Source organism: Dipodomys merriami, unplaced genomic scaffold (genome assembly GCF_024711535.1).
Source record: "Dipodomys merriami isolate MVZ:Mamm:240054 unplaced genomic scaffold, mDipMer1.0.p SCAF_16, whole genome shotgun sequence".
Classification (NCBI taxonomy): Eukaryota; Metazoa; Chordata; class Mammalia; order Rodentia; family Heteromyidae; genus Dipodomys; species Dipodomys merriami.
Window position 1 is genome coordinate 10,510,027 of NW_027202937.1, and position 134,376 is coordinate 10,644,402.

At 50.0% G+C, this 134,376-nt stretch overlaps 9 protein-coding genes across 16 annotated transcripts; 4 read left to right on the forward strand and 5 right to left on the reverse strand.

Annotated features, from left to right (window-relative positions):
- Window positions 1–3,434: 3,434 nt before the first annotated feature.
- Window positions 3,435–8,067, reverse strand: Ring1 (ring finger protein 1). Its single transcript, XM_070023999.1, has 7 exons — window positions 7,918–8,067; window positions 7,681–7,810; window positions 6,187–6,347; window positions 5,845–6,060; window positions 4,591–4,980; window positions 4,193–4,463; window positions 3,435–3,852 (listed from the first exon to the last, which is right to left on the reverse strand). Exons 2-7 carry the CDS (start codon window positions 7,756–7,758, stop codon window positions 3,751–3,753), a joined length of 1,218 nt encoding a protein of 405 aa, XP_069880100.1. The 5' UTR covers window positions 7,759–7,810; window positions 7,918–8,067; the 3' UTR covers window positions 3,435–3,750.
- A 1,641-nt stretch (window positions 8,068–9,708) lies between these two features.
- Window positions 9,709–11,834, reverse strand: Hsd17b8 (hydroxysteroid 17-beta dehydrogenase 8). 2 transcript variants are annotated; one of them, XM_070024005.1, is made up of 9 exons: window positions 11,769–11,834; window positions 11,371–11,588; window positions 11,148–11,264; window positions 10,949–11,041; window positions 10,765–10,850; window positions 10,580–10,664; window positions 10,341–10,383; window positions 10,095–10,169; window positions 9,709–9,902 (listed from the first exon to the last, which is right to left on the reverse strand). In XM_070024005.1, exons 1-9 carry the CDS (start codon window positions 11,812–11,814, stop codon window positions 9,886–9,888), a joined length of 780 nt encoding a protein of 259 aa, XP_069880106.1. In that variant the 5' UTR covers window positions 11,815–11,834; the 3' UTR covers window positions 9,709–9,885. The 2 variants fall into 2 exon arrangements, with proteins under 2 accessions (XP_069880106.1, XP_069880104.1); XM_070024003.1 differs by lacking the exon at window positions 10,341–10,383.
- Window positions 11,835–12,032: 198 nt separating this feature from the next.
- On the reverse strand, window positions 12,033–15,751 carry Slc39a7 (solute carrier family 39 member 7). Its single transcript, XM_070024002.1, has 8 exons — window positions 15,650–15,751; window positions 14,929–15,337; window positions 14,673–14,841; window positions 14,457–14,516; window positions 14,191–14,331; window positions 13,920–14,066; window positions 13,516–13,712; window positions 12,033–12,856 (listed from the first exon to the last, which is right to left on the reverse strand). The coding sequence occupies exons 2-8, from the start codon at window positions 15,331–15,333 to the stop codon at window positions 12,584–12,586; spliced, it is 1,392 nt and encodes a 463-aa protein (XP_069880103.1). The 5' UTR covers window positions 15,334–15,337; window positions 15,650–15,751; the 3' UTR covers window positions 12,033–12,583.
- Window positions 15,752–15,896: 145 nt separating this feature from the next.
- On the forward strand, window positions 15,897–23,132 carry Rxrb (retinoid X receptor beta). 2 transcript variants are annotated; one of them, XM_070024001.1, is made up of 10 exons: window positions 15,897–16,382; window positions 17,078–17,295; window positions 17,781–17,937; window positions 18,296–18,475; window positions 20,171–20,343; window positions 20,730–20,859; window positions 21,061–21,193; window positions 21,297–21,400; window positions 21,715–21,820; window positions 21,932–23,132. In XM_070024001.1, exons 1-10 carry the CDS (start codon window positions 16,151–16,153, stop codon window positions 22,077–22,079), a joined length of 1,581 nt encoding a protein of 526 aa, XP_069880102.1. In that variant the 5' UTR covers window positions 15,897–16,150; the 3' UTR covers window positions 22,080–23,132. The 2 variants fall into 2 exon arrangements, with proteins under 2 accessions (XP_069880102.1, XP_069880101.1); XM_070024000.1 differs by having other exon boundaries at window positions 15,994–16,382; window positions 21,309–21,400.
- Window positions 23,133–24,364: 1,232 nt separating this feature from the next.
- On the forward strand, window positions 24,365–55,877 carry Col11a2 (collagen type XI alpha 2 chain). Of its 2 annotated transcripts, XM_070024006.1 has the most exons (66): window positions 24,365–24,539; window positions 27,245–27,394; window positions 27,533–27,743; window positions 28,515–28,677; window positions 31,428–31,619; window positions 32,484–32,561; window positions 33,189–33,251; window positions 33,895–34,074; window positions 36,626–36,685; window positions 36,791–36,832; window positions 37,054–37,116; window positions 37,915–37,989; window positions 38,695–38,781; window positions 39,028–39,084; window positions 39,261–39,314; window positions 39,398–39,451; window positions 39,550–39,603; window positions 39,776–39,829; window positions 40,012–40,065; window positions 40,147–40,191; window positions 40,315–40,368; window positions 40,781–40,825; window positions 41,003–41,056; window positions 41,196–41,240; window positions 41,388–41,441; window positions 41,649–41,693; window positions 42,177–42,230; window positions 42,406–42,450; window positions 42,580–42,633; window positions 42,956–43,063; window positions 43,941–43,994; window positions 44,282–44,335; window positions 44,435–44,479; window positions 44,561–44,614; window positions 44,731–44,775; window positions 44,870–44,923; window positions 45,007–45,060; window positions 45,232–45,285; window positions 45,604–45,711; window positions 45,861–45,950; window positions 46,137–46,190; window positions 46,403–46,510; window positions 46,656–46,763; window positions 46,903–46,956; window positions 47,052–47,105; window positions 47,240–47,347; window positions 47,533–47,586; window positions 47,847–47,900; window positions 48,103–48,156; window positions 48,779–48,832; window positions 49,162–49,269; window positions 49,566–49,619; window positions 49,813–49,866; window positions 49,986–50,039; window positions 50,558–50,611; window positions 51,171–51,278; window positions 51,394–51,447; window positions 51,593–51,646; window positions 51,890–51,997; window positions 52,200–52,253; window positions 52,456–52,491; window positions 52,641–52,694; window positions 52,801–53,068; window positions 53,619–53,731; window positions 54,090–54,296; window positions 54,741–55,877. In XM_070024006.1, exons 1-66 carry the CDS (start codon window positions 24,458–24,460, stop codon window positions 54,879–54,881), a joined length of 5,211 nt encoding a protein of 1,736 aa, XP_069880107.1. In that variant the 5' UTR covers window positions 24,365–24,457; the 3' UTR covers window positions 54,882–55,877. The 2 variants fall into 2 exon arrangements, with proteins under 2 accessions (XP_069880107.1, XP_069880108.1); XM_070024007.1 differs by lacking the exons at window positions 24,365–24,539; window positions 27,245–27,394; window positions 27,533–27,743; ... (3 more) ...; window positions 33,189–33,251; window positions 33,895–34,074 and adding an exon at window positions 35,249–35,328.
- Window positions 55,878–63,659: 7,782 nt separating this feature from the next.
- LOC138828179 (HLA class II histocompatibility antigen, DP beta 1 chain) lies at window positions 63,660–75,341 on the reverse strand. The gene is made up of 6 exons (XM_070024008.1): window positions 75,166–75,341; window positions 68,145–68,408; window positions 66,346–66,627; window positions 64,937–65,047; window positions 64,592–64,615; window positions 63,660–63,898 (listed from the first exon to the last, which is right to left on the reverse strand). The coding sequence occupies exons 1-5, from the start codon at window positions 75,260–75,262 to the stop codon at window positions 64,596–64,598; spliced, it is 774 nt and encodes a 257-aa protein (XP_069880109.1). The 5' UTR covers window positions 75,263–75,341; the 3' UTR covers window positions 63,660–63,898; window positions 64,592–64,595.
- A 1,116-nt stretch (window positions 75,342–76,457) lies between these two features.
- Window positions 76,458–82,110, forward strand: LOC138828180 (HLA class II histocompatibility antigen, DP alpha 1 chain). 2 transcript variants are annotated; one of them, XM_070024009.1, is made up of 5 exons: window positions 76,458–76,647; window positions 79,981–80,226; window positions 80,620–80,901; window positions 81,074–81,227; window positions 81,933–82,110. In XM_070024009.1, the coding sequence occupies exons 1-5, from the start codon at window positions 76,566–76,568 to the stop codon at window positions 81,934–81,936; spliced, it is 768 nt and encodes a 255-aa protein (XP_069880110.1). In that variant the 5' UTR covers window positions 76,458–76,565; the 3' UTR covers window positions 81,937–82,110. The 2 variants fall into 2 exon arrangements, with proteins under 2 accessions (XP_069880110.1, XP_069880111.1); XM_070024010.1 differs by lacking the exon at window positions 81,933–82,110 and having other exon boundaries at window positions 76,539–76,647; window positions 81,074–81,231.
- A 12,900-nt stretch (window positions 82,111–95,010) lies between these two features.
- On the forward strand, window positions 95,011–98,643 carry LOC138828181 (HLA class II histocompatibility antigen, DO alpha chain). The gene is made up of 5 exons (XM_070024011.1): window positions 95,011–95,147; window positions 96,589–96,837; window positions 97,206–97,487; window positions 97,804–97,940; window positions 98,208–98,643. The coding sequence occupies exons 1-4, from the start codon at window positions 95,066–95,068 to the stop codon at window positions 97,929–97,931; spliced, it is 741 nt and encodes a 246-aa protein (XP_069880112.1). The 5' UTR covers window positions 95,011–95,065; the 3' UTR covers window positions 97,932–97,940; window positions 98,208–98,643.
- A 10,541-nt stretch (window positions 98,644–109,184) lies between these two features.
- On the reverse strand, window positions 109,185–121,395 carry Brd2 (bromodomain containing 2). Of its 4 annotated transcripts, XM_070024015.1 has the most exons (14): window positions 121,250–121,392; window positions 117,466–118,780; window positions 115,829–116,132; window positions 115,479–115,570; window positions 115,090–115,227; window positions 114,487–114,625; window positions 114,191–114,405; window positions 113,726–114,100; window positions 113,135–113,263; window positions 112,707–112,955; window positions 112,095–112,360; window positions 110,809–111,113; window positions 110,100–110,222; window positions 109,185–109,908 (listed from the first exon to the last, which is right to left on the reverse strand). In XM_070024015.1, the coding sequence occupies exons 5-14, from the start codon at window positions 115,198–115,200 to the stop codon at window positions 109,772–109,774; spliced, it is 2,049 nt and encodes a 682-aa protein (XP_069880116.1). In that variant the 5' UTR covers window positions 115,201–115,227; window positions 115,479–115,570; window positions 115,829–116,132; window positions 117,466–118,780; window positions 121,250–121,392; the 3' UTR covers window positions 109,185–109,771. The 4 variants fall into 4 exon arrangements, with proteins under 4 accessions (XP_069880116.1, XP_069880113.1, XP_069880114.1 ...); XM_070024012.1 differs by lacking the exon at window positions 115,479–115,570 and having other exon boundaries at window positions 121,250–121,395; XM_070024013.1 differs by lacking the exons at window positions 115,479–115,570; window positions 121,250–121,392 and adding an exon at window positions 119,175–119,264.
- Window positions 121,396–134,376: the final 12,981 nt, after the last annotated feature.

Sequence of the window (134,376 nt, forward strand, 5' to 3'; positions counted from 1 at the left end):
TGGCTCACACCTCTAATCCTAGCTACTCCTGAGATCTGAGGATTGTGACTCAAAGCCAGCCCAGGCAGGAAAGTCTGCGAGGCTCTTATCTCCAATAAACCACCAGAAAACCGGAAGTGGTACTGTGGTTCAAGTGGTAGAGCGCTAGCCTTGAGCTGAAGAACCTCAAGGGACAGCAACCAGGCCCAGAGTTCAAGCCCCATGACCTACCAAACAGAACAAATCAGTAATTCCAGTATTTTGGAGGCAAAGGCAGGAGGATCTTGAGTGCAAGGCCAGCTTGGGCCACACAGCAAGACCCTGATCCTATCTCAAAACAAAAGGAAATAAAACAAGATCTCTTTCTTAGTTGTGCAGCAAATATTAGAGGAAACCACTCACAGTCTCTTCAGCTGTTGTGGGGATCCAGAGGATAGACAATGAGTCTAGAGGGTAACTAGGTCAGGGAAGTAGGAAGACAGAGTGGATAGATGAGTTATAGTATAGCAGCTAAAACTGATAGATTCAATATGGAGATGCTGGACTGGGGGTGTTGCTCAAGTGTTAGAGTCCCTGCCTAGCCCTGGGAGAGGAGGGATGGAAGAAAATACTCACTCTAAATGGCCCTAGATCAAAGACCTTGAAGGCAGGGGTCTTGTTGTATGGCTACTTGCAATACCCAAGCCCAGAACAGTCCCTGATAACACGGTAGACTCAGTACAGATTAGCAGTCTCTCAAGGGTGATAATCACATCTAAAGGGAGGTAAATTCCTCTTTGAATGTGTCCATTATCCACCTCTCTGATACATCACAAAGAGAAATGTTGCCAAGCTCCAAAGTGCATACTGTGGTGTAACTTAATACCACAAGGAAGCCTGTAACATTTATCCTATAACGTAAACAGTAACAATAACTTCCCTGCAGAATCCTTCTATAAACTGGAATGACAGCAGCTCCCTCCAATGCCAGCCTGGACTGAAGGGGCCCATTGGAGGGGGCACTCCTCTGGGGCTACTTGACTGTGCCTTTGTTCAAAACCAGTTTTCTAGTATGTGAAGAGGTGATTGAACAAGCAGGCCTGTGGGGTCCACTCACCTGAGCAGGGGGAAGCAACAGAAATGAGCCCTTTTTCCCTCCCCTCCCTCCCCTACCATGTTGTTTTGCTGAGCTTTGTCTGAGGGTCTTATATCACAGCCCTGTTTCCTTTCCTCCACGTTCTCCTCCAACCTTTCCTGGCTTCGTCTTATCCACTTCCCAGTCTTTTCCTTGGCCATGTGCTCTAGCTACCTCCACCTTTCTCTGAGAGGCCATCTGTGCAGTTGGAAGAGCTTTTCTTTTCCCCTCAGCCCAGTCCTGTGTCCTGACTATCTACTGCCCACAACCATTCTCTACCCTAGAGGTTAGAGATCCTTTCTCACCCTGCTAAGAAAGGAGCTGGGTTGGGGGAGGCAGTCAGGTGACTCAGTGAGTGGGGGAGTAGGGTAGAGGGCTTGCGTGGCCCAGCAAGGCCTGTGTCCCTCCCCAGCAGGAGTGTCTGTGGGAGGTCACTTCCATGATGTACAGTGGTCCTCAACCTTGTGCGCACACCAGAATCACATGGAGGGCTTGAGAAAGCACCAGTGCTGACCTCACTTCCCAAGATGCACTCCGTCTGGAATGAGGTCCAAGAATGTGCGTTTTGACAAGTTCCCAGGTGACTCCAGGATGCTGGCCTGGGATCCACACCAGAAGGATTGTTCTGGCAGACATGCTACTTTGCTTATATTATCTCACTAAATCCTGATTCTCCCTGATTTTGTAGGTGAGGACAGCAGGGCAAAAATCCCATGGCTTGTGCCCAGATGGGTCTGACCCTGGCATTGATCTTCCAGTCTACCCTGCTTCTGCACATTGTTGGCTGTCTCCCCCCCCCCGGCCCCCCGCCCCGCAGACCCCCTCTCCCAACCCCAACAAAACAGTGAAGTTCCCTTTGGTATATTTTATATCCCTTACCTTCACTTGACGGCCTAATTGAAAGGGACTGAAGAAAATAGAAAGTAAATAGCCCTGTGGAGGATGGGGTATAGAATTTGAGGGCCCCCTACCTCCAATCTCAAAGGCCTCTTCCAGAGCTAGGGAAGAAGGTCTGGTCAGGCAGGCGTATTTTTTCGTGATAAGGGCTCTTTCTCAGGAAGAAATTCCTGAGGTCTCCCACATCATATCACCTACATAAAATGCCATATCTAGACAGTGCACAGTCACCCAGGGGCAGAAGAGGGCAAGAGGGCACTTGTAGTGCAGACCCAGGAGGGGAAGAATGTGAGTGAAGGGAACAAATGTAAAAGGCGCAAGTATAGCAACTGAGGAGCTGAGTTTGAGAATCTCAGCTGTTTCATAATGGGCAGCCTCTGCCCAGTGGATTAGACAATTTCAGAGGGGAGATGTTTCAGGCAGCCCCTGGAACCAGAAGAGGCCAGATCAATTCCACATTCTTGTCTTCCACCATGTTCCACACCAGGATCTTGCTGGCGGCTCTACCTTGCTACGCTGGGAGCAAGGTCCATTTGCCTCTGCCCTCCTGTGCCAGGAGCACCATGAACCCTGGCTACTTGGGATCCCAAAGAAGGGGAATCTGGATGGCAGGTGGCAGGTGTAGAAGGCGGGTTTCTTTGAGGAGGAGGTAGGAAGAGGTGTTGTTCACTTCTGCAGGCACCAATCACCAGGTCTGCAGTGTGTGTGTGTGCGTGTGCAGGATACTGCCCTCATCGTTCAGCTGTGTGAAGTCAGTGGAACAAAAAGGATGCCCTCAGGTTGGAAGTTGCCGAGTCTGCAGAATTGAGAAGCCAGGCTGACTTCACCTGCACCTCTTGCTGCTCTGGGCAGGGGTGCCAAGGGCAGCAAAAACAGAAGTGAAGCTTGGAGAGATTCATGGAAGTGCAGTTTGTCCTCTCCAGTTGCTGAGCACTGACCTGGATGGGGTCAGTGTGCTCCATTTCCCCAGCCCTGTGTGTGATATTCAACTCTGGCCCTTTTGCCATAGCCTGGGCAGGCAGAGACTGTGGGCTCCTGGGAATTGTAGTCCCCAGTGCTGTCAGTCTCTACCCTAGACAGGTGGAGTGGCCAGGATGCAGAGGAGAAGCTTCAGGAAGCCCTCTCTACCTCCCCTCCTCTCCTCTTTCCAGCTCTAGAACCTGACTTCTTCACATGACAAGTTATTTCCTTTGGGAGCATTACTTTCCCTTCAGCCTTTACAAGTCTGCTCTGGGCGTGGAAGCTGGATTTCAGTCCACCTTCCCTACTTTCCTCCATATCTTCCAACTTGGAGGTTGGGAGAGATGGAGATGACACCCTGTGAATGACTTTCGACGTTGCTTCCCCATTTCTAAGGCCGGTTCTGTGTTTTCTACGTCTCCCTCCCCAGTCATTTTTTTTTTCCTTGTCCATCCCCTGATAAACACACACAGAGAACTGCAGGTTTCAAAGAGGAAAAAAGCAAATTTGTTGTCGGTAGAGGGTGTGAAGGGCAGGTTTTCCCTCCTTCCCATCAGCCACACGGTGTGGCTGAGGGGTGGGGGCCATAGAAAAGGCAGTAGATGCGGTGCGTGTGTCACTCTGTACAATATAGAAGAATCTGATATAGATATTTTGTATAAAAGCCACTTGTCCTCATTCTGTCCTCTTGCTGGCTGGCAGGGCAGGGGGGCATTGGGAAACAAAGAAGCTGGAGGGGTAGGCCAGGGCCCAGGGATACCCCGCAGTCCCTCTCCTCTGGCTGTCCCCTTGCGGGGGGGTCACTTTGGATCCTTAGTGGGAGCATAGCAGAGCTCCAGTGGCCGGGACACCTTCCAGAACTTCTCATTCACCAGCTCCAGGGTCAGTGAGCCGTTCAGCGTCTAGAGAGGTGGTTGAAGGGGGAAGCAGGGGGAGGAGAGAGGAAAGGTGAAGATGGAAAAGGGATGGGAAAGCAGGGAGAAGGAAAGAAAAAGGGATAAAAAGGGGTGGGGCAAAGTGGGGGTACAGATAGTAATGAGAGAAAAACAGAGCAGGGAGGGGGAGGAGCGGAGAGCAAAAGGAGGGTTTGCTGAGTTAGGTCAGGCTTGGGGTTGTGTGGTCCCAAGTCACCTTTCCCTGCCACCCCCTTACTGTTCTCCTTCTCCTCCCGTCCCTTCTTACTGCTCCCCGCCCCCCCCACCTTACCCCCATCCCCTCTTTCTGGCCCTCAGCGGCTCTCACCGTGAAGGCGCCCCCTCCAGGTGCGATGTAGATGGTGTACTGCTTTTCGCTGACACCCTCCAGGCTAGGCAAAGCAGGCTCCTCCGGACCGTCACCTCCAGCACCCCCACCTTCCCCCCCACCCGCATCAGGTCCACCAGTGTCAGGAGCGCCCCCTCCAGGCCCCCCGGGCTCGCCCGCTTCCTGTTGCTGCCTCCGCTCAAGGGCAATGCGGAGGGCCAGGTACTTGGAGAGATGGTCCACCGTGGCGTTCCCGGTGGTCTTCACATACCTAGGGGTGGGGACAGGGCAGGTTTAGGGCACAAAAAGGCCTCAAATGGAAAAGAGAGGATCTTCCCAGAGGGGCCCCTGGGTTAGGGTTTCTTCTGATGGAAATCTTGAAAGACAGGGCTTCTCACCTAGTCTGGCAGTATTCTCCCTTCTCCACAAGCAGAGGGTGGGGCCGGAACACGAGCTCAATTTCTCCACCTGGCTCAGGAGGACTAGGGGCCCCAGGAGGGCTTGGAGGGCCCAGGGTTCCCCCTCCCAAAGTGCCTCCCCGGTCACCAGAGTCTTCAGAACCAGCACCCCCGCCCACTCCGCCAGTACCACCTCCCCCTGTCCCTACACTGCTGCCTCCTGCGCCCCCTCCGCGGGGTCTCTTGGGAGCAGGGCCTGGGGCAGAGTCGGGGGCAGAGTCTGAGCTCACATCTTCTCCATCCCCTTCTCCCTCCCCGGGCTCTCCTTCCCCCCCACTCATTGTTGTGGTCTGATCTGACCCAGGCATCGGCCGCCTCACTCGCTGGGCCCTGTAGAAACAAGTAAAAAGTGCGAAGGATCACAGGTTTGGACTCTGAACTTGAGAAATCAGGGGAATTCTAAGGATGACACTAATACTTACTAAACACTAACAATCTACCAAGTACCCCATGTTTATCTCTATTTTACAGCTGAGGAAACATACTTTGAGAGGTTCAGTAACTTGAGACCAAGGGGCTTGCTCTCAAAGTATGGTCCAAGAACCACATGCATAGGTATTACCCGAGAGCCTGCAGAATGCAGATTCCCAGGCCCCACTCTGGAGCTCCTGAATCACAGTTTGTGGGGTTTTTTGGTCGGTAGTAGGGCTTGAACTCAGGGCCTGGGCACTTTCCCTGAGCTCTTTTATTCAAGGCTAGCGCTCTACACTTTGAGCCATAGCACCATTTCCAGTTTTCTGGTGGTTTACTGGAAATGTCTCAGAGACTTTCTTGCCTGGGCTGGCTTCAAACCAGTCCTCAGATCTCAGCCTCCTGAGTAGCTAGGATTACAGGCATAAGCCACCAGTGCCTGGCCATAGTTTGCATTTTTAACCAGACAGAGAGTGTCTGACCCAGGTGAATTAATCTCCTGTAGGATGAATCCAGAGTTTATACTCTAAATCACTCCACTAGTCTAGTCTAACCTCTAGAAAGTTAGAAGGTGCGCTATTTTCTTCTTAAGAATAGTAGTGCCAGTTATTTACTAAGAAGCTTCAATTTACATTCATGACTTCCACCTAACAATCAGGCTGTGGTCAGCTCTTCGGATGCTAAATCTTAGAAGCTAGCAGGCAGCAAAGGCAGTACCAGGAACTGGACCTGCAGACCCGCCCACCAGCCCTGTGTGTATGGCCTCTTTCCTGACCCGCACACCTGTGCATGGCCTGCATGCGCAGACCCTCCTCAATGCTGGAGCTCAGCGCCTGCTGGTTATGCAGGCGGCTGAGACGGATGAGCACTCTGTCTTGATGGGCCTCATATTCCTCTCGGCTAGGATAAATCTTAGAGATCAGGGCATCAAAGTTGGGGTCTGGCCGTAAGGACCGCTTGGATACCAGTTTTTTTCGACAGGTAGGGCACTCCTTGTTCCTAAGATGAAAGAAAGGAAGCCCTGTGGTCAATCCCAGAGCACGGAGGTCCAGACCAAACCAAGACCAGCAGCAGGACCTCAACTTGGAAGCCCCTTTACCCCATCAAGGATGCCCCTGTCATTACCCGCTCCGCAGGGCTGTGACAATGCAGTCAGAGCAGAACCGGTGGAGGCACTCCTTGGTGGTCATGGTATTCTTTAGCATGTCCAGACAGATAGGGCACATGAGCTCCGAATGCAGCGATCGGGGGGAAACCGCAATCTCTGTGCCATCCATGATGGCTTCCTGGATGCATCAGCAAGTGGAAGGTGGTGAGTTGAGAGGAAAGGGATTTTTTGTTTGTTTGTTTTTGGGTCCGGTTGTGGGGCCTGAACTCTGGGCCTGGGCGCTGTCCCTCAGCTCTTCAGCTCAAGGCTAGTGCTCTACCACTTGAGCCACAGCACCACTTCCAGCTTTTTTCTTTTTGCTTATGTGGTGCTGAGGAATCGAACCCAGGGCCTCAGGCATGCAAGGCAAGCGCTCTACCACTGAGCCATCTTCCCAGCCCCAGGAAAGGGATTTTGGAAGCAAGCAATTCATGAGAAAGGAATTTTGAGAAATTCGGAGAGACAGCAGACTCTGTGTACCCATGTTGACCAATTGATAAAGACAGGAATTCTAAGACTGAAAGGGCCATTGAGAGAATGGAGAGCAGAAGGGATTAGGACTCATTAAGAGTAGGAGCTCTGAGGGCCCCTGGGGTGGGGCCTGTAATCCTAGCTACTCAGGAGACTGAGATCTGAGGATTGCAGTTCGAAGCCAAACAGTGTAGAAAAGTCCCCAGGAGACTCTTATCTCCAATAAACTACTCAGAAAAAGCTGGAAGTGGTGCTGTGGCTCAAGTGGCAGAGCACTGGGACAGTGCCCAGTTCAAGCTCTAGGACCAGCGGGGGGGGGGAGAGGAAGAGAGAGGAAGAGAGAGGGAGAGAGAGAGGGAGAGGAAGAGGGGGAGAGAGAGGGGGGGGGAAATAGAAAAAAAGAAAAAGAGCAGGAGCTCTGGAATAGGAGGATCTGAGGTTCTGAGGTTTGGTTTGGTGGGAAGCCTCTTAAGGGGGCGGGGGTGGGGGAGTGGGGGGGTGAGTTGGTATGGCAGATCTGTGGTTTGGAGAACTTATTAGAATTTTCTAAAAGTGTGATCTTCCTGCTACCTACATCAGAACTCTAGGGTGCCTGTTACAAACGCAGCTTCTGAGGTCTCGCTACACACTACTGAATCAGGGTATTCGGATGAGAGGTCTGAAATTTCCCTTTAAATAAACAATCCAAGGGGAGTTTTGTAAACACCGACCCATAACATTGAACGGAGGGGCAATGCTGGTCATTTTCGCTGTCTGTTTGCCATCTTTCCATTAAAGAGTAATATTTGATCCTCCTCTCTTGGAATGGCTGTTTTGAGGATCAAAGGAGATTAGACGAGATAAATGTGAAAGTGCTTTAAAAAGATGAAGGTGATTCAAAGGTAGGTGTGGGGGGGGTCTGCAGAATCGAGCAAAGAATGGAAAGGGAGCTGTGTGGCGGGGTGTGTGGCTCGGGGTTTGGCGGGAGGGGGGGTGAGCCGGGACGGGAGAGCCCCTGTCACCTGCGGGGTCCGATGCAGCTCATACAGGCTCAGTTCCCACGTTTTGCTCGCATTCTGGGCATTCGCCGGCGTCGTCATGGCGACCAGGCACAGACCCCCCACCGGGGCTCCGCCGCGGAGGAGACTAAGGCTGGGGAGGGGGAACGGGAGGCGGTGTTGGGGGGCCGCCTCTCGAGCAGACCCCGCCCCTCGCGGCTCCCCTCTGCGCCCCCGCCCCGCGCCGGTGCGGCCCCTCACCCAGCTCCGGCCGTCCGCGCCCGCGCCGCAGCCGCCGCCGCGCCTCTTCTAGGCCCAGGCTCCGGGGCCGACTCGGCTCGGCCCGCCGATTCTGCTCAGACAGTAGCTCCCGCCGCCGCCGCCGCCGCCGCCGCCATGGCCGGGCCCGAGCCGACGTCACTTCCGCCCGCCCCTCCCCCCGCCGGGACGTCACCCGCCACTCACGGCGCGGGTGGCTGCGACGTGGACGCCGGGGCTCCCCCGCCCCGGAGACGCACGGGCCCCGCCGAGGAGCCGGCGCCCCGCGATCCCGGCCCGCGTGGGGGCCGCGGTCTTGGCGCCCGGCGAGCACTGCCCCGCGGCCAGCCCCCCTCCACCCCCCCATGCCCCGGGCTCACCCCCGGCCTCCGCTCCGGAGGGCGGGGCCCGGCATCGGGGGACCCGGGGGGGGGGACGGGGTGCCCCGGGAACGGGCCACCTCCCCGTCGGCGTCCCTTACGGCCTTGGGGTCTCGCCCTCACCCGGCTCCCTCAGCCCCAGCCTGGGATCCCGGGTGGGGAGGGGGAAAGGAAGCGGCGAAAGGTCGCCGGCCACTTGAACCCTTGGGTCCCCCGAATGCCACCGGGTGCCGAAGTGCCCCGGGGCTCCCCGCACTGCCGCGGGACCCCGTGCCGTCCTCCGCTTCGCCTCTCCCTGGGCCCTCCGACCCCCTCTCCCCTCGAGGTTTGGGGGCGGCGGCTCGGGACGTCCAGACCCAACTCTCGGCCGGAGCCATAGACTCGAGAATTGCGTTTGGACAATCAAGAGCCGCGGCCCGGGCGGGGGAGGGAGGCGCGCGGGAGGACGGGGAATGGAGACACCACGCGGAAGCGGGGAAGCGGGGACACACGCACAAGATGGGGCCCCCAATGGGGACGGGGGCCGTGCGCGTGAGTGGGGGACACACGGGGCGGGATGTCTGGCGTGGAAAGTGGACAGAAGCCTTTTCAGGACTCTGGAGTAGCGGAAGAGAGCAGAGAGGAGAGAGGAGAGGAAGGAGCCCGGCGATCCCCATTGAGGGCAAGGAATTACAAGGCATCCAGGGAAAGAAGAGATCGTGCCCGGCCTTCTTTCCCCACCAGCCTGAACGGGGGCTTCCGGACTTGGGCTATGGCTGCCAGGGGGTGGCCTCTCTCCGGGACAAGTCAGCAGTGGGTCCCTTCTCCTCCCACCCCAGTTCCCCCCTACTTCCCTGTCTTCTTCAGTCCGTGGCCAGTCCTTATGTGGGCGCCAGTGTCGATTAGCGCGGACCCCCTCCCCTTCCTCCTCCTCCCAGCCCCCTCCCTTCTGCTCTCCTCCAGCCCCTTTCATCGGCTGGTCCATTCCCCTAATCCTGGCCCCCTCCCCTAATCCCCCCCATCCGACCCCAGGCCGGCTGCAGCTATTGTAAGGTGGAGAGAAAGGGGAGGGGGAACTGAAAGGAGAGGGTGGGGGAGGGCCACCTGTTCCAAGACCCCCTTCTAAGACCAGACTGGACACCAGGATGGGGCTAAGAACAAACCACCCTTGGGGGCCATAAGGACCCAAGCAGTTGGGGGAAGGGGACCGGCACTGCAGAACCAGTGGAGGGGGGTGGGGTGGGGCAGAAACCCCTTCCTCCAAAAAGACCCAGAGTGTCAGGCATACACAGTGACATACACTCTTTCCTCTCACACCCGGCGGCGGGGGTTGCCCTGGGAGACCAGGCAGTGAAAGGGAACAATCCTTCGGGAAAGGGAGAGAGGGGGGAGGTGGGGAAGGGTCTGAGGGTTTGGACACAAGAAGAACCGGAGGTGGCAGGGAAGAGGATTTGGAATTTATTAGGGTCACAAGCACCCCTGCCTCCCATATTCAGCATTCCCCAGCCATACACTGCCACCCCTTTTGTAGCCTGGGAACTTAGCGTCCTCATCAGCAGGAGGCCAGGCACAGTGGTGGGGGAGTGAGCAGAGTCCAGGGTCCTTGAAGCAGTTACATGAAAAGCCCTCCTGGGAAGGGAAGAAACATTTGGATAGCGGCATGGGTAGAGAAGTACATGGCTGAGGGGGAGTACCCAGATCTGTCCCTGGCCGAGGACACCTCTGCCCTTCTCGGTTGCTCCAGACTCCCCTTATTTGCTTTTAAAAATACGGTCTGGGTTCCACTTCTCTGCCCTCTTGCTCCCTACAATGGCCTCATACCAGAGACTTCCACGGAGGCCCCTGTGATGTATCCGCTGTCTTCAGATGCCAAGAATGCAACCACATTTGCCACATCTAAGGGAATGGTGTGAATGATAAGGAGTAGGCACCCACTTCCCACAGACCCAAGGTAGCCATATTCCCCCCAGCCCCAAATACAACTGCCAGCCCCAAATCCTGGTGAGAGACTCTCAGTCCACAAATTTGGGGACTTCTTCATTTGGCCCCTCACCACTTGGTGCTCACCCTCAGGATTCCCGAAGTGTCCCATTGGGATTATTCCATTCACCTGTCAGGAAACACTGAGTGCAAGTTTCTTCCATGGAAATTTTTTTTTTGAAGACTGAGTCAGTTACTTTTTCTTTTGTCTTTATCCTTCATATATTTATTGAACACTTACCGAATGCTAGCAAGTATTCTCTCTCTCTCAGGCTCAGAGAGGTTGGGTCTCTGACCCATTCTGCCTTCCACTTACAGTATCCTACCTTGTCCTTTACTTTCTGTGGTATTTTCTGTGTCATAGGTGTTGTAATGAACCCTGGGAGGACAGAGTTACAGCGGATCCCATATCTGTGGAAGGGAGAGTGGTTACTCACTCTGGAGAGGACACCGACCCCTCCCTCAGACCACTGCACGAAAGATACTCCGGTAAGCTCAGGTGGGTACCCACCGTCCGAGTTCCCGGGCTGCGGACTGGGTCAGCCCTACCACTCCTGCCTTGGACGCAGCATAGTTTGTCTGCCCTATGTTCCCCACCTACAGGTGAGTTAGAGATGTGGAGTCAGGAGTCTCAAGGATTGACTTTTCTCCCTGTGCCCACTTGCCTGGCTGACCAGGTCCCAGCTCCACCTAACCTTTGCAACGATGCTACTAATGTTGATGATGGAGCCATGGCAACCACTGGACACCAAGGCTTGGGCTGCAGCCTGAGTGACTAAAAAGATGCCCTGGCAAAAGAGGGCAAGAAGGTAAAAACAGATCAGCTGGGATGACAGCCCTCCAAGTCCCTCCCCAGGCTGGTGGGAAGCAGAAGTCAGGTTCAGAAGTCACCACCTTGAGGTTGACAGCTATGACTTTGTCCCAGTCATCTTCAGACATGCGGAGCAGAAACTCATCCCGGGTGATGCCTGCACAGGACACAACGACAGATGGCGGGCGAGAAAAGCAGGCCTATAGGAGGGAGGGGGAGGTTACACACCACGACGCCACAAAGAGCCAGGGGGAGTGAGGCCTGGTAGAGCTCCCAGCGAGCAAGGAGCCAGGCTGCCGGGTTCACCTGCACTTGCTCTAGCAGGCGCCTGGCAGTCGTGGTCTCAGACACGTCAGCCTGGAAGGCAGTGTGGTTCCCGCCGGGCGCCCCCTTTTCACTTCCCGGTCCTCCTAGCAGTCCCACGGTCTCCCGGGCCGCTGCCTGGTCCAGATCGCAGGCGGCCACGGCGGCCCCCTCCCGGGCCAGGCGCACGCTGACCGCGCGGCCAATGCCGCTACCCGCACCTAAGACGGAGAACACGCGGGGTCGGGGGAGAGCAGCGGACCGGGTCAGAGGTCACGCAGCGCAAAGTTACTAAAATTTTGACAAGGGGTCAGAGATCACAGGCCTTTCGAGGTCTGTGAGCATATCCGTTGACATCACTTCAAAGCACCCCACCCCACCTTGGGAGAGGACCCCTCAACCTGTGACCAAAGCCAGCGCAGAGCCAAGCCGGAGCTGAGACGCCATGGCGAGGTGGGAGAGGGCGGACCCCGAGGCCGCAGCCAATAGGAGCTCAGGGGAGGCGTGGCCAGAGCCAATCAAAGCGGGACCAGCCATAGGCCGACTGCGGCCACCAGCGCTGGCGGACCTCCCACCGCGGGGGCGTGGTTGCACGCAGGAGCTTTGGGACTTAGGGTGTGGGAGAAAAGGGGCCCTATTTCCCCAAAAAAGACAAAGACTGCATATAGGGCGGAAGATCCAAGGACTTTATTTCCGGGCACCCCCTCCCTCCCCTTCAATTCAAACAGTGATATAAAATGAATAGAAACAAACAAAAAAAAATCAGGCCATGAGATTACTAACCCCTTCCCATGCCCACCCCCAATCACTCCCAAATCGGGACACACGATTGATGTTTTGATGTTTACCCCTGGCTCCTCTTTCCCAGAAGCCTTCACTAACCGGTGGGAGTGGGAATGGATCTTGGAGAGCCTTGTGTGTGGCAGCTTGGTCCTCTGAGAATAAGTGGGGTAGAGGGCACCAGGTAGGCTACTTTTATTTCAGCCTTCATTGTCCCATCTACCCTTTCCAAACCAACAATATGGCTGTGCAATGCCCAACACTTTGGTCCCTCTGGCCTCTCCTCACCTCTACAGCTTCTTTTAAGACTGCCAAACGTTGAAGGCCTCAATGCCAAAGACAGGGCCCCCAACTGCCATAGACCCCTGACTTAAGAGATAGGGGTAATAGCTTAGGGCAGGGGTAAGGGGGCTTATTCCCCCTCTCACTCGATTGCTCACTCAAAGTGGGCAATCACAACCATCATAACAACTCCTCCCAGAAGCCCCAGCACCTCCAGAAGTGACTGTAATGGTGATGCTTCCCTTAACAGCTCAGGCAACACAGATACAGTTGCTACATAGATAAAGCCACCTGCAGTGAATGGCAGAACCCAGCCAGGACCTGCACCACTTGCAACTTCACTGCCCACTGCTCCTCCTTCAGTGAGCAGAGCACAAGCCGTGCCTGCCAGCGCTCCTATTGCTGTCAGCAATTGTAGACGCATTGCCTAGTGGGCAGAAAGAGAGAGAGGGCACTCACCAACAGCTAAAGATTATCAGTGGCTTATGTGATGGGTGGGGTATAGTTGTATAGGTGTAACGTCCATGATTTTGGAGACTAAAAAGCTAGGGAAAGACAGCAGGGCTCTAGAATAGACATTTCCTGAAAAATAAATTCTTTTTGGCAGTTGTGGGACTTGAACTTAGGGCCTGGGCACTGTCCCTGAGCTCTCTTGCACAGGGCTAGCACTCTACCACTTTTAGCCACAGCTCCACTTCTGGTTTTTGAGTGGTTAATTGGAGATAAGAGTCTCATGGGAACTGTTCTGCCCAGGCTCTAGCTTTGAACCTCAGCTCTCAGCCTCCTGAGTAGCTAGGCTTATAGGCCCAAGTCACCAGTGCCTAGCTCCTGACAATTCTAAGGGATCAAAAGAAGTTCTATGGATCTTGATATAGCAGCGTATGTGTGTGCAGATGTGCTCATGTGTACCAAAGTTCAAGAAATACTGAACTACAGGACAAAAAAGATACTATTTGTCCTCACTTCTAGAGGACTTGTTGCTGGAAGAAGTACTAAGCGTTTGAAACTATTGAGAGACATTTTGGGTTTTGGATAAGTGAGCAGGCACAGAAGGTTGGAAGCAACTACATTTATATTAATGCCAACCTGTTTTTTGCTGCAGCCAGACTGCACCAAGATGGCAAAGTCTCCAATCTCATGGGGCACTTCATGTAACAAGACAGTCATTGTAGTCAGGATCCCAAGTCCTCTGCCCGCTCGAAAGGAAGCACCAATGGCCAGACCATCCGTGAAGTTGTGTGCCAAGTCAGCAGCCAGATTCAAGTACCCGGACACACGCAGGTCTTATACAGGAAAAAGAGGACAAAATGATAATAGGCATCTATCACCTCCACCCCATTCTGATCAGCCATTCTCCTATTTCCCCTCAGGGACCACTTTACATAGAGACTTTTAGTGTTTCCCAGACATCTGTCATTACCCACAGTACATATTATATGCAATTCAGTGATAGCCCTTGCCCAAACTTATCCCTAACCCTGTTCTCCTACCTGAGCCTGTTTTTTCTTCAGGGTTCTGAGATTTTACTTGCCCATCTTTGGGCTCTATGCTCCCTCTTTTCCTCTTTCGCAAGCCCCCTCTTTCCTTGTTTTCCTTTTCTTCTTCCTCTGAGCTGGTCTTCTCCTTTGAAGAACACTCTAAGGGAAAGAAGGGGTTGGTCAGAGGTGGGGTCAGGGATCTCTTGCCATATTCTCAAGGGATGCTATGAGTGCTTTCTGGGGCAGGCAAAGTGGCTTTCAGCAAAAGTGTTCCTAGGCTTACCATGACTTCCATGCCCATGACTGCCATGTCCATGACTGTGTCCGTGTCCTCCTTTCACATGTCTCACAAACTTCTCTACCACAAGGAAGGCTACAATTCCACTGAGTACCCATAGCCCCACAGAGAGAATAGGGCCCTGGCCTGGGAACAGAAGCATTGAGACATTAAGGGAATTGTGGATTCCAGATTTCTTCTCAAGGAGGCAAAGAATAAGAGATAGACTTTTCCCAGAACTCCAACTTCTCTACCCATCTCCTCTTCCTCACCACTGTGAGAGTGTCCATGTCCAGGCCCAGGCTGCTCCAGAGTGTGGTGAGAATGTGGTTCTGTAGGAAGGAGGGGAAAAAAAGGCTGCTACACATCCCTGACTGAAGGGATATGTTTTTAGAGAAAGTCAGGAATGACAAATGAAAAATATCTTTTTTTTAAAATCAGAGAATAAAATAGTTTAAACTTTAAGGTAGAGTCCACAGGTTACTTACCCAGAGCATGAGGAATAAGGTGTAGGAAGGCATCACCTAGGAGTCCCCCCGAAGCAAAACTGAGCAAGATCTGGAGCAGAGATCGATGCCTGGGGGAGTTTGATTCCACTGGGATGAGGAAGAGTACAAAAAATGGAGCGGCAGAAATCAGCACTGTGGCCCCCAGTGCCTGATAAAGGAGAATCAGGAATTAAATGTTGCACAGTTTTCCACCAACCCGAAACCAGTCCCTCTCTCCCATCCCCTGGGGACTCACATAGGCCCAGAGGGTAACAGTATCCAGGTTGTGCTTGGTGTCTGGAACCCCAGACTCTCTATAGCCTCCGTGGCTATGTCCATGGTCATGTCCATGTCCGCTGTGGTGGAGGCTCCCGTGGGAGTGGCCATGGCTATGGCCATGGTGCAAATCCTCATGTGAATGTCCATGGTCGTGACCGTGGGTATGCCCATGCCAGATGCTCTCGTGTGTGTGGCCGTGGCCGTGGGCATGGCTGTGTCCATGGTGGAAATCCTCATGTGAGTGTCTGTGGCCATGGAAGTCCTCTTCCACCTCCTTGTGCAGGTCACCATGACCCCCGTGTCCGGCTACCAGCAGCCCCAGGGTGGCCCAGGTCAGCAGTCCCACGGCCACCCAGTGGGAGGTCCGCAGGCCCCTGGCCATCTCGCTGACCAGAGGGACAGAGATAATGACTTCACTTGACCCTCAACGCTACCTACACGGGGTCTGCTTTACTCTGCTCGTGCCCTCCAGGTACCTCAAAGGACCGCACCCCCATTCTGCTCCGTTCCCACCCACATTGTTCTCTTTATCCCGAACCCCTTTCCCGTCTGCAGGCCCTCGAGGCCCCCAGACCACCGCTTCAGCCTTTGATCTGCCACTTTATGGACTCTCTGGGCGTTCGTCTCTATGACCTGTCAGATGGGGAAAAGGCAGGCCTGGAAAAGGGCAGGTCGGGGAAAAAGCAAGGAATTCTCACCGGCTCCGGGACAGTCTCTCTTTCCCGGCTTGCTCGGACGTGGCAGTCACGCCGCTAGTTCGCGCGAGAGCAGGAAGTTCCGTTCTGGCTCCGTCCCCATACCTTTACCAAGATGGCAGCACTGGCCTCGGGGGTAGCGAAGCCGTCCAGCCCTGGCGCGCATGCGCAGGCGGGGAGGTTATTTAAGGGGAGGGTGGGCGAGGCCAGCTAGCGGGCGGGGAGGGGGGGTGGGGAGGGCAGGGCACCGCCTCCTCCGCCTGCGACGAGGCGAGGGGGCGGGAGCTAGCGACGAGACTTCCCGTCTGTACAAAGATGGCTGCCACCTCGGCGCTGTCATTTTGGTTCCGAGCCGAGCGACGCGCTTAATTCCATCCGGCCCGCGCCACAGCCTCTTCTCCTCCGGGGCTTCCTCGCGCTCCGTTAGTCTCCCCGCCCCCCCTCCGGTCATTCCTTGGCAAGCCCTGGCACCTCTTCCGGTCTTCCTCCACTCGGCCAGAACTCATGTCTTGGGCCGCCCGCCCTCCCTTCCTCCCCGAGCGGCATGCCGCAGGGCAGTGTGGGCCGGTGGGGGTGAGAAAAGAAATGCATTGTGGGGTCGCGTCCCGGTGGCGGCGGCGGCGGCCCTGGCTGGATCCCGCGGCGGCAGCGGCGGCGGCAGCAGCCGGAGAACAACAAACCCCGGAGCCGGAGCCGGGGGAGGCTGGACGGGACGGGATGGGCGACAGCGGGCGGGGTGAGTGTCCTAGCGGGCCCGCGGGCGGACTGGAGACCGCCTTACCTGCACCCCTCCCCCCCCACACCTTCCGCGGGCGCGTGCCCCGGCGCTCCCGCCCCCTTGTTTGTAAACACGCTTCCCCTCCCTCCCGAAGGCCTCAGCGCCCTCCCCCCGGGGCGGAGCGGGGAGGGGGAGCTTCCGCCCTCTCCGTGGTGCGGGGGCCTTAGCCCCCGGCCGGGGCGTGGGGAAGGACAAGATTCCCTTTCAGGCTTGTGGTGTCGGGACCTTGGGAGGCAGAGCCAGCCTCCTGGGAGTGTGTGTCTGTTTCAACTTGTCAGTTTGTCCTGCACGCATGCCCGGGCCACTTGGCTCTAAGCTGGGAATGGAGAGATTGACTTGTCCACCCCACGTGCTGCCCCACCCACGAGACCAGGTCTACTTGGAGTGACCTGGTATTCATTCAGCTTCTTTGCGTGGAAATACTCCTCAACCGAACTCTCCTCCTCCCTTGTCGTTAGTCACTACCCCCTCTTTAATAGGAGTTAAACTTGTTTGACAGCAGGGTATTTCTGGAGCTGGAGATGGGTGAGGGTGATTTGGTCTTAGTGGGGTGAGGGATTAGAGAATTAAAAGTCTCCAGTTGGATGATCGGACACTCATTCTCTCTTTTTTGTCTCTCCTCTCTCTGTGTGTCTCTGTACCTTCTCCTTTAGATTCCAGAAGCCCAGACAGCTCCTCCCCAAACCCCCTTCCCCAGGGAATCCCACCCCCTTCTCCTCCTGGACCACCTTTGCCCCCTTCAGCACCCCCACCCCCAATGCCACCACCTCCACTGGGCTCCCCTTTCCCAGTCATCAGTTCTTCCATGGGGTCCCCTGGTCTGCCCCCTCCAGCTCCCCCAGGATTTTCCGGGCCTGTCAGCAGCCCCCAGGTGAGAGGTTGTGACCCACTTACTGCCTCTTCACTCACTTGCATTCCTTTGGTTTTCCTGTGTGAACTTCCTCATGACCCACTGACCTTTCAGCCCTCTAATCCTAGCAGGCCTGTGGTCCCTTACCCTTTCTGCGGTGACTGACCTTCTTTAGTGCATGCTTCTTTTCTAACCCTATTTTAAAATATCTCCGATATTCTTGATGGTCTTTTCATCTGTTAGTGATTTTCTACCCCTTTGGTCCCTTATGTCCTTCCAGGACACACGCCTTTCAGGGCCACTGAGTTATATAACTTTGGGTGGGGGGGCTCTTTATTCTCTGTGGGTTGTACTCTGGGGATGGTCCTCTACATAGACTGCAGTATAACTAACACCCTCTGGAGTGTCTAGTAGAGGGTCTGTCTAGTGGTAGAGAATGATTTCATTACTTCTGAGAGATCTTCCCAATGAGTCTTCCTGTCCCTTCCCTATTTCCCCCATCCCAGATTAACTCAACAGTGTCGCTCCCTGGGGGTGGGTCTGGCCCCCCTGAAGATGTGAAGCCACCAGTCTTAGGGGTCCGGGGCCTGCACTGTCCACCCCCTCCAGGTGGCCCTGGGGCTGGCAAACGGCTATGTGCAATCTGCGGGGACCGAAGCTCAGGTATGGGGCCCAGAGCACAGGCACAGAGGAAGAAGGACAGACTGGGCCATTTACCACCACCTAGGCTTCCTAGGGGTTCCTGAGCCTGGGGCAGAGCAAGTGAGCTGGGGGAGGCCTAGGGAAACTAAGAAACCTGAAACTCAAATGTGGGATGAAGTGGGAGGTGGTTAGAGGGAAAAGGGAGCTTGTCTAGGGCTTCTGAACAGTAAGGAGAGGAGGATTGGGTTATCCTCCATTGGGTTATCCATTCCTCATCTCTGTATTTGGCAAACACTGGAATGACTTTGCTGGAGAGAGACCATGGTGATGAGGACTCCCTATAACCTATTTATTTTTGCTATTCCTCTCCCCATTGTAGGCAAACACTATGGGGTTTACAGCTGTGAGGGGTGCAAGGGCTTCTTTAAGCGCACCATCCGTAAGGACCTCACCTACTCGTGCCGGGACAACAAAGACTGTACAGTGGACAAGCGCCAGCGAAACCGTTGTCAGTACTGCCGCTATCAGAAGTGTTTGGCCACTGGCATGAAGAGGGAGGGTAAGAACCTACCCGAGTCTACAGGCCTTTCCTCTTCTACCCCACTAGTAGAATAGCAAGGAGGTAGGAGAGGAGACACAAGGAACCCATAGCCTGTCTGTGTGTTTGTCAGGAATGCAGGACTGATTTTTCTCTTTCCTCCAGGGGGCAATGTTTGATTTTTCTCCCCTTGCCTATCAGCATTCTTCCTTGGTACCTTGCTCTGATGTTTTGAGTTTCCATCTTAATGATTTATTCTGCTTCTGTGGTCTTTTCTATGATTCTTTCCCAGCCTTGTCTGGTCTCAGGGTAGAATAGCTTTTTTCTTAGCTATAAACTCCTCTTCTCCAACCTGAGCAGTCCCTTCCCTCATCCCATGCTTGTTTGATTTCCATGATCTTTCCTCCAATTTTGAGACACTGTACTCTTAAGGTACAGACTTACTGGAGACTTCAGGACTCCCCTCTTCTATGTCTCCATCTTCTTCTTTTTTTTTTTTTAATGGAGTCTGGTCGTGGGGCCTGATCTCTGGGCCTGGGCGCTGTCCCTCAGCTCTTCAGCTCAAGGCTAGCACTCTACCACTTGAGCCACAGCGCCACTTCTGGCTTTTTCTGATTATGTGGTGCTGAGGAATGGAACCCAGGGCCTCATGCATGCAAGGCAAGCACTCTACCACTGTGCCACCTTCCCAGCCCCCCCCCCTTTTTTTTTTTTTGCTGGTCCGGGAGCTTGAACTCAGGGTCTGGGCTCTGGTCCTGAGTCTTTCCTTGCTCAAGACTTGTGCTCTACCACTTGAGCCACAGTACAACTTCTGGCTTTTTCTATTTGTGTGGTACTGAGGAATTGAACCCAGGGCTCTCATACATGCTAGGCAAGCACTGTGCCACTAAGCCACATTTCCAGCACGAATTCTTTTCTTTCTTTCTTTTTTTTTTTTTTTGCCAGTCCTGGGGCTTGAACCCAGGGCATGAGCATTGTCTCCAAGCTTCTTTTTGCTCAAGGTTAGCACTCTCCCACTTGAGTGACAGCATTTCTTCTGGCCTTTTCTGTTTATGTGGTACTGAGGAATCGAACCCAGGGCGGGCTTCACGTATGCTAGGCAAGCACTTCACTAAGCCACATTCCAAGCCCTGATTCCTGGAATTCTGAATGGCTCATCTTTCCTTTTAGGAAAGATGAGCCTGAGGCCTAGCTTTCCCAAAAAAGTTGCAGGGCCAGGATTAGAATGCACACCTCTGAAGACTCAGGCTAGTGCTCATTGTACTATTTTGGGGGGCCTGAAGAGCAAAAGATTTGTCTTGAGGCATGCTTGGATTCAAGTGTATGACCTGCCATACCTTATATGCACTTAGGTAAGCTATTTTACCTCTTTGAGCCCCAAGTTCATCATTTTCAAAAATGGGAACAGAAGGTCACAGAGTCATTAACTTACTGGAGTTAAGACATACTTGGCATTATTTCTTAGTACATATTAGGCCCTCTGTGTAAATGAGGATCCCTCCCCAATTCCTTTATTCTCTTATTCCCGTCTTAATCTGTTTACCTGCTTTTATATGACCCTTCTTGCAGGCTATACCTTGTCTCCTGTTTGTAGTGGTTTCCCAGGTTGTCTAAATATTTCCCAAGGACATCAGACCCGATAAGGCCCCAAGGGAATTTCAGAACCCCCTGTGCTGGCTGCTGACTTTCCATTTTCTTCCCCACCCCTCCCCACAGCGGTACAGGAGGAGCGTCAGCGGGGAAAGGACAAGGACGGGGATGGGGAAGGGGCTGGGGGAGCCCCTGAGGAGATGCCTGTGGACAGGATCCTGGAGGCAGAGCTTGCTGTGGAGCAGAAGAGTGACCAGGGCGTTGAGGGTCCTGGGGGCACCGGGGGTAGCGGCAGCAGCGTGAGTGATGGGGTCAATCTGTTCTCCTTGATGATGAGGGCTGGCGGGAGGGAGTCTAGGTCTGTTCTGTCTCCCCTCTTCCCTTCCTCTCACGACCCTCACACTGCTTGAGACTGGATGTGCTGCCAAACAAGGCCTCAAGCATCTGAGGTGGGTGTGAAAACTCCTCCGTCCCCACTCCCATTGGCAGAACCACGGGCAAGTCCCAAATACATAAATCAATGGTGTACGCGAATGCCAGAAAAGCCTGATTTATAGGGATTGGTTTTAGCTGGGACTTAAAGGAAGATTATGTATAAGGAGGGAGTGTCGAAAGGCCTCTTACAAAGGGGGCTCCCAGCATACCTCCACACCTTCCATAAATCTTATTCTCTTATTCCTTGCAGCCAAATGACCCTGTGACTAACATCTGTCAGGCAGCTGATAAACAGCTATTCACGCTTGTTGAGTGGGCGAAGAGGATCCCACACTTTTCCTCTCTGCCTCTGGATGACCAGGTCATATTGCTACGGGCAGGTCAGTGACCTTGAATCTCTTTGCCTTCTTGACTTTTGATCCCTCTTGACTTCCTGACCTTCATTGATCCTAGCGGCCCTACCTTTTGTATCCAGAGAAGCAAGCTTGCTTACCTTGCCACCTGTTTTCTTCTCTTTCCTTAATGTGCTTTGAACCCTATGGTCTGATCTCTGGCTCCTGACCCTTGCTGCCCCCACCCAGGCTGGAATGAGCTCCTCATTGCTTCCTTCTCCCACCGGTCCATTGATGTCCGAGATGGCATCCTCCTCGCCACAGGTCTTCATGTGCACCGCAACTCAGCCCATTCCGCAGGCGTGGGAGCCATCTTTGATCGGTCAGTGGCCCATGACTGGGCTGACCTGTAGGTAGAGGGGGTGGGGCTATAGGCTGGTCCGTGTCCAAGGCTGGCTGAGCTGTGACCTTTGAGTGACCTGCAGGTCCCTCTCCAGGGTGCTGACAGAGCTAGTGTCCAAAATGCGTGACATGAGGATGGACAAGACAGAGCTTGGCTGCCTGCGGGCAATCATTCTGTTTAATCCAGGTAAGAGGAGAATTACCCTGATCTCTCAAGACCAAGGCAACCTGGGAGCCTCCTCTTCTCTGGAGACTCCTATGTTACCCAGCAGTTCCCCTCAGTAAGATCTTTAGTCCAGAAACTTTCCAACTGACCGAAGAAAAAGCCATTTCCATTGATCCATTCCCCTTCCCTGAACACATCCCATAAACCCAGTGAGCTTTACCTCCCTTGCTAGGCATCTGGCAAATGGCAAGTAGGAGGAGCCCTAAAGAGGCCACCTCTACATATCCAGTTTTGATTTACCTTCCTTACTCTTCCTCTGTTTCGTGACATCCCAGATGCCAAGGGCCTCTCCAATCCCAGTGAGGTAGAAGTCCTTCGAGAGAAAGTGTATGCATCACTGGAGACCTACTGCAAACAGAAGTACCCTGAACAGCAGGGACGGTGAGATGGGGCTTTGGGGATGGAGGCCTTCGGCAGGGTGGGGAGTGAAGTGGTGTGTTCTGGGCTTGAATGCTTCTGGCTCTCATTTCCCTTTTCCTGCCTCTACCTTAGGTTTGCCAAGCTGCTGCTACGTCTTCCCGCCCTCCGGTCCATCGGCCTTAAATGTCTAGAGCATCTGTTTTTCTTCAAGCTCATTGGTGACACCCCCATTGACACTTTCCTCATGGAAATGCTGGAGGCTCCTCACCAGCTGGCCTGAGCCCACACCCACCTGTGTACTCCTCACACTTGAGGAGTGCCCTCCAAGAGGACTCTGAGCCTGGGGCAGGGTGGGAGAGACCATGTGCCCAGACAGGACCTTGAGTGGAGGGATACAGAGCAGAACCAAACCTCCAGGGATCCGCCAACCCTCCAAGGGGTGTGATTGATATCCCAAGTCAGAGGGGGACCCCGAGTCCCTGTGAGGACTGGACGTCTCCCTTCGGTGGCCTTGAGTCTCTGAACTTGTCGGGGTCTCTCATGATTTGGGGTGATTTTTCACCCCTGTTTGTCTCCCAGCACAAAGCACTGGCCCCATTCCTGGAACCCTGTTTCCTTCTCACCTTGCTTCATTCCCATCTGAAAAGTGGAGATGGGAGACTCTCCTAGAGGTGGATATTGGGGGGCAGGCCCCCCAAAACTGATGGACAGGGAAGTAGACTCTGATAGGCCTTCTTTCTTCCAAACCTGGCAGATGTGGGCAGAGGGAGGAGGCCCTGTCACTGTCTTCTGTCCAGAGTCCCCTTTGATTCTTCACCTCCTACAGTAGGACTGAAAAATTCTAAAGTGGTGGTGGTGAAGGGGCTGTTGGAGATGTTAGGAAGGGATCTGCTATTTTTAAATTTCCTCTGAGGATAGAGACTTGCAGTTAGACTCAAAGAAGTACTGTACTTTCCCAGGTTGACTAAGAAATGCCAGTGGTGGAGGTTGGTATTTGGGCAAGACATGGCCCTGAGGTGGTCTGTCCCTGGCATTTACTTTCCAAGCCCTGGCCTTCCCAGTCCTCCCCCCTTCCTGTCTAGCTCAGGGAAGGGGTCTGGGCTGTGGTGACCAGGCCTGGCTAGCTGGCTTGGTGAGTGTGGTCTGGGGGGGCCTCCTCTTCACAGGTCTCCAGCTGTGGGCACACAGCATGAGCTGGGGTCAGGGACCCTGGTCTGAGAATTGAGGGGAGAGGGCCAGCCTGCAGAGAATGAGTGCTGGGGCTGCATGATTTTCTTGGGGGGGGGGGTCCTTTCCCCTCTCACTTGCACATAAAATCGCTTTCAAATTAAAATCTGTTTTCTGGACTGAGGTGACTGTGTGGATGGAGGTGGGCAGCGCCAGGGCTTGGCGTGGGGGTATCCGGTCGGGAGCTCGGGGTGCGCTCCCATGACGCTGCCATGCTCAAGGTTCCCTGGGGCCCGACCAGCATGGAAAGGTGGGGGGACACAAGGCTGCTTTGTCGGGGAGGGGGAAGAGGGTGTGCCAGGCTGGGGGCGGGGCCAGCGGGAGGAGGAAGGGGGGGTGCCGCTTCTCAAAGGCGCCTTGTTCGCCGGTGCCCTCCCAGCGCCAGCGGGCGGCGGCGCCTCGCCTGCTCCGGCCTTCTCTCCGGCCGCGCCGCGGGCTCCGGGCAGACCCGGCGCCGTGCCCGCCCGTGGGGGCGCGCTGGGCTGGGCGTGGAGGCAGCGGCCTCCCCAGGCCTTGCCCGCCTGGGGCTGGCCGCGTCCCCGAGTGACCTCGCTTCCCAGGACCCTTCCAGCGGCATCCACCGCTCCCCGGCTCACCCCTTGGTCCCTTTTGCGCTTGGGACTCCTCGCCTAGCCCCGGACTCCCCCGTTTTCAGGTCCGTGGTGACGAGCCTGTTTGCCCCGTCTCTGCCTCCGCCCGCCCCCCAGCGGGCTTGCCTTGCTCCCCAGAGAACCCCCCACCAGTGCCCCCACCACTTCGCCGCTATCTATAGCCTCGTCTATAAATACCCGGCCGGGACAGGCTCTGTAATTACGCAGGGCGGGCGGAGGGGTAATTATGGAGACTTGATTACGAGTGGGCGTGGGCGCGGAGACCCCCAGACACGCCTCTCCCTTCCCACTCTTTCCCAAGTCCCGCCCAAACTCAGCAGAGGGGGCTCCGGGGCCCGGGGGAGGGGACCCAGGGGCGTGGGTCTGGAGGAAAGGGGTTAGGAAGGCATATTGTTCCCGACGAGGATCTTAGGCTACGGGACCACTGAACTCCCGCAAGGAGTAGGGGGCCCCGGTGGGCCGAGGGAGGACGGTTCCTGCCTTCCCCCCACTCCCTCCCAGCGCCCAGGTGGAGATCGAGGGTGGGGTTTCCCTCGGTGGCAGTGGGCGGGCAGCGGGAGGCGGGGGCTGGACTCGGGGGCGGGGGCGAGGTGGGGGCTCTGGGCTGCTGGGGTGGCCGGGGACACACACGGGAGCAGCGGCCACCGAGGAAGGAGCAGCGCCGGGTCCCCCCGACGGCACTTCATGGAGCTGGGTTGCTGAACGCTGCAGCCGCGCGGGACGGCTTCGGACTGCGGGGCTGCGTGCTGCTCGCCGCCTCCTGTCAGCCTCAGGCCGGGCCTGGGTCCCCAGGACCTGGCGTTGTTCTGGTCACCCAGCCATGGAGCGGTGCAGCCGCTGCCATCGCCTCCTCCTCCTCCTACCTCTGGTGATGGCGCTGAGCACTGCCCCGGGGTGGGCAGGTAAGAGGAGTCCCGAGCCCCCTGGTCAGTCAGCTGAGGCTCTAAATACCCTGACCCCCACCCTGGGGGCCCCGATGCCTAGGGCAGGAGCCTTTGCTTCTAAGAAGGGGAGTTGGGACATCCAGGGTTTAGGTTGAAAAGCAAGAACCAGGACAGGAATCTCTCCCTCCCGTGACTGGAGAAGGGCAGGTAAGGGGGTCGGGGTGAAGACAGTGGAAGGCTGTCGTGGAGAGCCCGGAGTAGGACTGGATACTTGTCTGGAGTTCTTAGGAAGACTTGAAGACTGTCAGGGCTGGTCTGGTCCAGGCTTTGCTGATGTCCAAGTGATGGGTGAGGGATGAGGGGCTAAACATGTGTCGGGCAGAGCTTAGTAATCAGAGAAAGAAGGGATGCCTCTACTATCTGTTCCCTGGGCTCCCCATCAGGGTCCCCACCCCCTCCCCGTGCCCTCAATGTTGCCACGCGGCTGGCTCTGGGGAGCACTGGGGCTGGCTGCCAACAGGACGGCCGCTGGACAGGCCAGGATCAGGTGTCTGAGACTGGAGCCAACTCTTTGCATTCCTGCCTCGCCCCTCCCCCTCTGGCCAGCTGGACTCCCCTGGGACCCTGGTGTCCACAACCCCAATCTTTTCCGTTCTTCCCCCCCAGGACCTAAAAACCCTGGCTCCTAAGAAAGGGGATTCGATGTCAGGAACAGGGGCTTGGGAACACTGGATCATAGGCAGGTTGGAGCGAAGCCCTCACTCCTAGAAACCCTGGGGGTGATTTGTGTATATGGCTTGACTATTCATTTCTTCTTTCCTCTGGGAGAGAAAATGGTCTGGAAGGCAGCATAAGTGATTTCAACTGGATTACAGAAAGGACTTCCAAGCTCTGTGTAGTGAGTACAAGGACAAGAAATTGAATTGGATGGAGTTAGCAGAGTCTAGGAGTCTATTTTAGAGGAAAAGTACCCCTTGCATAGAAGCAGGGGGACCACCACAATGAAAGTCTCTTTAGGACTAAGCAGGCATGGAGATGGGTTTCTGTAGAAGTCCCAAGGCTAGAGGACAGGCATTTGGAGGCTCAGAGGTTGAGTGATGGAGGGTGATGGGGTACCAGTGGGGAGCTGGAGGGCAGATGAGACCCCAGACAGTGGAGCAAGTATGTGGCTTGAGGTGAAGAGAAGGTGGGCTGGTCTGTGGTTAGTGGTACATAGGACCTGACTGTCCTCTCCTGGGCTTGGGTATAGGGTGGGGGCCCCTGAGGTCTTCTTGGCCTGGGGTCTCTGTGAGTCTCTGTGTCTCTGTCTCACTCACCTTCGTCTCTGAAAGCAGCCCTTGTGTGTTGGTGTTTGCGGAGCTGCCACACTCAGGGGCCAGGCTCAGCGGAGGCGGGGGGAAGGCTGTGGTTTCTCTACTCCTGGACTCAAAGGGCCTTTTCTCTCCTGCCGGCCCCACCTCACCCACCCCACCCAGCTCTGCTCTCCTGACTGCTCTGGCCTCTGCCCCGCTCCACACTTCTATGAATGTTTTGCTGGAATTCTTTGGGATTTTTCCAATATGGAGCTGATGGTGTGAGAAGTGTGTACACTGGGGAGCAAGCCAGAGAGGGCTGACCTTCGCCTTCCAGGGAGTTTGGGCCCAGGAAGATGAAGTCTAGGGAGACAGGGCAGGGAGCCTGCAGTCTTTGAGTCTTTGGGTCTCAGGTGGTGAGGGTGGTCAAGGCTGAAGTTCCAGGTATGGGGAGCTTGCCCGGGGTTTTGGGCAAGAATTCTGATGGGATCCACAGATGTGTGGCTTGGGGCCCTGGACCTGCTCCTGCTCTGCGTGGCAGCTTCAGCCATCTCCCAAGCCCATCTCAAGCCAAGCTGCCCTCCCCCCCCCCCCAACCCATCTCCAGAGCTAGAGGGCACAGGAGCCTTGAGTGTCCTTCCTCAGCACAGGGAGCATCGTTCCCCCTCCCCCACAAAGATCAAGGATCAGCAGCAACCTGAAGCCCCCTCTGCCTCTCTGCTCTCTCCCTAGTGGCTCCCCTGCCCCTCCCCGTGCCCAGGCTGATCGATTGCCCAGATGTTGTTTGTGCTGGAGACAGGATGGATGCCAGAAAGCTAGAGACCAGAGAGAAGGAGAAAGGGAAAGAAAAGGATGGATAGGCTATGAGGGAAATGTAAGGAAAACAGAAGAATAGAGATAGAAAGACAAACAGGTGCAGACACAAAGGGAATAAGAGCCACAGAGGGAGAAGGGGAGAAAGATGGAGAGTTGAGGGAGATATCAAGAGACCCGGCTGGGAAGGCGGCTCAGTGGTAGAGTGCTTGCCTCGCATGCATGAGGTCCTGGGTTTGATTCCTCAGCACCACATAAGCAGAAAAAGCTAGAAGTGGCACTGAGGCTCAAGTGGTAAAACGCTAGCCTTGAGCTGAAGAGCTGAGGGACAGCGCCCAGGCCCAGAGAGATTCACAGGCTGAAAGAGAAAGATACAGAGAGAGAGTAAGAGGCTGGGAGGGAGAAGCATGGAGCTGAATACTGAGCCAATGCTACCCTTCCCCTCCAGGCAACACTGGGTTTCTATCCATACTGGCCCCATTCGGGAGAATGTAAGGTACAGGTGACTGTCTCCCAGGGAGTTTGAGCTCTAGGAAGCTGAGCTCCAGATCCTAATGTCCTCTATTTAGGCCCTCCTGTGGGTCTGGTCTTCCCCTTGACCCGCTTGGACTCTCGCAGGTGCACCCTCTGTGGATGTACTGCGGGCCCTGCGGTTCCCTTCCCTCCCTGATGGTGTCCGGAGAACAAGAGGCATCTGTCCAGCAGATGCGGCTTACAGAGTGTCTCGACCTGCCCAGCTCAGTGCACCTACCCGCCAGCTCTTCCCAGGTATGGGTGTCAGGGTGAGGGAGGGAGAGCTGTGGGGGATATGATGGGGTCAGGTCTGAGATCAGACACCAGGAAGGGGAGGGATGGTGTTTTTCTTTGCCTCTAATTCCATCCTTGTGCATCTCTCTTGGGCACCAGGAGGCTTTCCCAAAGATTTCTCTCTGCTGACCGTGGTCAGGACTCGCCCTGGTCTTCAGGCTCCCCTCCTGACTCTGTACAGTGCCCAGGGTGTTCAACAACTGGGCCTAGAGCTTGGCCGACCTGTCCGCTTCCTGTATGAAGACCAGACTGGGCGGCCTCAACCACCAGCTCAGCCAGTCTTCCGAGGCCTCAGTCTAGCAGATGGCAAGTAAGTCACATTGTCCCTCTGGACTGCCTGGCCCACATTGTCAGAAGACAGTGCTTCTGTGCCTCCATTTTGGAAGCCAGAAACCCCTGCTGACCTTTTGACAATGCAACACCTATCCATTGCCCTAACTCTAGGCACTCAAGGCTAGAGTTTGGACTTCATCATCTGGGTCCTTGCTCTGCACATATTGCTAGTGCTCTATTACTTGAACCACAGCACCACTTCTGGTTTTTTCTGCTCATGTGGTGCTGAGGAATCAAACCCAGGGCCTCATGCTTGCAAGGCAAGCACTCTACTACTGAGCCTCCTTCTCAGTCCTAGTTGATTTTTTTGAGCCTCTGTTTTTTGTTTGTTTGTTTTGTCTTTCAAACAGAGATAGTAGGGCTGGGAATGTGACTTAGTGGTAGAGTGGTTGCCTAGCATGCAACCTGGGTTCGATTCCTCAGTACCACATAAAGAGTAAAAGCCAGTGGTGCTGTGGTTCAAGTGCTAGAGTATTGCCTTAAGCAAAAGAAGCTCAGATACAAAGCCTAAGTCCTGAGTTTGAGCCCCAGGACTGGAAAAAAAAGCCAAAACTAAAGATAATAATAGAATCATAACAATAAAATAAGAAATCAACTGCACAGTGACCAGACATTGTAAGAACTCAATAAATAGTTACTATGCTTACTACTATTATTATTGGCATCAACTCTCCCCTCAAAATGTCCCAATCTTGTTGATTTCCCTTTTTCAGTAACCAGTCATTTGAACCTCTTCCCTCATAACCAGGTGGCACCGTGTGGCCGTGGCTGTGAAGGGCCAGTCTGTCACTCTTATCGTGGATTGTAAGAAGCGTGTCACCAGGCCTCTTCCCCGAAGTGCTCGTCCAGTATTAGACACTCATGGTGTGGTCATCTTTGGTGCCCGTATTCTGGATGAAGAAGTCTTTGAGGTAAGCTGAGCAATGTGAAGAAGGAATACTTTCTGGCCCTATATTTCATGCCCACTCTCCTGGATCTAGTACCATTTTACTATTCTCTTGGACTTCATTTTACTTTACATGAACTATTTTGCCAGTCCTGAGATTTGAACTCAGGGCCTGAGCATTGTCCCTGGGCTTCTTTTGCTCAAGGCTAGTATTCTATCACTTGAGTCACAGCACCACTTCTGGCTTTTTCTGTATATGTGGTACTGAAGAATGGAACCCAGGGCTTCATGCATGCTAGGCAAGCACTTTACCACTAAGTCACATTCCCAGCCCTACTTTTTGTGAATTTAAATTTTCATTCCCTATCAGTGTGATCAGTGTGTGTGTGTGTGTGTGTGTGTGTGTGTGTGTGTGTGTGTGTGTGTGTGTGTGTGTGTGTGTGTGTGTCCTGGAGTTTGAACTCAGGGCCTGGGTACTATCCCTCAGTTTTTGTGCTCAAGGCTGTCCTCTACCATTTGAACAATAGCTCCACTTCTAGCTTTTCAGTGGTTAACTGGAGATAAGAGTTCCTGCCTGGGCTGGCTTTGAACCTCAGTCCTCAGATTTCAGCCTTCTGAGTAGCTAGGATTACAGGCGTGAGCCACTGGTGCTTGACTTCCATTCCCTGTCATTACAGTTAATTTTCTCTGTAGGAGAACTAGATGTCTATTTATATGGATGAACTGTGTACAGACATTTTGTTATTCAGTCTTCATGTATTCATTCATCTATTCTTTCAGCCAATCTATTTTCCCACCTACTCATTTGCCTAGTCACCACTGACCCACCTGTGCACACATGTATGCATCTACCCCACAATCATCCATCCATTTACCTACCTACTCATACATTTAGGCTTTTCTCTACCCACTTACACATCATCCCCTTGCTGAACCACTGCTCTTCCTTCAATCTACCCATCATCCATCCGTCCCTCTTCAATCTATCTATCCACTTGTCCATTCCTCCATCCATTCACCTTCCCCATCTACCCAAATACAAACATATAAGCACACATGCACACCTCAGTTCATTCACCCTTCTAACCACTTATCTTTCTACCAACTCAACCTCTCTCTTTTCAATACATTCATCCCTCCATCCCATTCCCATAGTATATATTTACCTACATATTAATTTTCTTGTTGTTGTTGTTGTTGGTCGTGAGGCTTGAACTCAGGGCCTGGGTGCTGTCCTTGGGCTCTTTCTCTCAAGGCTAGCATTCTACCACTTCAAGCCACAGCTCTGTTTCTGGTTTTCTGAGTGTTAATTGGAGATAAGAGTCTCATGGACTTTCCTTCCCCAGTCTAGCTTTAAATCCCAATCCTCAGGTCTCAGCCTCCTGAGCAGCTAGGATTACAGGTGTGAGCCATGGCACCTGACCATATTAATTTCTATTCATTTAACCATATGCCAATCTGCATAAATCTATTCGTTGCCTTCCATTCATTCATTCATTCATTATCCATTGTCATCCTCATTTAGTCATACATTTGAGCCTTTTACCTATCTTTCCATCCATCCATCTATCCAATTTCTTCTGAATGCTTAATAGTCAAGGGAAACAGAGAAGAATAGTATAAAGTGTCTGTCATTCCAAGAACCTTCCAGTTTGGTTCAGGAGATGAAATAACTCTCAAACTACATGTAAAACCAGTGTGTAAAGTGTATAAGCACCATGCATGGTCACAAGTAAATGCCACTGAAACACAGAAGACAATTCCTCTCCCTATTTTCTGAGAATTCTCATCACTGCCATTGTAAGACTGCAATGGCTAAGGCTAGACTTCTGCCTCTAGAAGCCATCATGGAAAGGCTTGTCTATTACCACAAAATGCAGGAAGTAGGCAACATTTGTTGAACTTGAAGTTGGAAGGCTTGAGTTCTAGTCCTGATTCTGATGCTCTGAATGACCTTGGGCCAGTCAATGCTTTGCTTTTCCCTCCCTCCCTCCCTCCTTCCCTCCCTCCCTCCCTCCTTCCCTCCCTCCCTCCCTCCCTCCCTCCCTTCTTCCTTCCTTCCTTCCTTCCTTCCTTCCTTCCTTCCTTCCTCCCCCCTCTCTCTCTCTCAAGTTCTAAGGTTTGTCCCTGAGTTGTTTTTTTCTCTCTCAAGACTGGCACTCTGCCATTTAAGCCACAGCTCCACGTCTGGCTTTTTTGGTGGTTAATTGGAGATAGAGTTTTACAAACATTCCTGGCTGGGCTGTTTTTGAACTGTGATCCTCAGATCTCAGCCTCCTGAGTAACTAGGAGCCACTGACGCCTGGCTTCAGTCATTCCCTTTATGAGATACTCAGAATAAAATGTATTTGAAAAGGGGCTGGGAAGGTGGCTCAGTGGTAGAGTGCTTGCCTTGCATGCATGAGGCCCTGGGTCTGATTCCTCAGCATTACGTAAGCAGAAAAAACAAGAAGTAGCACTATGGCTCAAGTGGTAGAGCGCTAGCCTTGAGCTGAAGAGCTGAGGGACAGCACCCAGGCCCAGAGTTCAGACCCCATGACCGACAAAACAACAAAAACAAAAACAAAAACAAAAAAACATGTATTTGAAAAAATTGGAATAAAAATCCTGTCCCATTGACTTTCCCCATTGTGAAATGGTTTGTAATTTGCAAAGCACTATGCACACGGGAGGGCTGATAATTAACCTATTTCCTTTTGTCCTAGCTATTCTCCTCATCTCTCTCTGAATCTCTGTGGCTCCCTCCATCAGTGTTCCTGCCTTCCATCTTTTCAGGGTGATGTCCAGGAGCTTGCCATTGTTCCAGGTGTCCAAGCTGCCTATGAATCATGTGAACAGAAAGATCTGGAATGTGAGGAGAGGCCGAGGGATAGGCCTCAGAACCAACAGTCTCACCGAGCCCAGAGATCTCCAAAGCAGCAACCTTCAAGACTCCACAGGCCACAAAACCAGGAACCCCAGAGACAGGTGAGGGAAACAGGCAAACTCTCAACTGCCGCACCCTCTGGGGGACAGATACCTGGTCTTGGGGGGGGAACAGATATCTAGACATCACCCAGGAGAATTCTTCCCATGTTCCAGAATTCTCCATCCCATATTGGGCTCCTACTCTCCTCTCAGTTCTCCTCCTCAACCATGTCTGTTCCAATCACTCCTCCTCCCAGCCTTTATTCATCAACCTTTTTATTTTCATTTAAAAATAAAAAGAGTTATTATGAAGAACTCATGGCTGGGAGCTGTGTTCCCTGCTTGTGTCTCATCCTCTGCCTGTCTTCTTTGGTTTCCTTCCCATCCTTTTCTGGAATTAAGAGATTGGGAGATAGTGGGGGGGGGGGGCAGGCCTCAGAGAGGGAGGTGGGAGAGCAGAGCAGAGGATATAGGATCAGGGAGAAAGAAGCTGGCCTGGTAAGACCAAGGAGGAGAAATGGGGAAGGAGTGGTGTGCTGACCAAGTGTGTGGGGCACCCAGTAGCTGGCCCTCCTTGTGTGGTAGGGGATACAGTGGGGTGGGGGCAGATGGAAGGGTGACTGGACTGGATGGGGTTTGGGTGGTTGGGGTGACAGATATGATTTGGGGGCTAGTGGGCTGAGGACTGGAGGGTCAATCTCTTAATCATGTCTGCTTCTGTCTCCCATGTGGGACATTCCCTCTTCCCCACCTCTCCCCTGCTGCCTTCTTACCCCTAATCTCTTCTTTTGTCTCAACTCCCCTGTTTTCTAACTTCATCCCTCAACCCCCACACCATCTCCTCTCCTCCCTCTCCCTGCCCTCCCCACCTCCAATTTCCCCATTTCCTTTCTCCCTGTTCCCATCCCTCTTCCCCAATCCCAGCCCACTGAGTCTCTCTACTATGACTACGAGCCCCCCTCTTATGATGTGATGACTACGGGGACGACCCCTGATTATCAGGTAAACTTGAGGAACCCTTCATTTCTCCAACCTCCTCTTAGTACTCCCCAGTTTCTTCTCCTAGGGAGAGATACCATATACAAAGAGAGAGTATAAGGGTGTACTTATTCATTGCCCCTTCCTGTCTCTCTGCTGCAGCGGCCTCAGAGCCCCAACCACAGGGCTCCCCCTTCCCCTAGGGGGCGTCGGACCCCTCCCCGAAAGTCTAACCCACCTGCCAAGAGATCAGCGTCCCGGCAGGCATCCCCCTCACCAGCCCGGAGGCCCTCTCCAGCTAGAGGCTCTGGCCCAGCGCATGGCCGGCCACCCCCCTCCCGACGCCCAGCTCGGCGGGCAGCTCTCCCCACTGCCCGGGCCCCCCCCAGGACCAGAGGCAGCGGTTACCGGCAGGTAGAGCCGGGGCATCCAGATCTCTGCCTTCCAAGTCTCCTCTAGACCTTGGAGATTTACTGGTCCCCAAACAGTGTCCCTGCAAAGGGGCTGCAAGATCTGAGATTTCCCCCATCCCCCCCCAGCAGAGATAGATACTGACCAAGGCATGGCGGGGACAGGCGCTGCTCTGCTTTTCTTCCCACTAACTTCTTCCCTTCCCTGCTCTGCTACTCTTCTTCCCCGACTTGGGGTTAGGACCCCACCCCAGGTGAAGACGAAGAAGTCCTGGAATCAAGCCCCTTGCCACTTCTTGAGGAGGTAACTCCACCCCCAGCCTTTACCCAGCATCTGGCTTTAGGTTGTCTTGATGAACCAACCCTTCCTCTGGCCGGAGGGCTTTTTGTCATGTCTGTATACGGTCTTCTGCGTTCTACTCTCTCCAGTCCTATGATCTCTGTCTTTTTAAGTGTAGTCACTTCCTTTGGCTTTCATGCCTCCTTCCAGGACTCTTTGATTCAGAAAAAATGTTTCCTTGTTGGTGTCGAATAAGCTTGCTTTCTGTTATATCTCCATCCTCAGGACCTGTTTTCTGATCCGCACTGTCACTTCTTTTCCCCTCTTTTACCTGTCTTTCTCTGTGGTCATCCCCTGGACCCCGCATCTACATTTTATTCATGGACTGTCCACTCTGTGTCCAGCCCTCCGGCCACTCTTCTTGTTGTCCACCATTTTTTATCCCACCAAGTCATTTTTCTGGACACTTCTTCCCAGGTCCAGCCTTTGATAGTTATCCCCTTTCTATATAACCACTCTGCTTTGTTCTTTGGGGAGAGAAAAATTCCAGTCCCCTATACCCTCAGGATCATTCGGACTAGAAGTTGTTAAACCCTGGGGTCAAGTGGAATCCTTTCCTCAGCCTAATGCCCCCATCTACCCCCTCTCCCTCCTCATCCCTGGGAAGGAGCACATGGATCTCCAGGTCACCCCCACAGCCGACAGGTTCCAGGCAGAGGAGTATGGGGAGGGTGGCACAGACACTCCAGCTGGGCTCTACGATTACACCTATGGCTATGGGGACGATTATCATGAGGAGACGGAGCTTGGCCCTGCCCTTTCTGCGGAGAAAGCCCACTCAGGAGCCGTAAGTGAAAAGAGCTCCTCTTCCATTCTTGACCACCAGTGGGAGCTACAGGAATTGCTTCCTCTTTAGTCATTGTTGGCTCTGAGCTACTTCCCATTGGTGGCTGCCATTTCTGTTTATATAAGATGTCTCTGTTGCTTCCCAAAGATGACCTCTGCTGTCCCTTGCCAAATGTCTTACCTTGTGACTTCTTGTGAGTGGTCCTTCTGCCTATGACAATTGGAATTTTTGCTTTTTAGTCCTTGGGCCACTTCCTGTCTTTCTTGGCCACTTCCTGTCTAAATCAAGCTGGATTTCATAAAGCTTTTGGTCAATAAGCAATTTGTTTGTGTGGATTTGCAGTCTTTCATGATCAATTCTTATTGATTAAACAAATTTCTTGTCCGTGTTGCTGCTGAAAGAATCTAACTTCCTATGCCATGTTTTCTATCCTATAGCCATTTCTTATCTGATCCCCTTCCTGTCTGCTCTATTTGTGGCATCCATCTTGGTGATTTTCTTTTGATTGGACTGAAAGGAATTTATTATTATTTGTGTTCTGACTATAGTTTTTCATGCTGTCTTATGACACTTTTCTTTGACAATAAGCCAGTTACTGTATGTCTCAGGCTATTCAGATCATAAGGTTTCCATTGTGGGCCTAGATATTTATCATGGCCATTTCCTGTGTGTCCTAGTTTTGATGTTTGTGTTTTTCTGGAAGATTAACTTTCATTGTCAGGATTCCCTTTGCAGGAGTCATTTTCTCTGTTTTGTGAGTTTCTTCTCTCTCTTGGTTGTAGTAGCCATGTTGTTTTTTTGAAGGTCCATTTCCTGGATCCTCTTTTCTTGGTTGCTTCCTGTCTGTCTAACCACTTCCTGTTTGTCCAGTTTGTTTTCTAGTCATCTTGGCCATGCTTAATTTTTCTTGGCCCTGGCATTATTCTTGCTTCCAAGTGCTGTCCCTTTGTTTTGTCTTCTTTAGCGGTTTCCTATGTCTTCAAACACTGTCTGTTAGTCGGAATATTTCCTGTCTACTCCGCTTCATCTTTTGGCTGCCTTGCAGTTATGGCTGCCTCCTTCACCCTGCTGCCTCATTCCATACTTCCTTTCTCTAATATTGCCACCCTTGATCCTCTGCTTCCTTTCCCTTTTGCTGCTTTTTGGGTATTTGGGGGTTGAGGGTGGATTTGGGACTTGCACATTACAGTTTGGTCAAGATGGAGGTGGAGAGAGATATTCTGAAAATCTTGGTTGGCAGAGCGGAAGGTGCTGGTAAATGTCCTTCATTCCCTTTGTTTTTATCTTGGTTCTGGCTTACAGCTTGGAGTGAGTATCTGAGTGGAAATGTGGAAGTGAGGGAACTTGTAGGTTTAGAGTGTAAGTGAAAACCAGGAGAAGGATAGCATCCTTGCTAGGAAAGAAATTGGGGACATTATGGGGGTGTGCTCAAAGGATGGAATAACTGAACCCAAGAGCTATTTTTCCAAAAGCCAGATATGAAGCCAATAGAAACAGCTCTCCAAATCATCTTAAAGTTTCAGTGCTTAACCTTAAGGGAGTTTTTTGTTGGTTGTGGGGCCTGGACTCTGGGCCTGGGCGCTGTCCCTCAGCTCTTCAGCTCAAGGTTAGTGTTCTACCAATTGAGCCACAGTTGCCACTTCTGACTTTTTCTGCGTATGTGGTGTTGAGGAATCAAATCCAGGGTGTCATGATTACAAGGCAGGCACTCTTATAACTGAGCCACCTTCCCAGCCCATTGGAGGAGTATTTGTTTGCTTGCTTTTTATTTTTTGTTGGAACTCAGGGTCTGGGTACTGTCCCTGAGCCCCTTTTTGCTCCAGGCTAGTCTAGTGCTCTACCTTTTGAGCCATAGCACCACTTCTGGTTTTTGAATGGCTAATTGGAGGTAAGAGTCTCATGGGGACTTTTCTGTTCAGGCTGGCTTTCAGCCTCAATCCTCTGATCTCAGCCTCCTGAATAGCCAGGATTACAGGCATGAGCCACCGGCACCCGGCTCTTGGAGTAGTGTTGGTTTTTTTTTTTAACTTGTGAATCTTTTGAAATTATACATAAAATGTTCTGTGTATAAGTATATAATTTTTTATTTTGGGGAGAACCATTCATAGTTCATCAACTCATATGATTCCATGCCGTACCTCTACCCACAAACAAAAAGCTGTCCACAATCTCAGAGATTTTTGATAGGTTATGGTAAAGATGATCTCTTAAAGTTCTAAGGACTCCTGGTCTGAGGACATTTAGGGGAAGAGGGCGTTTGGAAGGTTGAGTGTGTGAAACTCCAGAAAAGGAAAGAGGGTTTCAGGGAAATGGAGAGATTGTATTTGGTCAAGTGGGGTTGGGAACTGGGGAGGGAGAGGAGCCCCCAGGTCTCTTGAGCAGGCTTTAGAGATCTGTGAAGAAGGATTTTGGGGTGAGTTTAGAAATTTGGAGGTAAGGTCAGGGAGGTTTCTGAAGGACCTGGGAATGAAATTTGAGAATGAAATGGGGCAGTCCTGGTGTCCCGGCTGCTCACAGGCCCCGCTGGGGGTTACATGTGTGTCTCCCTCAGGCTGCCCATGGACCCCGGGGGCTGAAGGGAGAGAAGGGAGAGCCTGCAGTACTGGAACCTGTAAGTTGTACCTGCTACTGAACTCAGGGAAGTGGAAGAAGAAAAGGAAGCAAGGGTGGGGATACTAAGCCTGTAGCCTCTGACTTTTAACCTTTGACCTCATAGGGCATGTTCGTGGAGGGGCCCCCTGGCCCAGAAGGCCCTGCGGTAAGTGTAGCTATTATATTAGCCTCCATTATTTTAGCAGAGACTTTCTGCAGGCACTTCTCTGCTTTGCCTGTAGATGTCCAGACCTTCTCAGAATCCCCGAGGAGCCTTCCAATCAAAGCTTCCAGATTCCCAGATCTCTTTTGTAGAGACCATCCATCAGCCATATGCCTCTCTTGTGTCTGATGCCCACGCCTGACCCTTCTGATTTTGTTCCTTAGGGATTGACGGGTCCTCCTGGCATCCAGGGGAACCCAGGCCCAGTTGGAGACCCTGGCGAGAGGGTAAGGAAGTGTCCTGTGTTGGGGAGCATAGGCATCTGGTGGGGTACAATGCTCAGGAATCCTTCACTAGGGCTGGGAAGATGGCTCAGTGGTGGAGTGCTTGCCTTGCATGCCTGAGACCCTGGGTTCGATTCCTCAGCACCACATAAGCAAAAAGAAAAAAGCTGGAGGTGGCGCTGTGGCTCAAGTGGTAGAGCGCTAGCCTTGAGCTGAAGAGCTGAGGGACAGCGCCCAGGCCCAGAGTTCAGGCCCCACAACCAGACCAAAAAAAAAAAAAAAAGAATCCTTCATTAGCTGGGGGACTGAAGCACCTAGGAAGGCAGGCATACTCAGGAATGGGGAGGAGAGTAACCTAGCATTTCACTCACATTTTTCTACATGGGGGAGATGGGTGAGACAAAGGAAGGATCTTGGGACATCTACATTTATTCTATTGAAAAGGACTTATAAGCAGGCACTGGTGGCTCATAGCTGTCATCCTACTTACTCAGGAGGTTGAGATCTGAGAACTGAAGTTTGAAGCCATCCCAGGCAGGAAAGCCCATGAAACTTTTAACTTCCAAAAAAGCTGGAAGTGGACCTGGGGCTCAAATGGTGCCTTGAGCACAAAAGCTCAGGGACAGTGTTTAGGCCTTGAGTTCAAGCCCCAGGATTGGCACATAGACACACAGACACATAGACACACAGACAGACACAGACACACACACGAATACACACACACACACACAAGTTATAAAATGACTTCAAGTCCCTAACATCCTAACTTTTTCATCCTTTTTTATTCTCTCACTATTCAAGGGACCCCCGGGGAGAGCAGGGCTCCCTGGATCCGATGGAGCCCCAGGCCCTCCTGGCACATCACTTATGCTTCCAGTGAGTTATTTTCTGGGTTTTGAAATGGGTTGATGGGAAATGTGGGGAAATTGTGTTGTGTTATGAGAACTAAAGGGTCAGGAAAGCAATGGAGGAGTTTCTAGATACTTTCTACCCAAAGGGATTGAGGTTTGGGGTGGGGGGTTGAGGCCTTGCTATATGACTTTGAATAAAATGGAAGTCTCTTCTAGAATCAAACTTGGATCATCTAGAACAAGGCAAAAAAGTTGCTATTTCAGGGTCTCTAGAACCAAAGGAGAGCCTTTGTGGAGGAAATCTTAAAAGAGCAGGGAGGATGGGCGGGGAAGGTGGCTCAGTGGTAGAGTGCTTGCCTTGCATGCATGAGGCCCTGGGTTCGATTCCTCAGCACCACATAAGCAAAAAGAAAAAAAAGCCAGAAGTGGCTCTGTGGCTTAAGTGATAGAGCGCTAGCCTTGAGCTTAAGAGCTGAGGGACAGTGCCCAGGCCCAGAGTTCAGGCCCCACGATGACCCCCCCCCAAAAAAAAAGAGCAGGGAGGAGGGTGGCAGTTGAGGTTTTGAAAACGTTTAAGTGCTTGTCTGGAACCCATAGGAGAATCTGGGGGAGTGCACGAGGGTGTGCCAGGGCCTGGGGGCTGGAGCTGAAGTGTTAGAGGAAGCGTCTGGGTGGATGGGCCTCATGGATTTCCTGGAAGAGAACTTGAACGTTTCCCCTTGCCCCCCAGTTCCGATTTGGCAGTAGCGCGGGTGAGAAGGGCCCCATGGTGGCAGCACAAGAGGCTCAGGCCCAAGCCATTCTGCAGCAGGCACGGGTGAGGAGGCTGGAGGGGGCTCCTGGTGGAGGGAGGTGCACAGTAGGAAAGGGGGGAGCTGCTAGGAGAGGCCTGGAGGGGTTGGAGTGAGGGGAGGGCAGGGAAGGTCTGGGTTGGTTTGGGGCTGAGGGGGTGTGTGGTGAGAACAGAAGGCATGGGAAAGAATTAGAAGTAGAAGAGCAAATTTGGGGGGTCTACTAGAATTCTCCATGAATCTCCTCAATTCTGCTGTCTGTCTTCTCCTAGCTGGCACTCCGTGGCCCCCCTGGTCCCATGGGGTACACAGGCCGCCCTGGACCCTTGGTGAGTGAAGCGGGGCTGCTGTGAGAGAGGGTCTCCTGTTTGTCTACAGGGTTATGGATAGTTCTGGAAAACAAAACAAGACAAAAGTGGTTTGAAGGTTGTTTCACACTTTTGAGGGTGGCTTTGAGATCACTGCGAGTGTGTCCTTCATGGCCACCCTTCCTTCTCTCTCACAGGGACAGCCTGGGAGCCCTGGCCTAAAAGGAGAATCTGGAGACCTAGGACCTCAGGTGGTGGCTCCCACATCAGATTCCTCAGCTCTGTTTTCCCCATCTATGCCCACTAACCCTGCCCCTGTGTTTTCCCTCACTAGGGCCCCAGAGGACCCCAGGGCCTCACAGGTCCACCTGGCAAAGCTGGGCGAAGGGTAAGTTTACCATAATGGGATAGGCATTGGTGGGAGCTAGGGCTTGGAGGGTGGAGGACTGTGTCCATATTGCTCCGACCCTATCCTTGCTCCTACAGGGCCGAGCGGGTGCTGATGGAGCCCGAGGGATGCCCGGAGAACCTGGAGTAAAGGTAACAGACTAGGCTCCCTATCTGAGTCTATAATTCTCAGCCCCACCAGTGCTCACTAGTGACTCAGGCCCTCCCCAGGAAGGAGCCTCTCCCCACTCAGGATGTAGCAGTGAGGGATTATGGACTGGGAAAGGACCTGGACCCTCACCCTGACTGTTCCTCTTCCTCCTAGGGTGATCGAGGTTTTGATGGACTTCCAGGGCTACCTGGAGAGAAAGGACATAGGGTGAGTATCTTGGGGGGCTAGCTCTTATAAGGAGGTAGATCTTCGTGGGTGGGAGGTAGGGATCTTAAGGCAAGGAGACTGACGCTCAGTGACTGAGTGGTTAGCTAAAGTGAGGGGGGCATCAGTGTCTGCCTGTGCTGGGGGCTCTGAGGCTCTTCTTAGCTATCCTTCCATTTTTTCAGGGTGATACTGGTGCCCAGGGTCTCCCTGGTCCTCCTGGAGAGGATGGAGAACGGGTAAGTGTGGTGGCAAGGGTAGGGGTTGAGCTCAGGAAAAGTCTAGAAAGAAGGTTACGTCTTCATGTCCTCCACTTCCAGGGAGATGATGGGGAGATTGGGCCTCGGGGGCTGCCCGGAGAGTCGGTGAGTATCTGGGGCTGGGCTGGGGGAAGGGCTCTAGGGAGGCCAAGAGAGGGATATGACCACAGAAGGGATGCACTTCCTCTCCCCCATTCATGTTGTCTTCTCCTTCAACCTTGCATGCAGGGACCTCGAGGACTCCTTGGTCCCAAAGGCCCACCTGGCATTCCCGGGCCCCCGGTAAGTGATTATCCCTTGACCTTTCCAACTTGCCACTCTTTCTAACTGCTTCCCTCCTCCCTTCCCCTCTCCTCATCTCTTTTCCCTCCCATGTGAGCTTTCCCACTCCCGACCCCAGCTATCCCTGCTCCAACCTTTTCCAGAAGTACTGGGAGAGCCAGATGATGCCAGGCTCTGAACATAGCTAAAACAAAACAAGAACCCACAAGAAAAACAAAGCAGAACCCTCAAATCCACAAAGCCACAGACCCACGCCCTGCAGATCTGGGATGGGCTGCTGGCTTCGTCTGATGAATTGGTGGTCTGACCAAGCCTGTCCATCCTCTAGAATAGCCAGGCCTTTCAGAAACCACAGGCCCCTTCCTGGCTTGGCCACCCCTTTCAGCCTCCTCACACCCCTCTCATGTTTCAGGGAGTCCGAGGCATGGATGGTCCCCATGGCCCCAAAGGGAGCTTGGTGAGTGATTGGCATGGAAATGCCTCCTCTTAGGCCACAAAGCTCTACTTTGGTCTTGTTCGTCACCATTTTGGCCCCCTCTCTGCCTCCTGCTCCCGCTATCTTGGCTGCTTTTGCAGGCTTCTGCCGTATTTGTTACCATCTCCTTCTGACCCCTGCCTGACCACCTGTTTCTAGGGACCCCAGGGAGAGCCAGGACCCCCTGGACAACAGGGCACTCCTGGGACCCAGGTGAGAATCTCTGCCCACTCCTACCCCCGGGTGACTTCCTCTGAGCTTCAGGATGGGTCACACTCCAGAGGGGGACAGGGTTCAGGGTCCCAGGGCCTCCTTGATCACTCCCTTGTGACTTCTCTCTCCTTGTGTACAGGGTCTCCCTGGGCCTCAGGGCGCCATTGGCCCTCATGGAGAGAAGGTAAGTATCAAAGGATGTGTAGGCCATGGGGCTCTAGGGTTGTGTGTGTGTATGTGGAGGGGTAGGGCTTGAACTATCTATTGGAGCTTTAACTATTAAGACCTGCTTGACCCTCTAGTGACTCTGATCCACCCTGCCTTTCCTCAGGGTCCTCGAGGGAAACCAGGGCTCCCTGGCATGCCTGGCTCAGATGGACTCCCGGTGAGTGGATCCCTACCTCTGATCATAAGTTCTCTCTGCCCCCAGATCGCAGGGTGTCACTTACAAGCTCCTTCAGTGAACATCCACAGTGTCCCCTTTGCACTGGAAGGTCACAATTACAGGGAAATTGGACTGGAAAACATGCAGGGAGGGTGTAGGGAAGGTGCCAGGGCAAAGCAATCATATTCTCCATCTCCTCCTCCCTAGGGTCATCCTGGGAAGGAAGGTCCTCCTGGAACCAAAGGAAACCAGGTGAGGTCTTCTATACCTCCTTTTACCTCTTAAAGAAGTCTGTGTCCAGTTTCAGGGGTCCAGAGTTCTTTGGATTTCCTTAACTCCTTCGCACACTCTGGTGATATTCCCATTTCCCATATTTTGTAACCCTAATAACTCTCATGTTCTTTTTTCCCACAGGTCCTGGGGCTTGAACTCAGGGCCTGGGTGCTGTCCCTGAGCCTCTTTGTGCTCCAGGCTAGTGCTCTACCACTTGAGCCACAGCACCATTGCTGGGTTTTTCTGAATAGTTCATTAGAAGAGTCTCACAGATTTTTCTTACCTGGGCTGGCTTTGAACCCCGATTCTCAGATCTCCGCCTCCTGAGTAGCTAAGATTACAGGCATGAGCCATGAGTGCCCAGCTCATGTTCTTAAAACTACACTTCATTTCTCTCTCCCTCTGAAGTCCCCACAGTGATGTGCTAAGGCTCCCTTAGAACACTTTTCTTTCTTCTTCCAGGGTCCATCTGGACCTCAGGGTCCTCTAGGATACCCAGGACCTCGAGGTGTCAAGGTAACTAACCACAGGGGAGATTCCTCTGGGCTTCGCTATGGGTCAGCCTCTAGATGTGAACAGGGTTCAGGGTCTCAGGCTCTGAATAGGAACGTGCAGGCTCTTACTTAGGAACTTGGACCTTCCAGCCCATGCTCCATATGCTGATCATTCTCTATTCTCCTCCTCATTCTAGGGTGTCGATGGGATCCGAGGCCTGAAGGGTCATAAGGGTGAAAAGGTGAGCAGAACTGGAGGCTACTCTCTCCTCTCAACCTGCCCCACGTGGCCCTCCAGCTTTTGAAATCCACCCTTCTACTTGTCATCTCTGAAACCATTCCCTCTGGCTTCCCCGATCTTCCACCTCTAGGGCGAAGATGGCTTTCCTGGCTTCAAAGGTGACATAGGCGTAAAAGGAGACAGGGTAAATAGAAGACCCAACATGATTTCCCAACCCTCTACCTTAACAATCCTCCACTTTGGGGCCCCCAATTGCCAGCCTGTTTTCTGATCTGCAGCCTGATTCCCCAAATAATCCCTTTAGAGCTTGATCCCGCTGGGATGACAGCTCCACAGTCTGTCACACTGGGCCTCCAATCAGAGTCTCCATGCTCTGTGAAGACCCTGCCCTTCAGTAGCTTCTAGGAACCCACAAGACCACTCACCTTTCCTGGTTCCCAATGCTTTCCTGGGACCCGGGTCCCCCTCTAGTTCCTGATATTCACCTCCCCAACCCTCTTACTCAGGGCGAGGTTGGAGTGCCTGGTTCCAGGGGAGAGGATGGTCCTGAGGGACCGAAGGGACGCACTGGACCCACCGGAGACCCTGGGCCCCCTGGGCTCCTGGGCGAGAAGGTGATGGGGATGATGGATCTGAGCTTGGTGCCTCTGGAGATGTGGGAAGTAGCGCCGGGGCCTTGGGACAGGCTAAGGGCAGGGGGAGAAGGTAGTAGAAGCCGGCAAGTCAATAGGAAAGGGCCATACGCGAATCTTATGTGTGTAAGGCATCTCTTGGTCACTTGAGGGGTTGAAGCAAGGAAAAGCTGTTATGATGAGTTTGGTGAAGACAGGCATTGACAGGACCTCTAGGCAGAGTGAGGATATGAGGTTTGAAGGCGGAGAGTTAAAGAGGAGGTGAGATCTGTGGCCCTGTGTGTGTTGAATGCTGTGTTTATGTGTTCTATCAGACCTTTGAGGTCAGTGTATGACCGTCCTGAAGCTGTGCAGAGACCCAGGAATATTAGGGAGTTTGTTAACTACTGCCGGTTTGAATGCAGGGAGGCTAAGGATAGAACCCCACTTCCAACCACTGCTCTGCAGATGTCTCAGCAAGGAGGGCCCTGGAGCATGAGGAGGAAGGGGGCCCACAGGAAGAGGCTGAGAGAAAGGATCAGGCCTGTGGGAGGCGTGGTCTTGGTGGGAGCATCAGGGAGGAAGGCACTGAGGTTGGCCCATGGGCAATGGCTGGGTCACAGGGACCCTGAAGGATGTCATATGGCTGCAGATGTCCGCAGATGTGAGAAGCAGGATCCTAGTGATAGAGTTAGGGATCATCCACTCTCAGGAAGAGAGACTAGCAGAGTCAAGCAGCTTGTAGGGTGGGAGATGAGGGGCTGGGGTTGGGGGTGTGGTGAGGAGCATCGTCTCTGGGCTGGCTCTCACCTCTCAGAGGGTCTCTAGGATGGAGTAGTGTATGTGGTTCCTCTTACTCTTGCTTCCTGTCCCCGTCTAGGGCAAGCTGGGTGTTCCTGGTCTGCCTGGCTACCCTGGACGACAAGGTCCCAAGGTGATATGATGTTTCACTTGTGCCTCACTTCCCTTTTCCTTCCCTGACCCCTGACCCCAGGAAGCACACTCTAGCACAGCACTGGGTACTCTCAAGAGTAGCCAACCCCTGTTCTACACAGGAGGAAACAGAGGCCCAAGGGGTTTGCTTAAGACCACCTAGTTATCAGCAAGGCCGAGACCTCCCCTTCTGCTCTCTACGTGGTCTCTCTGGACCCACTTTGTCCTTCCTGAACCCCCTTCCCCTTCATGACTTCTCAATTGAACCCCCTTCTCTGTGCTCTCCAGGGGTCCTTGGGATTTCCTGGTTTTCCTGGAGCCAGTGGAGAAAAGGGAGCCCGGGTAAGCTGGGGGAGGGCGAGGGTACAGAGAGAGGGTTTGGAGGGGTCTGGGAAGGGTCATACCCTGGATGATTTTTACTTTCTACTTCATTCCCACCAGGGCCTGTCAGGAAAAGCAGGACCTCGGGGGGAACGGGGCCCCACGGTGAGTGGAAGAGGGAGGAAGCAGGAGGTTCAACCTCGGATGAGGTGCGTTTTGAGTGTTTCTAACAACTCTTCTGCCTAGGGTCCCCGGGGTCAGCGGGGCCCCCGAGGAGCTACTGGGAAGTCTGGAGCTAAGGTTAGTGGACTCCTCAGGCCTCTGCCCTCTGCTGCGGGTCCTCCCACCCCCTGACTCATCTTCTTCAGGGACGAAAGCCCATTCATTCCACTCCTGTGACTCTGTTTCCCCCACAGGGAACATCAGGTGGTGATGGCCCCCATGGGCCCCCTGGAGAGAGGGTGAGTGTGGCTTGAGTGTCTCATTCCCCAGTGTTCCCCAGGGAGGAAGTGTGTCCAGAACTCTTCTCATCACTCAAACCTTCTCTGTCTTTAGGGTCTCCCTGGACCTCAGGGCCCCAATGGATTTCCTGGCCCCAAAGGCCCCCCTGTAAGTTGACTGCTGGCCTCTGAGTCTTTCTTCTCCATCCCCCTTCCCAGCCTAGAGCTGACTGACCCCTGAATCCCTTCCAGGGACCCCCTGGGAAGGACGGGCTGCCGGGCCATCCCGGCCAGAGAGGAGAAGTGGTGAGTGATAGCCCTGCTCGCCCTGGCTCGGGTGGTCTCCCGAGACCCTCACACTCCACAGCTGTCTGGAGGATCCGCATGCAAGAGGTTCTCCTGAGTGACCATGGTGTTGCTCAGACCCAGCCCAGAGCCCAGTGTACCCTAAGGTCCTCTATTGTTTTCCTTTTGCAGGGTTTCCAAGGAAAGACGGGTCCCCCGGGACCTCCCGGAGTGGTGGGACCTCAGGTAGGTCTGCTGCCAGGAGACAGTGGCTCCCAGTGTCTCTTCTCTCCACCCGTGGCTTGCCTGGCCTGACCTTGGGGGCTGGGGTTTCAGTCTATTTCTGGGGGTGCTTGTCTCTTCTAGAAGAGGTAGTCCTCCTACAGGAACACAAGGTGGCGGAGTCACCCTACTTTGCGGGGAAGACCAAGCCCAGTAGCTTCTTGGAGAACCCCAGCAATTCCCCAGTAGCTGGACTGTTGGTGTTTGGGGGAGGTCAGGGTGGGTTCTTTGGGCTGATGGGAAGGCAAAGGGGCGAAGCTTCGGAACTCCACCTTTCCCCAGGGAACAGCAGGAGAAAGTGGCCCTATGGGGGAAAGAGGTCACCCTGGCCCCCCGGGGCCTCCTGGAGAGCAAGGACTGCCTGGCACAGCTGGAAAAGAAGGAACAAAGGTCAGCAAGGGTCAGCAGAGGGGGGTGGGGACGTTGGGATTTGGGGTTGGGTGCAAAAGGAACCAATTACTACAGATTTGAAGGGTCACCACGCTCTCTGTTCAATTTGGGAGCATGGATGTGACTCATCACCTCTTCTTTCCTCTTAGGGTGATCCTGGGCCCCCAGGGGCCCCAGGGAAGGACGGTCCTGCTGGTCTGAGAGGTTTTCCAGGAGAGAGAGGCCTCCCAGGCACTGCTGTGAGTGTGACCCCAAAGCTAACCGCCTGTAACCTTGCGTCCTGACCCTCCGTATCACTTCCCATGTCCGTGTCTCAGCCTGGCTGCTCTCCCCACCCTCACATTTCCCAGCATGCCCCCTGAGCACTATTCCTCTGAATCCTTCGCCTTCTCATCAAACTATTTCTCCAAATCTGTGGTTTATAGGGTGGATCTGGTTTGAAGGGGAATGAAGGTCCAGCTGGCCCACCTGGCCCTGCAGTGAGTCTTGGGTCCCTGAGGGGTAATGGGAAGGAATAGGGGAGAAGATGGGGGAGAAAGGATGAAGGAGGGGGGCGGGCCTCTGGAAGGGGCCATTAGAAAAGTCAGAGTGTATCTAACTTTTTGTTCTCTTGGGATTCATAGTCAGAGGTACTCTGGTTTGGGTGGTCTGAGCCTCCTTTTTAAAGGCCTGACTCCATTTCCTCCCTCAGGGCTCCCCAGGAGAGCGAGGTGCAGCAGGATCTGGGGGCCCTATTGGTCCCCCAGGACGCCCAGGCCCACAGGGTCCCCCTGGAGCAGCAGGAGAGAAAGGTGTCCCGGTGAGTGTGTGTGTGTGTGTGTGTGTGTGTGTGTGTGTGTGTGTGTGTGTGTGTGACTGGGGGAATGGCTCTGGAAGTTTCCTATAGGGGTGTCTGAGGGTGAAGGTCATCTCCAGGCCCTGACACCTCTCTTCATTTCCCACAGGGTGAAAAGGGTCCTATTGGTCCAACTGGCCGCGATGGGGTACAGGGTCCTGTGGGGCTTCCCGGTCCTGCTGGACCCCCGGGTGGAGCTGGAGAGGATGGAGACAAGGTGAGGGAACCCACGGACTTGACCAATCTTCTCTTCAAATGAGATTGCCGATCTGACCGTGACCTCTGACTCCTCCCATCCGATTATTTGCCTCGCTCCAGTTATTTTCTCTCATATCTCATTCACCATCCCCTCCCAGGGTGAAGTGGGAGACCCTGGACAGAAGGGGACCAAAGGGAACAAGGGTGAACACGTGAGTATCCTTGACCTTTGACCTCCTGGTCTTTAACCCTAGCCTCTCATGATTCATTTCCTTGCTATTTCTGACTCTCCTCCTTTCTTCCCCAGGGCCCTCCTGGACCTCCTGGACCCATTGGTCCTGTGGGACAGCCCGGAGCAGCAGTGAGTGCCCATTAGTTTGTCTTGGTTCCCCTTTGCCCTTGGGGTAGGGGGCAGTATCTTTGGGTCTGATGCTTAGCCCTGTGTGGGGTTTGTGAGTAGAGAACACCTGACTCACGTCCTTTTCTTCCATCCAGGGAGCGGATGGGGAGCCTGGAGCTCGGGGGCCCCAAGGACACTTTGGTGCCAAAGGTGATGAAGGCACAAGAGGATTCAATGGACCTCCAGGACCCATTGGCCTCCAGGTGAGTGGAGGGTGGTAAGGGTCAGGATGGAGCTGATGTTTGCCTGAGATCCCTGGCAGCAGCCAAGGGATGAGGAAAGGTTCGGTGGGGATAGGTCACTGGCTCCACTGCTGTGGGGCCTGGCGCCTTCGGCCTGGGCTTTTGCAGGGTCAGCACCTGGGTTTGTACTTTGTGTATCTGCACAGGGTTTGCCAGGTCCCTCCGGAGAGAAGGGAGAAACGGGAGATGTGGGTCCTATGGTAAGTATGACCCTTAGTGACATCATCCCACACCCCAATTCTCCCTTGAGAACGCTCCCACTTCCAACCTTGAGGCCTATGTGCCCTGGCCTCTGTGTGTGTGTGTGTGTAAGCTGTCTGTCTGTCTGTCTGTCTCTGTCTCCCCCTTCCTCCTGCTCTCTGCTGGGACCTTGGCTTGTCCAGCCCTCGCCATCCATGCTCATCCCCGGAGCTCCTCTCACTTCACTTCTCCACCCCTTATGTATCTCTGTTTCCCCCAGGGACCACCAGGCCCCCCAGGACCTCGAGGCCCAGCAGGACCCAATGGCGCTGATGTGAGTCTCTTTGGGCCTTGTTCTTTCAGATTAATGTCCTTTGTCTTCCTTTCCCCATCCCCAAACTCTAGATTCATCTCGGGTGCTAAGAGAAGCCCCTGACACCTGGGAAGGGCTGCCACCCTCAGTGCTGTGACACTGGGTTCTCATCCAGGCCCCTGATATGCTTCAGCAATGACTTCTCTTCCTGTTCCTCTTCTAGGGCCCACAAGGTCCTCCCGGAGGTGTCGGAAACCTGGGTCCCCCTGGACAGAAGGTAGCTGGGGAGGGGGTCGTGGTGAATGGATCAATTTTAGGGGATAGGAATAAGGGCTGAATGCTGCCTGTTTTGTTGAGGGTGAAAAACAGAATGAGGGGCTTGGAAGGTGGCTCAGTGGTAGAGTGCTTACCTTGCATGCATGAGGCCCTGGGTTTAATTCCTCAGCACCACATAAGCAGAAAAAGCCAGAAGTGGCACTGTGGCTTAAGTGGTACAGTGCTAGTCTTGAGCTGAAGAGCTGAGGGACAGCACCCAGACCCAGCGTTCAGGTCCCATGGCTGACAAAAAAAGAAAAGAAAAAAACAGAATGAGACATGGGCTGGGCACTGCTCACTCCTATAATCCTAGCTACTCAGGAAGCTGTGATCTGAGGATCATGGTTTGAAGCCAGCCCTAGCAAGAAAGTCCTTATCTCCAATTATCCCCCAGAAAACCAGAAGTGGATCTGTGGCTCAAAGTGGTAGAGTGCTAACCTTGAGAGCAGAGTTCAGGGATAGCACTCAGGCCCCGAGTTGAAGGTCCACGACCAGCAAGAACAAAACAAAACAAAACAGAATGAGATGTGGGAAATACCAGGACTTTGCAGGGATAGAGGATGTTGACCCCAATTTCTTTGTAGGGTGAGCCCGGAGAATCAGGGTCTCCAGGGGTCCAGGGTGAGCCAGGAGTCAAGGTGAGTGAGGCCCTGTTCTCCAAACTCCTTCAGTCCTCAACCCCATCTTTTTTCTTCTTGTCTCTTTGAGCTTCAATCCCCCTTCTACAGCCTAAGAATCTCTACTGTCCACCTAATCCCTGCACTTCAGGGAGCCCTTTCCTTGAAGGGAAGGGGAGAGAGGACCCCCCCTCCCAAAGCTTCATTTTCAGAGCCTGTTTCATTGTCACTCAGGGGCAGTGTGTGTGGGTGTATGTAGGGGGGAGACTCACGGTGTCCTGGGAGCAGGACCTGCATCTCTGAGCTTGAAGACCTGCTGAGATCATCTGCACCCTTCCCTCATTCTCCAGGGTCCACGTGGGGAGCGTGGAGAGAAAGGAGAGTCGGGGCAAGCAGGAGAAGCAGGACCACCAGGGCCTAAAGGCCCCACAGGCGATGATGGCCCCAAAGGGAACCCTGTGAGTTTGAGGGGTGGTGTGAGAGGGGGGTCCTGTGAGTGGAATGTGGGGGATCTTGGAGGTGGGGATGGAGGGCAGGGGATGTTTGGAAGAGAGGCTGTTCCAGGGCGCAGGTCTCCGGGGAAGGTTGCCCATGTGAGAGATGCCCTCTAGTTGGTTTACTAGAAGCTTTCTAAGACAAAGAGGTCATGAGGCGGGCAAGACAGATGCTTGTAGCCATCCTTCTTGTGCCCTGGGGTCAGTGCTGGCTGGACTTAGGGGGGCTGTGACTGACCTGTGCTGTCTCCCTGGATCAGGGTCCCGTTGGTTTTCCTGGTGACCCTGGCCCTCCTGGAGAAGGAGGCCCTCGGGTGAGTGTTACCCAGGGATGGGAAGGGGCGTCTGTGGTGGGGCTTCCATGGAGGTCCTCTGCACGGCTGACGGGGTGGGTGTTGGGAAGCTGCGGTACAGCAGGGCAGGCTGAGGGATGGTGGATTGGTAATCTTGGGAGTAACACTCGCTGGGTTGAAAGGCCTTCCTCTGACCTTCTCTCCATCTCTGTAGGGTCAAGATGGTGCTAAGGGTGACCGAGGAGAAGATGGCGAGCCAGGACAGCCTGTGAGTGACACCCGTCCCCTCCACCCACGGAGCTAAAGCCTCAAACTTCTCTTCTTTGCCCTGGTCCCAAAGGTCTTGTCTGCAAGGCCACTCATCCTCTCTGGTTCCTCCCTTCCCAGGGCTCCCCTGGCCCCACTGGAGAGAATGGACCCCCTGGACCGCTTGGAAAGCGGGTAAGTGAGGTGGATACTTGGAGCTGGGACCTAGGCTGGACAGAGCTGGGGTAATGGCAGGAGATGGGCTGGTGTCTGAGTTGTCCTTGGCTACAGTGTATTTGTGTTCTCAAGCAGTGCGTTCGATTCATGTCCCTTAGGTATCTCGTTTTTTTTTCTTTTCCTGTATTTTGCTCTGTCTGACCTTGTCAGGGGTGGTGGTGCTTATTGATGAACTAGAATGGACACTGGAGTGGGGGTGGCATTATTATAGGCCCCTGCGGACTCTTAACTTAGTGGCTGTGGGCAGGAGTTGGGATGTAGGCAAATGGTTCTTCATTAGATGTGCAGAACTGTTCCTATCTGAATACCTGATAGCTAGTCTTACCACCGGTGACAGGTACTCTGCACTTGTACAAGAGTGTGTATGTACGTTTGTGTGTAGGTGCAAGTATGCATGTCCAAGAAGATGAGGGTGTGGGACAGGTTGAGCCCAGATGATCCCACCTCATCTCCTTTTTCCTTACCTCCATTTGCAGGGTCCTGCTGGCACACCTGGTCCAGAGGGGCGACAAGGAGAGAAAGGAGCCAAGGTGAGAAAGAGAAGCTGACCTGATCATTGGAACATTCGCTCCATCTCCCTCCCCGACCTGACTTCTCCTCTCCAGATACCGACTGCCTACCTGCCCCTCCCATATTGAGCCCCTTTGGAGAATTGGGTTCTGTACTTGTTCCTACCTCAGGGGTTCCTAAAGTTTATCTTCTCTCCTTCTCCTTCCTTAGCTCTCCTCTACTCTCCCCTCTGTGCTTTTATTTTTTGGCAGTAGTGGAGTTTGTAGGCAGGTGCTCTACCATTTGAGCTATGCCTGTAGCCCTTAAAGCCTTTGCTACTTCTTTTAGTAAGGTTTCACATTTATTCCTTTGATATCCTGGACCTCAATGCTATTTATGTGTCCCACATAGCTGGGAGAAAAGGTACGTACCACTATGTCCAGTTTTTAGTGATTGAGATAAGGGCTTATGAACTTGTTTCCCAGGCTGCCCTTGAATCATAATCTTCCTGATCTCTGCCATCAAATAGTGTATTATAGGCATGAGCCACAGTGCTTGGCTCCCCTGTCCTTTAGGACACATGCTTTCCATGTGTTTCAGGGAGATCCCGGTGCTGTGGGTGCTCCAGGAAAGACAGGCCCTGTGGGTCCTGCAGGCCCAGCAGGAAAACCTGGCCCTGATGGTCTGAGGGGGCTCCCAGGCTCAGTGGTGAGTTGTGGTGTAGAGGCACTGGGTGGGGGTGGGGGGTGCAGAGACATGGGAGGGTGCAGTGGGAGGAGTCAGGAAAAGCCCTCCTGACTCTTGAATTCTCTCCAATCCGTAGGGTCAGCAAGGCCGTCCTGGAGCTACAGGCCAGGCTGGGCCCCCAGGTCCTGTGGTGAGTGAACAGAACTGGGCTGGTTGGTGAATGGGGCTGTGGGGTAGCAAGCATCAAGATAAATCACTAGAGGATGTGGGGGGTGGTCCTGGAAGAACGTAGCCCCACCTCTTCCTGGGGACAGTGACTTCTTGTGTTCCCACAGGGACCCCCAGGGCTTCCTGGCCTCCGAGGGGATGCTGGACCTAAGGGAGAGAAGGTAAGGGACAGACGTGTGGCCAGTTGCCTCCATCACTCAGCCTCTGAAAGCTGCGGGGATAGAGTGCCTACTGCTTGGCCCCAGGCCTCTAGCGCCCAGGGATTGGGGGTCCTTACTCAGGGGAGTCCGGCACAGCTGCCAATCTCCCCCAGACTTGGCATCCATGTCCCTTTCTTCCTAGTTCTTCTTCCCCATCCACGTGTCTCTTTCCTGCCTCCCTCTGACTGCCTCTCCCTTCTCCAGGGTCATCCTGGTCTCATTGGACTGATTGGGCCCACGGGAGAGCAAGGAGAGAAGGGTGATCGGGGGCTTCCTGGACCTCAGGGCTCCCCTGGACAGAAGGGAGAGACGGTAGGTAGGGGACATGATGCTGGCAGGTCCAGCGGTGGCGGTGACGGGGGCAGGGGGGGTGGGAGGGAGGCTGGGGGGAGGGTAAGGGTGGCGTTCATGTTTGAGATGGGAGGGCTGGGACTGGGACTCAGTGGTGAAGGGAACAGATGCTCAGGAGAGATAGGGGCAGAGTGCAGTTGAATCAGACCCTTCTTCATTCTAGGGTATCCCAGGAGCATCTGGCCCCATCGGCCCTGGAGGGCCCCCTGGTCTCCCTGTGAGTACCTCATCCTCTGGAAACCCTTTCCCCACCCGCAGGATCCCCTGATGAATTCCACAGCAGTCACCAGACTGACAAACATGGCCCCGCCTCCCCATGTTTCCTCCCTGTGCTTCCATGATTGCTGTCCTTGTCTTCATTCCTCTGCGTCCTATCCTTCACCTGTGGTGACCACTTCCTTCTGTTCCTCATTTCACAGGGACCCGCTGGCCCCAAAGGAGCTAAAGGAGCCACAGTGAGTGACTGTCAACTCTGACCTTTGCTTCCTCCAGCTGGACTTCACCCTTGCCCTGCCTCATCCCAGGGAGCCCCTCATTCCCTTGTGATCTTGATCCCATGCTTGACCTCTTGACCTCTCTTTGACCTTATTAATTCCTTCATCAGGGCCCAGCTGGACCCAAGGGCGAGAAGGGTGTTCAGGGCCCTCCAGGACACCCGGTGAGTTAGGAGGCAGGGCCTGCTTCTCTGACAGTTCTCTGTTGTGCTGTCTCTCTGCTTTGCCTTTATACCAACCTCATCTCACCCTTCACGTGTCTCCACCCAGGGACCCCCGGGTGAGGTGATCCAGCCACTGCCCATCCAGATGCCCAAGAAGACTCGCCGCTCAGTGGACGGGAGCCGTATTGTGCAGGAAGATGAGCCCATGCCTACTGGAGGTGCCCCAGGCACTCCTGGGGGGCTGGAGGAGATCTTTGGCTCACTAGACTCTCTGAGGGAAGAAATTGAGCAAATGAGGCGTCCAACGGGGACGCAGGACAGCCCCGCCCGCACCTGCCAGGACCTGAAGCTCTGCCACCCGGAACTGCCTGATGGTTAGCCACCTCCTCAGGGCATCTCCCCCTCCCCCCAGCGGGCACAATGGATGTTGAGGGCCCTAGGAAAGGTGCTGGGTTGTGGGTGAGGGCCTAGAGGCTTTGAACCGGGCTTCTTGATCACCCAGATCAGAAATAATTAGATGTTTTAGCCACAGATGTGAAATTCCCTCTATATTGTGCCACCTTACATTACAGGAGTAGACAAAAACACAGATGTTCATAGCACTCCCATTTATGCAGACAGATGGATATGCATAAGCACGTATACCACACAGTGTCCTCAGCATGAGGAGCCTGGGTTACTAATAGGGGGTAGTAGGGCTGTTTGGCAGAATAAGGCTGGAAGGTGATGAGGAAAACTAGAGTAGGAGGTGAGAAGGGCTGAGGTGGGAGGGGGAGGGGGACTGGCAGACAGAGCGCTATAGGGAGGGCTGGGGGTGCTGGGTAGGAGGGAAAGAAGAAGGAAATTGGGGTGATGATCATCTTGGAGCGCAGACATTCCCTGTCTCTTCTCTGTCCTCCCCCACCCCCTGTCCCCCGCCAATAGGAGAATACTGGGTGGACCCCAACCAGGGCTGTGCTCGAGATGCTTTCCGAGTTTTCTGCAACTTTACAGCAGGAGGGGAGACTTGTGTGACGCCCAGGGATGATGTCACACAGGTGCGAACTGGACCCAGGCTACTGTCCCCATCTCCCTACCTCAGACCCTCTCTCTCCGTTCCTAGCGGAAACCATTCAGGGCCCCACGGTGGCTGGATTTATGTGACAAGGTCCCCAAAAGTCCACAGAGGGGACTTTCCTTCCTCCTCCCCCGCCCCCTGATGCTCCCTTTGTCTCCTTTGCATGAAACTTAAGACAGAAGTTAGCCTTTGCCTTGTCCCCAGCCCCCTGGCTCCTCACCTCTCCACTGGCCCAGGCTGCCCACCGATTCCCTGTTCTCAGCCCTGCCTCAGTGTCTCCAGTTCTTCTATGCTTTCTAGGCCCACCAATGACTCCTCTGCTGCTCCTCTTCTTCCAGTTCTCCTACGTGGACTCAGAGGGGTCCCCAGTGGGTGTGGTCCAGCTCACCTTCCTACGCCTGCTCAGCGTCTCAGCCCACCAGGACGTCTCCTACCCCTGCTCTGGAGTATCCCGCGATGGTCCCCTGAGACTCCGGGGGGCCAATGAAGATGAACTGAGTCCAGAGACCAGCCCCTATGTCAAGGAATTCAGAGATGGATGTCAGGTGGGACTCAAGAAGGCTGGGTGGGAGGGGAATCTCAGCCTCAGGCTGTAGATGGACACTTTGGGCAGATGCCCGAGGACAGCAGGAAGGAGGCGAGCTTCCTGGTGGTGTGTGCCTGAGTGAGCTCAAATGGGAGGCGAGGAGGAGGGTGGAAGGATGGGAGCCAGAGCCCTCCAGGTGGGGCTCACCTGTGTGTACTGACCAGCAATCACACCAGAGGACTTATTCAGGCTTGGACACAGGACACACAGATGCAAAGCAGAGGCACATGAAAGGCAAACACTTAGACTTGTGGAGTCACAGGCAGGAACATCAACACCCCAATCTTGAGTTAAGATGGGGTCAGGATGCTCAGGCGAGAGGCAAGATTGGGGCTAAGGTTTGGGGGTGCCTGGGGGAGGCCTCCACCACTCACTTCTTCTCTTTCCCCATGTTTTCCTCAAGACACAGCAAGGCCGGACGGTGCTGGAGGTGCGCACGCCGGTGCTGGAGCAGTTGCCGGTGCTGGATGCTTCCTTCTCCGACCTGGGAGCCCCCACGAGGCGGGGAGGGGTGCTGCTGGGACCTGTTTGTTTCATGGGCTAAGACCTCTTCTGTCTGACCCTGTCTGTAAAAGATCTAGGCCAACCTGGAGCCACACAGCATCAGCCCTGTGCCTTCTCCCACAAGGGCTCCTCACCACCTATGGGGCCTTGGGCCAGGGCATCATGAGCCCCCAGTCAAGAGCCGTAAGGGGAGGGGCTGGATCAGGGGTGCAGGGACACACCGGGGGAGGGGTGTCATCTTGGACTCCTAGCCTGCCCACCTGGAGCCTTTGACCCTTTCAAGAACTGAGATCCTTATTTAAAACTCACCTCCCCATCACCCCCAAACAAGTGGAAGAGAAAGGATACTGTGTATTTTGTATTTAAAAGTAACTATATTATTTAAAGAGTGGGAAAAGCAAATGCCAGAGAAAAGCCAACAAATTCCAGCCAAGGTTGGAGACAAACTCTCCCAGGGTGGCTCTGGTCCCCCCACCCTGGCCTCAGGGTTCTCCTCCGTGACTATGTGGGTCCACCACACCCGGAGCCCCCACTGTGAATGCTGACAAAATGGCCGCCTTTGCCTCAGGGCTTCAGATCTCTCTCCAGGGTGAGGCTCCCTCATCTTTACCTACTAGGGTTAGCCCCTGATCACCTACCTGCTGTCCTCTTTCCCTTGCTCTGGGTCTGGCAGGACCTGGGTGCCACTGGAGGACCAGGGAAGAAATGGATGAATGAGGGTTGAGCAGTACCTGCATCCAGCAGATTGTTGATATACTCAAGTTCTTCCATATTGGCTGGTAAATCACCATGAGCCTCATGAGTTGCTGTCCTGGCTACACCAGTCCCTCCCTTGGGCACCCACTCACCTTGTAATTGGAGGACGTCTAGCCAATGGATGGAAGGGATTCCCGGGACCCTATCTAGCCCTATGCCCAGCGTCCATTCTGACTGATGGTTAAATAATGTGATTGTCTCCTCCCTGGTGTGTGTGTTGCTACTTGTGTTATTATTTCAGCCTCCTCCAAGCCAGCCCAGTGTCCCTTCTCTGCTGGGCCATTACCGGAAATGGATGGCTTAACCTGCTCTCAGGGAGGGCCCTCCATGTCTGGTTCAGAATTTATGCAGCCTGGGTGGCAAATACAGAACCATGAGCACATGTTCCCGTGCCATCATTATGGAGGTTGAGTCCCTCTGGCCATGAATACTGGCACAGGTGTAGAACTTTCTGGTCGTGTGTGTCTGCCCTAGTGCAGCCCACCCCAAGATCTTTCTGGTCTTCAGGGGGAGCACTGGATGTCTCAATCTGAACTCCTTGCAAATGAAGTTCCCTTCCAAGACATTTACTGTACCTGCTTTCCCGCTGTACCCCTGGTCCTACCCCTCCCAGCTTGCCAAGGCTGACGCCAGGCTCTCCACACCGAGTAACTCAGTCCTACTGGGTCTGGGGTCCTGCTCAGCCCCTCTGTCCATGGTGGGAGGCTGCTTAGCCCTCTTGGCTTGGCCTCTCAGGCTCTCCTGGGGAGGCCCATCCTCAGAGCATTGTCTGGTTCTTGCCAGTCCTGGTTGACAGTTAAAAGTTATTCCAGGTGCTGGTGGCCCATGCCACCTAGAAGGCTGAGATCTGAGGATCATGGTTCTCAGCCAGCCTGGGAACAAAGTCCAAGAAACTCTTATATCCAATTAACTAGTAAAAAAAGTGGAGCGGTAGAAAACCAGCCTTGAGCAGAACAAGCAAAGCCACAGTCTGGGCACCAAAAAATAATAAGAAAAAAAAAATTCCAGGACCTCCTCCCAAGTGGGATGGCCTTTTGTAGTTGGACACCTGGCTGTAGAGGTGAGGCAGGGAGAGGCTCTACGTATGTGTGTCCCAAGGTTCACATTTTCTACTCTCTAGGCAGGCAGAGTGGGGCTGCCTTGAACCCCTCACTTCAGCAGCATGAATGTAATCTCTGTCCCCTAGGACAAAACCCTGGGGGCAAGCGCCCTCTCACTCTTGATACCAGGCAGCCCCCTAGGGGTGTCTAGAATCCCAGCCTCTCACAGGCCTGTGGGGAGGAAACAGAGCAGGGGGAAGCCCCTCCTCCCTGGGCGGGGCTCACTGCTTCCCCCTGCCTCTGCTGCCCCCTGCTGCTGGCGCTAAGACCTCTGAGAATGCAAGGACAAGCATCTTAGTCCCTCCAACGTCCCTCAAACTGTGTTCCTCTTTCATCGGTTGAGTTCCCAATTCCACTCAAACAGGAGGAGGCCAAGAGGACAAAGAATCCCCCATCCCATTGATGTGGGGTGAGGGATGGACAGAGTTTTTGGGGTCACCTATGCTTTCTTTCCTACACCTTCTATATCCATAGCCAAGTCCTGACAGCTCCTCCTCTTCCTCCCAGGCCTCCAATCAGGAAATGATCCAACCTGAAGAGTCCCTGCCCCCACTCCTCACAAACTCACTGCTACCCAAGATGGGCCAGAGCTGAGGTTTCTCTATGCTCTCTCTAAATGGATGCCAAACCACAGAGTTTCTCACAGAGTGCAAAGCGGAGTGTACCCGAAGGTCACTTTTGGTCAGATGTTCTGAGTTCAGAGAATTTTCTCCACGGAAACAATGCCATACAATCACTCAAATAACATTTATATAGGGTGGTTCACTAGCCAGGCCAATTCACAAAAGCCTATTTAACGAGTACACCAGCCAATCCAAATGTAACCGTGTTCGGAGTGATTCTGTGCCAAGTTGTAGCTCAGGATGCCAGGGCCAGAGCTCTCTCCCTCCCCTCCTGAAACCTGGGGGCTGGCTCTGAGGGGAGATGAGAGGAGGTGAAGGGAAGAGCTCCAGGGGTGAGGGGGGACTGGGCTGGGGCAGTACAGATGCCCCAGCATCTGGGTATGTGGGTACTGGCAGTGGTTCCACTGGCTTGTGGGCAATGGAGACTTCTGGATGGGATGAGGGAAGATAAAGGAAAGGCACCAAAAAATAAGATAATTGGGGACAGAACATATTAACTCTTGTGTGAGGGACTGGATTCTGAACATTTCAGACTGCCTTTTGAAGGCATTGAACCCCCAAATAAAAGGGAATCATTGACGGTGCTGGAAAAGATAAGTGATATGACAGAATTGTGAGTTACTGAAGCCTGATCCGATTGGATTAGGGTGTGGGGGTGTTGGGAGACAATACTAGTCACATGACCAACTGCTCTGTTAGTAGTGAGGAGAGGAAAAGGGCTTGGAAGGGGGGGAGATGAATTACAGAGGGAAGTTCTTCTGGCCTGTTTCACCCTTGGAGGTGCTTCCTAGTTTGGGGCTCCTATTTTTGGCATCCTTGATTTATAGTTTAAAAAATACAAAAGGCAACCTGAGCCTCGCACCGGTGGCTCATGCCTATAATCCTAGCTACTCAGGAGGCCAAGGTCTGAGGACTGAGCATTGAAGCCATTCCAGGCAGGAAAGTTTGTGACATTGTCTTCAATTAACCAGCAAAAAGCTGAAAGAAGCCGGGCGCTGGTGGCTCACGCCTGTAATCCTAGCTACTCAGGAGGCTGAGATCTGAGGATCGTGGTTCAAAGCCAGCCCAGGCAGGAGAGACCGTGAGACTCCTATCTCCAATAAACCACCAGAAAACCGGAAGTGGCGCTGTAGCTCAAGTGGTGGAGCGCTCGCCTTGAGCTGAAGAGCTGAGGGACAGCGCACAGGCCCAGAGTTCAAGGCCCAGGACCGACAAAAAAAAAAAAAAAAGCTGAAAGAGGAGCTCTGGCTCAAGGGGTAAAGAACTAGCCTGGAGTGAAAAAGCTAAGGGACAGTGCCCAGGCCCTGAGTTCAAGAGTCAGTACTGAGTCATGTGTGCAAGAAAGAAAGAGAGGGAGAAAGACAGTGGGGGGGCCTGTTGCATCTACAGCTTATACCCAGCAGAGAGCCTCTTATTTGCAAGGCCAGCAGTCTATCAAGTGACAAAACCCAGCCTGGTTGTTTTTTGGGGGGTCACCATTTTCTTGTGATCCAGTGATCTCTAAGGCTTTTTCAGCAATTTGAGTTTCACTCAGACCCTTTAAAGCCAGCCCCCTTTCCTTTTGCTCCCATTTTTGCTCTGTTAGGAGTTGAAGAACCCCTCTTGGAGTTAGAGATGCAAGAAGGAAATGGTGGAATATATTTTCCAAGTCAAGTGGTTCCATGTGTCCTGCAACAATGAACTTCTGGCTGTCCAAGTTGTGGTGAACGCTGTTCCTCCTTCTACCCCATCAATGGTTCTCACACACTGAATACTAACCCCATTCTTCTCATCTTACCAACAACTTCTCCTCCCTCCTCCCCCTCCTCCTTCCCCTCCTTCTCCTTGCCTGCCCGGGTGCTTGAACTCAGGGCCTGGGCACTATCCCTGAACTCTTTGCTCAAGGCTAGCACTCTACCACTTTGAGCCACAGTGCCACTTTTGGTTATCTGGTGGATAACTGGAGATAAGAGTCATATGGTCTTTCCTGCCCAGGCTGGCTTTGAACTGTGATCCTCAGATCTCAGCTAGGATTACAGGCATGAGCCACCGCACTCAGCTTTACTCCACTTCTTCTACCACCATCTAGCACTCTGCTTATTTCCCCACTTCTGAAAATGTGGAAGTCCTGGGGCTTGAACACCTGGGTCTGGGTGCTGTCTTTAAGCTTTTGTGCTTAAGGCTAGCATTTACCACTTGAGCCACAGCTCTACTTCCAGCTTCTTTTTTGGTAGTTTATTGGAGATCAGAGTCTTAATGACTTTGCTGCTTGGGCTGGCTACAAATCACGATCCTCAGATCTCAGCCTCCTGAGTAGCTAGATTTACAGATGTGAGCCATAGGTAGCTGGCAAGCGTCTCCATTTTCTCTCTCTCTCATCTATGGGAACAAGCTGTCCACTGGCTGCCTTGATCACTTCTCTCTACTCGCTGCAGCAATAAATGTCAGGTTTTCCCTTTCTTTCAATGTGAACAATGGGTCAACGAGATGGAGTTTGGGCAGCTAAGTCGGCTATTCCCCTCGTATTTGGGGAAGAAGCAGGAGAGAACCAGATCTCTAGGAAAATGGAGTTGATTTTTTAGGTTGGACAACAGAGAGGTTGTGGAATTTACCATAAACATCATTGCTCTATTTCGTTTGGTTTGGAAACCAATTGAAATTAGGAAATAAGAGGTGCTGAGAGGATACAGGAATCTGGGACATCACAATATTTAAAGTAACCACAAGGGGGCAGCATGAGGAGCCCATCACTTCAGTTCCTCTCTGGTCCTGTCTTTTGCATTGTACTGTAGTTCTGAGGAGGAGGGACAATCAGCAGCAAGAAGGATCCTGCTGACTTGTAACCACAGCTTGCTTTCCTCCTCCTCTGGCCTTCAGGGTACATAGGAAGGGGGTTCCTGCTGGTTCTGAGGTAGAGCTTTTGCCTGGAGCACTGAGTCTGCAGGCTTATGTTGGAATCCTAGTTATTTCTACACAAATAAAGTTGGCTTGTTTCAAATTGGTATGGAAATCCAATGCTGAAGATCCTCTAAGAATCCTGTCCTTTCAGTGCTACTCAAGACCACTAGGTATCATTGGGCCCCACTGATTTCCTCTCTGTGAAGGAAACAGAGGCTCCGGGGTGATTTGTGCTGCAAAGCCTTTCTTTTTTCAGGGCCTGGACACTGTCCCTGAGCTTCTTTTGCTCAAGGCTAGCGCTCTACCTCTTGAGCCACAGCACTTTTCGCTTTTTCTGTTTATGTGGTACTGAGGAATGGAACCCAGGGCTTCATCATGCTAGGCAAGCACTCTACCACTAAGCCATGTTCCTAGCCCTCAAAGCCTTTCTTAGGGTGTAGACCAACACAAACACTCTGTAACTTTCCCATGAGCCGTAGCAGTAGCTATACCTGGCATGTCCCTGCCCTGAGCCAATGGGAGCTCAGCTTCACCATCAGAGCTACCATCGGGTAGCTCTAGTGACCTGTGCAGCCTTGAAAGGTCGGGGAGTGGGGAGAATCGCCATCACCATCACTTCTCTCACAGGGACTCCATCTTCAACTGGCAGAGAATATAAGCCAGTACAGTCCCTGGATCCACTGGGCGTGGACATCTCTCAAAAAGAGAGAACCAGCGGCAGGTGGCATCACTGCTGAGGGAGAAGTAAAGCACATGGCGCTGCAAGGACTGTCATGTATTGGAAGCCACATGAAGAAGGGACGCACATTTTGAACGACTGGGCACGTCACAAGGCCCCGTTGTTCTGTGTTTGCCTTGCTGTGGAATAGATCTTGAGGCTTTCCTGCCTCTCCGTAGTGACTGCCTCGCCCTGTGCATAAATGTGGTCTGCAACAGAGCGAGTCCCAACCCATGGCATTTAGTGTCCATGATGACATGGAAGCACATGTCTGGCTTAGACAAATGACTAGTTCTTTACAGGCCACAGTTCTTCTTCCTCCTCCTCGCCCTCCTCTTCTTTTCCTATCATTTCATCATTAAATACTAGAAAGACTTACTAGAGTTCTGCACCCTTTTATAATAAAACAAAGTGGCTCAGTGGTAGAGCGCTTGCCTTGCATGCCTGAGGCCCTGGGTTCGATTCCTCAGCACCACATAAGCAAAAAGAAAAAAGCTGGAAGTGGCGCTGTGGCCCAGGCCCAGAGTTCAGGCCCCATGACTGGATCCTCCTCCCCCCCCCAAAAAAAAAAGAAAAAAAGAAACAATCACATTAATGTGAAATGATTAGGAGAAATTGTTCTTAAGTACTGTTTTGTGTGTGTTAACACATTCTTGGATAGAGAAGAAGTGAAAAGAATAATTAGAAATTAAGTAGTTAAATATTATTTTCATCCCTTTATATGCCTGGAAATAGCAAAGAACTCTTCAAAAATCACCAAAGGCTAGGGGCTGGTGGCTCAAGCCTGCAATCATAGCTTCTCAGGAGGCTGAGATCTGAGATTCACAGTTTGAAGCCAGTCCTACACACTTAAACATGCTGTTACACACATGTACACACCATTGCTCACTTTCACACAAATGTAAAAATACCAATGTGTGAAAACTACACATTCAGTCAGGTGATGGGGGCTCATGCCTGTAATCCTAGATACTCAAGAGGCTGAGATCTGAGCATCTCGGTTCAAAGCCAGGCCAGGCAGGAAAGTCTATGAGACTCTTATCTCCAATTGACCTCCAGAAAACCAGAAGTGGTGCTGTGGCTCAAGTGGTAGAGTGCTTGCCTTGAAGAGCTCAGGGACAGTACCCAGGCCCAGAGTTCAAGCCCCATGACCGATGAAAAAAAAGAAAACTATACATTCAAATATGCCCTCACATGGTCTCACACACTTTACCTATTCTTTTGTTTTGTTTTGTTGTTTTTTGGGTCCAGTCATGGGACCTAAACTCTGGGCCTGGGCACTGTCCCTCAGCTCTTCAGCTCAAGGCTAGAGCTCTACCACTTGAGCCACAGCACCACTTCCGGCTTTTTTTCTTTTTGCTTATGTGGTGCTGAGGAATTGAACCCAGGGCTTCATACATGCAAGGCAAGCGCTCTACCATTGAGCCACCTTCCCAGCCCCACTTTATCTATTCTTACAAACATGCCAAAGTACTTGAACAGACTCATACATTCTTTTTTTTTTTTTTCCTTTTGTCAGTTTTTTTTTTTTTTTGTTCTAGCAAACTAGAATAGCCTTTGGGCCTGGGTGCTGTCCCTTAGCTCTTCAGCTGAAAGACTCTTATCTCCAAGCACACGCGTGCACTTGCACGCATGCGCGCGCGCGCGCGCGCGCGCGCGCGCGCACACACACACACACACACACACACACAACCAGAAGTGAAGGACTGTGGCTCAAGTGGTGGAGAGCAAGCCGGTAGCAAAAAAGCTATTGGATGGTGCTCAGGCCCTGAGTTCAAGCCCCCAGTACTGGCACAAAAACAAACAAAAAACCCTTGAGCTTAGTAAGATCTGTAAGTTAAAATCAGTTAATGCAGGTCAGATAACTCTGATTTCCAATCTGTTCATCACTGAATAACTAATGCCCCAGACCTGGGTGGGACAATGATCAGGGGCAGCCCAAAGCAGTGAGTAAGCTCAGGAGAGGGCCACACCCACGCACTTCATTCAATAATTAGGGTATCCTAGCTTTTTGTTGTTGTTGTTGTTCTTGCCTATGTGTAAATGATAAGGAACTTCTACAATAGCTCTACTTACCAAAAATAACCCCAAACCAAAAAAACAAAAAACAAAACCCCTCAGAAAAAAGATAAGAGCTGAGGGACAGCACCCAGGCCAGAGTTCAGGCCCCACTACTGGACCCCCCACCAAAAAAATAAAAAACAACCAAGATTTGGTGCATCTTCTTAAAAGAAAATAAACAAATATATTGAATTTTTATTCTTTTTTCTTTTTAAGAAATAGGATTTTGCTGAGCGCTGGTGGATCATGCCTGTAATCCTAGCTACTCAGGAGGCTGAGATCTGAAGATCGAGGTTCAAAGCCAGCCCAGACACGAAACTCTGTGCGACTCTTATCTCCAATAAACCACCAGAAAACAGGAAGTGGCACTGTAGCTCAAGTGGTAGAGTGTTCAGGGGCTGGGAAGGTGGCTGAGTGGTAGAGGGCTTGCCTTGCATGCGTGGGGCCCTGGGTTCGATTCCTCAGCACCACATAAGCAAAAAGAAAAAAGCTGGAAGTGGCACTGTGGCTCAGGTGGTAGAGTGCTAGCCTTGAGCTGAAGAGCTGAGGGACAGCGCCCAGGCCCAGAGTTCAGGCCCCATGACTGGACCACAAAAAAAAAAAAAAGTGGTAGAGTGTTCGCCTTGAGCTGAAGAGTTGAGGGGCAGCACACAGGCCCAGAGTTCAAGTCCCACAACCAGAACAAAAAGAAAAAGGATTTTATTCTTTAAGGAGCTAAGTAGAAGGGAATATAGAGGCCTCAGGAGAGAAATTGCACTGAATCAAAGAGTAAAAATAGAAAAGCTAGTTTCAAAGCAGTTACTTGGCAGCAACGTTTCTTGAGGAAGCTGGGGTTTCCTCCCCAAATCAGCCTCTGAGACAAAAGAAACAGAAAAATCCTTGTTCTGAGGCACATCTAGTCTTTCAGTTCAGAGCAGGAACCCTGTGGAGATTAAAAACAAAGTTATTCCACATTACTGATGCCTTTTGCTCTAAATCCCTTACCAAATGATGATTTTGTAAGACAGAGTCTTAGGTGTGGTGGTGCACACCTGTAATCCCAGCATTTGGGAAGCAGGAAGATCACAAGTTTCAGGTCAGCCTAGGCTGGCAAGACCCTGTGTGTCAGTCTAGTCAAAAAGCTTATCTGGGGGCTGCGAAGGTGGCTCAGTGGTAGAGTGTTTGCCTTGCATGCATGAGGCCCTGGGTTCGATTCCTCAGCACCACATAAGCCAGAAGTGGCGCTGGAGCTCAAGTGGTAGAGCACTAGCCTTGAGCTGAAGAGCTGAGGGACAGAGCCCAGGTCCAGAGTTCAGGCCTTATGACCATCACCACCACCACCACCAAAAAAGCTTATCTGGTTGGGCTCTGGTGGCTCACACCTGTAATCCTAGCTACCCAGGAAGATGAGATCTGAGGATTGCAGTGTTCAAAGCTAGTCCAGTAGGAAAGCCCTTCCCACCTCTAGTTAGATGCAAAAAAATTGGAAGTGGAGCTGTAACTCAAGTGATAGAGTGCCAACCTTGAGCAAAAAAGGGACAGCACCCAAGCCCCGAGTTCAAGCCACAGAAGTTACACACACAAAAAGGACACTTTAACTCTACAACTGCTCTTCAAGAAAAATGAAGGTGCTTACCAACTTATCTAGGTGCTTGTGGAGCTGAAATAAAAAAAAAAAGAGAATATATTCAACCATTATCTTCAATAATGAGAGAAACTTCCACCCATCCCCCCCCGCCCGCATTGCACAGACCCCCCCCCCCCCCCAGGAGCCTGAGCATCTCTAGATGACTCATCTGGCTGGGCCTGGAGACCTCAGAAATCCTCCAGCTGGGGATTCCTCTTTCCTTAGAGGCCAGCATTGCTCTGCCTGGAAATCTGCAGTGATTGCTGGAACTCGCCAGCATCATAGTACTTTCAAGCAGTCTTTTATCACGGAGATGGGAGGAAATCAGGGAAGACACCTGGTTGGGTTTCTCACCTTTCTTGCTCCTCACACGCATGATGGTGCCCACCGTAAGGAAGATGAGCCCTAGCACAAAGCCCCCAACGCCAGTCAGCATCTTGCTCCGTGCTGAGTCAGACTGTGCCCCTGGACAGAACAGAACACAGGGTGAGTGTCACCTCCACACCCCTCACTGGACCTTGTCTGAGATCTTAGAAGATGGACAAGACATGGAGAGGGAGACACTGTATGTGTGTGTATGTATACACACATATATACATATATATGGTATCTATCATATACACAATATATAATATATTCCTACATATATATTTCTTTTTTCTTTTCTTTCTTTTATGTTTTTTGGTGACAAGGTCTTGTTATGGTCTAGGTATTGTGATCTTCCTGCCTCTGTATCCCAAGTTGTTGGGATAACACATATGAACCACCACGCCCAGTGAGATGGGATAGATTTGATTGATTGATTGATTGATTGATTGATTGATTGATTGCTGGTACTGGGGCTTGATCTCAGGGACTGGGTGCTATCCCCTAGCTTTTTTGCTCAAGGCTGATGTTCTACCACTTGAGCCACAGCTCCACTTCTGGACTTTTCTGGTGGTTAATTGGAGATAAGAGTCTCATGGACTTTTCTGATCAGGCTGTCTTCAAATCATGATTCTTAGATCTGGTTCTCCTGAGTAGCTGGGATTACAGGTGTGAGCTACTGGCCCCCAGTGCCAAACATTTAGAAAGAGCCTCCAAATTCTGGACTTAGGCTGGTGACCTCTACAAGGTAAACAATGCAGATTCTGCCAGGTCCTGTCCAAACTCATGCAGGATAGGCTACAAGCTAAAGGAATGTGAGGGCAATTCAGGAAAATGATCCATTTCTAGATTTTCTGAGGTGGAGGAGAGGTGCTAAGTCCTCGGGTTTCCCCAGGCAGCAACAGGCTGGTCTCCATGGCTTCAGTGAGGATCTGCCCTCAGGAGCTGATACCGGAGACAGAAATGTGTGGACACAAATGTAGTCACAGTGTTATAAGAATGTGACACACGGTGAATGGACCCTAGATCTAGGGAGTTGCCTGCTGTTTAAATGTGGCCTATTGGGCTGGGAATGTGTCTTAGTGGTAGAGTGCTTGCTTAGCATGCATGCAGCCCTGGGCTTGATTTTTCATTATCACATATACAGAAAAAGCCAGAAACGGTGCTGTGGCTTAATGGATAGAGTGCTAGCCTTGAGCAAAAGAAGCTCAGGGACAGTGCCCAGGCCCTGAGTTCAAGCCCCAGGACCTGCAAAAGAGAGAGAGAGAGAGAGAGAGAGAGAGAGAGAGAAAAAGAGAGAGAGAGAGAGAGAGAGAGAGAGAGAGAGAGAGAGAGAGAGAGAGAGAGAGAGAGAGAGAGAGAGATGTGGTCTATAGAACAGTTAGGCGTTAACTTACTCCACTCCACGGTGACAGGACCGTCCAGGCTGGGGTGCTCCACGTGGCAGGTGTAGACGTCCCCCTGCTGAGGGGTCATCTCCAGCATCACCATGATCTGGAAGGTCCAGTCTCCATTGTGTACCAGGCTTGTGGACACCACCCCATCCTTCTCCTCCTGGCCATTGCGGAACCATTTGACTTCAATGTTGCCTGGGTAGAAATCTGTCACGCGGCAGACAAGCATGTTGTGGTGCTCTAGGGAGCCCTTTTTGGAGGGTGACACGTGTACTTTAGGCTGGACTAGAAGTGGGACAGAAAAAGAAGTGACACTAAGATGATTATTTCTCAAGTGTTTTCATTAAGGAGAGATTTCCTAGGTCTTTAAGACATAAATGTCATAACTAGGTTGCAAGTAATCCTGAAAAGACCTTGAAATATACACAATCCTTAATTACATAGTTAAGATTAGGAAAATTAGGAACAAGACAAAAGCAACACTAAATGGCTTATCTAGCAGATTTGGGGGGGGGGTCAGTTGTGGGGCTTGAACTTGCGGCCTGGGTGCCGTCCCTGAGCTCTTCAGCTCAAGTCAAGTATCTACCACTTGACCCATAATACCACTTCCAGCTTTCTGGTGGCTTATTGGAGATAAGAGTATCATGGACTTTGCCAGGCACCAGTGGTTCATGCCTGTAATCCTAGCTACTCAGGAGCCTGAGATCTGAGAATCTTGGTTCAAAGCCAGCCCGGGCAGGGAAGTCCATGAGACTCTTATCTCCAATAAACCAGCAGAAACTGAAAGTGGTGCTGTGGCTCAAGTGGTAGAGCGCTTGCTTTGAGCTGAAGAGCTGAGGGACAGGGTCCAGACCCAGAGTTCAAGCCCCACGACCGACAAAAAAAAAAAAAGACTACCATGGACTTTCCTGCCTAGGCTGGCATTGAACCACAATCCTCGGATCTCAGCCTCCTGAATAGCTAGGATCACAGGCGTGAAGGAGCGGGGGCTGGCCTCCTAATTCTTCACATGGGCCTTGCACTTTCTCCTCCACAGGCTTTGTTCTCAGGCCGTATGTCACACGCCCATCTTCCTAGGATCCTTTGCTGGCTTCCTAGGATCCTTCTCACTGGGTGCGCCTCCCTAGATTACTTCATCCTGCCCAGACCCTGCTCCCAGCGCCCAACCCTTCTATATCAGCTAGGGCTGGAAGCCTGGCTCAAAGGGTAGAGATCCTGAGTTCAAACTCTAGCACTACTCGCCCCCCAAAAACAAAACAAATAAAAACAAACAAAAATAAACCTCTAACAACAAAGGCAAGTCCGGTGTTGGCGGCTCACGCCTGTAATCCTAGTTCCTCAGGAGGCTGAGATCTGAGGATCACAACAGTTGAGAGCCTGTCAGGGCAGGAGAGTTCCTGAGACTCTCACTTACCATTAACCTTAAAAAAAAAAAGCTGGAAGTGGAGCTCTGGCTCAAGTGGTAGAGCGCCAGCCCTGAGTGACAGTGCCCAGGCGCTGAGTTCGAGCCCCAGTACCGACACACACGCATACACGTGCACACGCATGCGCAGATTAATAACGACGTCTAGACCCAGGCGCGGCCTCAAGCTCTCCACCGGGACGGGGCGGTCTGGTCGGCCTGGCGCCCCGGCCCCCGGGCGCCCCGCAGCCAGGTGCCGCCGAGCCCCGCCGACGTCTCTTCCACCCGCGCCCTCCTCCACGACTCCGGACGGCTCCGAGCGGCCACCCCGCGCCCACCCGGCCCCCACGTCCCCTCCCTCCCCATGGCCTTGGGAGGCCGCTGACCCCGCCGCGCTCACCCCGGCGCTTCAGGGTGAAGCCCTCGTCCAGCTCGTAGTTGTGTCTGCACATGGTGTCCGCCGTCGCCCGCGCACGCTCCAGGAAGTCCTGCTGGCTGTTCCAGTACTTGGCGTCGGGCCGCCCCAGCTCGGTCACCGCGCGGAACTCCCCGACCTCGCTGTCGAAGCGCACGTGCTCCTCCCGGTTGTAGATGTGTCTGTACACAAAGCGCTGCGTCCCGTTCAACGCGTAGCACTCCTGCAGTTCCAGAAACACGTAATTCTCTGCGCGGGGAGGACGGGAGCGTGAGCCTGACACCGACACTCCGACCCGCACCCGCCCAGCCCCGCCCCAAACTCCGCCCGCCCCCAGCTCCTGCCCTGGCCCAACCCGTCTGGTCTCTCCCCCGCCCCTCAACGTCCCTTACCTCCAGCCCGGGGGCGCCCCTCGCCTTCACCTGCTGTCACCCATTGCTGTGTGACCCGGCCCAGTAACGTGGAAACCCCCCCCCCCCCCGCCCCATACGTTAATGACGGTCACTAACGTGCCAGGCAGTATCCCTTCTACTAGAATCCTGAGGTGAACTTTTTTTTTTGTGGGGGGGTGGTCTGGTCGTGGGGCCTGAACTCTGGGCCTGGGCGCTGTCCCTCAGCTCTTCAGCTCAAGGCTAGCACTCTACCACTTGAGCCACAGTGCCACTTCCGGCTTTTTTCTTTTTGCTTATGTGGTGCTGAGGAATTGAAGCCAAGGCCTCATGCATGCAAGGCAAGCGCGCTACCACTGAGCCACCTTCCCAGCCCCCTGAGGTGAACCTTAAGATACCCTCTATTCATCTATATTTTATTTATGTACTTTATTTTTCTATCTATCTATCTATCTATCTATCTATCTATCTATCTATCTATCTATCTATCTATCTGTCTGTCTGTCTGTCTGTCTGTCTGTCTGTCTGTCTGTCTGTCCGTCCGTCTATCATCTACTCATCTATCTATTGCCCATCCTGGGGCTGGAACTCAGGGCCTAGAGGCTTTCTCTTAGTTTTCCACTCAAGGCTAATGTTCTACCACTGGAGCCACAGCTCCACTTCTGGTTTGTTTGTTTTGTCTTTTTGCTGATTAATTGGAGATAAGAGTCTTAAAAACTTTCCTATCTGGGCTGGCTTTGAACCTTGATCCAGAGTAGCTACGATTACAGGCATGAACCATGGGCACCTAACTTTAAAAACCGATTTTTTTTTGTGGGGGGGGGAGTCCGGTCGTGGGGCCTGAACTCTGGGCCTGGGCACTGTCCCTCAGCTCTTCAGCTCAAGGCTAGCGCTCTACCACTTGAGCCACAGTGCCACTTCCGGCTTTTTTTTTTTTTTGCTTATGTGGTGCTGGAGAATCGAACCCAGGACCTCAGGCATACAAGGCAAGCGCTCTACCACTGAGCCACCTTCCCAGCCCTAAAATACCGATTTTTCTAATAGTGAGTTTTGTGATCTCACGCAAGTTACCAAATCTTTCTGGACCTTCATTTTCTCATCAGCACATGTAATATGACTAAATGCTGGGGGTGACTCAGTGGTCTATGGAATAGGGCAGGCACACTGGGGGGCGGGGGAGGGGGCGGGGTAAGGTGTCACAAGGGAGGGGCAGAATCCTAGAGGCCGGCCAAGTCCCGGGGGCAGAGAGACTGCTGGCCCAGGAGGAGCTGGGGAAAGCAGAACTGAGCTGCCGCCTGAGCCAGGGGATGCGCCTCACTCTGCCAGTCTTGAAACCAACCTCACCCCCTCCATGAAGCCTCGCCGTGGCCTCTCTTTCCCACACTTCATGTTCTGCCTTCTGTGACAGTATCCTGAACATACCTCATGTGCTCTTGTTTTGCATACTGGAAATGGGGCTATTTTCTAAAATTTATTCAAGTTTGGTATAAAGAAAGTTTTTCTAGGCCAAGTGTGGTAGCTCAAGCCTGTAATCACAGTTACTTAGGGAAGGGAAGATCAGAAGGATTGAGGTTCAAGGCTAGCCCATGGAAAAAGTTATAGAGACCTCATCTCAACAAAAAAAGGGGGGGTTGGGAAGGTGGCAGTGGTAGAGTGCTTACCCTGCATGCATGAGGTCCAGGGTTCGATTTCTTAGTACCACATAAGCAGAAAAAGCTGGAAGTGGTGCTGTGGCTCAAGTGGTAGAGCACTAGCCTTGAGCTGAAGAGCTGAGGGACAGTGTCCAGGCCCAGAGTTTAGGCCCCACAACCAGCAAAAAAAAAAGCCTAGCGGGTTGTGGCTCAAGTAGTAAAACACTTGCAGAGTAAGTACAAGGCCCTGAATTCGAATCCCAGACTTGCCAAAGAACAAAAGAATGAATTTTCTCTTTGGGCTAGGAATGTGGCTTAGTGGTAGAGTGCTGTGGCTATAGAGGTAGAGTGCTAGCTAGCCTTGAGCAAAAGAAGTTCAGGGACAGTGCCAGGCCCTGACCTGAGGGCAAGCCCCAGGACTGGCCAAAAAAAAAAAGCCTAGCTTAACTATCCTCCCAGATAGGAGGTAGAGACAGGAAGATCTCAGTAGGTAAGCCTGTGGGAAAAACTTAAGGATCTATCGAAAACAAAACAAAACAAAACAACGCAAAGAAGTGGAAATAGAGCGCCTGCTCAGCAATCAGGAATCCCTGAGTTCAAACTCCAGCACCACCAAGAGGAAAAAGAAAGAATTCCTAGCTTGAAAATGTATCTTTTCCCTTTCCATGGCTGTAAGCTGAGAGTGCAGTTCAGTGCTGGAGCACTTGCCTAGCACAGTGAGGCCCTGGGTTCCATTCCCTGCACTGCAAATAATAGCAAGAATAGTAATTATTATGATAAAATGTTTTCCAAACATGTGCGAGGAAAGTCTCAAGCTTGAAAGGTGGAATGTACCTTGACCAATGAAAAGTACCACAGTAATTATGAGGCTGGACTTCCATTGTTCCTAGAGGTATGATGAAGGGAATTATTTTTTTGGGGGGGTTGGCCGTGGGGCTTGAACTCTGGGCTTGGGCACTGTCCCTGCGCTCTTCAGCTCAAGGCTAGCGCTCTACCGCCTGAACCACAGCGCCACTTCCAGTTTTCTGGTGGTTTTATTGGAGATAAGAGTTTCATGGACTTTCCTGCCCAGGCTGGCTTTGAACTATGATCCTCAGATCTCAGCCTCCTGAATAGCTAGGATTACAGGCGTGAGCCACCAGTGCCTGGCTGATGAATGGAATTTTTAATGAAGAAACTGTGGTCTCATTTGCAGTGTCTAATAAATGCATATGTACAGAGAAGAAACAGTGATTTTGCATGTTTCTGTCTGCTCTGAATCTTTTGGGGCTTGCTCTGGTTGGGGGGAAATTAAGGCAATGTGATTGTTCTGCATATGCTTCATCTTCTACAAATTAACATCTCAAGGCAACCTATTGTGGTGGTGATGGTGGTGGTGATGGTGGTAGTGGTAGTGAGGGAGGTATATGTGTGTGTTTTGTTGTTGGTCACAAGGCTTGAACTCAGGGCCTGCGTTCTTTTTGCTTAAGGCTAGTGTTCTATCAGCTTGAGCCGCTGTTCCAATTCTAGTTTTCTGGTGGTTAATTGGAGATGAGTCTCATGGACTTTCCTGCCGGCGCTGGCTTTGAACCAGGATCCTCATATCTCAATCTCTTGAGTAGCTAGTATTACAGGCATGAGCCACCAGCACCTGGCTGTATTAGATGTGTTTTAAAGCCAGGTCCTGAAGGCTCACTCTTGTAATGCTAACTACCCAGGAAGCTGAGATCAGAGGATCACTATTTAAAGCTAATCTAGGTAGAAAAGTCCAAGAGACTTAATCTCCAAAATAACCAGCAAGAAGTAGGGCTTGAGGTATGATTCAGGTGGTCGAGTCCTAGCCATTAGCAACAAGGGAGAGTGCTAGGCCCTGAGTCCAAGCCCCAGTACTGGCACCAAAAAAAAAAAAAAAGTATTTAAAAAATAGTAATTGGTCACTTTATTAAAAAGGATATCAAGCCTGGTAATTGCCTGCAAGTTTTGAACTCTGGTTGCTAAGACAGATTCAACGTTTGAGGCCAGTTTGGGCTATAAAGTCAGATCCTACCTCAAAAACAAACAAACAGAAAACAAGCAAACAGAGCCCACCTAAATGATATAAGTTGTTTGAATGCCAGATCCCATCACCCACGCAGCCCCAGAGAACACGTGTCCTGTAGCCGGTAGTGGGCTGTGTGTGTTGAAATAGGGTGCTCACCAGTTCTGCACCATGACGAAGAGGAAACGGGGAAAGGTTAAAGCCACACACCTGGAGCCCAGAGCCATCGATGAAAACCACTGCCTGCTCTAGCTACAGAACTGGGGAGCCGTTCCCAGAAAATAAGCCTGGAATTTCTAGGTGCAAAGGGATGATCCTCTGTACATCAACTTCCATCCTCCCTCCCTCCCTCCCTCCCTCCCTCCCTCCCTCCCTCCCTCCCTCCCTCCTTCCTTCCTCCCTTCCTTCCTTCTCTCTTTCTTTCTCTCTTTCTCTCTTTCTCTCTTTCCCTCCCTCCCTCCCCCCTCTCTCTTTCTTTCTTTCTTTCTTTCTTTCTTTCTTTCTTTCTTTCTTTCTTTCTTTCTTTCTTTCTTTCTTTCTTTCTTTCTTTCTTTCTTTCTTTCTTTCTTTCTTTCTTTCTTTCTTTCTTTCTTTCTTTCTTTCTTTCTTTCTTGTCCTGGGGCTTGAACTCAGGCCTGGGCACTGTCCCTGAGCTTCTTTTACTCAAAGCCAGTGCTCTACCACTTGAACCACAGCACTACTTCTGGCTTTTGCTGAGACGTTTACCAGAGATAAGAGTCTCACAGCTGGGTGCTGGTGGCTCACACCTCTAATCCTAGCTACTCAGGAAGCTGAGATCTGAGGATCAAGGTTCAAAGCCAGCCTGGGCAGGAAAGACTGTGAGACTCTTATCTCCAATAAACTACCAGAAAACCGGAAGTGTGCTGTGGCTCAAGTGGTAGAATGCTAGCCTTGAGCTGAAGAGCTGAGGGACAGTGCCCAGGCCCAGAGTTCAAGCCCCATGACCAACAAAAACAAAAAACAAGAGTCTCACAAACTTTTCTGCCTGGGCTGCCTTTGAACTGTAATTCTCAGATCTCAGCCTCCTGAGTATCTTGTATTATAGGCATGAGCCACTGGTGCTGAGCTATCCTGCTAGTTGGTTCTCAGCACCCTGTTGACCAAGGGCAAATTTTTCCTCCCTTCTCAGTGAGTGGATCTGACAGAATAGGAGAGGGTCCCTGGGGTTTGAGGGACTTGATTCAGGAGGTTTAAATTGTTAATGAGGAAGGGAAAGACAGTTTGCCCTAGGTAATATCCTATAAGGAGTGTGGAGCCATCTAAAAGAAGACGTATCTGCCGGGCGCTGGTGGCTCACGCCTGTAATCCTAGCTACTCAGGAGGCTGAGATCTGAGGATCGCGGTTCAAAGCCAGCCCGGGCAGGAGAGACTTTAAAACCACCAGAAAACCGGAAGTGGCGCTGTAGCTCAAGTGGTAGAGCGCTCGCCTTGAGCTGAAGAGCTGAGGGACAACGCCCAGGCCCAGAGTTCAAGCCCCACAACCGACAAAAAAAAAAAAAAAAAGAAGACGTATCTATGAAGCAAAGATGAAAGCATGGTTAACTAAGAGAGTTACTTGCTAGTCTTCCTCCTCTGACGTTGGGTGTACATTTGCATTAGACAGTTAAAAAGCATCCTGACGGAGAAGTATTGGGTTTCAGAAGTTGTGATATAACAGTCACCATGTGGGGCAGCACAAGGAAGTGCTCTTTCCCTAATTACTTCTTCCAGGGCTGTCTGACCTTTCCACACATACCTGCACATCTTCATCTCATTCTTCCTACAAATCTCATTTTGACCAGGTGCTGGTGGCTCACGACTGTAATCCTAGTTACTCAGGAGATCTGAGGTTCTTCAAAGTCAGTCTGGGTAGTAAAGTCAACAAGACTCTTATCTCCAATTAACTATTAAAAAGTTGGAAGTGGATCTGTGGCTCAAAGTGATAGAATGCTAGCCTTGAGCACAAGAGCCCAAAGACAGTGATACACACACACACACACACACACACACACACACACACACACACACACACACACAAACACACACACACACACAATTTTGTTCTAAGATTTTAGTGAAGTTCTGGGAAGGCTGAAGCACTTTCAACAAGAATGCTTTCAGAGTAGGACCACAGCCTGTCTTAACCCCTTGCTCTAAGTCTGAGGGCTCCTGTCTGTTCTAGGGATCAGGAGTCACACTCCCTGAGTCAGCAGAGTGATCCAAGTCTCAAGGTTGTGATACAGATGCGATGAAACTCAGAATGCTAACCCTGCTGATCTCTGTCTCTGTTTCTCTGTCTCTCTCCCTATGTGTCTGTCTTTCCTCCCTCTCCTCTCTGTTGCTCTCTTTTGTAATTTTGTTCCCCAAGTCTTTCCAAACCTCTCAGCTTTAAGCCTAGCTACTCAGGAAGCTGAGATCTGAGGATCATGGTTCAAAGCCAGCCCAGGCAAGAGAGTCTGTGAAACTCTGATCTCCAATTATCCACCAGAAGTGGCTCTATGGCTCAAGTGGTAGAGCTGAAGAGCTGGGGGACAGCGCCCAGGCCCCGAGTTCAAGCCCCACAACAACAACAATAACAACAACAACAAAACCTCTTAGCTTATTATTCATAAGATACAAGCATACCCTGCCCTGGTCCCCTGTACCTCTCCTCTCCTCTCTGTGTCTATATCCTGGAGAAGAGAACAGATTGGCTAGATAGCAAACAAGAAGTGAATCTGACTCTGTACCTGGGAACAAAGGGCAAAGAGCTAAGACAGGACCCCACATCCTTTCTCAAAGTCTGTTTCCTTGATGAGAAGGCTCCCTGAGCCGGCCCCCAGACCCCCAGACCCCCAGACCCCCAGACTCCCAGACCCCCAGGCCCCCAGACCCCCAGGTCCCCAGACCCCCAGACCCCCAGGCCCCCAGACCCCCAGACCCCCAGGCCCCCAGACCCCCAGACCCCGCAACAGCCACTCTGCTCTCACCTGGAGTTGCCCTGCTCTGGGCCATGGAGTTGCACCACATCACCAGAAACACCATCAGAGTGATTGGCCAGGCAACCTTGGGGACTTGAAGGATCATTTTGGAGGTGGAAAGGCTACTCAGCTGGAGAAAGTGGCAGCCAGGGAATGAACTTGGTAAATGGAGATTCTGTGTGAAATAACAGAGATCATGACCAAAGTAGTCTCTTGTGACTCTAGGATTGGACAGGCCCCGAGAAGTGAACCAATGGGCAGAGAGTTTTGTGTGAGTCACTACTCACTAGGCAGGCAGTCAGTGTGAGAGGTCTGACAAATTAGTAGTGTATGATGCACTTAGTGTATGGTGCGCCAGTGGCTCATGGCTGGAATCCTAGCTACTCTGGAGGCTGAGATCTGAGGATCATGGTTCAAAGCCAGCTGGGCAGGAAAGTCCTTGAGACTCTTATCTCCAATAACCCACCAGAAAACCAGAAGTGGCTCTGTAGCTCAGGTGAGAGTGCTAGCCTTGAACTGAAGAGCGCAGGGACAATGCCCAGGCTCAGAGTTCAAGCCCCATGACCGACCAAAACAAAAAAACAAAACAAACAAACAAACAAAAACATGGTAGAGGCAAGAGAGTGATATTTATTTTAACCAGCTAGATAAGTAATGAAATTTCAGTGGAATAGATGTGTAGATAGATAGATAGACAGATATTAATGACATGTTACCACACAGAGAAGAAAACAATTATATAGCATAAGGCAGCTATTAAGAATGAGAACAGATGGGGCTGGGAATGTGGCTTAGAGGTAGAGTGTTTGCCTAGCATGCATGAAGCCCTGGGTTCAATTCCTCAGTACCACTTAAACAGTAAAAGGCCCAAGTGGTGCTGTGGCTCAAGTGATAGAGTGCTAGCCTTGAGCAAAAGAAGCTCAAGGACAATGCCCAGGCCCTGAGTTCAAGCCATAAGCCCAGGATTGGCAAACAAAGCAAAACAACAAAAACAAAAAAACAACTACCACTTTTCAGGGAAAAAAATAGTGAATGAAAAATCTGATGAAAGTGAATGAGGAGATGTAGTAAGACTTATCCTCCCAGGTAACTGAATGAAACATAAACATTTCTTTTCAGATCTCTTTTTCTATCTGAAAAGGTCCTGTGGATTGGAGCTCCTGGAAACGCTCCTTCCAGCGTTCTCTTTCCCCAGCAACAGAGAGCGTCAACTCTGTTATTTCTCTGATTGGCTAAGTCTAGCTATGCTAATTCCTCTCTACCTTTTTTTTTTTTTTTAAAGCTATTTTCAGGCTATCAAAGGGGAGATTTTCAGAGTTGTCTGTCCCTTTCCTACCCCAGTTCCTCAGCTCTGTTCCTGCGCTGACAGCCATCAATTACAGACCCCTCTCCTGCACCCTAAAGAGAAAATGTTCCAGACTAAAGCTGGGATCCTGAGAGCTCTCTGCTTGGCTCTCCTGCTGAGTGTGCAAGGAGCTGGTGCCATCAAGGGTGAGTGTGAGGAGCGTGCCACAGGGCTGGGTGAGAGGGGGGACAGACAGCCAGGTTATTGCTTTAGGAATTAGAGGCTTTAAGAACTCACAGATCTGTTTTAATCTATGATTTTCCCCTTTATGTAAAATTTACTTTCATTTCTTCTTACTCTAATAGAGTTAACAGTAGCATTAGTCACAGTTTAGAAGATACCTACTTAGTTTCTTTTTTTTTTGGGTCCAGTAGTGGGGCCTGAACTCTGGGCCTGGGCGTTGTCCCTCAGCTCTTCAGCTCGCCACTTCCGGCTTTTTTTTCTTTTTGCTTATGTGGTGCTGAGGAATCGAACCCAGGGCCTCATGCATGCAAGGCAAGCACTGAGCCACCTTCTCAGCCCCCTACTTAGTTTCTTAACTGATTTACATCTCACAAAAATGTTCCAGGAAAAGAGGTACTGGTGGCTCACATCTGTTATTCTAGCTACTCAGCAGGCTGAGATCTGAGGATTGTGGTTCAAAGGCAGCCTGGCCAGAAAGTCTGGAAACTAATTACTATCAAAAGCTGGAAATGGAGCTGTGGCTCAAGTGGTAGAGTGCTACTTTTGAGCTAAAACTCAAAACTGAGGGCTGATTGAGGGACAGTCCTTAGACTCTGATCAAGCCCCAGGACTGGCATTAAAAAAAAGTTCCAGGGAGATATAATTATTTCCATTTAGAGATGAAAACATTGAAGCTGAGCCAGGCTCTGGTGGCTCATGCCTGTAATCCTAGCTACTCAGGAGGCTGAGATCTGAGGATCCAGTTCAAAGCCAGCCCTGGCAGGAAAGTCCATGAGACTCTCTCCAGTTAACCACCAGAAAACTGGAAGTAGTGCTCAAGTGGTAGAGTGCTAGCCTTGAACTGAAGAGCTCAGGTCCAGAATTCAGGCCCCATGACCACCACCACCACCACCACCACCAACAACAACAACAACAAAACAAAAAAAAAAAAAAGGAAAAGAAAGAAAAGAAAAGAAAACACTGAAGCTCAGAAAGATTTTCCAGGGTTATTCACAATGTGAATATTAATGTTCATTTTGTCTGAATGATTTATTTTTGTAGTATGAGGTTTGAACTCAAGTCTTCCCACTCTCTCAGCTTTCTTGCTCAGCCCATGCTCTACCTCTTGAGCCATGTGTCCAGCTCAGTTTTTTGTTAGCTAATGGGTGACAGAGTCTTGAAGGCTTTTCTTCCTAGGCTGGCTGGCTGGCTAGGCACTGTGGCTCAAGTGGTAGAGCACTAGCTTTGAGCTGAAGAGCTGAGAGACAGCGCCCAGGCCCAGAGTTCAAGCCCCATGACTGACAAAAAAAAAAGCCAAGTAAGAGCATAAGGCCCTGAGTTCAAGCTCCAATATATACACACAGAAAGAAAGAAAAAGGAAGATGGAAAGAAAGAGAAAAGAAAGAAAGAATGCAAATGAGAGAAAAAACAAAGAGAGAAAAAGAGACAGAGAAAGGTAATATTCTTGGTCCTTTTCTGATTCTAAAAACTTTTTTTTCTGGTACTGGTGCTTGAACTCAGGGCCTGGGTACTGTCCTTTAACTTTCTTCACTCAAGGCTTGTACTCTATCACTTGAGCCACAGCTTCACTCCTGACTTTTTGTTGGTATACTGGAGATAAAGAGTCTCACAGATTTTTCTGCCTGAGCTGGCTTTGAATGTGATCTCAGAGCTCAGCCTTCAGAGTAGATAGGATTACGGTTATGAACCATTACTGCCTGGCTTCTAAAAACCATTTTGCATTTCTGGTCCTAGAAGAACTGAGAACTTCTAGGAGATAAAAATCTCTACAAGTTAGCCGGGCGCTGGTGGCTCACGCCTGTAATCTTAGCTACTCAGGAGGCTGAGATCTGAGGATTGCAGTTCAAAGCCAGCCCGAGCAGGAGAGACCGTGAGACTCCTATCTCCAATAAACCACCAGAAAACCGGAAGTGGCGCTGTAGCTCAAGTGGTAGAGCGCTCACCTTGAGCTGAAGAGCTGAGGGACAGCGCACAGGCCCAGAGTTCAAGTCCCACGACTGACAAAAAAAAAAATCTCTACAAGTATCCAGGTGCTGGTGGCTCATACCTGTAATCCAAGCTACTTAGGAGGCTGAGATCGAAGGATCCTGGTTCAAAGCCAGCCCGGGCAGGATCATCCATGAGACTCTTACCTCCAGTAAACCACCAGAAAACCAGAAGTGGTGCTGTGGCTCAAGTGGTAGAGCGCTAGCCTTTAGCTGAATTGCTGAGAGACAGTGCCCAGGCCTAGAGTTTAAGCCCCCCCCCAACCAACCAAAACAAAAATACTCTGCAAGTTGCACATTACTGTGTGACCATAAGCAAGTTACTTAACCACTCTGCATTTCCTTACTTGTAAAATATCACTTTCTATATTTATTTCATAGGCTTGTTGTTATAAATGAGTGAAATATATAAAGTACTAGAATGGTGCCTGGCACCATTGTGAAGCCTGTGTGGCTTCACAAATGTTCCTTCTCACTGTTGTGATTCAGACTTTGAATGAATGACTGGGAATCAGCTAGATTTCTCATGGAGTTGCTTCTCATTTTGTTTTTCATTCCTTTCCTAACTGCTCTGTCTGCTTTTTGGCAGACTTCCTTTTTCTCCCATATACCCTTCCTTTGCCCTCTTCCTTCTGACTTTGTATATAAATAAATCTGTATTGGAGCCAGTGTGGGTGGCTCCATCTATAAACCTAGCTACTCAGGAAGCTGAGAGTCTGAGGTTTGTGGTTCAAAGACAGCCCAGGCAGGAAATTCCTTGTGAGACTCTTATTTCCAATTAAACACCTAAAAACCAAAAGTGGAGCTGTGGCTCAAAGTGGTAGTGTGCTAGACTTCAGTACAAAACCTCAGGGACAGTGCCCAAGCCCCGAGTTCAAGCTTCATGACTGCAGAAAAAAAAAAAAGTTTACATTCATTCTCAAACCTTTACCACATAGATAGATATATAGAGATAGATAGACAGATAGATAGATAGACAGACAGATAGATAGATAGACAGACAGACAGATAGATAGATATAGATAGACATTTTTTGGGTCGTGGGGCTTGATCTCCAGGCTTGGGCACTGTCCCTCAGCTCTTTAGCTCAAGGCGAGTGCTCCACCACTTGAGCCACAGAGCCACTTCTGGTTTTCTGGTGGTTTATTGGAGATCAGAATCTCACAGATGATCCTGCCCAGGCAGGCTTTGAACGGTGATCCTTAGATCTCAGCCTCCTTAGTAGCTAGGATTACAGGCATAACCACCAGTGTTCGGCTTCTATATTCATTTTTAATTTGTGCCTATTTTTCTTCTATTGTTTTTATATAGTGGACCATGTATCAATTTATGCCACATTTGCACAGACACAGAGACCAACAGGGGAGCTTATGTTTGAGCTTGATGAGGATGAACAGTTCTATGTGGATCTGGACAAGAAGGAGACAATTTGGCGTCTGCCGGAGTTTGGTCGAGCCTTTTCCTTTGATGCTCAGGGCGGGCTGACTAATATGGCTATAGTTAAGTCAAACTTGGATAATCTGATTCGGCGTTCTAACCATACCCAGGAACCCAGCGGTACTGTCTATGTCTGCTTTCTTCTTGTGCCCCCTGGCTGGGAGGAAGGGGAGGGCTCCTGCCTCACACAGATTGGGAGACCTAGATGCCCTTTTGCTAAACCCAGTAGAGGGTTTACATTCCCTCCCTTCCTTGCTCAGGAGGGAGGTTTGAGATGTGGGAGGCGTGACTCAGTGGTTAGAACACCATCCAGTGAGTGAAAGTGTCAGGTGCTGAGTTTGAGTCCCAACTTGGACAAAATAAAGATGGAGGTTGAGGTGAAGCTGATAAATGGAGTGAGACTCCTGGTGCTGACCCAGCAACCCAAAGTGACCATATCCCCACCCCGGCCAAGGGAGAGCCTTTGGGGTTCATCCCAGTGCAGGGGCCTTACCGGGTCCTGTCTCCTCTCAGAGCCTCCTGAGGTGACCGTGTTCACCCAGGAGCCCGTGGAGCCGGGCCAGCCCAACATCCTCATCTGCTACGTGGACAAGTTCTTCCCGCCGGCGCTCAACGTGACATGGCTGCGCAATGGGCTGCCGGTCACCGAGGGCATCTCCGAGGGCGTCTTCCAGCCCAATAAAGATTACACTTACCACAAGTTTTATTACCTGACCTTCCTTCCCTCCACGGAGGACTTCTATGACTGCAAGGTGGAGCACTGGGGGCTGGACGCGCCGACCCTCAGTCACTGGGGTATGGAGCCTTTTTCCCTCTTCACCCCCAGCGCCTCCTGCACCCGCTCCTCCCTCTCCTCATCCTAACCCGCCATGCCCAGCGTGCCGTGCCCTGGTCTGTTAGCTTCAGCCTCCAGGGCAGCCCCGTTCCCCCTGGCTCCGTGTGACCCTAAACCTTCATTCTCCTGCAGAGGCCCAGGAGTCCGTGCAGGTGACCGAGACCACGGAGAATGTGGTCTGCGCCCTGGGGCTGGTGGTCGGCCTGGTGGGCATCATCGTTGGCACTGTCTTCATCATAGGGGCCCTGCGCTCCTCCACACACAACCCCAGAAACCAGGGACTCCTGTAAGTTGTTGCCCAGCTGGAGATATTGGGATGCAGTCAGAGGAGAAGGGGAGAGAGCTTTGTGTCTGTGGTGCAACAAGTAAGAAGGAACACTTCCATCCATGTGCATTGATCTGGGGTTAAAAGCACAGAAATGCACAGCAGTAACCACACAGTCCCTCTTGCTTTGGTAACTTGTGGGCTAGGGTCTTGCCTTTTTTCTCCACCCCCTTTTCCCAGGCTGGCCGGACCGTGACTCTGTGTGTGTGTGTGTGTGTGTGTGTGTGTGTGTGTGTGTGTGTGTGTGTGTGTGTGTGTGTGTGTGTGTGTGTGTGTGTGTGTGTGTGTGTGTGTGTGTGAAGAGGCTTGAACTCTGGGCCTGGGCGCTGTCCCTCAGCTCTTCAGCTCAAGACAAACCCTCTACCACATGAGCCACAGCCCACTTTCAGTTTTCTGGTGGTTTGTTGGAGATAAGAGTCTTATGGATTTTCCTGCCCACCCTGGCTTTGAACCATGACCCCCAAATCTCAGCAAGGATTACAGGCTTGAGCCACCAGTGCCTGGCTAAGACACGTCTTGATTCCTGCTACTATGGACTTGGGCATGTACAGGGGTGATGATCTCCTTGGGACATGGACAGGACCAAGAAATGGGGGTGGGGTATAAAGGGAATGGAGAGTCTGAGCTTACAGTCTTGAACCCAGTAATGTGTGTGTTTTGCTGCAGATAACAGCACTTCTGAAAGGAAGAAGACTTGAAAGATCCGGATACCAATAGCCCCACAAGCTCCAATTTCAACTCTCCTTTTCAATCCCTATGCTCTCTGCCCCACTGACTGACTTTATTGAAGACCCCTTAAAGCTTTACTTGTAAAGTTCCCAATAAACAGGAGGTAATGAATTCATCCTGGCAGTTTGGTTGTTCTGGCGTGGAAATGATCCCTTCACTGCATTTCTCTTCCTCTTCACTGCTTTCCTTCCCCCAAATATCCTGTGATCAACAAATTCTGCTATATTTCAGAGCTGGAAGACTGAGTTCTTTCTGCTGGAAGTTTTTTGGGACTAGGCCACCTATGATGAATGTTTTATGAAGGTGTTATCTGAAGCTGAGTTATGGATGTAGTTGGTGAAGGTTCTGTAGGAGGGTATGAGAATGTTGATTCAGGTCTGGGTTATTCTCTAACTGTGGGATGGAGTTGGGTGGAAGGAAGGTAATGGGGAAATTTGACTTGGATAAAGGTTTTTTTTTTTTTTTTGCTGGTTGTGGAGCTTGAACTCTGGGCCTGGGCACTGTTCTGAGCTATTCAGCTCAAGGCTATCACTTGAGCCATAGCACCCACTTCCAGCTTTTTCTGTGTATGTGGTCCTGAGGAATCGAACCCAGGTCTCATGCATGCAAGGCAAGCACTCTACCACTGAGCCACCTTCCCAGCCCCTTGGATAAAGGTTTTATTGGATGTAGTTTGAAGAGTGCAAATTAGATTCTCTGAGGAAGAGATTTAATCTGTCTGGATCAAAGATTTCAGGCAAATCTGGCAATTCCTGAGTTTCCGTCGCCTGCCTAGATTGTAACTATAGGATTTTCCTAGGAGTATTTTTCATGGGATAAACTAAGAGCCAAAAAAGAAAGTAAGAAAGTTCTTACTCATTCTTTGCCCAGATTGACTTCAAATCATGATCCTCCTGCCTCCTTATCCTGAGCAGCTGGGAAAACAGGCCTATGCCACCAAGCCTGAACTAGGCCCCACACCTTTGAAGATTCCATCACCACTTTTTCTTTTCTTTGTCAGTCATGGTGTTGGAACCATGGCCTGGGTGCAGTCCCTGAGCTCTTTAGATCAAGAGTGGCTCTCTACCACTTTGAGCCACAGCTCCACTTCCAGTTTTCTGGTGGTTAATTGAAGATAAGTCTCTTGGACCTTCCTGCCCAGGCTGGCCTTGTACCATGATTGTCTGTCCTCAGTCTTCCAAGAAGCTAGAATACAGGTGTAAGCCACCAACACCTGGCTCATCACCACTTTTTCTTTTGTGGTCCTCCTGTCTCCACCTCTTGAAAATGGGGTTAAACGTCTGGGCCACCACTGTTGGTATCAATGGCTCAAATCAATAAGCCTAGGTACTCAAGAGGTTGAGATTCCAAGGATTGTGGTTTGAAGCCAGCCAGGACAGAAAAGTCAACTGGATTTCATCTCCAAAAGTAACCAGCAAAGGGCTGGGAAGGTGGCTCAGTGGTAGAGCGCTTGCCTTGCATGCCTGAGGCCCTGGGTTCGATTCCTCAGCACCACATAAGCAAAAAGAAAAAAGCCGGAAGTGGCACTGTGGCTCAAGTGGTAGAGTGCTAGCCTTGAGCTGAAGAGCTGAGGGACAGCGCCCAGGCCCAGAGTTCAGGCCCCACGACCGGACCCAAAAAAAAAAAAAAAAGTAACCAGCAAAAAAGCCATCTGAAGGCAAGGTTCAAGTGGTAAAGCGCTAACCATCTAAGTAAGCCCAGCAAGCCTGAGTTAAAGCCCCTGTCCCCTCAGAAACAACCAAAAGGAATATATTCTTCCAATGCATAATTGAGTCTCAAGCAAACATAGCAGCTGAAGTTCAGTTCATCATGGGCTGCCACAGATCATGGCCATATAAGGCAAAGGCCTCACCACATCATGCCCAAATAAGGCAAACACTGAGCTATAACCAAGCAAAATATTTGTGCGTGTCATACTTCATGGAGATTTCAACTAAACAGACAGGGGTTGGAGGCATGTCTCCACTGGTATAGTGATAACCAATGAGTGAACATGTCAGATACCAAGTTCCAGTTCCAATCTTGAACCAAAAAAGAGAGAAAGAAAGAATCAAACAGGCAGGCAATCAACAATCATCAGCAGTATTTTTTTTAATGAGCTTATAAGACCCATTCCCAGGAACCACTTACTTTTGTTTTCTTTTTTTTTTTGTTTTTGGTCAGTCATGGGGCTTGAACTCTGGGCCTGGGCACCGTCCCTGACCTCTTCAGCTCAAGGCGAGCACTCTACCACTTGAGCCACAACACTATTTCTGGTTTTCTGGTGGTTAATTGGACATAAGAGTCTCACAGACATTCCTGCCTGGGCTAGCTCTGAACTATGACTTTCAGATTTCAGCCTCCTAAGTAGCTAGAATTACAGACATAAGCCACTGGCACTTGGTAAACCACATATTTTATTTATTTATTTTGGTTTTCTCTATCCAATAACAAGTGGGTGAAAGTCAGCGTCACTAGTTTCTGGCAGACTAAGCCTTTGAGAATGGCCAGCTGGAAGGCTGTGTGAGCCAAGCTGTGTCTGGCATGCGTGCTGGTCTGTGCAGGAGCCGTGAGGCCAAGAGGAACAAGGAGTTTCCTATGACAAGTGCAGAGGTGGAGAGAGGGGAAATCCAGGCATGGAAGCCTGCGTCCCCTTTGTTTACCTGGGAAGTCCCTGGCTGGCTCCCCAGGCTAGAATACAGATGGACTCCCGAGTCTGTGGTCAGGCTAGTGAGAAGTGATACAGAAGCACATATACAGTCTCTTTTGTCAATTCTAAGATGATGGGAGGTTAAGGCAGTCCGAGGAAGTGATTCTAAGGCCATTCCCCTTTCATGTTTTAGGTAGAAGGGATGCCTCTCTGTTTATTGGGGGGTTGGGGTATGAATCCTAGAGCCTCTCATATGCTACAACCCTAAGCCCTGTATTTATTCCTCATCGACTGTGATGGAGGTAATAGATGGATGGAAAGACAGCTGTGGGCAGTGGCCTTAATAGTAAAAATAGATGAGTAAATAAATAAATAGCAGCAGCCCATCGCTTTCACTGATCTTAGGATCCCTCTCCCAGGAGCCCAGCATCCATCACTCCTGAAATCTTCTCCACTCCCCACCCACCCAGACTTCCCCCCACCAGCTCAAAAGTTCCTGGCCTTCCTGGGAAAGGAAAAACCAACCCTTTTTGCCTGGCCCCCAATTCCTGAGGAGGGGATAAAAGGAGACCCCTCCCCCTCCCCGCAACGAAACAGCAGAGACAGATAACCAGCTCTGGCTCCTTGTCCCTTTTTCCAGACAGTTTTTTGTTTTTTTTTTTTGTCAGTCTTGCATCATGAACTCTGGGCCTGGGCGCTGTCCCTCAGCTCTACAGCTCTAGGCTAGCGCTCTACCACTTGAGCCACAGCACCATTTCCGGATTTTTCTGCTTATGTGGTGCAGAGGAATTGAATCCAGGGTCTCATGCATGCAAGGCAAGCGCTCTACCACTGAGCCACCTTCCCAGCCCCAAGGCAGTTTTTTGTTTGTTTGTTTGTTTTGTCAATAGTGGGGTTTGGGTGCTGTCCCTCCGCTCTTCAGCTAAGGCAAGTGCTCTACCACTTGAGCCACAATACCACTTCCAGTTTTCTAGTGGTTTATTGGAGATTAGAGTCTCACAGACTTTCCTGCCCCAGAGGGCTTTGAACCGTGATCCTTAGATCTCAGCCTCCTGAGTAGCTAGGATCACAGGCGTGAGCCACCGATGCCCAGCTCCAGGCAGTTTTATTTTTCCTTTTGTATCAAATTTCTCTTTTGCTCAAGTGTTTTTCTATTCCTGGCATTATTTCTATACTGTCTAGAAAACAAGAACCCATGCTTGCATCATCTTGGTGCCCATGTGGGGCACAAAGACATCTAGAGCTCACTGAGATCAGCTTAAATGGAGCAGAGCACCTTGGAAGTGACCCTGATGTTGGCCAGTGCTTCTGTGGGGTCCAGATCTCCAAGGAGACCTCTGACCATGCTTTGCACCATCCAGCTTTGCAGCAGACTTGCACTGCACTTTCTGGTCTAGATACTTTCTGTTTAAAGGTGTGAGGGTAGACACTGTGAGTCAACTACAGGTCACAGATAGGCAACCAGATTCTGGTGGTTGTTTGAACTGCCTTGCTACCTTGAGAGAACTGATTCTTCTGACCTTTTCCTCTTTCCCCACTAGCCATGAGGGCTCTCTCTCTCTCTCTCTCTCTCTCTCTCTCTCTCTCTCTCTCTCTCTCGCTCGCTCGCTCGCTCGCTCGCTCGCTCTCACTCTCGCTCTCTCTCCCTCTCTTCCTTACCCACCCCTCCTCTCTCCCTTTCTCTTTCCCATCACCCCCTGCTGGCAGGATGGCTGCAGTGGGGGTGGATCTCAGGCCTTTCTCTTGGCCTTGACCATAGCTGGCAGTGGAGGGTGGAAAAGGGGAAAGGGAGGCCATCCCAATGTGGGATTTCCGCCCCAGGGACACCTAGCTTAACTGGAAGTCTGATCCGAGTTTTTCTTTTTTTCCTGTCCAAGTATGTCTGTTTCACCTTCCAAAATGCCAGATGGATCCACCTGTACACTACTCCCACCCCCCGGCATGTTTAGTGCAACACTGGAAACACCTGGATCCACAAAGCCTTCCCAAGAAAATTCTCATCTTCTACTGTACCCAAGCTTGGCCCCAAGGCCTGCTAGATGACCAGGAAATAGGGCCTGATGGGGGATACTAAACTATAACACAATCTTAACCTCTCTTCTGTAAATGGGAAGGGAAATGGTGGAAGTTTCCTCTGTCCAGTTGTTCCTTCATTTAAGAACTCTGTGGCTGAGCATCTGAAAACTGAATTCTAAAACCTCGGCCATTTTGCATGGCCCACACTCCAAAATGGAGCCAGAAAGAGACAAAGAGTCCGGAGAGTTCATCCCCCATCCACAGGCCCTGAGCTCTGCTCCCAGGGGACAGTTTGCCTCACCCCATCCCAGCTGGATGGACCGCGCTGTTCCTCCAAGTGTTCCTTGTGGCCATGTGAGAGGAAGTGGGAGTTCCCAGCCCCTATTCGGACAGTTCCCCCTCCAGATGCATTATAGGGCAAGGGTTTATGTGTCCTTCAGGTTAAGTGAAATTAAAGAGATTTAAAAAGATTTAGAAGCCAGCTCTAGTGGCTCACACCTACAATTCTAGCTCCTTAGGAGGCTGAGATCTGAGGATCGTGATTCAAAACCAGCAGAGGCAGGAGAATCTATGAGACTCTTATCTCCAATTTAGCACCAAAAACCAGAAGTAGAGCTCTGCCTCAAGTGGTAGACACTGGTCTTGAGCACAATAGCTCAGGGACAGGGCCCAAGTCCAGAGTTCAAGCCCCAGAACTAGCATTGAAATAAAAGGACTTGTATAGTTATATGGAAAACCCTGGTCAGTATATCTAAGCCTTTAGGGAGGGGAGATAAAACTTGAACTTCTCCTGGAAGGATGTGATGGCACTGGATCAGACTCTGACTTCTCTGGAGAAACAGTGAGTTGGAAACCAGGAAGGAGAAGCAGGAAATGACTATCACATGGCCTTTACCAAGAGGGAAGGGCTTCCTACAATGGAGGAGTGAGGGAAGAAGTGGAGCTTGCACCCCTGTCCTACTGGAGAGCAGGCTAGATCAGACCCCAAGTGGGGTCCAGACAGTGAAGTGGACAAATGGCACTGAACACATTTTATTGACTATATTATTGAGGGCCTGCGGGGGGCTAAAGTTAAGCCTCCTAATTTATCCCAAATGCCTGCCGTACAGGGGGTTTCCTACAGCAGCCTAAGGATGCTGTACAATGTAACTCTGGAATCATGGGAGAAGATCACCTTAGAGATCTGAGGATCGAGGCTCAAAGCCAGCCCAGGCAGGAGAGTCTGTAAGACTTTTATCTCCAATTAACCACAAAAAGCTGGAAGTAGAGCTGTGGCTCAAGTGGTAGAGTGTGGCCGTGAGCTCAGGGACAGGACCAAGATCCAGAGTTCAAGCCCCAGGACTGGTAAAAAACAAAACAATATTTAGATGTCCTTTTCTTTTGTGGGCCCCCTTTTCTGCTACTGAGTCTCTTTCTGGCTAGCAGGGGATAGAATGTGTCACTGGAGAAAAGCCCAATCATGTCAGACTAAGATCACCTACTTGGGGTTTGCTTTGGAAGGAGAAACAAAGACCCTGAGGGAGAGTAAGACTGTTCCTAGTCTAGATTTTTCCATCCCATAGACAGCATAGTCCCCAAGGGACTTCCTGGGCCTACCATGATCTGATTTCCAGGATGTGCTGGTATAGTCCCCTTCGGCCATTTGGAGACAAGTGCTGTGCCTTCCCTATCCCTGACTGAATGAAACTCTGAGGCTGTTAAAGCTTTCCACCAACAAAAAGAGGGTCTAATCAAAGCCCCTGCCTGGGCCTCTGCCTTCACGACAAGTTTCAGTTATACATCTGTGAAAAAGGAAGATTGGTGCTATGAGTGCTAACCCAACATGGGGGTCCAACCCTCAACCATTGGGGTTGGGCTATCTAAGAATTAGACCCAGTAGCTAGAAGGAGGCTTGGAGGCCTGCGAGCCCTTGCAGCAAGCAGTGTTCTAATACCTGAGGCCCAAATGCTCATCTGGGGCTGCCTTTAACTATGTACACGCCCCACGACACATTTTAAGCTCCAAAGGTAGATTCTGGTTATCTGACAGCTGCCTATTTAAATACCAGGCTCAACTTTTGGGAGGATCAGAAATCATTTTTAAGGGCTTATCCAAATTTAAATCTTGCTTCCCTCCTACCAAAGGAAAAAGGAGAATGCTCATATTCTTGTCAGCTGGTGCTTATGGAAGATCCATGCTGCTGGGCCTGATAAATTCACAGCACCGGACACTGATGGCAGTTCATTTGTTAAGGACTGAATTCACTGTAGTAAGGAAGTCCTGCACTCTTATTAGTTGGGTCACACCCATTCACACCTTTCCTAAACTCCCAATCATTGGAGTCTAGACATCTTGATACCTCAGGGCTGATAGAAATACTATTGAGGCTTGTGGGGTGGAAGGCCCAACTTGCTCTTTCAATCAGAACTGGAGTCTATACTAGGATAAAAAAGAGACCAGAAGAGCCAGGCACTGGTGGCTCATGCCTGTAATCCTAGTTCTGAAGATCATCATTCAAAGCCAGCCCAGGAAGGAGAGTCAATGAGACTCATCTCCAATAAACCACCAGAAAACCAGAAGTGGTTCTAGTGGTAGAGCGTTAGCATTGAGCTAAAGAGCTGAGCGCCAGAGGCCAAGCCCATGACTGACAAAAAAAATAATAGAGATAATTTCTACCAAGAAAAGGAGACCTGTTTTTTTGTTTGTTTATTTTTCTTTTTTTTTTTATTTTTATTTTTTTGGTCTGGCTGTGGGGCCTGAACTCTGGGCCTGAATGCTGTCCCTCAGCTCTTCAGCTCAAGGCTAGCACTCTACCACTTGAGCCACAGCGCCACTTCCGGCTTTTTTTTTCTTTTTGCTTATATGGTGCTGAGGAATCGAACCCAGGGCCTCAGGCATGCAGGCAAGCGCTCTACCACTGAGCCAACTTCCCAGCCCCTGTTTGTTTGTTTTTCTTCACAAAACTTTGCAGGGTGCTGACGGCTCACACCTATAATCTCTTAGCTACTTAGGAGGATGAGATATGAGGATGGTAGTTCAAAGCCAAACTGGACAGGAAAATCTGTGAGACTCTTTCTCCAATTAACCACTAAAAAGCTGTAAGTGGAGCTGTGGCTCAAGTTGCACAGCATTAGCCTTGAACAAAAGAGCTTAGGGACAGCATGCAGGCCCTGAGTTCAAGCTCTGGCAAAAAAGGAAAAGAAAAGAACACATTGCAGGGAGTCTGACTCTAGGTTCTGCGAAAGGCGGAAGTAGTTTCAGGAAGGGGTGTGGCTTTCTGGGCTACTTTGCTCATGACTGGAAAGTGAAAGCAGAACAGTCAACTTTGTACTGTGTAAGATTTCTGGGGAAACATTTACTTCTTCAACAGAAAACTTTCTTTAGTCTTTAATGGGCCAATGGGTAGTGTGGATCCAAGAGCATCACCTGTGTCCAGCAGACCAAGTTCCTATGAAGTGCCTGGCAGCAAGTAGGCACTGGGTTAGGGAAACTGCTTGGGTGGAAGGTGATTGAAATGTCAGGAGGGGAATAAGGTTTGGGACAATGACAGGGAGATGGGGTAATCCATCCATCCATCCATCCGTCCGTCCATCCGTCCATCCATCCATCCATCTACCAACTCAGTCTAATGCCTGTCTTCTCAATTAGCCCAGTATCCATCTTGGCTCCAAAACAAAAATGGCATCTACTTCTCATTATAGAGAAGTTATAACTCCATTACTATTAGCCCACCAGAAGAGGTGCTCACGTTTTATAACAGCCAGTTTTTCAAGAGTAACCTCTTCATTTCCTTTGGCCACTGAATTGCTTCTATTTTGTCACTTGCTTTCTAGCCTCTACCTATGTTTTTGCTTGGCTTCTTTCCAGTCCTATTCTATCCAGCTATAAACTTGTGTTTATCTTCCAAGGCCCAATTCAAAGGTCTTCTTCTCTCTCTAACCTCTCTTGGGTAGGGAAAAATTAACAAACATCTGTGGTGTGTTACATAACAATTTTAGAGCAAGCACGAGGAGTCACTGTTTTCAATAATGTTGGAAGTTGTTTTCCTAGTCTAGAGAAGCAAGTAATTGCAAGGAAAAAAGGGACCTTTGGTTTAGGAAAATACATTAGAGTGCTTTTTCATGACAAATAAAATACCCAAAGCCAGGGCTGGGAAGGTGGCTCAGTGGTAAAGTGCTTGCCTTGCATGCCTGAGGCCCTGGGTTCGATTCTTCAGCACCACATAAGCAAAAAGAAAAAAGCTGGAAGTGGTGCTGTGGCTCAAATGGTAGAGCGCTAGCCTTGAGCTGAAGAGCTGAGGGACAGCGCCCAGGCCCAGAGTTCAGGCCCCATGACTGGACTCCCCCCAAAAAAAATACCCAAAGCTAATAAATATAAGTTCATGTTTCTATGATGCTCATAGGAATGTATTTTAATATAATAGATTAATTTATAGGGGGGTGGAAATGTAGTTGTGGAGATGGAAGGGAGGGTATGGGAGGAAAAAACAAAGGAGGAGGCAACAATGCTTGATAAGAAATGTACTCATTATCTTGCTATGAGATTGTAACCCTTCCGTACAGTATTTTCACAATAAAAAAACTTATTTAAAAATATATTAATTCGGGGCTGGGAAGGTGGCTCAGTGATAGAGTGCTTGCCTTGTATGCCTGAGGCCCTGGGTTTGATTCCTCAGCACCACATAAGCAAAAAGAAAAAAGCCAGAAGTGGCACTGTGGCCCAAGTGGTAGAGCGCTAGCCTTGAGCTGAAGAGCTGAGGGACAGCGCCCAGGCCCAGAGTTCAGGCCCACGACCAGACCCCCCCCCTCCAAAAAAAAATATATATATATATTAATTTATTACAGGTCTTAAGATTTCCCCTTCACATTTCTTGGTATGTTACTTTATAATGGTTCACCCAGATATATCCATTATCTTAGGGAAAATTAGGATTTTTATTACAACATTAAAGCAGAAACAATATTCTGACATCAAATACTGACAACTGTAGCAAAGTCATGGTTTCCAAAGCCAGACATTAGCACTTTCTTCTCTAGAAGGTGTTTCTGAAATCCTGAAAGACTTGGCTTCTATAGCTGAGGAGTCATTATTATCTGTGTGTGTGTGGAGTCATTATTATCTCTGTGTGTGTGTGTGTGTGTGTGTGTGTGTGTGTGTGTGTGTGTGTGTGTGTGTGTGTGTGTGTGTGTGTGTGTGTGTGTGTGTGTGTGCATATGTACCAGTACGGGGGCTTCAACTCAGAGTCACTTGCTCATGGCTTGACTTTTTAACTCAAGTCTAGTGCTCTACCAGAGGGGTGTGGTGGAGAGATAGAGACAGAGACAGAGAGAATCAACCAGGCATAGTTCCCCATAGTCTTTAAGTGTAGCCCAGATGTCATTCCAAAAGAAGGGAAGAAGAAAGGGGAAAGAAATTATGAAAGAATCTGCCTTATCCTATAGAGAGATGATTGTACTCCCTCTCCCCCAAATAATGCCTTTTAAAGGAAGAACTACCTTCAAATGCCCAGTATAAGGGTTTTCTTGGCCAGCCTCCAGTGGCTCACGCCGGTAATCCTAGCTACTTAGGAGGCTGAGATCTGAGGATTGTGGTTCAAAACCAGCCATGGCAGGAATGTCAGTGAGACCGGAAGTGGCACTGTGGTTCAAGTGGTAGAGCACTAGCCTTGAGCTGAGGAGCTCAGGGACAACACCCAGGCCCAGAGTTCAAGCCCCATGACTGATAAGAAAAAAAAAAAAGTTTTCTTATCATCTTACCATCATTTGCATTATTTCCAAATAGTTACTTTCTCTTGTGAATTTTAATGATGATTTAATGGTGATTTGAGCTTAAATGTTCAGTTTCTTCCAGGAGATGGCCAAGGGTATGGGATTCAGAGAAGTCAGAATATGGAAGAGGAAGTAATCACTTCCAGATCCCGCAGATGTACAGAGCCTGCAAAGTGATCATAATAGCAACAAGGTAGCAGCCATGGTGAGAGCTGGCCTCAAAATACCCACACCAGCATGCCAGGGCAGGAGGCTGGAGCGAGGGATGACGTCAACCACATGTCCCACTGTCAATCACTGCCAGCCACGGTCCCCTTGTCAACTCCTGACTACTTGTCATCAGTTGTCTGGCTTGTCAGGAATCCTCAAAACTTCTGAGGAGATCATTACATCACTGGCCATCCTGTAATGATGTCTATAATGATTACCCCAGAAAATTGAAGACAGGAAGACATTCATAGGATTCATCAATAAAATCCACTTTCTTGGATTTTTTTTTTTTTTTTTGTCAGTCAAGGGGCTTGAATTCAAGGCCTGGGCACTGTCCCTGACTTTTTCACTCAAGGCTAGTGTTCTTCCACTTTGAGCCCCAATTCCCAGTTTTCTAGTGGTTAATTGGAGATAGGAGTCTCATGGACTTTCCTGCCTGGCCTGGCTTTGAACCATGAACCATGGTCCTCAGATCTCAGTGTGCTGTTAGCACGGTGCTTAAAGCAAAGTAAGAGTAAAAGAAGATACACACACACACACACACACACACACACAAAATTGTTGAATCTAAGAGAATTGAGACCTTGAAGGGGTAAGAGTGCCTTCTAGTGCATCTCTAGGTAATAACAGCCTGCAAACACCCTGCAAGCAGGCCACTTAAAGAATCTTTATTTTTTGTGTGCCTGTGCAGGGGCTTGAACTCATAGCCTAGATGCTATTCCTTAGCTTGTTTTGCTCAAGTCTGGCACTCTACCATTTGAGCCATAACTCAAGCTTTTTTTTGTTTTTGGTCCAGTTGTGGGGCCTGAACTCTGGGCCTGGGCGCTGTCCCTCAGCTCTTCAGCTCAAGGTTAGCACTCTACCACTTGAGCCACAGTGCCACTTCCAGCTTTTTTCTTTTTGCTTATGTGGTGCTGAGGAATCGAACCCAGGGCCTTAGGCATGCAAGGCAAGCGCTCTACCACTGAGCCACCTTCCCAGCCCCTAACTTAAGCTTTTTGTTAGTTAATTGAATGTAAGAGTCTGTGGACTCTTTTGCCCAGGCTGGCTTTGCATCACATTCTTAGCCTCCTGAGTAGATAGATAAGATTACAAGTGTGAACCACCAGTGCTGGACTTCCATTCCTCTCTTTCTCCTCTTCTTCCTTCTCCTCCCTCCCTCTCTCCCTCCCTCTCTCCCTCCCTCTCTTCCTTCCTTCCTTCCTTCCTTCCTTCCTTCCTTCCTTCCTTCCTTCCTTCCTTCCTTCCTTCCTTCCTTCCTTCCCCTTCACCTTTCTTCCTTTTTCTTCTTTTGTGCCAGTCCTGGGGCTTGACCTGAGGGCCTGGGTGCTATGACTGAGCTTTTGTGCTCAAGGCTAGGCTCTTCTACCAGAGCAACAATATCCCTTCTGGCTTTGTTGATGCTTTATTGGAGATAAGAGTCTCTTGGAGATAAGAGTCTCAGGGATTTTCCTGCCCTAGCTAGCTTTGAACTATGACCTTCAGATCTTAGCCCTCTGAGTTGCTAGGATTACAGGTGTGAGCTGCCCTGTTGGCCAGAGGTCTTTTTTTGTTGTTGCTGTTGTTTTTGTTGTAAGTCATGGGGCTTGAACACAGAGTCTGGGTGCTGTTCCTGAGCTCTTTTGCTCAAGGCTAGTCTTCTACCACTTTGATCCACAGCTCTACTTCCAGTTTTTGAGTGGTTAATTGGAGATGAGAGTTTCACAGGGGGTCTGGGAAGGTGGCTCAGTGGTAGAGCACTTGCCTTGCATGCATGAGTCCCTGCATTCAATTCCTCAGCACCACATAAGCAAAAGGAAAAAAGCTGGAAGTGGCGCTGTGGCTCAAGTGGTAGAGCGCTAGCCTTGAGCTGAAGAGCTGAGGGACAGTGCCCAGACCCAGAGTTCAGGCCCCACTACCGGACCTACCCCCCCCCCCGAAAAAAAAAAAAAAGAGTTTCACAGGGACTTTTCTACCTGGGATGGCTTTGAACCCCAACCCTCAGATCTCAGCCTCTTTAGTAGCTGGGATTACATGTGTGAGCCACTGGCACCCAGCTTCTTCTTCTTTTTTCTTTTTTTTCTTAACTCCAAATTTATCCACAGAAACTTTTAGGGGAAGAAGGATTTCCTATATAACATTATCAGATATAGAAAGGCTTTGCCACTGTTCAGACATTTGGTGTTTTGAAGTTCTATCATCTCCTTCTAGAGACTCCTTCTCAGTGGAGGTAGTGACTGTTGATCCACATCATCCCAAAGCAGCAACTTTTCGTCACCCCGATGTACCAAGCCTCCAGTGCAGGTGTCCCAGCAAGTTCCTCTACCTTCAGGCCCAGGCTGTGTGCTTCTTTACCCAGAGACAGACGCGTGAAGTCAGAGAACTGCTCTGATTGGCTACATAGAACAAGGGTCTGTTCTTTACCTCCATCTTGTTCCTTTCCCCCTCAACAGAGCCTAAGATTGACTTGGTTAAAACCCAGGAGGGCAATGGCCCTCTCTGTGGGTTTGATCCCAGGACTGTTCATGCTGATAACTTTCCTGAGCCCCCAGGAAGCTGGGGTCATCACAGGTGAGTGCTGAGGGCCCCTGGGAAGAGGGACTTAGGGATACAGCACAGAGGGCTGTTCCTTTCTCTTTCTGGTTTATGGACAACTTGCTCCACCTAGAGACTCCACAGCCCTTTCACCTCTACCACATCCATTCTGGATATAAACAGAGGTGCTGCTCAGCCAATCATTCTACTGGAGTTTGTGTTCAGACTCTATTCTTTCCTCTTCTCTGAAGCCCATTACCTGCTTCAGCTGGAAGCATTCTGATTTCTCTACCTCTTCCTGGCTCACAATGTACCCTGTTAGTGAAGCTCCATCACAGAATTTACTATTCTGTCTAGATATGAACTCCAGGTGTGCATGTCCACACTTGGTTTGTTTTTTGTTTGTTAGTTTGTTCATTGTTTTTGGCATATAATAGTCCAAGAACACTAAATAACTTCAGAGATCTAAAGTCTAAAGGAATCTGATCAAGGAAATGTGGCTAGAGCACTAGCCTTGAGCATAAAAGAGCTCAGAGACAGTCCCCAGGCCCTGAGTTCAAGCCCCACAATTGAAAAAAAAAAAAGATTTATAAAGGAATCTGAGGGGCTGGGAATGTGGCTTGGTGGTAGAGCACTTGCCCAGCATGCATGAAGTCCTGGGTTCAATTCCTCAGTACCACATAAACAGAAAAGGCCAGAAGTGGCACTGTGGCTCAAGTGGAAGAGTGCTAGCTAGCCTTGAGCAAAAGAAGCTCAGGAACTGTGCTCAGGCCCTGAGTTCAAGCCCCAGGAGTGGCCAAAAAAAAAAGAGCAATGTGACAACTAAAATCTAACTTCTGATTTTTAGGAAATTGAGTACTTGGTGATGGGTTAAGAAACTTTCAGTGCACACCATCTGAGATAGAAGGGTAGGGGCATGAGCCTTGAAGTCCCGGCCTCTTCTGTGCACTTCATAATACCTGAGGCCACATTTTCCTATCCTCCAGTCTCTGTGTGTCACAGAACTTCCTTAATGTTCCTGTCAGTCATCACCTATTTTCCCTCCCTCCCTTAAGGTGCATCTCTGTCCTGAAAGTTTTGCTTCTGTGCCTGCCTTTAATCATTTCCTTCTCAACCCTTCCCCCCCCCCCGCTCCCCAAATTCACTGTCTCACACACAGGACCTGACAGCACAGCCAGAGAGGCTATTCATAACAATGACCTAACTTTGGGAGCCCCATCTTAGGCAGCTCGTCTTCTTCCCAGCCTGGGTTGGCTCTGGTGTTCTGGGCATGTGCCTGGTGCCTCCATCTTCTCCAGCCCTTCCCACTGCAGCTCCTCTGCTCTGTGAGGGCCAGGCCAGTGTCAGAATGGACTCAGCCTCCACATGTGACCCCTGGACGTGGCCCGGGCTGAGACTCAACAAACACACCACCTATCACGGCTCAGTGATACCCTTTTCTCCTCTCTCTCCCTGGTCCTGCTTTCACTCAACACAGCTGATCACATGGGCTCCTATGGACCAGCTTTCTACCAGTCTTACGGTGCCTCAGGCCAGTTTGCCCATGAATTTGATGGCGAACAACTGTTCTCTGTGGACTGGAAGAATAGAGAGGCAGTGTGGCGGTTGCCTGAGTTTGGTGACTTCATGAACTTCGACCCACAGGGTGGGCTGAGCAGCATTGCCATGATCAAAGTCCATCTGGATACCTTAGTGGAACGCTCCAACAGAACCAGAGCCATCAGTGGTACTTTGCCCTCCCTCCGCCCCTACCCAGCCAGGCAGGGGAGGCCCAAAGAAGTATCTTCCTCCACCTAGCTCCCCCCAACTCTGCCACATTCTTGCCCAGTCCCCCCCAGCACCCTTTTTCTCCTTGAGGCAAGATCCCCTTGAGACCAGGCACCTGGACACCCCCCCAGAGATTAGCTGATGTCCCTCTTCCTCCCCAGTCTCCTTTCCCGCTGTCTCCCTTCTTTCCTGCCCCATGGTTAACATCCCCAGCACCTCCTGTCTGCAGAAAGCTAAATGGGAGGAAGTACCCCTTCATCCTGAGCCTTGGGAGGCCCAGATGTAATGGGGGTGAGCCTGTGGAATTCAGGGCCTTGTTCCTCCTAGTGCCTCCACGGGTGACCGTTCTTCCCAAGTTTCGAGTGGAACTGGGCAAGCCCAATCTTCTCATCTGCATTGTGGACAACATCTTCCCCCCTGTGATCGACATCACCTGGCTGCGCAATGGTCAAGCCATCACCGAGGGAGTGGCCCAGACCAGCTTCTATTCTCAGCCTGACCACTTGTTCCGAAAGTTCCATTACTTGACCTTCGTGCCCTCATCGGAGGACGTCTATGACTGCAAGGTGGAGCACTGGGGCCTGAACAAGCCTCTCCTCAAGCACTGGGGTAGGGAGACACCCCTAATCCATATTGCGTTTCTTTTTTCTTTTTTTTCCGGTCTTCTGGGCCTGGGTGCTGTCCCCAGCAATTCAGCTCAAGGCGAGCACTCTACTACTTGAGCCACAGCTCCACTTCCCATTTTCTGATGGTTAATTGGAAAGTCTCATGGACTTTCCTTCCCAGGCTGGCTTTGAACCATGATCTTCCGATCTCAGCCTCCTGAGTAGCTAGGATTGCAGGTGTGAGCCACCAGTGCCCAGCTCTATATTTCTTTTACTCTACAGTTCTTTTCCCAGCCTCCTGACCTTCCTTTCTGTTCCAGAGCCTCAGGTGTCTACCCAACCCCCAGATACCATGGAGACCTTGGTATTTGCCCTAGGCTTGGCCATTGGCTTTATGGGCTTCCTCATGGGTACCATCCTCATCATCTTCAGGCACCACTATGGCTGATGCTCACAGGTATAGAAGCCTGAAGCATGGCATTACTTTTCTGGGAGGGGGTGGAGGGGAAAAGGGTGGACAACTCAGAATAGGATGGACTGAAGTGTCAGAGATTCTGAGGGGAGAGAATGATTGGGGAAGAGTGGTGGAGACAGGCATTGGACAGGAAATAGAAAAGCAGAAAATGAGGTGAAGAAGTAAGTTTTTTTGGGGGGAGGTGGGCATTAAAAGGATCCAGAATTGTAAGCTTGAACGAAGTTGGTCTCAGGTGTTTTTCTACTTTAGGTGATGAGCTCTCAGAGAGAAACAGATCATGGGAAATGATCCATGGATCCCTCAAAGGTTTCAGGCCGCATTTGCATGCTCGGCACCACAGTGAACTGAGTACGTCCTCACAGCACGGGCATTGAATGGTTTCAACTTCTGTCCTGTAGATCCCCTCCTCTTTGGCTCCAGTACTTACAGTGGGATGCTGGGGTGCACTCAGCTTCCCTTCCTACTCCCAAGCCCCAGTGTTTTTGCTTTATCCAAAATGCTGGACAATAACCCTACATTTTCTAATGATGTGTGCGCTTTTTACTGTGTCTAGGCCTGTGCTCCCAGGTGTGAGGGATGCTGGGATCCTAAGAGGACGTGTGGGTAATGATGTATGAGCATGACTCCATTGGCGGCCCTCTTCGGGACAGTGTAGTTGTGTCATATTGAATTTATCTGTTGTGTGCTTCTTTGTCCATGGGTCGTTTCTCAAGAATTTCATGAAATCTTTCTCCTAAATTCAGGTTTCTCTGAAAGTGATGCAGGGTGTCTTACTTATTACAACTTGTCCAACAAGTAACAGTTATGTAGGGTACCTGGGAGAGAAAAGGTTCATGGGAATGTCACCTGTGTCTGGATGTGATCTGAGCGGAGAGGCCACTGGCATCCAGTTATGACCAACGAAATCATCTTTGAATTTCAGGCATGACAAAGTGACACCCAAGACCTAGCTAAGATGGCTACTTCCCTCAATAGGGTTAATCATATTAGGAGAGCAGCAGAGTAGACTTGGAAATTTTCTTGTGCCCTGGGTACAAGGTCTAATGAATTCACCTGAGCACTATCTAAAAATGGGGCCTGGATCAGGGCACTGGTGTCTCATGTCTGTAATCCTAGCTACTCAGAAGGCTGAGATCTGAGGATCGCAGTTGAAAGCCAGCCTGAGTAAGAAAGTCTGTGAGACTCTTATCTCCAATAAACCACTCAGAAAACAGAAGTGGCACTGTGGCTCAATGGTAGAGCGCTTAGCTTGAGCTGAAGAACTCAGAACAGTGCTTAGGCCCAGAGTTCAAGCCCTACAACTGGAAAAAAAAAAAAAAAAGGAGGGGGGCCAGGAAGATTTCAGTTAACTCTGAACAAAAATTAAAACCCATAAGGAGGGGCTGGGAAGGTGGCTCAGTGGTAGAGTGCTTGCCTTGCATGCATGAGGCCTGAGGTTAGATTCCTAAGCAGAAAAAGCTGTAAGTGGCGCTGTGGCTCAAGTGGTAGAGTGCTAGCCTTGAGCTGAAGAGCTGAAGGACAGCACCCAAGCCCAGAGCTCAGGCCCCACTACTGACAAAACAAACAAACAAACAAAAAACCCAAACCACATAAGAAGATAAGTAACTACACAAGGTAATTCATGTCAGTTACCAAGAGTATAATACAGTTTTCAAGCTGAAATGCACGTAAAAATCACTTGAGTTTTTTTTTTTTTTTTTAAATACAACTATCACCCAAAAGTATGGAATTAGGATCTCTGTGGGGAGTAGAGGTGGTGACAGGGACTCTGCTTTTTTTTAATATGTCCAGATGGGTCAGATGCTGCCATTCTGGCCTAGGCTATGGTCTGTGACTGGACTCCGGACACAATCTTGGGCTAGTGGATCTCTGTTTTGTGTACCCATTACTTACACTTCTTCGTATATATCCTTTCATTTTCTGAAAGGGTGAATAAGGCAAGCTTTAAACAACAGTGTATATGCGCATAAAACTCAAGAATGGAAATAATTTCTATCAAAACCTCTATAACATTTTCCCATGGTCTTTTAGCTTCCAGTGCTATTTACAAAGTAAAAAAATAAAGACATTTAGTCCTAGAACTTTGTATAAATCTATTGTTTCTTTCCTTCTCTGGAAGCTTGTAGGATGTTTCTGTTTCTTTTTTCCCCCACCTCCTGTTATATATTCCTCTATGAGTCACTCCATTATCTACGGGGTGAAAATCTTCCTCAAATTGTCTCTGATGTGTCTCTTTAACCTTAATTCTAGTGGCTCCCTTGAAAACAAACTTTAAATCACACAAAACTTTTCCATATATGCTTGTGTCCTGCCCATGTACAAACTGTTCTCTATGCTACATCTGCCATCTTTGCCAACTAATCAAGATTCTACCTGAATCTCCCAAGACCCACATTAAATGTCACTTTTATGAAGTCTTTCTGATTTCAACCTTAATATTCTGCTCATTCCCTCCTCCTTCCCTTCCCCTCTTCTGGTGTTCTGGTGTGTGTGTGTGTGTGTGTGTGTGTGTGTGTGTGTGTGTGTGTGTGTGTGTGTGTGTGTGTGTGTGTGTGTGTGTGTGTGTGTGTGTGTTGCTACTGAGATTTGAACTTAAGACTTGTGTTTACTAGGCAAGTAGTCTACCACTTGCCTACCATATGTCCCTAGATCTTTTGCCCTAGATTATTTTTCAGATAGGATCTGCATTTTGTTTGGGGTTGGCCTTGGACAGTAATTCTCCTACCTCCATCTCCTGACTATACTGAATTACAGGTGTGAATTACCACACTTAGTTTGCCCATTCTTGTTCTGGGAATACCAGATTTTTCCATGTGTCAGTACTATGTATGTATGTATCTGTCCTTAACACTACTATTCCTTTAGAAAAAGGGAACTTTGTCTATTTCCAATACTTGGCATATTCTGGTTATACTATTTTACTTGCTTCAAATCCAGCCTGCTTTCCCTGCTTTGAAGTTAGTTTCTTTTTTTTTTTAACTGAATTTTTTTGTCTTTTCTTTTTTGGTACTGGGGATCGAACCCAGGACCCTGCACTTGCTAGGCAAGTGCTTTGCCACTGAGCTACATCCTAGCACTGAAGTTAGTTTCAATAACATTTGATATTGTTTACTGAGTGTGCACGTCACACACACACACACACACACACACACACACACACACACACACACACACACACACCAGGTCTGATAGCAAATACTTTTTCGTGTAATAGCTTTGCATCTTTTGGGCTAAGAAAATTAGAGTATAGTATATCAAGTGCAAGAAATAGTATATTTTTAAAAAATCATCTTAGGGGCTGGGAAGGTGGCTCAGTGGTAGAGCGCTTGCCTTGCATGCCTGAGGCCCTGGGTTCGATTCCTCAGCACCATAAGCAAAAAGAAAAAAGCTAGAGGTGGTGCTGTGGCTCAAGTGGTAGAGTGCTAGCTTTGAGCTGAAGAGCTGAGGGACAGTGCCCAGGCCCAGAGTTCAGGCCCCATGACCGCCCCCCCCCCCCCCGCCCAAAAAAAAAAAGATCTTAAACCTGCCAGGTGTCAGTGGCTCATTTCCTGTAATCCTAATTACTTGGGAGAGTGAGAATGCAAGAATATTGGTTCAAGGCCACTCTAGGCAGAAAAGAGCAAAAGACTTCATCTTCATGGAGGGAAGCTGGATGTGGTGTCAATATGCCTGTGATCCTAGCAATGACAAGGAGCCTAAGGTAGGAGGACTGAGACTCAGATACACATCTGGGTGGAAAGCGAGACCCTATTTCAAAAATAGCCAGCAAAAGACAAGGATGGAGGTATGGCTCAAGTGGTAGAGCAGCAGCCCAGCAAGTATGAGGTCTTGAGTTTAAACTCTAGTACCATCAGCAAAAAATATAGTCAGGTGCCAGTTGCTCATGCCTGTAATCCTAGCTACTCTGGAGGCTAAGATCTGAGGATCATGGCTTAAAGACAGTCTGGGCAGGAAAGTCCACCAGAAAACTGGAAGTAGCACTGTGGCTCAAATGGTAAAGCACTAGCCTTGAGTTGAAGAGCTGAGGGACAGCGCCCAGGCCCAGAGTTCAAGCCCCATGACCGACCAAAAAAAAAAAAAAAAAAAAAAGAGAGAGAGAGAGAGAGAGGAAAAAAAGAAAGAAAAAAAATAATAATAATCTTAAACTTGATTCAAAATTCCCTATCCTAACAATGAGGCTGACTTAAATTTGATCTCAGTCATTTTTTTTAGTGTTTTTCTTCCTCAAGGTTGTTCAAAGGGCCTTTGCCCTGACAGTGCTGAGGCCCTGGAAAAGTCTCTTCCTTCCTGCCTTAGTCTAGATTGGTTATTCAAGCATATTGATGGTTACTTAAGCAGTGAGGCATGCTGGGTCTTCATCTCAGTGGTTCTAACTAGCAGCTTGGTTGCTTTTAGCTCAGGCCTCAGGCAGGGAAATCTATAGTAAGGGGTGATTCAGTGTCTACAAAGAAGCACACCACTGCCTCTTTCCTTCTCCCTTCCCTATCTACCTTTGGTGCTACAAGGAGCAGGATTCTCTTAGGACACACAGACCATGGTGCCCTCTTCAGTTTGGGAGGACCTCTCCCTCTCTGCTTTGTCTTACTGCATTCCAAGGCATGCACCCTCTTGCACTTTTTAATTATTTTTTAGTATATTTGGGACATAATGTCAAGCATGCACTAGACTTCAGGAAATTCAAAGAGGAAGGGCCTTATAGGTGGACATCTGCTAGGGCCTTGTATCACAATCCCCAACATAAGAGAAGATCAAAGAAAAGCGTTATTCGACTATGACTGCAATATTTTTTCTCTTCCTTACAACAAATCTGCAAGTTGAATATAATTAGCTTTATTTTATGGAGGAGAAACTGACATTCAGATTACTTAACTTGCTAAGGTCAGATCACTAAGTGGAGGTTGGGAAGGTCTCTCTAGTGCCAGAATCCATATTGCTCTCTGTTTAGCACTGCACAGAGCAAATGCAATGACCTTCAGCACTGCTAGAAAAGGTCTACAAGGAGATTTCACCCCCTTTGGCAAATTAATTTCTGTTGAGGCTTCAGCAAGGACATCAGGAAATGGTGTGAAGCTGCAAAATGGCCAGGTTACAGAATCACTAAAGAGTTGTTTGTGTATGTGTGTGTGCATGCATGCATGTGCTGGTTTTGGGGCTTGAATTAAGAGTCTGGGTCATATCCCTTAGCTTTTTTTTGCTCAAGGTTAGCACTCTACCATTTGAGGCATGGCTCCACTTCTGGCTTTTTGGAGATAAGAGTCTCATGGATTTTACTGCTATCGATGTCCAACAACTGAAGAGATTTTTACTTCTGCATGTATAATTCATGTATTTTCTCTTGTTCACTTTCTTGTTTCAAACATATCTAGCTGGGCACCAATGATTCATGTTGTAATTCTAGCTACTTAGGAGGCTAGGATCTGAGGATCACAGTTCAAAGCCAGCTTGGATAGAAAAGTCCATGAGACTCTTATCTATAATTAACCACCAAAAAAGCTAGAGATGAAGCTGTGTCTTCAAGTGGTAGAGCACCAACTCTGACCAGAAAAGTTCAGGGACAGAGCCCAGGCCTTGAGTTCAAGCCCCAAGTCCAATTATACCAGCATATGTACATACACACACACACACACACACACACACACACACACACACACACACACACACACACACACACACACACACACACACACACACACACACACACACACACACACACACACAAATCTAAACTCCAGCCTAGCTAGCAAGAATATATTATATGGATATGCCTGTCTCTTCCACTTTACCTCCCTCCACTTTTTTCATGGATCGCCATGATCTTTCCTTGGAATCCTCCTGCCCAAGATGCTGACATGAATGCCTCCAACTTATCCATTTATACTCCTGTGGTACAAATTCCAACAGGCTTCCCTGACCAGCTTTGCCTATTCAACCACCTACCTCCTGTCCCTCGTCTCTCATATTATTTTATTTATCTTTGTAGACAGATGCATGTCCTTGGTTGAGTACTTTTTCTCAGGCTCCTATTTCTCTTTAACTACTTTCCAAGGAGGAGACCATGCATGTGGAGGAAGAGTCACTTCTTGTGTTCCTCTGACCATGGCTTAGGATATTGCTGTCAGTGGTTTATGATTTGGCTCCATCTTGTGGAATCCAGTTTGTGTGGAACCTCCAAATCAGAGTAAGTCCAGTGTCTTAAGGAGAGGACTTCTTGGCCTTTCTGCTCCCGGGACATTTTCTGCTACCTTCTCCTTATCTCTAAAGCACTCCTCAGACCAGGTTAGATCCTAGTTGCCTTTCCAGGTGCAGATTCACATCACAAGGGCTGGAATAGGGAAGTTATTCAAAAGATGTTTAAAGAAAGGATTGACTAGGGCTGGGAAGGTGGCTCAGTGGTAGAGCGCTTGCCTTGCATGCATGAGGCCCTGGATTCGATTCCTCAGCACCACATAAGAAAAAAGAAAAAAGCCAGAAGTGGTGCTGTGGCTCAAGTGGTAGAGTGCTAGCTTTGAGCTGAAGAGCTGAGGGACAGCGCCCAGGCCCAGAGTTCAGGCCCCACGACCAGACCCCCCTGTCCTCCCAAAAAAGTGAGTAAAGCAGCACTGTGTGTGTGTATGTGTATGTGTGTGTGTTATCGATCACTCTGTGTTCCAAGAACTAATATAACCACATTATATTGTCAAGCCAGCAGCCTGAACTCACCTGATGTTTCGTAAATTGCTCCATGAAATTCAAAATGATCAGAAGTATAGTATCTTTAAGAAAAATCAATACAAGTAGTATCTTCCTCCTTAAACATTTTAACATATATAATACCAAACATAGATATCCTTATAATTACAGAGGAAATCTGCCTTCTGAACATGATGGGCCATTATCTATATTAACAAAGATTGGAAATACAGCCAGAGTGAGATAGTTGGGCTGGGGATACAGCTCAATGTTTAACATAAACAGGGGCCTAGGTTTGCTCCCAGCACTGTAAGGAGATACAAAACAAAGGAATGAAATAGTTGAAAGGACTAGATAGATTGATCCACACTATGGAGGAAGGCAGAACTGTTAAAAAAAAGAATGAGGGGCCTGAGAAGGTGACTCAGTGGTAGAGTGCTTGCCTTGCATGCATGAGGCCCTGAGTTTGATTCCTCAGCACCACATAAGCAGAAAAGGCTGGAAGTGGCACTGTGGCTCAAGTGGTAGGGTGCTAGCCTTGAGCTGAAGAGCTCAGGGACAGCACCCAGGCCCAGAGTTGAAGCCCCATGACCAACACAAAAATAAAATAAAATAAAAGTAAAAAATAAATAAAAAAGAATGAGGAAGATCTCTCAAAGCAGATTTGTGCTACTTGGGGAGCAATTTTGCAAAAGGCCACATTAGAAAGACAAATCAAAAATCAATAGAAAGGTAGAGTGCCAGGAGACTTGAAACTCTAGTGCAAATTTATAGAGGGAAGTTATCCAGTGGAATGGGTAAAACTGTTTAGAAATACTATGCAAATAAGGACCAATGAAGATAGATGCTACTTCTTACGGACGGAAAGCTTCAGAGACTACAAGGTGCCTGTGCAGTGTGTGAGGAGCGGTGACAAAACCAGGATCTCCATGTGCGACATCTCAGAAGTAAAGGGAGACAAGCTCTAAGCTGTGATCTTCCTTTATGACCCTTTGCAACAGAAAAAGCTTAAATTCCAAAAGAAGAAGAAAAAAGAACCTAGATGGATGAAAGGGACTAGATCCAGGAGGAAGTGATGAGGTATATAGCCAACAGATGGCACCAAAGTTCCTCGGTGGCAGTGTTAAGTGTCAGAACTGTCACTTACTAAGAATGAGCTGTCCAACAGGTAGCATTTCCACTACAGGAAAGCTCTGTGCTAAGGGATCGAGGAGTGTCTTTCATTTACAGCCACTTTGCTCCTCTAGTGTGATTTACAATAACCTTTTAAATCTCTTAGTTTGCTCTTCCCATCGACATTGCTACCTTTTGTTTCTGAATACTTTCCACTTGCTGGGCTAGTGGTTGCAACTTTTTACTCATTTTCAACCCACCAACCTCAATCTAACTCTGATGCGTGTTTTGAAGCTTGAACTCATGACCTGGGCTCTGTCCCGAAGCTTCTTTTGCTCAAGGCTAGCACACTACTACTTAAGCCACAGCTCCATTTCTGGTTTTGGTGGTTAACTGGAGGTAAAGGTCTTACGGACTTTCCTGTCTGGGCTGACCGGATTCGCGGATCTCAGCTCTGAGCATCTAGGATTGCTGCTCAAGCTGGTCTTCCTCAGATCAAGTGACCTTTCAATGGTACCTCCCTAGTAGCTAAGACTAGAGGCATCCTGTGCAGTCAATTTCTTTTAAGGGTCTCTCCTAGATTCCTAACAGCCCAAATGACTGGAAGTCTAATACAGCCATCACAAATATGGATCCTGAAGCCAGTCGGCCCAGGTTCAAATCCTACCTATACTGATCAATCACTGTTTGATCTAACGTCTCTGTGCCTCATTTCTTCATCTAACAGACTTAACTCATAGTATCGTCTTAATAATTGATACTTACCTCACAGGATAATAATAGCCAAATGTAAATTATTTTTGGCCGTACTTGGCACATAGTAATAACATAAGCTATCAGTACTTAAGATAAATTCAAATGCTTATGTAGTGAATTTGGATGAAATACCCTTTGACTGAGCTTTCTGGACTTACCTAGAAACAGCCTTCCATTCTTGCAGCTTCAGCATCACAGGTTAATTCTCTGTGGTTTTCTTTCATAATGTTTACTGCTCCTCCTCATCCCAACTTGCAAATCAACCAACCTGCACTGTCACAGGTGCTTCTGTGACGGGGTTAATGATATTGTTCCTTTCCCTAAACTGGAAAGAAACAACTCATGTAGGGTGCCTATGGCCAGTAATCCTAACAACTCAGGAGGCTAAAATCTGAGGATTGGCTCAAAGCCAGCCTGGGCAAGTCCATGATTGTGGTAGGGTTTAAGAGCTCAGGGACAGTGGCCCCTGGCTGAGTTGAAGCTGCAGGGCTTTCTCCCAAGTCTCTGCCTGGTCTGTAGCCCGAGATACCCACTAATAGGATTTAGGCTATTAGTGCAATTCTAACTATATAGTAAGGAAGACCAGAAAATGGTTTTGAACACAGAATCTCACTAGCCCAAGCTGGTCTTAAACTCATAAACCTCCTGCTTCAAATTCCTAAGTGCTGGGATTACAGATGGTGCTATGTCAGCTAGAAATTTACCTTTGATGGTTAAAATTAACTGCAGGAGCTGGGTGCTGGTAGCTCACACCTTTAAACCTACTCAGGAGGCTGAGATCTGAGAATCATGGTTCTTAGCCAGCCCAGGCAGAAAAGTCCATGAGACTCTTATCTCTAATCAACCACTCAAAAAACTGAAGTGGTGAGCAGGTGCTGGTGGCTCATGCCTGAAATCTTAGCTACTCTCAGGAGGCTGAGATGGGAGGATCACAGTTCAAAGCCAGGCTGAGCAGGAAAGTCCATGAGACTCATATCCAATAAACTTTCCAGGAAACTGGAAGTGGCATTGTGGCTCAAGTGGTAGAACGCTCACCTTGAGTTGAAGAGCTGAAGGACAGTGCCCAGGCCCAGAGTTCAAGACCCACAACTGACAAAAAACAAAACTGAAGTGGCACTGTAGCTCAAGTGGTAGTGTTAGCTTTGACCACATTGGCTTGGGAACAGCACCCAGGCCGAGTTCAAGTACCATAATCAACAAAAATTAACTACTGGTATCTTAAAAGATGAGTAGAGGGTCTAGCTACTGACAAGATAGTATTACTAGGCTGGGAATGTGTTTAGTGCTTGCCCTGGGTTTGATTCCTCAGTACCACTTAAACAGAAAAAGCCAGAAGTGGCAGTGACTCAGTGCCAAGACTCAAGTGGTAGAATACTAGCCTTGAGCTTCAAAAGCAGCTCAGGAACAGTGCCCAGGCCGAGTTTAAGACCCAGGACTGGAGAAAAAAAGATACTACTACTACCCCTTTCTCCAAAACTCTGCTTGGCATTCCTAAGCCTACTTAAAATCCATAAGGGCTGTAAAACATAGTAGCAAGGTGGCTCTAATTAATGCCCAGTGATGCTTAACCATCTCAGGGTATTATAAATAGTTGTTCAGGACTCAATTCCTTAAGATAGGAAGGTTGAGCCCTGGAGACCATTGTTACTATTATGGCAACATCTCACTTTGCACTATTAAAGTTGCAAATTCCAGAACTCCTAAGTCCTACTTGCTATATAAAATAGGTTCTAGCAGAGTGCTGGTGGCCATGCTTGTAATGCTAGCTACCCATAAGGCTGAGATCTTTGTAGACTCATCTCCAATTAATCACCTAAAAACTGGAAGTGGAGCTGTGGTAGAGCACTAACTAGCCTTGGGCAAAAAAGCTCAGTGACAGTACCTAAGCCCTGACAGCAAGCCCCATGAAAATATAAATATGCTCTACAAGATTAATATATTTTTTCCTACATAAAATACTTTCTCTAGGTGAGGTAAGGGACGGCTGTGGTAACAGCTGAGATAAATTAGCAAAGATGCCAAGTTAGCAAAATGTTAACAAAGTGAATCCAACTGTCTTTCTAAGGCCACAAACCAATTCAAGAACCAGCTGTGGACTGTATTCCGGAGACAAATTCACAAGTCGGGGGGAAAACCTTATAGCCCATCTCCAAGACTGAAACTCTGAAGTCAGGGACTAACCAGAGGCTTGCTTTCTCCCTTCATCTAAACTACAGCAAATCACTTTTAAGGTCATTTCAGACACATTTTACAACGGACCTTGGGGCTGAATGAATGTATGGCTTAAGTGGTAGAGTGCTTATCTGAAAGTGTATGCCCCCCAATTCTCCCCACCCCCACACCAAAGACAAAGTGTTTACAAACAGCCTACTAGTTTAGAAGAAATTAACCTCTCATGGCTCTATTATAGCTCAGTGAATAGAGCAGGATGGAGTACTGGCATATAAAACCTGGGATCAATCCCATATCAGTGCAACCCTTCCCCCCATGTCAAAATTCAAGGTACTTTTTTTTGGGGGGGGGGGGGTCCGGTCGTGGGGCCTGAACTCTGGGCCTGAGCACTGTCCCTCAGCTCTTTAGCTCAAGGCAAATGCTCTACCACTGAGCCACCTTCCCAGCCCTCAAGGTACTTTCTACTGTGTCTTAGTATCACAGGAACAGATGGCACCAAGATAACTAACTCAAAACTTGAATAATATTTTCTTTATTTACAAGTTAGAATCAAGAGACAAAGAAAGACAATCTGTGGGACCAAATGGGGAGATGACTGAAATCCCCAGGGCCCCAAATGGAGTGGAAGGAAAAAGGGAAAACAGTAGAAAAAAAAAGTCAACGTAAAAAAAGAGCTCCCCCTTCTTCCCTCCCCGTGGAAGCCTGAGGGGACTTTGGCCCTATCCCCCCTATAGCTTAAATAAATTAGAACAAACAACCTCAAAACAGGACCCTTAAGTGAACAGGGCATCTAGGGCCTCCAGTAACCTTGTATCAGGGCCTTTGCCTACTCTCACCCAGTACCCCCTGCTCCACCCCATCATTCCGAACAGGGGATCTGTGCCGAAGAGGTCATTCCCAATGGGGGTGGGAATTCAAATTTGTCCAGGTCCTTACTTCAGCAAATGTCCCCGCATTCCTCCCCTGCTGCAGAGCCAGCTCTCCTTCAGAGGGGGTAGAGAGGGTAAGATGAAGAAGCATCACAGCAAGGGGGGGAGAGGTGGGGCAGGGTGATATAGGGGTCCCGTCCTGCGGAGCCTTCCTGCCCCTCTTGGCGTAGCCTCTTAGCCTGAGTCTGAATCACTGGTGTCTGAAGAAGAGGAAGATGAAGAGGAGGAGCTGGAATCTGAGCTGGAGCTGGAAGCACTGAGCCGTGACACTGCTACTTGCTGTGCAGAAGATGACTCTGTTTTCTCACTCACTGTAAAACAAAATTGAGTAAGGAAGTCTAGATCTTCACTTATCAAAACAAATAAAAAGGGAGAGGGGGAAGAGATGTAACTCAAACGGTAAAACACTGATCTAGAAAAGTGAGAGGCCTTAGATTCAATTCCCAGTACCAATAAAAGGAATGGGAGGATAGGGATTGCAGCAACATAAAGGAATACCCACCTTTCTTGGGGGGCTTTTTTGTGGAATTGAGTTGTCCGCTGACATCTTGTAATCGTTTTTCTAGTTCTCGTTTCTTTTCCAAAGCAAGTTCTTCTTTTGTCTTTCCAACAGGTTTCTTAATGGCTAAGGGAAAAAGCAAAAGGAGACTATTTTAAGTTGCTGCCTTACAAAAACCACCAATGAGGCTGGGAATGGCTTAGTGGTAGAGTGCTTGTGTGATATGCATGAAGCCCTGGGTTTGATTTCTCAGTACCACATAAACAAAAAAAGCTGCAAGTGGTGCTGTGGCTCAAGTAGCAGAGTACTTGCCTTGAGCTAAGGAGCTCAGGGACAGTACCCAGTTCAAGCCCCATAACCAAGACAGCAAGACAGATGGATGGACGCGTGCGTGTGTGCACACACACACACACACACACATGCATGCACACGTACAAGTCTCCCAGTGTATTCCTGTTTTTTATTTTTAACTGTATCTATTTTTTTGTCTTTTCTTTTTTGGTACTGGGGATCGAACCCAGGACGTTGCACTTGCTAGGCAAGTACTTTGCCACTGAGCTACATCCCAGCCCTGTGTATTCCTGTTTTTAACTAGTAATACTTAATTTCCATTCTCCAATGAATCCTGGGGACAATCACCCCACTGTCCTTACCTAAGGAACTGCATGAGGATTGTTAGATTATCAGCTGGTAGATCTCATTTGATACTCACTGTAGGGCTTCCGGGGCTTCTTTCGTAGGCAGGAAAGAACGTAGCGCTCAAGCTCCCTGAGTGTGGATGGCTTGAGTGTTTCAAAGTCAATCTCAATTTCTTCTGGGTTTGAATCACGTAAAGAAGGCTCTCTGGCTTGGATTATATGTACAACTCGACCCAGCTTCTCCCCAGGTAGTTTATTGATATCCAGGCTCAATTGTCGCTTCTCATCATAACTCATAGGCCTGCTTTCTTCCTCCTCCTCTGAGTCATAACCAGCAGGAAGGGCAGGTGGGGCTGTCTTTGTGGCCTTTTTAGGTAGCCTACGATGGAAAAATTGTTAACAGAAGCATATCAATAACTCCCAGTACATTCCTATAGTTCAACCTAGTAATCTTTCATTTCTGCCTGCAGAGCTTTTGTTTCTGCATTAAGAAAAATGGCTGAGGGGCTGGGAAGGTGGCCCAGTGGTAGAGTGCTTGCCTTGCATGCATGAGGCCCTGGGTTCGATTCCTCAGCACCACATAAGCAGAAAAAAGCCGGAAGTGGCACTGTGGCTCAAGTGGTAGAGCGCTAGCCTTGAGCTGAAGAGCTGAGGGACAGCGCCCAGGCCCAGAGTTCAGGCCCCACAACTGGACCCAAAAAAAAAAAAAAAAAAGAAAAATGGCTGAGGGCTGGGAATGTGGCTTAGTGGTAGAGTGTTTGCCTAGCACGCATAAAGCCCTGCATTTGATTCCTCAGTATCATATAAACAGAAAAGGCTGGAAGTGGCTCTGTGGCTCAAGTGGTAGTGCTAAGCCTTGAGCAAAAGCAGCTCAGGGACAGTGACCAGGCCTGAATTCAAGACCAGGACTGGCAAAAAAGAAAAAAACCCAGTAGGCCTACTCAGGTGCTGGTGGCTCATGCCTGTAATCTTAGCTACTCAGGAGGCTGAGATCTAAGAACTGTGGATTGAAGCCAATCTAGGCACGAAGTCTGAAACTATCAATAAACTACTCAGAAGTAGGGCTGTAGCTGAAGTGGTGTAACAAACACTAACCTTGAGCACAAAGAGGCTCAGGGATAGTACCCAGGCCTGAAAAAAAGGGCTGAAATTAGGGGAAAACCAGCAGCTACTTTTTCCAAGTTTTATTGGAGTTACCTATGTTGTCTACAGAATACCTACAGCTGCTTTTGCAGTTTTTTCTTAGAGACCCTGAGGCTCCCAATATGTTTCCTACACCTTTTACAGTATTTGTTATACTAAGTGGGAAGAAGGTACTTCTAGACAAAAGCTACATGTTTTCTACTGTAGCAGAACTCACTTGTTGCTACTTCCTCCGGAAGATCCAAATCCAGGAGGGCCTATTGCAGCAGTGCTGCCACCCCCACTGCCACTTGCTTTCTTGGATTTCTTGGGCTGGGGTGGGCGGGGTGCACGAGGCCCCTTGTCATCTTCATCAATCCCAGGTCTGCCCCGATGCTTTTCTGATTTCCGTTTTTTCTTTTTCTCCTTTTTCTCTCTCTTTCGTTTGGGCTTAGATATTGGGCCCTGGGATAGGGCAGCCAGTTGTTCATGTACTGCCCGAAGCTAGAGGAAAAAATAAAAAATTATAGATGTGAGTAAAGACCAAAAGAAAAGCCAGATGCTTGTGGCTCATGCCCGTAATCACAGCTACTAAGGAGGCTGCCATCTGAGAATCGTGGTTCAAACTAGCCCAGACAGGAAATGTCTGTGAAACTCTTCTCTCTCATAGAAAAACAGGAAAGTGGCACTGTGGCTTAAGTGGTAGAAGTCCTTTTGCAAAAGGAACTCGGGGACAGTGCCCAGGCCCAGCCCCCCTCTACCCCAAAGCCCAACCAGACAAACAAAAAAATCAAGTCCAAGACAGAGCATAAATCTCTTATCCAATAAAGATGGGAAAGTAACAAAATACCTGCTCCTGTAATTCTGCCAAGCGATGGGCTCTTTCTTCCTCTGAGTCTGAGCTTTCACTTTCCTCCTCCTCTTCATCTTCCTCATCATCTTCCTCCTCTTCCTCAGAGGAGCTCTCACTGCTACTTTCCTCACTGGAAGACTCAGATGATGATTTGGCCAGCCCAGGAGGCAAGGCAGTAGAGACTGGTAAAGGCCCTGGTTCCAGTGGTTCATCTGGCATCTTGGCATAACGGAACTCAAACACATCCTAGAAAAATAGGTAGACTTAAAACCATGAGGGAAAGAGTGCCCTGACCATTTATACACATTCCCCCAGCATTATAGTTGCAGTTTACAAAAGAATGGATTCTATGTTGAGAATTCACAGCACAGTTGACAAATTTTCTCCCTACATACACTTGTTTAAACTTCAACCTTCACACTCACCTGTAGCTTTCGAGCCATAGCCACAACATCGTGGTCAGGGGGGTTGTACTTGTAGCAGTTGGAGAACATAAGCCGCACATCAGCAGCAAACTCCTGTGCATCCCGGTAGTCTCGATTCTCCATCTTCCGCTGCAGAAGGAGGCAGCATCAGAAGCTGCACAGGCAGAGAGACTCACCTTTCCCTGCCAACCCAGAAACCACAAGGAGCCCTCTCTTGAGAGAACAGTGGGGAAGACCTTAATCATCTGTGCCCTGGGGTTCAAATTTGAAGTCAGAGAAATTGAGTAGGCTGAAGTATTATATCTAGAAAATCATTCTAAGTGATAGGGGAGTGGCTTCTGGATTACTTTTTGCTTCTCTAACCCAATACTCCTAAAGAAGCAGTACTACAGTGTAGCTCTGAAGAAAATCCATTCTTATTTGTAGGAAATATGGATCTCAAAGTACTTGACCTTCTGCCCTATTACAATTCTATCAAAGCAAAAAAACAAGAACGAAAGACTATGTGCCCCTCAGGAGACACAAATATTTTATTGATCCCTAGGCTCCAATCACTGCCTGAGCATCCCATCTGCCCCATGCAGTGGGTACCTTGACAGTGCTGAGGTCCATGGGGTGCTTAATGATGTCATGGTAGTCATGCAGGCCAAGAGCAGAAGCGTCCACTGGTTTATAGAAAGGCCAGGCATAGGCAGCATGCTTCTTGGAGAGTAACTCCTTCAAAATGCCATTGCAATGTTTTAACTGTTCTGATAATTTTCCTTTCTTAGAGCTCTGGTGTTGCTGTTGAGAGTCAGGCAAGTCTTTTCGTGGGGGCTTGATGGGGCGGCCACTTTCTCTGCGCACAGGGGGAAGCCGTGCAGCCTTTGGCTCAAGACTCCCAGGAGGGCTAGCTGGGGAACCAGGAGCCAGGATGGCTGTAGGTGTAGGTGTAGTAGTATCTGCTTTCCGCTTAACTCCTTTTTTCTGTAGAGAACAAGATGGGAATGTATTAATCCAGGTTCATTTTATTCAAAATCTCTTCCCACTGCCCAAACAAAACATATCTGCTGATACCTTTGCAAGAGGTTGAGCAGGGGGGGCTGTAGAGACAGCAAGGAGAGGGGGTCCAGCAGAATGCAGGGACTTCAGCAAGGGAGAAGAGATGACGGATGGGTGGGGAATGTTGAGGACGGTGGTAGGTATCTCAGGTGGTGGTGTATACAGGGCTGTATGTGACACAGAAGAGACAGCAGGCACCTGGTGGGCACTGGTAATACTGCCCTGGAGTGCTGGAAAAGGGGGGAAAAAAGGTTAGTTTGACAGTCTTTCTTACCTTACATCTCCATTTGAAGACCCCTGGTTTTTCCTACCTGCCAATTTGGCCCCCTTCTTATGGCTGTTCTTAGGGATGGTCACCACAAGTTCTTGCTCCTCTTGTGGCATGGAGGCAACTTTCTGCAGGAAAATCTTTTCCAGTGTTTGTGCCATCAAGACAATATCATCTGTGGGCTACAAGAACACAAACACGATTAGAAGGTTCAAATGCCAGCTGAGAATGGATTAGCATAGGATGAAATCAACACAGCAGCCATCAACCAACTCCTTTCCCTTAAGGCATCATTCTACCTAGGGCAAAAAAATAATCTCCTCACTGGACTAGACCACAACTTGCTTTCTTCCCAATTATCTCAAATACAAAGAAGTTCATTCCACCTTAATGTTCACAAGTTTAAAGAGAATGACAGCTAACAAGGAAAAATATCCTGCTTTATTCAGGTCTCTTGGAGCTTTCAGAGAAATAGGGACACCACCCTCAAATATGAAGTATTCTACTTAAACAACTTTTACATTTTTTACATCTGGTTTACATTTAATCTGACAAAAAAAACTTCAATGATTAAAAGAACTGTAATCCCAACAGTTAGCAGCACTAAGTACAATGTCACCATCTAGTAATGTGGGAAATCACTCACCTTGTTGTAAATGTAACAGTTTGTGAACATGGTATTGAAATCCTGCATACATTCTGAGGCAGCCCAATAGTAGTTGTTTTCAAGTCTTCTTTTAATTGTACCCATGTCCATAGGCTGTTTTATAATTTTGTGGTAATCCTAAAGAAAGAAATCTTAGATCAGAGCCATGGAAAATTACTCCTAGGAAAACAAATTACCCCAACACACATACAGCACACACACTCTAAGCACCAAATGAGTGTTAAGTTCCTTAAACTGCGGCCCCAATTAAACTACAGAATAGAGAAAAATGGAATGGGATCCTTAACACCCAATGGGAGATCCCTACTGCTTTTCCCTAACCACCCACCTCCCACCCACTCTAAAAACTTCCCATCCTGTGACATTACCTCTGGGGTTGGCTATCCATAGGCTGCATGAGGGAAAGGAAGAAGCTAAGAATTTTGGCCACCGTGGTCCTCTCCCAACCCGGGGTGGGAATCTGTAAAATGGAGCCAGGGCACAAAAGTTAAGGAAGGACATGTGGAGGGCACGAGAGATGCCAAAATAGAGATCACAAGCTTTTGGAACAATCACAAAGGACCAAAAATCCAGAACTCTGGTGGCTATCTGTCCTATAGAATGGGTACTCCCTAGGGGCCGCAGCACTTATACTAGGGTAACCCAATCTCACTCACACACATTCTTGCTCATTCCCATACCTCCCCCCTTACCCCCCCAGTCCAATGTTCCTACTCACCGGCAAACCCAGTTTAACAGCATCTACAGGCTGCCGGAATGGCCAGGCAAACTGATGTTTCCACAGAGCCTTCATCACCACCTTGTGCAGGTATTGCAGCTGGTTGGTTACCCGTCCTGGCTTTTTGGGATTCGACACCTCAGGGGGTGGTGGATTGGCAGGGGTCAGTTGCAAAGCTGGTACTGAAGCCATTGTAGGGCTCTCAAATCCCTCATACAACAGAGAAGGCTTTCGAATCCTTTTCCCCGGTGCAGCTGCCTCTGGGCCCAATCCCAGTAACCCTGCATTCCCTTCCCCAGGGAGCCTGTAAATATGGGAAACAAAATTAAATAAATATTACTTGTACTTTGCACTCAATAAATCAGGCTTTAGATCTAAAGAAATGATTGAAGTTTATGCAAGTACTTCATAGCTAAAACTACACCCAAATAATTTGCAAAGCATTTCTAGATGCCCATTCCATTCTGGGTACTACATACTCTGATGAGTGCTAATGAGTTAAAAAAAATGAAAAGCTCTAAATTGGCACAAGAACTACAGCTCTACAGGGACAATTCTTAAGCAAAATGGGTGGAGCTGAGAAAGTCAAGCTTCCTCCTCACTAGGGGTTTGGCTGTTGCCATGGTGGTTGAGCCAGAGGGGAAGGGAGGGGGAACAAACGAGAGAAACTTAAAAAAATAAATAAAAGCCGTGGAGACACCTGAATCCATCTGGGTAGAACGGTATCAAACAACTACACCGGAATGGGTAAGGAACTAATCATCTAACCAATACCGGACAAAATTTAAAAATCCAGACAAAATCACTTGCACCAAACCTAGTCTTTTGCTTCCAAAGAAAATTTGAAAAGAACCAAATTTCTCCCCAACACCCCGGGTACAACTAACAGTCCTCAGCCAAAAGTCTTCTGAAGACCAAAGGCCAACAGTTCATAGTCTTGGGTACTCCTCCTTACCAGGTGTTTCCCACCACCTAAGATTCAAGACTCTACACCAAGATCTCATTGTTTACATCCGCAGAGCTGAAATGAATCTTAGCTCCACCCTCCTGCCTTGAATGAACTCTCAATGGTAACAAAAAACACCCTGACTTAACAAATAGTCTCCCAATCAATCCAGTCACTGAAAAGACAGCCGAAATTTAATGACATACTCCAGACACAACGAACCCATAAACCGAGAAAGTGATCCTTCTACCCTAGTCTGGGAATCCCTGCTGTCAATCCCTGAAGCTGTCACCATGGCAACCCCAAACGGCGCGGGAGGTGACCACGTACCCCCTCCCCAAACACTGTGACAAGCCGGGACCAGACACCAACCCCATTCCTTAAGACCCGCCTGCCCACCCCCAGTGCTTCCCACCGTCAAACTAGCTCTTCCCGAGTCGGGTTACGTCTGGGCCGCGGCGGCAGTGTATAACGAGCTGACAACCTGCAGTGCCCCCCATACACAGTAACTGGGCCGCCGCCAGCACCGTTCCAAAACCGTCGCTCAACCCCCTGCGCGAGCCCAAGTCAACAGCTGCGGCGCGAAATAGCAACGCGCCCGGGTCACCTCCCTCTCCCCCGAGCCCGGAGCCCCCACCTCCGTGCCGCCGCCCCCAACGCCCCTGCCCGTACGCGGCCGGCGGAGACGTACTTGTGGGGAGTCACGTTCTGCAACATCTTGACCCCGGGGGGCAGGCGCCGCACTCAGCCGCGGACAGTCCGGTTGGCCTCGGTTCCCCTCACCGCCCGGCCCAGCATAACCCGGGAAGTGGGGGGAAGGCCGTTGCCCTCGGCCCTCCAGGCGGCAACCCCCACGCCGGGCCGGCACCGAAGTCTCGTCCGCGACCTCTCGGAGAACTCCCGGCAGCTTGGCGCGCTCCGCAGGCGGTGGACACAAGAAAATGGCGGCGGCTCCGGCGGAGACGGACGAACCGGGGGGACCGTACTCTACCAACCCAGACAGTCCCTGGTCCCAGACGCCGTCGTCAATACAGCCGGCGGTGGATGCGCTGGAGGCCCCTCTTCCTGTCAGGCCCGCCGGAGCAGACGGGGTCCCGTTTCAACCTCGGATGGAGGCGGATGAACACGAAAAGTGGTTTAGGGAGCCGCCGCCTCCATCTTTGAAATCCTCTTGAGGGCGGAGTACAGGGGGTGGACAGACTCCGAGAACTGGGCGGGGCCCGAAAAAAGGGGACCTTCGGGGACTTCTATGGGGTCTGTACTGTCCGCCGGGACCGGTCATATGCCGAGACGAAGGCCATTTCCAAGCGGATGGACGCGGATTGTAATGGTGGCCCCGACGACTCGAAGGCTCTGTATCAGTAGGCAGAATCCTCCAGCCCGTTCTAGAGGCCGCTCCACTCCAGCGCGAAATGGCGCCGCCGAGCCCCGCGCCAGTCCTTTATATATAGGCGGGGGGGAGGAGCTTCTCCGCTCATGCGCGCCACCCAGCTCCAGACTTCCCCCACCCCCACCGCGCGCGCCCGCGCGCTCACGCGCTCGAAGCAGCGGAGGCGAAGGGGGAGGAACGCCTCTCCGCGGGAGCTGTTTCTATTGGCCGACCGGAGCGATGACGTCATAAACTTCATTTCCAAGGCGTCAGTCACCGGGCAGAAGAGTGCCGCATAGGCCCAGAGGGCAGGGGCAGCCCGCCATATTTCTGAGCCAACTGGCTGTGCTGTAGTTCGGAGATTCCTGGGCAAGAGGCTGGAAAAGGTGCAACAGCCATCTCCCCAGAGCCTCCAGCACCTTCTCCCCGCCTCCCCTTCCAAGGAAGCACTCTCAGGCACGGTGCAACCGGAGCCTGCCAACCCGGGGCAGGTCGTGCCATTCGTGGCTCCTCCATTGGCCAGGCCGCAGGGAGACGGGAGGGGTCGCGCGGGCGTGGCCAGCGGCCCGCCAGGGGTGTGGCCGCAGGACGTCGGGCGGGCAGTTCTTCGGCGGTTAAGGCCTCTGCAGTGGAGAACCTGAAACGAGGAAGAAAGACGCCATCTTAGAAGCCTCGGCCTCGTCTTGTGTAGCGACTAGCCAGCAAGTCCTGAATCAGGCTAAGGGACCTAACACTCCCGAGGGTCCACCGTCACCTAACACCGCTGGCCAGTCCTAAAATTCCTCTCCTCACTCTCCAAAGCCAAACAACACAGAGACAAAGGTAAAACAAGGCTGCTCCAATAACCCGTGCTCACCATTATCAGCTACCATTATCAGCAAGGCCCCCAAAGCTACACCTCGAGCGCCCCGACACCTCTCCTGATTTACTAACTCGAGCCTTGGCCACCGACACCAGCGCCTGCCTGCTCGACAAAGCAGTCCTAACGTGGGCGCAGCCTCCCGGCGACCCCTGTACCCTGTAGCACGCACCTCCTCTGCAAACTTCATCCCGGCGAGCGGCTCGAGGAGGGGAAAAGTCCTGCAAGAAGCGAGCCAGAGGAAACCCTCCTCCCTCGCGGAGCTCAGACCTTCCTCCATGCTCCCTGCCCCCCTACCCGGCAGCTGCAATTCCCTCTCGGGGGTCCCCCACCGCCGCGGGGGCAGGAGGACGCCCCCATCCCCCCACCAGGGTCCGGAGTCCTCCCCACGGAGCGGCTCGTCCATCGGTCAGCGCCAGGGAGGAGGGCGAGCAGAGGAGGCGGCGGCTGCGGCTCCGACTAGCCCTCCCCCTCCTCTCCCCTCCTCCCCTCCCCCCCGGGCCGTCCGCCTCCGAGGAGGGGCAGGAGCCATTTTGGGAGCTCAGTTTCGCCCCCTCCCCCAAGCTCGCTGTCTTAAATCCTCCGAATTTGATTATCTGAGTAGGCAAACAGACTTCGAAGGGATCAAGAAGCTCGGCTGAAAATCGGGATCTCTTCAGACCCCCGCCCCCCGGGGCGCCCCCCCCCTTTGAGGGAAAGTAAAAGGACTTTCACCTACCGAGAAGACCAGAGCTAAGCCTCTGCTTATTTCCTCTGGCCCGACTTAGAGGAAGAAAACAAGTTTAGGACAGATATGTGCAAAGAAATGTAGGTGGGCCACTAAAAGAAAAGCGCCCCCACCCACCCACGTCGGGCTTCTAAAGGGGCCTAGGTCTGGATGCTGCAAGCAGGCCACCACCCTCAATAAGCCCTTGAGTTCGAACCTTGATGACTGCATCTAACATGGCGGCCAACCTCCTGTCTTCTGGAGTACCCAACCCGAGGGCAAACCCGGCGGGGGGAAATGCACCAAAGGAAGGCAAAGACCCCGGCCCTCCGCCAAGGATCAGGCCCCGGCCCCCCAAAACTACGTGCAGCCTCGCCAGGGTAGCTGCGGCAGCAAGATGACACAGCAACTTTGCTGAGGCCTGCTCCCCTCCCCCTAGTGGCCCAGCCTCCCAAATCTCATCTCCCCACTCGGGCTTCGCGGGTCAGCAGAGGCCCATCGGGGGGCCTGGCAAGAGGAAGAGGAGGAGAAACAGCAACTTGAGAAAATACTGGGAAAGGGCAGCCAGACATTACTCTCAATCCCTTGCATTCTGGAAAATCACTGCTCCCCAATCCTCCCTCCCCCCACATGAGTCACAGGGGAGTCTACAGCTACTCAGTAATTTGGAAAAGTAACTCTTCCCTCCTTTCCGTTCCCTCCCCCGCAGTACACAAGGAGAGAACTGTTCAGGATGGGGGGGGGTAGGGGGGAGGGGAGAACGCAGTGGAAGAGGCCACCCCGGAGAAACTCGAAACCTTGGAAGCGTTGAAATCATTCCAGGTCCTGAGCCTCCCTCCCAGCACCCACCTTGGGCCTGCTTTCTGAGTCTAAGAGGACCCCAAGCTTTCATCCTGTAAACCCTTCCCAGCCGGGATCAGTCCTCAGCTAAGACCCTAGAGGGGGGCAACACGGATTTGTGCAGAAGGCCCCACAGGCCGTGTCCACGTGAACGCACACAAATTCAGCAAGAGACTCGATGCGTAACCTCCAGCATGCCATGTGATGGCTGTGAGCTTCCCACCCTTGACACAAAGAGAGTACAGAAGGGCGCCTTCCAGAGTCTCTGGGGGAGAAAGGGAGTTGGCGCCTGGGAACATCTCAATTCACAATCTGGACTGCCAAGTTTAAAAGCATTCACATCCATGAGCAGGAACCGCAGCCATCACTCCCACTCAGCTTACTAGGTCATCCTTCCCGCGGCCTACAAGGTTCCCATCTCACCTGATTCCAGACTCCCGTACCCCAGGGGATGAATACAAGGGGGGTACACACCGCCCCACGCCCCTTTGCCCTCCAATTGGTACGGAGACCTGAGGTTGGCCATTCCCCTCCCCCATCGAAGAATCTCTCACCTGCTGGAGGCCCTCCACATTCCTATTGGCTATATAGTGTTTGAAGGACAAGTCCCCCTAGGACCATCTCCTGAACCCCCAAAATCCCCCCACTTCCCACCCAATAAGCATTTAAGTGACACCGCCGCCCCAAGAGCCCCTTCTCACCTGGATCCTTGGAACCATGGGGGGCTTCAATGATGCCCTCGCTTTGGTGCGGGGGGAGGATGTAATCGGGGTGTCAACCCCCCCGGAAACTGAAGCAGTATTGGGGGAGGGGGTGTAGCCCCCAGCCCCTCCCTTCCCGACCCGGCTGGGGGGTGGGGAGAGCATCGGGGCCGCGCGGCCACGTCAGCAGCGCCCAGATTGGCTGACCCGGGTCACGTGCCCGCCACCTCCTACACCCCCCCCCACCCTGAGGGCCAGTTTTCCGAACGTTCCTGGGGGTCTTTTGAGAGACCAAGGAGGCCGTATGGCCCAGGCCTAAATCCCGAGATCCAGAGCGCGCTAATGCTGCTACTCCTCCATATCTCCAGCTCCCCAGCCCGCCGTCGTCGACCTTGTCCCCCCCACTCGCCTCTCGGTACGGGTTCAGCATGGCTGCCGCCGCCCCGAAACGTGCACTGCGCAGGCGCGAGGGTGCGACCGGATTGGGGGAGGGGAGAGGAGTGCAGGAGGCCGCGAGATGGGGTGCGGGAGAGGGGGGAGGGGAGGGACAGTGCGCAGGCGTCGGAGCCCAACCGCAGGTCCCGCGGCGGAGTTCGGAGTGCGCGCAGTGGGTGGGGCGGAAGCGGCGCGCGCAGGCCGCTCGCCTGCGGCCCAGCGCCGCCGCTCGGGCTCCGCGGCGCGGCTGCCGCTCCGGGAGTCATCTCTTCCGGGACTGCGGCTTCGAACCTCCGGGCCAGAGTCCCTCGGGTCTGCACAGCGTTGGGCTGTCGTCACAAAAGGAGGACGGGTCCTGGCTGGAGAGGCGAGGGTGTGCAGGGTGGGGCCGCCCCTCGGCGTGGTGTGGTTCGGCCTCCGGAAGCTGTGTGGGCGCCCTGGTAGCGCCCGCCTCGGCCGGCGCGCACTGTGGGTGGAAACTCCTTCAGTCTCAGCCAATTCTGTAACCTAAGTCTCCTATCATGCTCTAGACCTGATCGAGTCTTGCAAGTTCCCTTAGTGTGTGTGTGTGTGTGTGTGTGTGTGTGTGTGTGTGTGTGCTGCAGAGTTTACCAGCTACACTTCCGTATATGATCGCCATTTGAGGCCTGCAGATGCTTGGTTGGTAAGAAATCAGCTCCCACCCCAGCCCAACTAGATTGGGTAACATGAATAGAAGCATCGGGGTACTGGCTGAGCCATCAGAAAGCTAGACCCCAGCTCAAAAGTAAACAGAGCAAAGAAAACGACTTCATACTCTCAACATTTTACACTCTGCCCCTCTGGATCTTGGAATTCATTCCCTGAAAATGTAGGGATTGACATGCATTTCCCATTGGCAACAAGAACACGGTACTCTGTGTTTTTATGTCCACATATCCTTTTGGAACTGGTTAAGACAGCGTTGAACAATATATACTCAAATAGTAGTAGTTTACGTGTTCACACAAAAAATGTAGGGATTGGTAATTTAAATAGAATGGTTCAGTTGCTGTCAAAGCAGCAGTTTGTCCCTAGTATGTTCTCCCTTCAAACCTGCAATTCTAGTGCACATTTCCACTTCAAATCTTCTAATCTCTTCTCACTGAGAGGCAATACTTCCTTGAACAAAGAGTCGGGCGTGCTGGCGGCGCTGGTGGCTCACGCCTGTAATCCTAGTTATTCAGGAGGCTGAGATCTGAGGATCACAGTTCAAAGCCAGCCCAGACAGGGAAGTCTGTGAGACTCTAACTTCCAATAAACCACTAAAAATCGGAAGTGGCGCTGTGGCTCAAGCGGTAGAACGCTTGCCTTGAGCTGTAGGGACAGCACCCAAGCCCAGAGTTCAAGCCTCACAACCGACCCCCCCCCCAAAAGCAAAAACCCGTTAGAAATGGAATCCCCCCCCACCTGTAAATGGGGCCACATTTGTAGTTCTCTCCCAATTCATTAGCTGGTCATCTTAGTTTAAGGAAATGTCTTTACTTCTGACCTAGTCACCTCTGGTACCTGAGGCAATCCTCCACTCTGCAACCTTTGAAATTTTTAACTTACCTTTTCCTGTTTCCTAGCCAAGAAGAAAAAAAAAACAAAAACCGCGCAGTATAGTAGCCCTCGGTAAACCTCTTTACCAGCTCCAATGCACAGCCAAGAAACCCTCCCTCTCCCCCCCCCCAGTAGAAATAACCAATTATACTTAGCATCAGAATTCTTTCCATCTCTTGTCTGTTCCTCTCTCTCCCTTCCTACTCTGCATTCCTACCCTTCATTCAACTCACGTGTGTTATGTTCCTGCCAGCCAAAACTCTTCTGGCACCTTAACAGGGGCTTCCAAATTGGCAAAGTCTGGAAGCACTTTTCATTTCTCACCTTATTTGACCTCTAGAGCATTTGACATTTGTTCATGGTTTCATCCTGACATTCTCTATACCTTGATTTACTACTTGTACAACTGTACCTTCCCAGTCACCTTACTGAGTTCTGTGCCTTTCTTTGCTCCTTCTATGGTTGATAGGATTATGCCTGTTGGCTTTAAGTTCTATTCATTTACTCAACTTCATCTTCAGTTGCTCAACCCCCTTTGAGTCAGTATCTTTAGTTCAAAAGCTCTCCTGAGTTGAAATTCCTAATAAAGATCATTACTTGGATAACTCTGAAAACACTGCAACATATTTTATCTGATGCAAACTATATTATAGCTCTAGGTCCATTCCCAGGTTACATGGCCTTACTCATTTACAAAGCTTGGAATCTTGCCCGGTGCTGGTGGCTCATGCCTGTAATCCTAGCTACTCAGGAGGCTGAGATCTAAGGATCGAGGTTCAAAGCCAGCCCGGGCAGGAAAGTCCGTGAAACTTTTTTTTTTTTTTTTTTTTTTTTTTCAGAAAAGGGGTAGGTTTATTTAGTAGACTTCCTGGACCAGGCAAGTTTGGCACTCCACGTGGCTGGGAAAGGCCTGGGAAAGAGAGAGGAAAGAGCTAGAAAAGAGTAGAAAGAGAGCATCTGGGAATGGTGGGAAAGAGAGAGCTAGTTAAGAGAAGAGAGCTGGGAAAGAGAAGAGAAGGAAAGAGCTGAGAAAGAGCTAGAAAAGAGCAGAGAAGTCCGTGAAACTCTTATCTCCAATAAACCACCAGAAAACCAGAAGTGGTGCTGTAGCTCAAGTGGTAGAGCGCTAGCCTTGAGCTGAAGAGCTGAGGGACAGTGCTCAGGCCCAGAGTTCAAGCCCCATGACTGACAAAAAAAAAAAGCTTGGAATCTAGGGTTTTTTTTTTCTTGATTTCCTTCCTTACAACTTTATATCCACCAGAATCTTACCATTTTGTCTTTTTATAAATATCTGCTGCCACATCTGTGCCCTAAATATCAATCATATCTTAATTTTGTGTGTGTGTGTATGTGTGTGTGTGTGTGTGTGTGTGTGTGTGTGTGTGTGTGTGTGTGTGTGTGTGTGTGTGTGGTACTGGAGTTTGAACTCAGGGCCTTGCACTTGCTAACAAAGTGCTCTACCACTTGAGCCATACATCCAATCTTTTTTTGTTGGTCATTGGACCTGAACTCTGGGCCTGGGGGCTGTCCCTCAGCTCTTCAGCTGAAGGCTAGCACTCTACCACTTGAGCCATGGTACCACTTGTGGCTTTTTTCTGCTTATGGGTGCTAAGGAATTGAACCTAGGGCCTCATGCATGCAAGGCAAGCACTCTGCCACTGATTCACCTTCCCAGCCCTCTAGTATTTTTTCTTTTTTCTTTTTCTTTTTTTTTTTTTTTGCCAGTCCTGGGGCTTGAACTTAGGGCCTTGGCACTGTCCCTGAGCTTTTGCACAAGCCTAGCACTCTACCACTTGAGCCACAGCACCACTTCCAGCTTTTTCTATGTATGTGGTACTGAGGAATCGAACCCAGTCCTCATACATGCTAGGCAAGGACTCTACAACTAAGCCACATTCCTAGCTCCATTTTTTTTTGTACCAGTCCTGGGGCTTGAACTCAGGACCTGGGCACTGTCCCTGAGCTTCTTTTGCTCAAGGGTAGCACTGTACCACTTGAGCCACAGCACCACTTCTGGCCTTTTATGTGTACTGACGAATGGAACCCAGGGCTTTAGACATTCTGTGTAAGCACTCTACAACTAAGCCACATTCCCAGCCCCAAATTTCACTTTTGTTGTTGTTGGCCATGGGACTTGAACTCAGGACCTGGGTGCTGTCCCTGGGCTCCTTTTGCTCAAGGCTAGGCTCTATCACTTAAGCATAGCACCACTGCTTCATTTATTTTTGAATAGGGTTTGGCAGTTATGCCTGGCCTAGCCTGGACCACAATCCTCCTATTTATATTTCCCACATAGCTGGGATAACAATTATGTGCCATCATTCCCAGCTTTTATTGGTTGAAATGAGCTCTCAAACATATTTTATCTGGGGCTGGCTTTAAACTGCTGTTTTATGGCTTTCTACCTCCTAAGTATCTGGGATTACAAGTATTAACCATCATAGATGGTCTGGCTTGAACCACACTTTTATCCTCATTCTATCTCCTGGGGTTAGGCTTATAGTCTAGTGATTTCCTTCTCTCTAAAGCTACACTGTCCTGTACAGTAGCCCATACCATATTTGACCATTTGAATTTAAATTAATATTAAATATAATTTTAAATTTAGTTTCTTAGTGACACTAGCCATATTTCATTTTCTTAATAGCCTCATGTGGCAGGGTCTTTTTTTATTACTTTTCTTTTCCAGTGTCAGATTGAAACTGGAGCCTTGAATATGGTAGGCAGGTGATCTACCACTGAGATACATCCCCAGCCCCCTAAGGTCTTTTGGATGGTACTACTGAAGACTTTGTTTTTTCTTTTCCTTTTTTTTTTTCCCCCTCTGGTCCTAGGCTTGAACTCAGGGCCTGAGCACTGTCCCTGAGCCTCTTTGTGCTCAAGGCTAGTGCTCTACCACTTCAGCCACAGTGCCACTTCTGGCCTTTTCTGTTTGTGTGATACTGAGGAATTAAACGCAGGGCTTCATGGATGCTAGGCAAACATTCTACCATTAAGCCACATTCCTAGCCCCTACTCCGGACTTTCTTCCTGGCTTCTGCCACAGTACTTCCAAATATAGCTATGGTCATATAATGTTAAAGCCTATATTAATTCCTCACTGTGTAAGAATCAAGTCCAGATTTCTGTGCTTGCCAGAAAGGGCTGTCTACCTCTTCAGCGTCATGTCTAGCCACTTTTTCCTGGATGTTAAACTCTAGCCACATTAAAATTTTTTCTCAGATGTGCCATTTTGTTTGGTGCTTCAGTGTTTTACACATATATTTCTTCCACATGAAATAAACGTTTCCCTAATTAACCTCAAAAACAACAGCTCTGAAAAAGCCTCCCAAATCAAACTGGCTGCTCATTGCTTAATGGCCCGTTTATGATGATACTTTACAATAAATGCCACGTAGGTGATTGCTTGTTTCTCTTCATTCCATTCCTGATCTTGAGAGCAACACTTTGTTAAGCCTTTTTAAAAAAAACACCCACAGGGACTGGCACAGGAGTTGGACATGAAGTTCCCACAAATTGAGCAGATATTGAAGGAAATTGATACTGAAGTGAGTGTGTGACTTAGGGGGAATTGCAAGGTGTCTGTACTGTGGGGCACCCAGCATGAACTAGGGGTTATCATTGCCTTTGGTTACAGAGGTCAGACAGTAGAATAGTGTGAAGAAAGACAGAAGTAAACAGTGTAACTTTTTTCACAGAGCAGTATTGTCTTTGAATTCTGGAATGACCAGAATATAAGGTATGAGAAGAGCAGGAACAGAGAAAAGCAGGCCAATTTGTTTGCAGAAGCCGTATTATGGAGGATTTGTAGTGCTGGTAAGTATGGGCCTGGTGGGGAGCCATTGAAAGTGTTTGAGCAATGACTTCATGAGAGTTAGGTCATAATTTAGGAACTCTCTTATGGTTAGCACCATACATGTTAATAAACACAAAAATGTCAGTAGTTGGATGATGTATTTGGTGATAGCAAACATTTGCTGAGTACATAAAATATATTAGGCACTATTATATATGCTTTATACATGTTATCTCTTTTAATCTTTAGTCCAATAAAGTCAGTCTTATTATTAGCATCCTCATTTTTCAGATGAAGCAATTAAGAGGCATGAAATTATTTAATCAAGGTCACATTTTTAGTAAGTAGCAGAGGTTGGATTTGAACCCAGGAAGTCTGCCACTGAATAAATATGTTCTCCATGTTGCAAAGCACAGCAGGGAGTTGCAGTCCCAGGATTGAAGTTAGAAGAAAAGCAAAAAATTAGAAGTGTATTTAAGATGATAAGTATATTTGGGGTGATATTTGAATCTGCCATGAAGGTAGGTAAAGTTTGTAAGAAGGGAAATATGATACAGTTTGGTTTAAGGTTAAGGACCAAACTTTGAGTGAGAGCCTCATGTAAGGAACAAGATTAGGAAGTGAATTCAATGGAAGAACATCAAAAGAAGAGGAGAAGCAGAGCAATACCATGTGCAGAAGCCGGAATAAGAGACGGCTCCAGTGAATACTGCCCCCTTTTTTTTTTTCTTTTGCCAGTCCTGGGGCTTAAACTCAGGGCCTGGGCACTGTCCCTGAGTTTCTTTTGCTCAACCCTAGCACTCTAACACTTGAGTCACAGAGTCACTTCCAGCTTTTTCTGAACGTCTTTGTGCTCAAGGCCAGCACTCTGCTGCTTGGGCCATAGCACCTCTTCCGGTTTTTGAGTTGTTAATTGGAGATAAAAGTCTTATGGGGACTTTTCTGCTTGGGCTGGAATTTTTTTTTTTTTTTTTTGGGTCCGGTCGTGGGGCCTGAACTCTGGGCCTGGGCGCTGTCCCTCAGCTCTTCAGCTCAAGGCTAGCGCTCTACCACTTGAGCCACAGTGCCACTTCCGGCTTTTTTCTTTTTGCTTATGTGGTGCTGAGGAATCGAACCCAGGGCCTCGAGCATGCAAGGCAAGCGCTCTACCACTGAGCCACCTTCCCAGCCCTTGGGCTGGAATTTAAACCTCGGTCCTCAGATCTCAGCCTCCTGAGTATCTAGGATTATAGGCATGAGCTACCATTGCCTGGCAAGAAATGTACTCTTTACCTGCGTTATGTAATTGTAACCCATCTGTACATCACCTTTATAACAATAAAAAAGTCATAAAATTATCAAATTATTTTTAAATATATGAAGTGTTTCTATATTAACACATGCAGTTTTTCCTTCCTAATACATTAAATAACATGCTTTGTTGGTGGGTCTAAGAATTGCCAGATTATAGATATATTTTCAGATGTCTAGAGTAGCTATAACATGTTATGAAAATATTGATTGATTTCTATTAATCCTCCCTGAATGAGGATCTCATCCAAATTCAGTCCTTAACCAGCACCCAAGCACCCAGGTATTTTTTTTTCTAAAGACAAGATCTCATGTGCTAGGATTAAAAGTATGCACTATCATCGCACTATCATCTCCAGTAAAACATTTGACATTTCTTACTCAATTTTGAAATAATTGGAGAAAACACAGCTTGGTAAAATGAAGCTAAGCAACTGCTTTTTAATTTAGTTGATTGTTTATTATCTACCATAGCTATTATACATATATTTAGTCATAGATTCACAGGAAATTAGTTGAATATAAAAAATTTTAATATAAATCAGCTGGTATCCTAGCTACTCAAGAGGCTGAGATCTGAGGGTCATGATTTGAAGTCAGCCCAAACAGGAAAGCTGTGAGACACTTATCTTCAATTAAGTACTAAAAAAGCCAGAAGTAGAGCTATAGCTCAAGTGGTAGAGAGCTAGCTTTGAGCAAAAAAGCTCAGGGACAGCACCTAGCCCCTGACTCCAAGTCCTAAGACAGGCACACAAAAATATATATGAAAAAATTATAAATCCACATTGAATCCTATGATAAATACAATTTGAATACATGGTAAAGCATGTGACAGGCCAGAGATCACCAAGAGATAATTAGATTTACCTGAGCTGTTACTTTTGGAAATTCTGTCTGAGCTTTTTTTTTTTGGTCCGGTCGTGGGGCCTGAACTCTGGGCCTGGGTGCTGTCCCTCAGCTCTTCAGCTCAAGGCTAGCACTCTACCATTTGAGCCACAGCGCCACTTCCGGCTTTTTGCTTTTTGCTTACGTGGTGCTGAGGAATCGAACCCAGGGCCTCAGGCATGCAAGGCAAGCACTGTACCACTGAGCCACCTTCTCAGCCCCTCTGTCTGAGCTTTAATATACAAATTCAACCTCATCTTTTCTCAGATGATCTCGTAGTTTTCTGAGAGAACATGTTGAAGATGTCTGCATTGAAGTGGCTGCTTGGTTCATAATAATTTTCCCTTCTCCAGAAATCGCTGTAATGATACATAGAGTGGTCATAGCTGAGGGGTTCAGTAGTATACACTGACTACCAGCTCAGTCAAATCAAATGATCTTCCTTAAAAAGTGAAATCTGAGGGGCTGAGAAGGTGGCTCAGTGGTAGAGCGCTTGCCTTGCATACATGAGGCCCTGGGTTTCATTCCTCAGCACCACATAAGAAAAAAAGCCAGAAGTGGCACTGTGGCTCAAGTGGTACCGCGCTAGCCTTGAGCTGAAGAGCTGAGGGACAGTGCCCAGGCCCAGAGTTCAGGCCCCACGACCGGACCAAAAAAAAAAAAAAAGTGAAATCTGAAAGCTGGAGAGGCTGGAGGCCTTTGCAGGTACCATATTAATGGTAACTCAACTCCTATTGCCGAGGAGACCCGGTGGTTATTATCCTTCCTGAGGCTAGCTTATTCAACTCTCTGGTCCCACAAGTTAGATTGGTACCTTTCCAATTTGAAATTCTAAGTTAATTTGGGCACCAATGGGTCATGCCTGTAATCCTAGCTACTCAGATCTGAGATCTGTGGGCCATGATTTGTTTTTTTTTTTTTTTTTTGTCGGTCGTGGGGCTTGAACTCTGGGCCTGGGCGTTGTCCCTCAGCTCTTCAGCTCAAGGCGAGCATTCTACCACTTGAGCTACAGCATCACTTCCGGTTTTCTGGTGGTTTATTGGAGATAGGAGTCTCACGGTCTCTCCTTCCCGGGCTGGCTTTGAACCGCGATCCTCAGATCTCAGCCTCCTGAGTAGCTAGGATTACAGGCGTGAGCCACCAGCGCCCGGCTGTGGGCCATGATTTGAACCAGCCTGGGCAGGAAAGTCTGTGAGACTCTTATCTCCACGTAACTATCATAAAAGCAGAAATGGAGCTGTGGATCAAGTGGTGGAGTTCCAGTCGAGCAAAAAAGCTCAACGACAACACCGAGGCCTTGAATTCAAGCACACACACATACATGCCAGAATTGGTTTCTATTTGTAAGTAAAATAGCCTTATTAAATGTAATAATTTTTATATGTTTAACACAAAATATGTGTGTTTAGTGTTTGTGTTTCATATGTCTATATTGAATTTAAAAGTTTAAAAATTGCTTCTGTAAAATTTACTTAATTTTATTTCTCTCTCTCTCTCTCTCTCTCTCTCTCTCTCTCTCTCTCTCTCTCTCTCTCTCTCTCTCTCTCTCTCTCTCTCTCTCTTTCTATCTGTCCATCGTGGGGTCTGAACTCTGGGCCTGGGTGCTGTTCCTCAGCAATTCAGCTCAAGGTTAGCGCTCTACCACTTGAGCTACAGCACCACTTCCAGCTTTTTCTGCTTATGTGGTGCTGAGGAATCGAACCCTGGGCCTTATACATGCAAAGCAAGCACTCTATCACTGAGCTACCTTTCCAGTCCTTAATTTTATTTCTTTATTTTTTTTGGGGGGGGGTCCGGTTGTGGGCCTGAACTCTGGGCCTGGGCACTGTCCCTCACCTCTTCAGCTCAAGGCTAGCACTCTACCACTTGAGCCACAGCACCACTTCTGGCTTTTTTCTTTTTGCTTGTGTGGTGCTGAGGAATCAAACCCAGGGCCTTAGGCATGCAAGGCAAGCGCTCTACCACTGAGCCACCTTCCCAGCCCCTTAATTTTATTTCTTGAGGACCCTTTGTCTTGTGGCGAATCAAGTTTGAGAATTGCTGTTACACCAACTCCAAGGGCCTTAGTACTTAAAAGTAATTAAAGGACAAGAATATCTGAAGGAGACTGAAGAGTGGCTGTCAGAGGAGGAGGAAGAGATACAAACTAGGAGAGAGTGCTACCATGGATGCCAAAAACTAGATTGATTTGGGAGGGAAGGCACGGCCAGCTGTGTCAAATGTTGCCAAGACTGCAAAGAATTCATTTGGTTTAGCAACACGAAACTATTACTGAACAATTTCATTGTTGAGGACTGGGAATTAAATGACAGGTGTGAAAATGGAGATATTGTTTCCTCCAGCTTTAAAAATAAAAGGACTGGGTGAGCAGTGTTGGGAGATCTAAACCTTAGCACACCATGACCTCCTAGCTTTATAGATGCTGTGCCTGGTGGTTGTGCCTAATGACAAAGTAGACAGCATGTCATCACAACACAGAACTGGCTGGCTTGCTCTGCCTAACGTCCCTAGACTGATTAGAGATTTTTAGGATATCTTTGATAGAGATTGTTGGGAGGTCCTGGCAGGAGAGGGAAGAATAGGTATGAATTTTGCAACTTGTTATCATTTATACTTGGATTATAGAATGGAGAGAAAGGAGTTAGTTTCTTCTAACATCCTGTTAGTGTTTCTCTTTACTCTGAGCCCTCTGAGAATTTGGACCCCTTTGCCTGCGGGTGTCTCTATGCTTGTTCCTAATCCCCCTGGCCTAACCTACTTTCTTCTGTTCTTCCCCAGATCTTCTTTAAAGAATTGACTATCAAGGGGACACAGCCCATTAGCTGATTGCCACTCCCATAAGGGGAGTGAGGGTCTTTTGAAAGGCGAGTCTATTTTGAGTTTCCATCCCGATTCAGAACGGCATTCAGTATGGGCCTGTGAGCAGAATCCAGCCCACTGCCTGTTTTCATATGGCCCAAGTTCTAAGAATGGTTTTACTTTTTTTTTTTTTTTTGGTTTTACATTTTTAAATAAAAAAAAAAAAAGCCAGAGGAATGTTTCTTGACACATGGAAATTAATGTGAAATTCACATTTCAGTGTCCATAAATAAAAAAGAGGATTGAGGACAAAACTCTATGGAACAGAACTGCTAGAAGAAGGGTCCAGGAAGGCTTGAAGGAGACAATAGGAGATGAGAAAGAAGTGGGAGGGGCAGCCAGGAAGAAGGGATATTGTGGATTGCTGTCTTCCTGTGGTGGTTGTATTCTTCCAACAGAGATTAGCAACCTACAAAGCCTGGGATATTTACTCTCCTGCCCTTAGCAGAAAAGATTTGGCCTCTGGTTTAGCGCTGTAGGTGGAGGGGTAAGACTGTACAATGGTAGAGTGCTTTGCCTAGCATGCCAAGGTTCATGGCATGGAACCTCAGGTGGCAATGAGCCATTTCTCTCCCGTACGGCCTTGATGGTGTCATAAACCAAGCTCCTAACAACTTGAATCTTTCCACTGACTGTGGAGAAATAGTGTGATTTTTGGAGGGTCCCAGTGATCTCCAAATCCTAGCCCTGGCCCAACATTCTCTTCTCACTACACATACATACACATTTATGTTCCAGAATATCTAGGAGGTCAGGGGGCTGGTTTTTTTTTTTTTATTATTACTACTGAGCTTTATTAAAAGACATTGGGGGGCTGGGAAGGTGGTTCAGTGGTAGAGCGCTTGCTTTGCATGCCTGAGGCCCTGGGTTCGATTCCTCAGCATCACATAAGCAGAAAAAAAAAAAAGCTGGAAGTGGCCCTGTGGCTCAAGTGGTAGAGCGCTAGCCTTGAGCTGAAGAGCTGAGGGACAGTGCCCAGACCCAGAGTTCAGGCCCATGACTGGACGGAAAAAAAAAAAAAAGACATTCAGATGGACCATACATTCACATAATTTCTCAGCTGACTTAATTGCCACAGAGATCTTTTTCATTGCTTCTACCCCCACCCCTTCTGTCTCTTTCTCTTCTTCTCGATTAAACTTGAAGCATAGACACCAACAGTTTCTTCCTCACCTCCCACTTACGCTCAGCCCACCACAATCTGGAGTCCACTCCTACTACAATACTGAAACTGCTCTCAATAAGTTTGCCAGCCATCTCCTAGTCACCACATTCTCTCTTTCTCTCTCTCTTCCTAGTTGCTTTCCTCCTCCTCTTTTTTTTTTCCTCATCAGTCTTCATATGTACCCTACACTAGCCATGGACTCACTACCCTCCTGCCTCAGCCTCCCAAGTGCTAGATTACAGATGTGTACTATCATGCCTGGCTTTCATATTCCCTGAGTTTAAGGACATTTTTCAGTCCTTCGCTGACTTCTGGGCAATATATAATAGTGCTGACCTGCTCTCCTTCACACGTACCTTTACTTCCTCTGATCTATTTCCTCCTTGTACTTCTCTTAATTCTCTGTGTTCTCGTATCACCAGATTTTTACAAGAGAGCGTGTTCCAGGGTGGTGGTGATTCTTTCGGTGCCACACCCACTCTTCTGCACTATGTTCTGAACTTGGAGGCAGCCGGAGATGCTGCCAGTAGGAGGCATGGCAGGAGAAACTCAGAAGCTTCCTGTTTCAGCTTCCAACAGGATGACAATTGAGATAACTGCTTGTGGATATAGCAAGAAGGCTCTGGCAGGACTCCAGCCTCCTGGGCAGAAATACTTTCTCAATGATGGCAGCTTTTCAGTTGATTGCATCTGACCATGACAAGCCACAGTAGACGTGGATTCTAGTTTAGGTGACGGTAGCTGTGGATTCCCTGCAGTCCACTGCTCCTATTTGTACTTCCATGCAAGCCCTCTTCTCCCTTTTGCATATTTCGCCCTTTTAACATCTTTGTAACTAATACTATATATTAAATTCTCCCAGTCTGACATACTTGGAATGGCTGTGTTCCTGCTTGGATCCTGGATGAAAACTAGTATGAGGTTTAGGGTTTGGCCTCAGGCAGACTTAAGTCTTTGTTTCCTTTCCTGCTCATTCTGTTTGTTTTTGTCAGTCATGGGGCTTGAACTCAGGGCCTCGGCTGCTTTTCCTGAGCTTTTGTGTTCAAGTCTAGTGCTGCTCTACGACTTTAGCAGCTGCAGCGTTTCATTTTCTGGTGGTTAATTGGAGATAAGAATCTCTCTCCTAAGCCAGGT

What these genes read in the sequence shown, in the direction of transcription:
- LOC138828180 (XM_070024009.1), top strand. Translation starts at nt 76,566, where the DNA reads ATGTTCCAGACTAAAGCTGGGATCCTGAGAGCTCTCTGCTTGGCTCTC. An exon ending in AGGAGCTGGTGCCATCAAGG is followed by an intron (nt 76,648 to 79,980) that starts GTGAGTGTGAGG and finishes GTTTTTATATAG; the next exon opens with TGGACCATGTATCAATTTAT. An exon ending in GCCGACCCTCAGTCACTGGG is followed by an intron (nt 80,902 to 81,073) that starts GTATGGAGCCTT and finishes ATTCTCCTGCAG; the next exon opens with AGGCCCAGGAGTCCGTGCAG.
- LOC138828179 (XM_070024008.1), bottom strand. Translation starts at nt 75,262, where the DNA reads ATGATCCTTCAAGTCCCCAAGGTTGCCTGGCCAATCACTCTGATGGTG. An exon ending in CTTCACCCTGAAGCGCCGGG is followed by an intron (nt 66,628 to 68,144) that starts GTGAGCGCGGCG and finishes TCCCACTTCTAG; the next exon opens with TCCAGCCTAAAGTACACGTG. An exon ending in TCCTGTCACCGTGGAGTGGA is followed by an intron (nt 65,048 to 66,345) that starts GTAAGTTAACGC and finishes TGTTCTGTCCAG; the next exon opens with GGGCACAGTCTGACTCAGCA.
- Ring1 (XM_070023999.1), bottom strand. Translation starts at nt 7,758, where the DNA reads ATGACGACGCCGGCGAATGCCCAGAATGCGAGCAAAACGTGGGAACTG. An exon ending in AGCTGCATCGGACCCCGCAG is followed by an intron (nt 6,348 to 7,680) that starts GTGACAGGGGCT and finishes TGATGCATCCAG; the next exon opens with GAAGCCATCATGGATGGCAC. An exon ending in GTCACAGCCCTGCGGAGCGG is followed by an intron (nt 6,061 to 6,186) that starts GTAATGACAGGG and finishes CTTTCATCTTAG; the next exon opens with GAACAAGGAGTGCCCTACCT.
- Brd2 (XM_070024012.1), bottom strand. Translation starts at nt 117,491, where the DNA reads ATGTTGCAGAACGTGACTCCCCACAA. An exon ending in ACTGTTACATTTACAACAAG is followed by an intron (nt 114,626 to 115,089) that starts GTGAGTGATTTC and finishes GTGTTCTTGTAG; the next exon opens with CCCACAGATGATATTGTCTT. An exon ending in AAAAAAGCCCCCCAAGAAAG is followed by an intron (nt 109,909 to 110,099) that starts GTGGGTATTCCT and finishes TTTGTTTTACAG; the next exon opens with TGAGTGAGAAAACAGAGTCA.
- Rxrb (XM_070024001.1), top strand. Translation starts at nt 16,151, where the DNA reads ATGTCTTGGGCCGCCCGCCCTCCCTTCCTCCCCGAGCGGCATGCCGCA. An exon ending in GGTCATATTGCTACGGGCAG is followed by an intron (nt 20,860 to 21,060) that starts GTCAGTGACCTT and finishes GCCCCCACCCAG; the next exon opens with GCTGGAATGAGCTCCTCATT. An exon ending in GTGGGAGCCATCTTTGATCG is followed by an intron (nt 21,194 to 21,296) that starts GTCAGTGGCCCA and finishes AGTGACCTGCAG; the next exon opens with GTCCCTCTCCAGGGTGCTGA.
- Col11a2 (XM_070024006.1), top strand. Translation starts at nt 24,458, where the DNA reads ATGGAGCGGTGCAGCCGCTGCCATCGCCTCCTCCTCCTCCTACCTCTG. An exon ending in TGGGACAGCCCGGAGCAGCA is followed by an intron (nt 47,106 to 47,239) that starts GTGAGTGCCCAT and finishes TCTTCCATCCAG; the next exon opens with GGAGCGGATGGGGAGCCTGG. An exon ending in CCAGGGATGATGTCACACAG is followed by an intron (nt 53,732 to 54,089) that starts GTGCGAACTGGA and finishes CTCTTCTTCCAG; the next exon opens with TTCTCCTACGTGGACTCAGA.
- Slc39a7 (XM_070024002.1), bottom strand. Translation starts at nt 15,333, where the DNA reads ATGGCCAGGGGCCTGCGGACCTCCCACTGGGTGGCCGTGGGACTGCTG. An exon ending in CCTTATTCCTCATGCTCTGG is followed by an intron (nt 14,517 to 14,672) that starts GTAAGTAACCTG and finishes TCCTTCCTACAG; the next exon opens with AACCACATTCTCACCACACT. An exon ending in TGAAGAAAAAACAGGCTCAG is followed by an intron (nt 13,713 to 13,919) that starts GTAGGAGAACAG and finishes TTCCTGTATAAG; the next exon opens with ACCTGCGTGTGTCCGGGTAC.
- Hsd17b8 (XM_070024003.1), bottom strand. Translation starts at nt 11,814, where the DNA reads ATGGCGTCTCAGCTCCGGCTTGGCTCTGCGCTGGCTTTGGTCACAG. An exon ending in GCCTGCTAGAGCAAGTGCAG is followed by an intron (nt 11,265 to 11,370) that starts GTGAACCCGGCA and finishes TCCCTCCTATAG; the next exon opens with GCCTGCTTTTCTCGCCCGCC. An exon ending in TTAGTAGCATCGTTGCAAAG is followed by an intron (nt 10,851 to 10,948) that starts GTTAGGTGGAGC and finishes ACTCACCTGTAG; the next exon opens with GTGGGGAACATAGGGCAGAC.
- LOC138828181 (XM_070024011.1), top strand. Translation starts at nt 95,066, where the DNA reads ATGGCCCTCTCTGTGGGTTTGATCCCAGGACTGTTCATGCTGATAACT. An exon ending in GGAAGCTGGGGTCATCACAG is followed by an intron (nt 95,148 to 96,588) that starts GTGAGTGCTGAG and finishes CACTCAACACAG; the next exon opens with CTGATCACATGGGCTCCTAT. An exon ending in GCCTCTCCTCAAGCACTGGG is followed by an intron (nt 97,488 to 97,803) that starts GTAGGGAGACAC and finishes TTTCTGTTCCAG; the next exon opens with AGCCTCAGGTGTCTACCCAA.